Here is a 144,179-nt window from a genome sequence, read left to right as displayed (position 1 = left end):
AATAGCGGCAGGAGCGATCACATGACCACTCTGAGCCGGGGGAGAGGGGCTGACAGCAGGGCAGGTAAGTGCTCACTGTGTCCACTACATCCAATGATTTGTCACACTGTACACTGTAAGGCCAGGGCCACACGGGGACTAATGCGATTCTCGCATGTCACTCGGCTCACGCTGGATGCACAGCAGGAGCCGAGTGTCATGCGAGTGTCCCTGTGAATGAGGTCCGATTATGCCATTGGACCACAGCTGTGGGGGCCGGCGGCACTGAGGAGGGGCGGGCCAGTGCTGCAGAGGGGCGGGCCGGTGCTGCGGATGGGAGGGAGGGATTTATCTCCCTCTCTCCTCCATATCCGGCTACTGCCATTCTCGCCCTGCACTCGCAGACACCGGTGTACTGTGAGTGCAGTGCGATTTTTCTCTTGCCCCATACACTTGAATGAGTGCGAGAGAAACAAGACTCACATTACAATTCCAGCATGCTGCGACTGTTTTCTCGGTCCGATTAGGACTGAGAAAATAATCGCTCATGTGCGCTGACACACAGGCTAATATTAGTCCGAGGGGAATGTGAGGTTTTATCGCACTCCACTCACTCCGATTTTCATGCCGTGTGGCTTAAGGCCGCTTTACACACTGCGATATCGGTACCGATATATCGCTAGCATGGGTACCCGCCCCCATCTGTTGTGCGACATGGGCAAATCGCTGCCCGTGCAGCACAACATCGCCCAGACATGTCACATGGACTTACCTTCCCTGCAACGTCGCTCTGACCGGCGAACCACCTCCTTTCTAAGGGGGTGGTTTGTGTGGCGTCACAGCAACGTCACTGAACCTCCGCCCAATAGAAGCGGAGGGATGGAGATGAGTGGGACGAACATCCCGCCCACCTCCTTCCTTCCTCATAGCGGCCGGGAGGCAGGTAAGGAGAGCTTCCTCGTTCCAGCGGTGTCACACGCAACGATGTGTGCTGCTGCAGTAACGATATTTGAGAATGGACCCCCATGTCATCGATGAGCGATTTTGAACGTTTTTGCGACAATGCAAAATCACTCATAGGTGTCACACGCAACGGCATCGCTAATGCGGCCGGATGTGCGTCACCAATTCCGTGACCCCAACGAGATCGCTGTAGCAATCTCGTAGCGTGTAAAGCCCGCTTTAGGCCTAAAAGTCCCACTTTAAGCCTCTCTTCAGATGGAGACGTGTATCTTCAATTCTCCGAGGTATGGTTTTTCCAGACAATTGGAGGCTTTTTATAGCTGAATGATTTACAGGATGCTGCAGTTGCTGATGTAGATATATTGCGCGGCTTTCTGGGCTGATTGTGTGGTCAGAGCGCACTGCAGTTCTTTGGCTTTGATCTTTCTTAGACTAGTGCCCTCTGGAAATTCCTGTTCAGTGTTGTTGTGAAATGACGCTCTACATTGCACTTTATTCCAATGGATACCGTGGCCTGACATAAGGGTACTTTCACACTTGTGTTAGTCGCAATCCGCTGCTTTGGAAAACAGCACAATCCGTTAACGTCTTGCACTATTCCCCATAGACTTGTATGGACAACGGATTGCGACTAATGTGTCTGCGTTGCATCCGCCGCATGATGGATCAGTCATGGAATGACTGACCGTCGGGCGGCAGGAACACAGCATGTAGCGTTTTTTGAGCGGCGGAATCCCTTTTTTTCACTGCTCATGCTCAGCTCTTATGTTTAATAATTGAAATCAATGTTTCTCTCTCGGCGGCAGAACGATCAGCTGATCGCCGGGTGGCCGGCTTTTGAGAGCGATCAGCTGATCGCCGGGTGGCCGGCTTTTGAGAGCGATCAGCTGATCACCCGGTGGCCGGCTTTTGAGATCGATCAACTGATCGCCGGGTGGCCGGCTTTTGAGAGCGATCAGCTGATCGCCCGGTGGCCGGCTTTTGAGAGCGATCAGCTGATCACCCGGTGGCCGGCTTTTGATATCGATCAACTGATCGGCTGGCTTTTGTGGGCCAGCCGCCGGGTGATCAGCTGATCGTTCACAATAGCCTGCCGCCGGTAAAACAGTAAATAAAAAAAACAACGGATCGTTGTTTTGCAACATCAGTCACATCAGTTGTGCCACTATCTGCAACGCATCCGTTGCATCAGTCACACCACAGATTGATGCAAAACAACACAAGTGTGAAAGTAGCCTAAGGCAGATACACTTGTCCCTAAAAAGAGGAAAAAGTTATTGCTCTTCCCATTCGTCATGGAAACTGTATGAATATGAGCGCTTCTTCTTTTGTGAAGGACTGTCGATGTTTTCGATGGGTTCTGAATCTGCAATGTGTGTGATAAATACTATTAGAATTTGTACGTTTTTGGTTACCCTATAAATGTAGCATACTTTTGGTGTGGCTAAGCTGTGGGAATCATTAATGCTTACTTATCTTGGTAGGGCTGTTCTTTGCACGTTTCGATGCAGGCAGTTTTGCAGGAACTTATATGAAGCTAGCCACTACTTACGGGAAGTATGGACGGAAGAGTAGTCAGGAAAGCCAGGGTCTGGTAATGGGAGGACGTGTATGAGCACAAGGAGTAAACAGGTCAAGTTAATATCCGAGGATCAGAAATTTAAGGGAAAAAACAGACACGTGGTCAGGAAACAGTCTAAGGTCAAAAGGCAGGAGGTCATGAAATAAACAGGGAACAGGCAGCGAGAAGTCAAATAACAGTTCAGGGTCAGAAAGCAAAGATCAGAACATTATCAGAGACACAAGCCAACAGCACAACTGCAGAACCAGAAAATACAACTGGCAATGTCCTGAGCGAGCATGGTCAGTAAGAAGCCTGAACAATTACCAGGAAGATGGGACACCTGAGTAATCAGCACCAACAAGGAATCCAAAGCTGTCAAACAAGCTGCTAGTTTAGTAACACAGCAAGGTGCAGCAGAGCATCTCCAAAGGCAAGATGCTCTGCAGAGAGGAATTGTAACAACTGTGTACTCTACTTTCTTGAGTGCTGTTCAAGGTCTCTTCCCCCAGATGCAGACCATAAAAACTTTTGGATGACCTGTAAAAGAGAGACGAAACAAGAGCAAGCATGGCATAGTGCACGTCCAGTGATGGTGCTCCGTGGTGCTGGATGTTAATCTCCCTAAGGTCAACCATCCTTACCTATATTCTCTTCAGCTGGTGACATGCATTTTCAATTCTCCCAGTTCTGGGGTTTTCAGACAATTTAGTGATCTATTTAGTTAGATCACTAACAAATTTACAGCAGGCACTACTAACTAACAATACCTAGAAATGTGGTTCACTGGCTAATTTGGAGCAGGCAATAATGAGTAGCAATAGGTATTTACATCATTCACTGGTAACCCTATTCTATACTATCGCTCTCCTATCTATCTCAACTACTGATAAGAATTTAATGTATATAGCTAATTCCTAATCATTCAGTATCCCTTTAAATATCCCTTTAAGCATAGCTCTAAAGTAGATAATAAGCAGAATATTCTTCAGTTTGATGTTCCACTGATTAATAAGTAATCACTAGGTAAAGAGACGGCATTTACAGAAGCCGATTCTCATGGTCACTCTGACTTTTGATATGTTTAGCGTTTTGGGCATTGAGTATCCGTCCCATTCTCAGCGGTTTGTTGTTCTGTGTTCTCTCTACTGGGTGTGGAAAGCCGGGACATCCACTAGATTGTTTCCCTTTCCTTATCACGTACAGAGCATTTTGTTCTCCGTCTCTCCTCCAGTGCAGCTGGGCATTAGGTAACGTGATTATACAGTGGAATTCACCCAGGTTTCCAAGGAGTGGGATTGTGGGCAAAGAAAATATGCATAGATCATTTTTATAACTGTTTGTATTGCTTAGAAGGGTAAGATAAGTGTCATGTCCCACGACTTGGGAATGGTTCACTGTTTTGCTTGTGTACCGCCCCGCGCTCAGCTGCAGCCGAGCCGCTCGGATCCGGGCTCGTTGGTGGGTGGCTCAAGTGCCTCCAAACCCGGGGTCATTTCGCTCTGAAAGGGGTGCTGGCGCTTTTGGAGGGGGGTAGGTAGGTGCACGGCCAGAGCCGTGTTTGAGTTTGTGACGCCACCCACGGGTTGTGGTGAAGTTGGACACCACCGGCTGCGATTACTGGGCACCCGCGCGAGATGGTAGTGCAGCAAGATATTAACCCCTCTGTGGGTAGGGATGATAGTCCCGGGACCCGTTGGGGATAGCTGGGCGGTGCGCGGCCGGATGGCACTGTTGTACTCACAGTTATTGACACACACAAGTCTCTGGTAAACCAAGTTGATGGTGGTCGGTACCCGCAGCCGACTGCGTCTGGTCCCCCACCCGGTTCGGTGGTCTTGGCCTTTCTCCTGCACCGTGTTGTGTACTTGGGCTGCCTGCGCTTCAGCGTCAGGAGTCCGCTCCCCAGCTTGGTAGATGTTGGGAGAGCCCTTTTGCCCGCAGACGCTGGCCCATGGGATCTCTCTGCCTGTGCAGTGGCTTTCTATCCCCCTCAGTGGGCTGTTGTCTTCAGTCGGGACTTGGGTGGGAAAGGACCTATAGTCCAGACCGCAATCAGTTAATTAACTCAGTCCAGTGGGTTCTGGACCTCGTTTCAGGGTCTGAGTACCCCCCTTTGTGCTCTGGTTTCCGAGTCGGTTCCCCGGGTCGGTACCGGCGGGCCACTACCCTGTCCCGGTCCACCACGGTTTCACCGAGCCGTCTTCCTAACTCCTGCAGGCTAAGGCCACTGTTTGCCTTCTAGCCGAGGTACCAGGGCTCCAACCCCGGCACCCATCAGACTCTTTCACTCCACTCCTCTCTACTCAACTCTCCAACTACTGACTAACGTTTTCCCGCCTAAGGCTCTCTGAACTCCTTGGTGGGCGTGTCCAACCGCCTGGCTCTGCCCCCTGGTGTGTCCATCCAGCCCTGAGGGAGGTGACTAGGGTGTTATGTGGTTGGCTGGTGTTAACTAGTGAGGGGACTGGTGTTGTGCGGGGCTCTATCTGTGACTACCTGGCTTGTCCAGGGTGTCACACTTGCTGTGTTTTGTCTTTCTAGTTGCTCGGTTGAAGCTTTGACTTTCACTGTATTTTGTCCTTACTTTCTCGCTGTAGCTCCTGTGATGTCAGCATTCCCTGCCCTTCTGCTCCATGTAGTGTTAGTACCAGCCATCTTATGTACATGTTGTATGCTCTCCGGAGAAGAATCACTCTTTTTCCCTACCTCTTTATTGTCGCGGGCGGGGAGGACGCCGTCGCTGCTGCGCTCTCGCTAACGCTCGGGTCCGGCGCTGCTGTGATGGCTGCTCGGTGGCTCGAGCGGTGGGCCGGATCCGGGGACTCGAGCGGCGCTCCTCGCCCGTGAGTGAAAGGGGTGGTTGGTTTGGGAGATTTAGTCCGTGACGCCACCCATGGGTCGTGGTGAAGATGTGCACCACCGCTGCTGGTGACGGGGATCCCGGGAGCGATGGTAGGGAACAGCTGGGATGTTGTTTTCCCCCTCCATGGGTAGGGGTCGGTGGTCCCGGGGCCCGATGAGGTGACGGGGAGGCAAGGTTGGTGAGGTGCAGGGTTGCAGGGACAGCGCGGCGCGGTGCCGGATGGCACGGGTGTACTCACTCAGCAAGAAAGGTACAAAGTCCTCGGTAAACCAAACGGCTAGATGGATGGGTCCCGCAGCCAGCTGCAGTGTCTCTCCCTGGACAGGTGATGGCGGTTGTCTTTCCCTGCACCTTGATGTTCTTCTTCTGCCTACTATGGATTCCCAACGGTAGTCTGCTCCCCGGTGTATGGGTACCGGAGGAGCCTATTTGCCCGCAGGCGCTGGCCCTTAGGTCTCTAGCCTTAGGCGGTAGCTGTTACCCTCACGGTGTGGGCGGTTGCCTTCAATCGGGTCTTTGGCTGCCAGGAAACCCCTGGGGTTCCGGTCGCACTCGGATTTGACTATTGTCAGTGGCTCCAAGCCTGGTCGGGGTCTGATGGCCCTGCCTGTGTGTGCTGGCTTCACTTCGCTTCCCGGTCGGTACCGGCGTGCCGTCGCCCGACCCCAGTCCTACGGTTCCGCGTTGCTCCACCACTCCTGCAGACGGCCACCACCGTCTGCCAACCTTGCTGTCAGTGCCTGGGCCACAAACCCAGACACCCAAGTGCTCACTCCTCTCACTTCAAACTCCAAGACTAAACTGTCACTTTTCCTGCCTCCAGGCCTGTGAACTCCTCGGTGGGTGGAGCCAACCGCTTAGCTCCGCCCCACCTGGTTCCCGCTCGGGCAGCCTGAACCTGGACTGGGGTCAAGGAGTGCTGACCACTTCTTAAGGGCAGCATCAGGGCTAGGTTGCTTGAGTGGGAGAGCGGAAGACATCCGTCCGTCCGTCAGTAAAAATGTTTTTGTTTATATCTGCAACGTTTAAGTGTCCTCACCAAAAATTCTTATATGTTTGAAATGTTACATGTTATTTATATTTTTACAGTTTTGAAAAGAAAAATAAAACCGGTGATGGACGGGCAGCCCGCGGACGGTCTGCATTTCACCAAGGGGGAATGTGGTGCCCTGGCCTAGCCAGGTCGTCACAGATAACACTCAAACACCCCACCCCCATTAGACAGGGACACCAGCCAAACACAAAACCCTTGTTGCCTCCCTCCCACCTCCGGTTTTTGCTATGCGGCACAATCCGGCACTTTGCAGGAAAAACGCAACCGTTTTTTTTTTGCTGCTGGTTGCGTTTTTCCTGCATAGACTTTAATTAGTGCCGCATGGCCTTGCGTTCCGTCTGGTTATTGCCGCATGCGGCAGATTTAGCCGATGCGGTGGCCGGATGGAACGTTGCCTGGCACGTTTTTTTGTGTGGCAAAAAAAAACCGCATCACGCCGCATCCGGCCGATGCGGCACTTTTCCCAATGCATCCCTATGGATGCCGGATGCGGCGCAATGTGGCAAAAACCGCATCCGGCCGCCGCATGCGCTTTTTGCCACTGCGCATGCTCAGTAGCCTGCCGCAAGCGGCAAAAAACGGACGGGTCGCATGTAAAAAACAACATATGCAAAGGATGCGGTGTTTTCACCGCATCCGTTGCATAGGTTTCACAGCCGGATTGAGCCGCACTGCTCAAACCGGATGTGTGAAAGCAGCCTAATCTAGCACTGTTCCTTCTTCTTGGCTTTGTGCCTGGAGTTGCAGCTGCGGATTGATTGTAGCAATTCATCACTCCAGCCAATCTCCATTACGTCCTCCATCCATTTTCTACCTATGACCGATGTCATATATTTGTTTATAAGGATATGTTTGTTATATATATGTGACGCCCCTGGACTATCAGGTCGTCACAGGGTACTGTACAACCTGCCCTTCCGTGCAGTATCCACCTCCCTCTTGGTTCTGGGTCCCTATCTAATAGTGTTGCCTCCAACAGCAAATCAAATCCTAGATACACTCTGCACCACACCCACCAGACACACCAGTGGATGGCTTGAGTGGAATAGAGTCGCCACTCGGGGGGTCAGGGAGGGGAGGTGAGGAGTGTAGTCAGTAGAGAGTGAGTTGAAGGAGAGAGGTTGGGAAGTAACCCTCGAGCTGTGAGGAGCTCAGAGGAGGTCGGGAGCAGTGGCTCCTAGAGAAGCTGTTTAGGTTGCAGACGGTGGTCTGGGCCTAGAGGAGTCAGACCCCCGGTCGCAGGGGATTGTGGCAAGGTGTCTGGATCTGTTGAGGAGGACAGCTGGCAGCCTAGCACTGTCACCGGTCAGGGACCGAAGGCACGACAGGGTACACAGACCCTAGGTCGGGGAGAAGCTTCAGGCAACCCGACAATTCACCTGAGGACAACGGAGCCTTTATGATCCGTTCCCATCCGCTCCAGAATCGGGGCATTAGCACAACGAGGGGGATAGGACTTTCCATCCAAAACAGTCCAGAAAATCCCAAGCGTGAACCCTGAGAGCAAGCTCCCACACTTAGCCACAGTGGGGAGCGGGGCCCGGCTAGTTCCACACTACTGGGCCACCAAGTTAAAGTCAAACTTAGTGCCAGGAGGCAGGTCATGGACCACCAGGCAGCACCAGTGGGGACGGGACCCAGACGAGCTCCCCTCAGCGGCAGCGGTACCCAGAGACTTGGTTTACCCGGTTGTCAGTGTCTGCTTATGAACTGAGTGAGTATGAAAGTGACCTCTGCACCCCACGGCCATACCCCACACCGAGTCCCGGGGCATCCCCCTACCCGAGGAGGGTTACAACACCTTTCTGACCCACTTCATCACCCCGGGTACTCCCAACGGCAGCGGCGGTACTTCCAAATTACCGTACACCACGGGTGGCGTCACGAACTGTACATCAACTCCCCTGTAAATACCCCCCTTCATTTGAGTGGCCGCACGACCCCGGGTCCGGAGACCTTCGAGCCACCGCAAACCCGGGTCCAAGCAGCCCGGCTGCTCCCACGGGGGCGGCATATATATGTTACCGGCAATGTGTAAAAGCAGGCATTCTATAGAATACCTAAGCAATGTATACAATGCCGGAAATGGGTCGTCAAAATATGAAATACATCAGATGATCATACATTTCCTAGTCATTCTATAGAATACCTAAATGACAAACAGGTGGAGTGTAGAATACTACAGGGGTGGTCCATCCAAAAGTAGGGGGACAGAGCAGGCAGCAGCAGATCTATGAAACTGGCTCAGTTGCCCTTAGTATTAGCAACCAATCAGATTCCACCTTTCATTTTCCAAAGAGTCTGTGATGAAAAGTGGAATCTGATTTGGTTGCTAAGGGCTGAAAAGTTGAATGTGATTGGTTGCTAAGGGCAACTGAGCCAGTTTCACACATCTGCTGCCTGTCCACCTACTACATTTGGACGGACCACCCTGTATGCTTTCTGGAATGAAGTGGTGCGCTTGCTGTGCCGTAGCAGCTGACTCCTATTTATGCCATTCTAGCCTCCTGTGCTGCAACAAATAGTCAGGAATGACACTTCTGTTTCTTTGTGTTTTTCCCAGTAAAGATATCCTGTTGTTTATTTAGGATTTCTTCTTTCATTAGTTTTTTTACTGTTTGTTACTAAAGACTTCTCCAGTCTGGGCATTATACCAGACTCTGCCTGAGCAGTTCTTGTCATTCTTTATAATACCTAGACATTTTATGTAATGCCTAGGGAAAGTATAGAACAACGCAGATATTTCATACCTTGCCTGAAAATGACAGGGATTGTATACATTGCCTAGCTAGGTATTCTATAGAATGCCGGGTTTCCATACATTGCCTGTAACATATATATCATATACTATATTATTATACCAATATTATGTTACTTTATATCTTCATGATTTATGCATATATAGTACACATATGTACCGCCCCGCGCTCGGCTGCAGTTGAACCGCTTGGATCCGGGCTCGTTTGGTGGGTGGCTCGAGCGCCTCCGGACACGGGGTTCACATCGCTCTGCAAGGGGGTTGATGGCGATCTCGATGGGGGGGTGGTTAGGTAGGTGTGTACGGCCGGAGCCATATTTGAGTTCGTGACACCACCCACGGGACGTGGTGAAAGTGTAGACACCACCGCTGCAGATACGGGGCACCCAGGGGAGATGGTAGTGCAGCAATATGTTAACCCCTCCGTGGGCAGTGATGGTGGCCCTGGGACCCGTTAGGGGAGTGTAGTGATTGGGCGGTGTAGGGTGGTGCGCGGCCGCATGGCACTGTTGTACTCACGATTACTGACACATTCAAGTCTCTGATGAACAAAGTTGATGGTGGTCGATGCACGCAGCCAGCTGCGTCTTGTCCCCCTGTTAAGGATGGGATACAAGTGATCCCTTTTCGATCTGACCGCTGTTTCTAATCATAATATCGTGTGTGCACGTCGAAAAAGAATAATAATTGAATCAATTATGACTCTTCCTCTCACGACAGAAACTGAGGCAAGACTGAAGTCTTTATTCTTAGACAGCTAGACCACGGAGTAAAAGGGGTGTAAACAAAAGTTTTAGTCCAATCAAGTATCGCAGGGCAGGGCTTCATGACGTAGAGGGATCTGCACATCCTCCTTGGATTGGTCAGTCCAGGCTCCAGGAATTTCTTTGTCCATCGTCCCATGGGCAAACAGGAAGCGGCAGCCATCTTCAAGTTATATATATATACTAGTATATACTGTGTCCAAGGAAAATCACTAAATATGCAATATACCTATATATACACGTGTTAGTAAAAGAGTAAAAAAGAACAAAGACATGCATAGATATATTTGTTATTTTACATCATACTAAACTATATACCTGAGACTAAGAAATGGCTGAATTATGTATTTCTCGATACTCAATTCTCATCCCCAACAGTCCCCCCTAGAGATTTACTTCTGCCATTTCTGATTTCTAAGGGTACTGTGTTCCCTTAGGAAGAGAGGTAGAAAGACCTATCGGAAAACCTGCCTGACTGAACGTTGAGGCATGGGCGGAGAGGGGAAGTGGTTTTTTTCACTGGTTTGAGACCAAGGACCCCTAGGCGAGTCCTCACCCTTTGTAGTTGGACTTTCCCATGTCCCAAGGTTCTCTAAGTCCTCTCTTCTAACAGTTTATTCTAGCAGAATCGTTTTGTAACTGGGGGAGAGGGTCGTGTTGGTCTTTATGGGCATGTCGTCTGTCATATCTAGGTCTTCTGTTTCGAGTAAAGGAAAGGTCCCTCCTAATGTGACTTCAGCTGTTTTGGAAAATATTTTCTTTAAACAAAGAATTACACAAACCAGAATGGCTAGTAATATAACTAATACTATACTTAAGGCGGTCCCTATCTGGATCAACCAGCCTTTAAAAGAACTCGTCCATCCAAAATAGTCTCCCCATGGTTCGGTCACTCCTGAATTTTTCTTTAATTCTTCAGACAGTGTAGTAAGTTTCTTTATAGCTAAGGTGACCTTCCCATCCACTCCAGTGTTATCTGGTATATATGTGCAACAAACATCCCCCACCATTTTACAGACTCCACCTTTCTCTGCGAGGATCATATCTAAGGCCATTCTGTTTTGATAAGCCATGATGGAAGTCGGATCTAGTTGTTCTGCCAGTCCCTGTAAGGTGTCACGTGTATAGTTAACGTAACGTTGCTGATTATAGTAGATATAATTAATCCAGTCTACATTTTTATTTACAGTAATTATGGGGATAATGGATTCGAACCCCGCCCTGACTTGGTCTCTAGCTTTATACTCGTCAGGGACCCCCGTGGGCACTCCGATAGCGTCAATGTAAACATGTGGGTCAAAGGAGCCTTTAGGTGTATTTTTACCGGTACGGTCATCATCTGCACTCCGTCGAGTCCGTAAGTTGACTTTGATGTGCGCTATAAAGTCATTCTTTGACAGTGTGGTCAGCGGGGGCTATGTGTATAGGCATAAGTGCCTTAGCTAAAGGACATTCTCCCGTCCAATTTCCTTCTACTCATGATCGAATTTTCATGTCCCCACAAATCCAAAACACATCTGCCACGGACTGTACCTGGTTAATTAAGTGATCACGGGTGAGATTGCTATAGGATCCACAGAACCCATCTCAAAATCTACCCATATCTCTCCCTTGACCACTCACATTATAACAGGTATAGTTGTCAGGGTATATAGTGATGCTTTTCCCAGGGGAGAAGGCCTTAGCTACTATCGGGCATCTCTTTTTCCATTCTTCACATGCATTTCCCTCAGTCATATTTGTAAACAGACTAACAAGACATAATTCAGCTTCATAATCTAAATTCAATGGGACAGTTCCTAAATGAGGTCTAGCTCCTGCACATACATAACAGTCTGACCTGTTAGCTTGGTGTACTGTATATTTCATCCATTCTAACCACAGGTTAGTGTCTGTATAACCCTGTTCAACTGCATATACATCTTCCATGGTGGGATTAGCTATGGCTACCATACTGTGAAAGGTCTGAATATGTGTAAGCATTCGAAATACTGGTAGAACTTTTGTCATCTGTGATAACCTAAATTTTCCCAACTGCGTACAACCATTGTGTCCACCCTTTATATGTGTACCCAGAAGGTATATACCTTCATCCTGTGGTTGGGGGTGTTCTATGTTGAGAACTAAAGGGTTACACTGGTTATTTGTAGTACATGTTCTAGTGGCTGGTGCACGGGAGAGTGTCATCCTGGTAAGTAAAGATCTGCCCTTCTCATCCCGTTTATTTAAGGCTACACTTGGTTTGTATCCCCAATTCTCACCAGTATTCCACCCAACAGCCTTCCATGAGCTACATGTGTCTCCATATCCTCCTCCTGTAACACATATGTACTGTTGCCCCTGTCTCAAGTGTGCCTGACATCCCATTTGGGGGACCCGTCCTATTTCACATTTCACAATATCACAGTAATCAAATGTAAAAGTGACAACTTGTGTCGAACTATTGTACCAAAACGTAACCACCTCATTTGCTTTAGTAACAGTGGCCTGAGACCACACAGATTTTGTAAAAAGGATAAGTACAAGCAGGACACTCAGTGCAGCTCTGGTGGATCGACCCTTCTGCAATGCGAGGCGTGGATCCATGTTGTCCTGCCTTCGAGTTTCACGGAGGTGGGAGTCACCAGGATTATCTGGAACGGGCCTTTGTATCTGGGCTCCAGACAATTCTTCCTGACGTGTTTCTTAACCACCACCCACTCTCCTGGTTTCAATGTGTGGGTGGCTAGATCTGTGTCAGGATCTGGAAGAGAAGAGAAAACTGCTGCATGTGTTTTAGTTAACTCTCGACTTAGTTCAATAACAAACTGCACAACTGAGTCATGGTGGTCAGACAAATTTTGAGGGAAATAAGACCCTAATCTGGGGACGGAACCGAAGAGTATTTCAAAGGGGGTTAGGCCATGTTTTGCAACAGGGGTGTTTCTGACATGGTACAGGACTATAGGGAGAAGTTCTGTCCAGGGCAGTGCACTGTCTTGTGAGGCCTTGAGCAGTTTGGTTTTCAGAGTTGAGTTCATCCTTTCCACTTTCCCACTGCTCTGTGGATGATACGGAGTATGCAGTCCGAGACTTGCTCTAAGCATATTACACAGTTCTTGGTAAATGTTAGCTGTGAAGGCTGGTCCTTGATCGCTTTCGATGACTTCTGGCATTCCAAACCTGCACACGGTTTCTGTGATGAGTCGTTTAGCTGTGACTCTAGCAGTCATGTTGACTACCGGGCAGGCCTCGGGCCAACTGGAAAAGATGTCGACAACTACCAAAACATACTCGTACTTCCCCACTTTGGGTAGTTGGATGTGGTTCACTTGTATCCTTTGGAATGGATAAAGAGGCTTCGCCAGATGTTTTTGTGGTGTCTTCTCTGTTCGTGCAGGATTACATGTTATGCAAGTCTGGCAGCTTCTAGTGTACGCGGATATTGCTTAGGAAATTCCTGGTGCTTAGTGGAACTTCTGGATGAGTGCCAACATTTGATTCTTGCCTCTGTGTGTACAACCATGTGCCCATGCTACTACTGCAGGGAACATTCTTCTTGGTAGACAGACTCGACCCTCGAGCTTCCAAAGTTTCCAATCCACCTTAGCTCCCATCTTCTTCCATTCTTGTCTTTCATCATATGGAGCATGGATCTGTTCCGATATGAGTTTATCATATAGAGTCCTCCCCACCTTGTTGCCTGAGTCTTCTAGCTGTGTAGTTTTCCTCGTCCTAGTTGTTACCATGAGTAGAATATCCGCCAATTCTTCCGGTTTCTCTCGTGCTGCCGTCTTCGCTAGTTCATCAGCATAATGATTGCCAAGTGCTTCTAGGCTGTCCAGCCGTCCATGCGCTCTGACCTTCATGACAGCTATTTCTCTGGGCAACTGAACTGCCTGCAAAAGTCTCTGGACAAGTACCGCATTCTTCACTGGAGTTCCAGTTGTGTTAATGAATCCTCTGTGCAACCATAGCAGTCCAAAATCGTGTACAACCCCAAAGGCGTACCTGCTGTCAGTATAGATGTTGACTCTTTTTCCTTCTGCCGCTTCACACGCCTTGATGAGAGCTACCAATTCTGCTTCTTGTGCTGACATGTGGGATGGTATGGCTCCCGATGTAATTGGCTGATACAGAGTGGTCACAGAAAATCCCGTGTAGAACTTGCCGCCATCCGCGTACCGAGAACCATCTCTCCACAAAGTAAGGTCTGCATCTGGCAAAGGTGTTTCAGATACTTGACAAAGTGTAGTAGTTTCCTTTTCCATCTCCTTTCAGCAATCATGGCTGCAAACAGGGACGTCAACCATGTCGCAGGAGCTGCAGCGTTCATGGGCTTCATGCTGACATATGGGGTAGTCCCCCCTAGAAAGCGGAAGAAGAGTGGTGGGATTCAAGGTAGTACACCGCTGTAGAGTAACGTTGTCAGGAAGTAGTAGGGAGCACTGAAGACGAAGGTGACGTTGGGCAGACAGGTGTCTTGGTTGAGTCTGGTCAAGAATCGCCTTCAAATCATGGGGTGCTTGAACCACCGTGGTGTGGCCAAGGGTAATGTCGGCCGTTTTGTCAAGAAGAAGATGTGTAGCATGGACCGCACGAAGACAGGTGGGTGAGGCCCTTTCCACAGGGTCTAGTCTGCAAGAGTAGTATCCGACTGGGCGTTTTCTGGAGCCATGGTCTTGTGTTAACACTCCAGAGGCATGGCCATCGATCTCATGAAGAAAAAGAGTGAATGGCAAGGCATAGTTCGGAAGGCCCAATGCTGGGGCTGTTAAGATGGCGTCTTTGAGTTTTTCAAAAGCCCAGTATCGTTTGTCATAATCCTCAGGAGAGTCGTTGTATGTAATATGATTGATCTTGACAGCGTCGCACAACAGTTGCATGATCCTGGAAGCGTCTGGTATCCATTGTCTGCAATAGGTGATGAGGCCTAAGAAGGCTTGTAGTTGTTTGATATTCCTGGGGAAGGATAGAGCATCAATGGCCGCTTTCCTATCCCCCGTGAGGTGTTTGGAGCCTGGTGAAATAGAGTTGTGACGCCCTGGGCCAGCCAGAGGTCACAGGTCACAACACCAGCACACCCTACACCTCAGTTAGGAACACCTAGGCTAACCAAAAATCCTTGTTGCCTTCCTCCAGGGGCTGATGTCCACACCAGGGGGTGGGCCAGGCGGTTGGCTCCGCCCACCGAGGAGTTCACAGCCCTGGAGGCGGGAGAACCAGGCAGATAGAGTTTGGACAGGAAGAAGAACGGAGTCAAGTGAGGGAAGTGAAAGTGAGAGGGAGCAAGATGAGTTTAGGAGGAGGAAGTAGAAGGAGGTGAAGTTGAGCTCAGGCAGAGCTTGAGTGAAGGAGTAAAAGTGACAGTTGTAAAGCCTGAAGCTGGTCCGGGTGTGTGCCCCGGACTGAGAGACAGCAAGGTCAGCAGACGGCGGTGATAGTCCGCAGGGGTGACTGCTTGGAGGTTGCTGGAAGGACCGCGGACGGGTGGTGGCCTGGCGGTTTGGAGCGGTATACGAAGAGCGGTCAGCACCAGGGCAGGGGCCTTTCGGATCCCGGCAAGGCTAGGAGTCGCCATAATTTGCCAAATCCGTCAATGAAGGGGACGACTGTCTCCCAACAACCAAGTCCCGATTGAAGGCAACAGTCCAACCGTAACAGAGAGACACCGCCACCGCCAGGGCACCAGTTTCTCAGGGCCAGCGCCTGCGGGCAAAGTAGGGCTCCTCCGGCCCATATCCAAGCCGGGGAGCGGGTTACCGGTGTGAACCCATCGCAACCATCATCATCTTAGGTGCAGGAAAAAGGGACCGTCACCGTCAACTACTGGGGAAAGCAAGTGCAGCCGTCCGTGGGAACCGTCTTTCCAGCCGTGTGTTTTACCGAGATCTGTGTCATCGTCTCAGGCTGAGTGAGTACCACAGTGCCGCAAGGCACAGAGCTGCCCTCGCGTCCCTGCACCCCACCAAGCCCTGCATCTCCCAACTCATCACTGGGTCCCGGGATCACCAACCCCTACCCACGGAGGGGAGAACTGACAACTTTGCTGCTCCCTGTCACCGCTCCCGGGATCCCCATACAGAGCAGCAGTGGTGTCCACACAATCACCACAACCGTGGGTGGCGTCATGGACAATAAAATATCCCAAATCCCAATCCCCTTTCACTCACGGGCGAGAAGCGCCGCTCGAGTCCCCGGGATCCGGCCCATCGCTCGAGCCACCGAGCAGCGGCAGGCCGCAGCAGCCGCAGCAGCCGGACCCGAGCAGTGGGAGAGCGCGGCGTCTCCTCCTCCGCCCGCGACAACTTGGCGTCACGAACAGGATCTTACCACTCTGCCGTTGGGTAGAGGTGCGCCTTGTGACCGCCGGAGGTATCCGGCTGAAAAATTTCAGAAGTCGCCATCTTTGGCGCGAAGAGTTCCCGCTCGAGCGTCTTCTCGAGTAGCAGAGGCGCGAAGGCCAGGGCCACGCCCCGATAGAGGAGGGGCCGGAAAGAAGCTAAGGGGGACGCAATGGCGGCGAGCTGCATGTGAGCGTGGCTATAGAAGCAGGGACGCCAGGACCCTGCGGCCATTGACTGGTTCCTGGAAGGGGCGCTGCTAAAGATGCTGAGTCCGACCGACAACACCGTGGTCCCCGCGCCTAGCACTGCAGCGTGGGTGGAAGTCCGGACCATCCAGCTAAGCAGCCGTCTGCAGGTCAAGCTGCAGCTCCTCATGGAGGAGTGGGAGGCCAACATGGCGGAATTGGTGGCGGCCATACGGAGACGCGAGGTGGAGGGAGTCTTGGAAGGGAGGGTAAGTGACCCACGCCCCTGTACCCCTAGTGGGTCGGTCATCGCGGCGGAGGGACCCGGTCCATACCCGCTCGCCCTGCTACCTCCCCCGCTACCCGTGTTGGCTGCTGCTGCCCCGCCACTAGGCCCGCTACCACCATCATCGGTAGCGGTACCCTGCCAATCCGCCCAGCGGACCGACCTGCAGCAGAAGCTCGTGACCGCCCTGATCCGCTTCCATGGAAGAAGCCGAAGGCTGAGGCCGTCAGCAAAGATGCACCGGAGGCACGGCGGGGATGCAGCTGCCAGGAGGCAGAGCAGGCCATGTCACAGCGGGGTCCCTCATTACTGAAGGTGCCGGTCGTAGCCGACACGGAGGGACTCTGGCTGGGTCCGTCCCCCACACACGCTGAACCGGAGCAAACAGAAAGTGCTCTCGGCTGGGAGCGGCGACAACAGCAGCTGCGCAGGGAGATCGATGCCCGAGAGGGGTGTAGAGCGGATGTGCATGCCCGCATGTATATGGAAGAAGATCGCCTGCAGCGAGCTACCATTGGGGTCCAGAGCGGTGCACCATGTGAAGGTGGCACTAGAGCCCCACGAGTGAGAATGGACTGTTGAGCCGCAAAAGGCAGCGGAGCACCGTTGCACCGTCCCCGTTGGGACCACCAGTGTGTTTGTTTAAAAGTTGAAAATGATGATAAGCAAAAATGATAACCGAACAGTTACCAGATTGTCTGACCGTGATTGAGAGAACCGGCCGTTGCCGGCACCGTTGTCCCCGTGGGGACCGTTTAAAAAGTTGCATGAGGAACTGCTCATGGACAAGCCCGTGAACTTGCAGGGCAATCACAAACGTTAAGTGGCATGTAAATAAGTTGTTTTACCGTTACCGTTTCCGCATTTACCGCCTCCGGAGAGGCAGGTTGGAGGGAGGGCCCACAGCAGAGCAGGCTGGGGCCCAGCCACCACAGGAACCGGTGGCTACCCTCTGGAGGGGAAGGACAGATCCCGCTCGGGTAACTTGTGCTGGACTGGGGTCAAGGGGTGCTGCCTGGGCTTTAGGGGCAGCATCAGGGCCAGGTTACTTGGGTGGGAGAGAGCGGAGACCGTAACCGTAAACCGTTTGCAACGTTTAAGTACTGAACCTCCCGATGTGGGATGATGTCATAAGTTGTTATGTTTACCGTTTTACCTTTTATATATTTTTTCAGAAAATAAAACCGGTGTTGGACGGGCAGCCCGCGGACGGTCTGCATTTTGCTAAGGGGGAATGTGACGCCCTGGGCCAGCCAGGGGTCACAGGTCACAACACCACCAAACCCTACACCTCAGTTAGGAACACCTAGGCTAACCAAAAATCCTTGTTGCCTTCCTCCAGGGGCTGATGTCCACACCAAATCCCAATCCCCTTTCACTCACGGGAGAGGAGCGCCGCTCGAGTCCCCGGGATCCGGCCCATCGCTCGAGCCACCGAGCAGCGGCAGGCCGCAGCAGCCGCGGCAGCAGGACCCGAGCAGTGGGAGAGCGCAGCGTCCCCTCCTCCGCCCGCGACACAGTTACCAAGGAATACGACTTTGGGTTGGCACCACTGAACCTTTGCTTTAGAAACCTTACAATTTTGGGCTGCAAGGAACTGGAGCAAAGATATGGAGAAGTCGTAGCAGTCTTGTTCACTTCCGGCACAGAGGAGCAGATCGTCCACATACCGTAAAAGAGCCACTTCTGGATGCTCTTGCTGCCATGGCGAGAGAATGATAGACATTGCTTGAGTGAACTGATTAGGGCTGTTTTGTGCTCCTTTTCGCATGACTGTCCAGTTATACTGGCCCCCTTGGAAGGTGAAAGCGAACAGATATTGACAGTCTGGATGTAGAGGTACACTGAAGAAAGCATTGGCGAGATCAATGACGGTGAAAACAGTCGCTGAGGGTGGGATCTGTCCAAGAAGAGTATGTGGATTAGGTACCACTGGGGTCTCCAACAGAGTAGCAGCATTGACGGCCCTCAAGTCTTGCACTAACCGAAACTTAGGAGCTTCTCCTTAGACGTCTTCTTTTTGACAGGAAACAACGGCGTATTGCATGGCGAAACACAGCGAATGAGGGCCCCGTTTTCAAGGAGAGCTGATATTTCCAGTTTGAGTGATTCTTCCTGGATGGATTTCAGAGGATATTGTGGCACTCGAGGTAGCTGGGGCCCAGTTTTAAGACGCACCGTAACGGGAGGTACTTGCAGACGACCAACATCTTCCCGTTGACCATAGAGACTCTGGTATAAGGGCTATAACACTGTCAGGTATTCCATACAAGGGATCGTCTCGATACAAGGGCATTATAGGCAATGCTGAGACAATACACACGTCTTCAATTCCCTCCGGTGTATTGGGATTGTGGAAAGTTACCGTCATGCCATCGGAGTCAAAATTGATGTTGGCTCGGAAACGGTGTAAGAGATCGGGAGGTAAATGGCTGAATTAAGTATTTCTGGGTACTCAATTCTCATCCCCAACACCCCACCCGGGTTGGTGGTCCTGGCCTTTCTCCTGCACCTCTTTATGTTGTGTTGACTGCCTATGCCTCAGCAACGGGAGTCCACTCCCCGACTATATATGTGCTGGAGGAGTACGTTTGCCCACAGGCGCTGGCCCGTGGGATCTCTCTGCCTGTGCGGTGGCTTTCTATCCCCCTCGGTGGGCTGTTGCCTTCTTTCAGGTGTTGGGATGGGAAAGGACCTAAGGTCCATACCTCAATCAGTGAATTCAACGTGGTCCAGTGCCTTCTGGGCCTCGTTCTGGGTCTGAGTACCCCTCCTTGTGCTCCGGTTTCCAGTCGGCTCCCCGGTTTGGTACCGGCGAGCCACTACCCTGTCCCGGTCCCTTACGGTTCCACCAGCCGTCTTCCCGGCTCCTGCAGGTCAGGCTACCGCCTGCCTCCTAGTCTAGGTACCAGGGCTATGACCCCAGTACCTGTCAGTTTCCGCTGCAGACCTGTCACCGCAGACCTGCTGCACTCTACTCCTCTCACTACTCCACTTGAACTTGAACTAACTGACACTGTGCTCACCACGGGGAACTGACCACTGTTTTCCTGCCTCAGGCCCTCTGGACTCCTCGGTGGGCGTGGCCAACTGCCTGGCTCCGCCCCCTGGTGTGACCATCAAGCTCTGAGGGAGGTGACTAGGTTTTGTGTGGTTGGCTGCTGTTACCTTATTAGGGGGACGGGTGTTATGCAAGGGCCTACCTGTGACTACCTGGCTAGTCCAGGGCATCACACATACACATGTGAAAAATATATCTGTATCATCTCGGTTTACATCCCCCTCCCTCCACCTCCTCACTGGTCTCACGCCCTTTTCCCACATCACTTCCTTGGCAAATTATCCCATATACACTGTGTGCAGAATTATTAGGCAGATGAGTATTGTGATCACATGATACTTTTTATACACGTCGTCCTACTCCAAGCTGTATAGGCTGAGAGCCAACTACCAATGAAGTAAATCAGGTGATGTGCCTCTCTGTAATGAGGAGGGGTGCGGTGTAATGACATCAACACCCTATATAAGGTGTGCTTTATTATTAGGGAACTTCCTTTCCTTTGACAAAATGGGTCAGAAGAGAGATTGGACGGGCTCTGAAAAGTCCATATTGTGCGATGTCTTGCAGAGGGATGCAGCAATCTGGAAATTGCCAAACTTTTGAAGCGTGATCATCGAACAACCAAGCGTTTCATGGCAAATAGCCAACAGGGTCGCAAGAAGCGTGTTGGGCAAAAAAGGCGCAAAATAACTGCCCATGAATTGAGGAAAATCAAGCATGAAGCTGCCAAGATGCCATTTGCCTCCAGTTTGTCCATATTTCACAGCTGCAACGTAACTGGAGTATCAAAAAGCACAAGGTGTGCCATACTCAGGGACAGGCCAAGGTAAGGAAGGCTGAAAACCACCACCTCTGACCAAGAAACAGAAGATAAAACCTCAAGACTGGGCCAAGAAATATCTGAAGACTGATTTTTCAGAGGTTTTATGGACTGATGAAATGAGAGTGACTCTTGATGGGCAGATGGATGGGCCAGAGCCTGGATCAGTAAAGGGCAGAGAGCTCCACTCCGACTCAGACGCCAGCAAGGTGGAGGTGGGCACTGGTATGGGCTGGGATCAGCAAAGAGCAACTTGTGGGACCTTTTCAGGTTGAGGATGGAGAGAAGCTCAACTCCCAGACCGACTGCCAGTTTCTGGAAGACAACTTCTTCAAGCAGTGGTACAGGAAGAAGTCGCTATCGTTCAAGAAAAACATGATTTCCATGCAGGACAATGCTCCATCACATGCACCCAACTACTCCACAGCGTGGCCGGCCAGTAAAGGTCTAAAAGATGACAAAATAATGACATGGCCCCCTTGTTCACCTGATCTGAACCCCGTAGAGAACCTGTGGTCCCTCATAAAATGTGAGATCTACAGGGAGGGAAACAGTCCACCTCTGGGAGCAGTATCTGGAGGCTGTGGTGTCTGGAGGCTGTGGTGTCTGGAGGCTGTGGTGTCTGGAGGCTGTGGTGTCTGGATGCTGTGGTGTCTGGAGGCTGTGGTGGCTGGAGGCTATGGTGGCCGCTGCACGCAATGTTGAGTGCAAACAGATCAAGCAATGACAGAATCTAAGGATGGTCGCTGCTGTCATCAGATAGAAAGGGGGTGATATTGGGCACTCATTTTTTTGTGTTTTGTTTTTGCATGTCAGGAATGTTTATTTCTATATTTTGTGCAGTTATGTTGGTTTCCTGGTGACAATAAACAAGTGAGATGGGAATAGATTTGGTTTTTATTAAGTTGCCTAATAATTCTGCACAGTAATAGTCACCTGCACAAACAGATCCTCCTAAGAAGCCAAATCTAAAACCCCTCCAACTGCCAAAATATTAACCCCTCCAACTGACAAAAATATTAAGCTCTGATATTTATCAGTCTTTTGTGGTGATTGAGAACAGAGTTGTTGATCAATATTAAAAAGAAATCCTGTAAAATGCAACTTGCCTAATAATTCTGCACATGGTGTATATATATAATGTTTTTCTTTTTCCTTCACTTTTACATTTACTTTTATATATACCTTATATAGTAAATATCTTCTTATATCTTTTTACACCATCTCAATACACAGTCATATGAATAAGTTTGTGCACCCCTATTAATGTAACCTTTTTTCTTTATAACAATTTGGGTTTTTGCTATTTCAGCTTCATATATCTAATAACTGATGGACTGAGGAATATTTCTGGATTGAAATGAGGTTTATTGTACTAACAGAAAATGTGTAATCCGCATTTAAACAAAATTTGACCGGTGCAAAAGTATGGGCACCTCAACATAAAAGTGACATTAATATTTTGTACAGTCATGGCCAAACGTTTTGAGAATGACACCACAATGCTATTTTCCCATGATCTGTTCCCTCTGGATTTATTTGTGTTTGTCTGATGTTTACATCACATACAGAAATATAATTGCAATCATATTATGAGACCAGAAGCTTCTATTGACATTAGAATGAGTGAATGCAGCAAGTCAATATTTGCATTGTTGCCCCTTCTTCTTCAGGACCTCTGCAATTCTCCCGGGCATGTTGTCAATCATCTTCTGGAGCAAATCCTGACTGATCGCCGTCCATTCTTGCATAAGCAATGCTTGCATTTTGCCAGAATTTGTTGGTTTCTGTCCACCCGTCTCTTGATGATTGCCCACAAGTTCTCAATGGGATTAAGATCTGGGGAGTTTCCAGGCCATGGACCCAAAATCTCTATGTTTTGTTCCATGAGCCATTTAGTGATCACCTTTGCTTTATGGCAAGGTGCTCCATCATGCTGGAAAAGGCATTGTTGGGCGCCTGCTCTTGGACGGTTGGGAGAAGCTGCTCTTGGAGGACATTCTGGTGCCATTCTTTATTCATGGCGGTGTTTTTAGGCCAGACTGTGAGTGGTACGATTCCCTTGGCTGAGAAGCAACCCCACACATGAATGGTTTCCGGATGCTTAACAGTTGGCATGAGACAAGACTGGTGCTAGCGCTCACCTCTTCTCCTAATAAGCTGTTTCCAGATGTCCCAAACAATCGAAAAGGGGATTCATCTGAGAAAATGACTTTCCCCCAGTCCTCAGCAGTCCACTCCCTGTACCTTCTGCAGAATATCAGTCGGTCCCTGATGTTTTTTCTGGAGAGAAGTGGCTTCTTTGCTGCCCTCCTTGAAACCAGGCCTTGCTCCAGCAGTCTCCGCCTCACAGTGCGTGCAGAAGCCTCACACCAGCCGCTGCCATTGCTGCGCTAGCTCGCCACTGCTGCTAGTCCCATCCCGCAGCTGAAACAGTTTTAACATACGGTCCTGGCGTTTGCTGGTCCTTTTTGGGCGCCCTGGAGCCTTTTTGGCAACAATGGAAGCTCTCTCCTTGAAGTTCTTGATGATGCGATAGATTGTTGACTGAGGTGCAATCTTTGTAGCTGCGATACTCTTCCCTGTTAGGCCATTTTTGTGCAGAGCAATGATGGCTGCACGTGTTTCTTTAGAGATAACCATGGTTAACTGAAGAGAAACAATGATACCAAGCACCAGCCTCCTTTTAAAGTGTCCAGTGGTGTCATTCTTACTTAATCATGACTGATCGCCAGCCCTGTCCTCATCAACACCCACACCTGTGTTACTGGAACAATCACTAAAATAATGTTAGCTGCTCCTTTTAAGGCAGGAATGCAATGATGTTGAAATGTGTTTTGGGGGTTGAAGTTCATTTTCTTTGCCAATATTGACTTTGCAAGTAATTGCTGTTAAGCTGATCACTCTTTATGACATTCTGGAGTATATGTAAATTGCCATTAGAAAAACTTAAGCAGTAGACTTTATAAAAACTAATATTTGTAGCATTCTCAAAACTTTTGGCCATGTCTGTAGATCCTCCTTTTGCAGAAATCACAGCCTCTAGTCGCTTCCTGTAGCTTTTAATGAGTTCCTGGATCCTGGATGAAGGTAGATTTGACCATTCCTGGTTACAAAACAATTCCAGTTCAGTTAGGTTTGATGGTCGCCGAGCATGGACAGCCGCTTCACATCATCCCACAGATTTTCAATGATATTCAGGTCTGGGGACTGGGATGGCCATTCCAGAACATTGTAATTGTTCCTCTGCATGAATGCCTGAGGAGATTTGGAGCGGTGTTTTGGATCATTGTCTTGCTGAAATATCCATCCCCTGCGTAACTTCAACTTCGTCACTGATTCTTGCACATTATTGTCAAGAATCTGCTGATAATGAGTTGAATCCATGCGACCCTCAACTTTAACAAGATTCCCGGTGCCGGCATTGGCCACACAGCCCCAAAGCATGATGGAACCTCCACCAAATTTTACTGTGGGTAGCAAGTGCTTTTCTTGGAATGCCGTGTTTTTTTGCCTCCATGCAGAACGCCTTTTTGTATGACCAAACAACTCAATCTTTGTTTCATCAGTCCACAGGACCTTCTTCCAAAATGTAACTGGCTTGTCCAAATGTGCTTTACCTCAGGCGACTCTGTTTGTGGCGTGCTTGCAGAAATGGCTTCTTTCGCATCACTCTCCCATACAGCTTCTCCTTGTGCAACGTGCGCTGTATTGTTGACCGATGCACAGTGACATCATCTGCAGCAAGATGATGCTGCAGGTCTTTGGAGGTGGTCTGTGGATTGTCCTTGACTGTTCTCACCATTCTTCTTCCTGCCTTTCTGATATTTTTCTTGGCCTGCCACTTCTGGGCTTAACAAGAACTGTACCTGTGTTCTTCCATTTCCTTACTATGTTCCTCACAGTGGAAACTGACAGGTTAAATCTCTGAGACAACTTTCTGTACCTTCCCCTGAACAACTATGTTGAATAATCTTTGTTTTCAGATCATTTGAGAGTTGTTTTGAGGAGCCCATGATGCCACTCTTCATAGGAGATTCAAATAGGAGAACAACTTGCAAGTGGCCACCTTAAATACCTTTTCTCATGATTGGATACTCCTGCCTATGAAGTGCAAAGCTCAATGAGGTTACAAAACCAATTTAGTGCTTTAGTAAGTCAGTAAAAAGTAGTTAGGAGGGTTCAAATCGAGAAATTGATAAGGGTGCCCATACTTCTGCACCGGTCAAATTTTGTTTAAATGCGGATTGCACATTTTTTGTTAGTACAATAAACCTCATTTCAATCCAGAAATATTACTGAGTCCATCAGTTATTAGATATATGACACTGAAATAGCAAAAACCCAAATTGTTATAAAGAAAAAAGGTAACATTAATAGGGGTGCACAAACTTTTTCATATGACTGTATAACCTTTATTTCTGCCTATTTGTATATTTATACATATGAATTGTCGCTGATGTAATGGATTTTGGCACACGTCTGCCACCTAGTGGCCTTTTTACATATGGCATCCTCATATTTATTGTATTTTCTGGCCTTGATCATATTGTTCTTTATCCTCCATTCGTTCCTTTATAATAGTGATTATGTGACTTCTATTATAAGAGATATCACAAATTATCATATGACTATACACATTTTCAGTATGGCACGCACATGGTTCATATACCGTGGCTCTATGCTGTGCCTTGCGGACCTCCCTCTTCTGTGGCATGCTGATTGGCTGGGGGTCTCTGCAGATGTGGCCCACCCATGCACTCTGTATAAGATAGTATCGCTATTACAGCCACCAACACTATCATGTTTCAGTGCGCATACGTGAGCCATTCCTCACTGACCCTCCCCCTTCCTGGCCTTGTGGTGCAAGTGTCATCCTCATAACACATTGCACAGGGCAGCTGTGATTAGCCGGGGCCGCCGTGGTTACGGCCCACGCATGCGCACAGGCTATTTGCACATACGGTTCCTGATTGGTTAGCCCTTGTATTTAAGCTTGGCTATTCTATGATGACTCTTTACCTTGATAAAGGACATGTCGAAAAGCGCGTTGGGGTGGGCGGCACATGTGCACTTTAATCACCTCCAGATAATGAACCCTTGTGGTCTTTTCATCTGATTCTTTTAGGACTATCTGTAGCAGTGTGAAATTCGACCGTCTGCCCTCACTTATGGCTCCTGTCTGCACACTCACACTCACCTGTCGCTTTGCACTTAGCACTTTACTTCTGTATATGAGCTGCTGAAATCATTGTCAATGCAAAACCTCTAAATATACACTGCCGCATATTGCAGGATAACGGCAAAGTCCTGGAATATAATTTCATTAATAAGGACTTCCAAAAAAATGAGGACCAAAAATAGATCCAGATGAGAAAGCTGGAGAGCGGTCATGAAGTAGCTGTCTGCCGGCTGCGCCCATCCTCACCACATTTAGCTCTGGCTTACCTGGATACTCCATAGCCAAACGTTTACACCATTGTCTGTCATGGAATAAATAGGACGATGTTATACCCTGGGCCCTGTTCACACCAACATTTTATTAAGGACTGAAGGTGTATATGGAAAAAAATCACTCATTTTTCCTTGAGTCGGATGAGACTCGTCCATTCAAGTCTACGGGTGCAAAAAGGCAAAGAAAACAGTTCTAAAAGGAATAACTGAAGAATAGATGAGGCTGAGCAACAGGACAATGAAGATCCAGTGTCTGGTGTTATTCGGATATAGATATATAGATCACTTTTCAGTGCAATTGATCGTACTCCAGAGGGTATAACAGCCGGAGACTCCGCTTTGTGCCCCTCGTGGGCCGGCACATCAGGCTTTCCTCAGATTTAACACTAGAACTACTGGACTCGTGACACCTATATAGAAATACATAGTGCAAAGTAGTCAAAATGCATACCTCAGTAGTTCTAGTGTTAAAGTAGTGACATCATGTGGCCACTAGATGTCGCTGCTTCTTATTAGGATTCCTGAGATCTCATCAAGTCCACGGGGGTTCAGCTTTTGCAACTAATAGATTTCTCTATTTTTTCAGTCTGGAATCTGTTGGACTCATGTCCTGGAAGATAATCCATAATCTGTATGGACACGGGATCTACCATACTTGGTGGTTTGTGTGTTGTGAACTCGTTTTTGATATTAGACCTGTGCTTGTTTATTATGGGATGGAGGGTTTGTGTCGTTCTGACAATATAGTGTAGACTCCGGGCAGTGAAGAAGGAGAATTCCAGAGTTATACAGTCATTACTATGGGATTCATCAGTAGCAAATGCTGAACCAGTGACATCTAGTGGCCAAACGTTATTACTGCTAAACATGTGAGAGAAGTGATGTCCGGCCCCCGAGGAGCGCGAAACGGAGTCTTCTCAGCTGATCAGTGTGAGCTATTGCAAATCTGCACAAACATCTGCCCAGATACCACGAGAGGCTGAGGCTTATCTGTTCTCTGAGACTTATTTATTGTGTAACAATTTATATCTGCAAATATTTTATTCCTTATAAATGTTCCTATTTCTGGTATTTCTGTGATTCCACATTTATCGGTCTCCGCCTCTTTTCCTCCCTGTTCCTGTTATCACCAGTGTTTAGTGTATATGTTCTGTATACACCAGATGTATCACCCCAAAAATCACCAGATGTATCACCCCAAAAATAACCAGATGTTTCACCCCAAAAATCACCAGATGTATCACCCCAAAAATCACCAGATGTATCACCCCAAAAATAACCAGATGTATCACCCCAAAAATAACCAGATGTTTCACCCCAAAAATCACCAGATGTATCACCCCAAAAATCACCAGATGTATCACCCCAAAAATCACCAGATGTATCACCCCAAAAATCACCAGATGTATCACCCCAAAAATCACCAGATGTATCACCATAAAAATCACCAGATGTATCACCCCAAAAATCACCAGCTGTATCACCCCAAAAATCACCAGATGTATCACCCCAAAAATCACCAGATGTATCACCCCAAAAATCACCAGATGTATCACCCCAAAAATCACCAGATGTATCACCCCAAAAATCACCAGCTGTATCACCCCAAAAATCACCAGCTGTATCACCCCAAAAATCACCAGATGTATTACCCCAAAAATCACCAGATGTATCACCCCAAAAATCACCAGCTGTATCACCCCAAAAATCACCAGATGTATTACCCCAAAAATCACCAGATGTATCACCCCAAAAATCACCAGATGTATCACCCCAAAAATCACCAGATGTATCACCCCAAAAATCACCAGATGTATCACCCCAAAAATAAGCCTTCGCATGATGTACAGGATTTTTGGAGAATGCTCTATATATAAGCCGTATTCCAAAAATAAACCCTAGTTAGTCAGGGCCGGTGTTAGGGGGAGTCAAACGGGGTGTGAATACTTTTTCAAAGCACTGTATACAAAACACTTCCATTACAGCCCAACCCCACAGAAAAACGAGTGCGAGCGCAGCGCCGAAAGATGAAAAAGTTACCGGAAACTCTCAGAATATGATATTTTATTTTTAGGTAGTAGTAAATCATAAAGTATTGATAGATATATATATAAAGTTTGTGATTGGACCGCGCTGTGGTATACACCGATCATGTGAGGGCGTCTTCTCCATTGCACCTAGCAATGAAGTTTCTTGCGATTTTTCCGGACATTATATGGTAAAGTGAACGGCGCCATTAACAGATAACACTCGGGTCTCTAAAGACGAGTCGTCAGACGCCGGAGTCAGCGGAAGAAGGGGAGAAACAAACAAGAAAGGGGGAAGGGGATAAACTCTATGAGAATGAAATGTTTCCAGATGCAGGCGGTGGAATACTCCGGGGCCACGTCCGGGGTCCGGCTTCTGTCCGCAGACCCCTCAGTACAGCCGAGCAATCACCACCCCCAGGATGAGTCCATAGAGGCCGAGCCGAGAGCTGGAGCCACAGTCCAGAAATGTCCCTGCGGAAAAACGGGAGGACGTCAAGAGTCACATCCGTATATTCACATATATAGTATATACAGCGCGGGAGGGGAGAGAGGGGCAACTAACTCTGTGAGGGGCAAAATCCCCCCCACCCCGCTGCCATCTGTCACCTTGGTTAGTGCCACAGGTTCCTATGCAGAGCACAGCAGCCGAGATGAGTGTGTCATAAGCTGCTGCGCTCTGCATAGGCAGTAACTGAGAGTACAAAGCTCTCAGTATCATGAAGGGAGATTTTATATCTCTGTTACTGTCTATGCAGAGCGCAGCAACCGATGACAAACTCCTAGAGATGAGCGAATCTGCTGAGATAACAATTTGGCAAATCGCTTGAACTTGGCCAGAAAATGTTCTGGAGCAGGAGAACCCCATGTCCCGTGTGCCGCAGTATCACATGTCCCATCATGATCTGCGATGTAACGTTTCAGGCTTAGGCGGCACTGGGACATTTTTTTTTAACGCTTTCCTGGTCTTTGTTTGATTGTCTGCAATTTTGCACAAAGCAAATTGCTCTTATGTTTTTGTAAAATTTCAGAATTAAATTCTGCTTGAATATTTACATTCACCTCTACAAAGTCATCTTCTCTGCTATGCTCTGCATAGGCAGTAACTGATAAGGTAAAGGATGCATGTTGTTCCCCCACAGCTCCCCCTCTCACTGGACAGAGGCCACTGACATAATAATAAAGTAAGTTTCTACAAGCTTTTCATACTCTAACTAGAAGGAGGCCTAAGTTCAGATCTGTTGTTAGTGTGGCGCCCCTGACCTGGTCAGGCACCACTGAGTACTGCACCCATGCTGGGGACAGTACAACACAGGTAATCCAGAAGGCTGACCGGGGTGTGGAACACAGGCGCATAGTAATCAGGTCTCACACATGTACCCATGAGAGGACCCCTGGGGATCCCAGGAGGGGGAAAAGCCTTCACCTTCACTGGAATAGTGGAGGGGGCCAAAAGCCTCCATCTCCTCTCAAGGGGTGTGGTAAGAGAATCTGGTTGCTAGGTGGCGTAGGCAAGAACAGGAGAGGAGGAGCAGTGAGCCAGTTCAGAGCAGAGTCCAGGGAGCTCCGGAGAGAGCTGACCCCTTCCCCTGGGCTGCTGTAGTCTGACAGCGTCCGCGCAGTGGCTACCGACGGGGGAGAACGGTCACCTAGGAGTGCTACCCGAAACCCATCTCCAGCTAGAGAGAGAGCACAGAGTGGGAAGTAAGGAGACTGCTAGGGAGAACCAGGCCCAAACGGGCGGCAGATCCCGAAGCGGAGATAGATCCAGCTTTCTTTTGCTAAACCTGCCGGTGTGGGGCTCTCAAAGCCCACGCCACAACACCACAAAAAGCCGCAGCCACGTAGCCACAGTTAGGGCCCATAGCTCACAGGAGGCAAGAAGCTGGAGTGATCTGGCCCAGGCAACAAGCACACGGCAAACGAAGGGGAGTGAGGCTTCAGCAACTTCCCTGGGTGACCCCCATAGGGACTCAAAGTCGGGGTCACCCCAAACCACCAAGGGCTAAGGAAGGCGAGTTAGTAGTCACCCTCACAAGTCAGCCTGAAGGACACCTGGTTCCCGCCTGGTTCATCCCAGCTACGCCCGGGTTACTCACCCTGCCACCTGAAGTGAGTAAAAACCCTGAAAGACATTCTGCCTGTGTGGAGTTATTCTGCGCCTTGTGGTACTACGCACCTACACCGGGCCCTGGGGCTTGCCTCACTCTCAGGAGGCTATTCCAACTAACTGCACTCACCATCAGCCCCAGGCGTCCCTTAACCTGCAGTGGCGGTCCCCACTGACCGCAATACTGAGAGTGGCGTCACGACAAGAAGATCTCCTACCTGTGACAAGATCCAGCCGAGTGGAGTCCCTGAAGGTAATGCACCGACACTACACCTGTGGGGCTTCACATCTGGCGTCACGAACAGGATAAGGACTAGACCTGTCCAGACAGGTGACCATGTGCCTGGGCGGTCCGCTTGAAAAATTGGAAGCGCCGCCATATTGCCACCATGAAAAGCGCGCTGAAAAACAACAGCAGCCCGCGCTGGGAGAAGTTACCGCCCACGAAGAGGTGTGGCTACCCAGAGATCCCCTGCAGAGTTCTGACCTCGCTTGTGAAGAAAGCGGAAGCGTCCAGAGACGGCGGGAAGGAAAGAGAGCCACAAGCCTGCTGCTGCAGAGAGAAGAGATGGAGTCCGGACGTGGATACCCAGAACCAGGCTCTGCTGCCTGGTGGTGCCGGGAGCTTGCTATCTTCTGCGATCAGCTGGAGGCCAGGATTATGCGACAGCTCAGTGAGGGACGCACGGAGCTTCTGGAGATGGCTGCGGCGGTTCGGACCTACGAGGAGGGAGCCGCGCGACGCCTGCCAGATCGAGCGGCGACGACTCAGATCCCGATGGTGCCACCGATGGGTGAGTCCAGAGTTGCCCCGGCCAGCGCAAGCGCTCCGACCCCTGCTGCTACGACCGCGGTCCCAGAAGAGGCGCCCGGCGCGGCGACGCTGAGCCAGGCCGCAGCCATGCCAGGTGCGGCCCGCCAAGCCCAGGCCGCCGCAGCGATGCCCTGCTCGGCCCGCCAAGCCCAGGCCGCCGCAGCGATGCCCTGCTCGGCCCTGCCAAGCCCCGGCCGCCGCAGCGATGCCCTGCTCGGCCCGCCAAGCCCCGGCCGCCGCAGCGATGCCCTGCTCGGCCCACCAAGACCCGGTCCCTGCAGCGACGCCCAGCCCAGCCTGCACAGATCCCATCGCAGCTGCGACGCCGATCCAGGCCGCCGCCATACAGGGCGCGGCCCGCCAAGACCAGGCCGCCGCCATACAGGGCGCGGCCCGCCAAGACCAGGCCGCCGCCATACAGGGCGCGGCCCGCCAAGACCAGGCCGCCGCCATGCCAGGCGCGGCCCGCCAAGAGATTGCATCACCATTTTCCCCGGCCTGCAAGGCCAGAGCAGACACCGCTCCCCAGCCTAAGGAAGTCCCTACTAGGAAATCCCTGATAGGTGAAGACTCTGCATACTGGCAGCTGAAGGCTGACCTGGAGGCCAAGTTCCCACAGGAGATGGTGGACAGATACATGCTCCCTCCGCACACCCCTAAGGCAACCCCTGCAGCAACCACGCTGAAGAGTCCACCGCCTGGGCCAGCTGAGGAACACTCATCCCCGGCGCTGCCACGACCAGAGTGCAGCGAAGAACTAAGGGGGAGAGGAGGGCAAGAAGCTGAGGAGTTGCCCCCGGAGCCAGCAGCAGTGCTAGTCCCAGAGCCGGAGATGCTGCCATATTCCCGTTGGGACGAGGAAGACCTGACACCTCCTGCGGAAGAAGACCTGCCCAACCGCCCCACCTGGGAGCTTGTAAGCTGCACTTCGCAGAATCTAGCCTGCAAGACACAGCGCCGCAGCAGAACCCAGTTTTCCCCTGCACCGCCATCCCCAGAGCAGAGAGAAGTCACGGCCAGAGACCTACAGGAGAAAAGGTTCCTGAGAAGAGCCAAAGCCCAGGCCAGAGGACCCCTTTGCAGAGGAGTAGTGGAGGACTTCAGCCTCAAGTCAGGATATGGGTTCATCGTAGCACCTGGTATAAAAGAAGGTATTTTTGTCAATCGGAGAGACGTCAGAGCTAATCTGCCCAGAGGACATCCTGGAAGGAACCTGCGTACAGGAGACTCCGTACAGTTTACTATGCATCAAGGCGAAAGAGGCTGGTATGCCCTAGATGTAGTGCCATGTCCCAAAGAAGAAAGGAAAGACAGCCATAAAGAAAGAAAAGACAAAGAACCTACTGACGAGACTACCACAGATGAAGAAAAAGACCAAGAAAGCAACAGGTGCCGCAGCCCTACAGGCCCAAGCCCTGGTGAAGAGGAGTCTGCATAAGTTCAAGTAAAGTACAGCAAGTTTTGACCAGTTGGAAAGTTTGTTTTGCAACGTTTTAAAAGTTCAAGTATGTGCCCACATAAACTGATGTGAGAAATGAACCTTAAGGCTATGAACTGGCTATAGCCACAAACTCTCGCAGTGTAAATAGTTACACCAGAGGGCACCACCACCACCAGAGTCAGCCTGTTTAGGGGCTTGGCTCGTCTGCAACCAGGAGGAGCCCGTCCGTATATAGGGCCTTGGCTCACCTGCGACCAGAGAGCATGCCTGTTTATGGGGCCTGGCTCTCCACCACAAAGAGGGTACCTGGTCAGCACCAACTGTGGAGGCCGCCTCTGCATCCTGCCAGAAGAGGCTGAAGGCGCGGATCCACCAGGCCAGGTATACCCTGAAACCACCAGCCCATGTAAGCCGCCTCTACATCCTGCCAGAAGTGGCTGAAGCTGCGGCCAACGTGAGAGGGTTTTGGGTGGGTTAACGGACTTGTGGGTGGAGGGTGGTGATGTATGGTACCTGGTGCTTTTAAAAATGTTTTACATGTTTTAATGTTTTATGCATTTTAAAATGTTGTCTTGCAGCCTGAGGACGTGCTGGTGATAACTAAGGGGGAATGTGGCGCCCCTGACCTGGTCAGGCACCACTGAGTACTGCACCCATGCTGGGGACAGTACAACACAGGTAATCCAGAAGGCTGACCGGGGTGTGGAACACAGGCGCATAGTGATCAGGTCTCACACATGTACCCATGAGAGGACCCCTGGGGATCCCAGGAGGGGGAAAAGCCTTCACCTTCACTGGAATAGTGGAGGGGGCCAAAAGCCTCCATCTCCTCTCAAGGGGTGTGGTAAGAGAATCTGGTTGCTAGGTGGCGTAGGCAAGAACAGGAGAGGAGGAGCAGTGAGCCAGTTCAGAGCAGAGTCCAGGGAGCTCCGGAGAGAGCTGACCCCTTCCCCTGGGCTGCTGGAGTCTGACAGCGTCCGCGCAGTGGCTACCGACGGGGGAGAACGGTCACCTAGGAGGGCTACCCGAAACCCATCTCCAGCTAGAGAGAGAGCACAGAGTGGGAAGTAAGGAGACTGCTGGGGAGTACCAGGCCCAAACGGGCGGCAGATCCCGAAGCGGAGATAGATCCAGCTTTCTTTTGCTAAACCTGCCGGTGTGGGGCTCTCAAAGCCCACGCCACAACACCACAAAAAGCCGCAGCCACGTAGCCACAGTTAGGGCCCATAGCTCACAGGAGGCAAGAAGCTGGAGTGATCTGGCCCAGGCAACAAGCACACGGCAAACGAAGGGGAGTGAGGCTTCAGCAACTTCCCTGGGTGACCCCCATAGGGACTCAAAGTCGGGGTCACCCCAAACCACCAAGGGCTAAGGAAGGCGAGTTAGTAGTCACCCTCACAAGTCAGCCTGAAGGACACCTGGTTCCCGCCTGGTTCATCCCAGCTACGCCCGGGTTACTCACCCTGCCACCTGAAGTGAGTAAAAACCCTGAAAGACATTCTGCCTGTGTGGAGTTATTCTGCGCCTTGTGGTACTACGCACCTACACCGGGCCCTGGGGCTTGCCTCACTCTCAGGAGGCTATTCCAACTAACTGCACTCACCATCAGCCCCAGGCGTCCCTTAACCTGCAGTGGCGGTCCCTACTGGCCGCAATACTGAGAGTGGCGTCACGACAAGAAGAAGATCTCCTACCTGTGACAAGATCCAGCCGAGTGGAGTCCCTGAAGGTAATGCACCGACACTACACCTGTGGGGCTTCACATCAGAACTAGGGTTGGGGACGGTTTTGTGGATAAAGTAACAAAACAGTTGCATGAAAAGCACCAACATTAATTAAAATTAAAAACTGAAGAAAAAAAAAATATATATCTTTGTAAAAATATATAACTTTGTATGAAATGGTATCTGTAACAGTCCACAGATGGGCGCAGGATACTTGTCTTACCCGCAGCACTGACTACCCGCAGCACTGACTACCCGCAGCACTGACTACCCGCAGCACTGACTACCCGCGGTACTGAGCATCAGAGCCTCCATCAGGGTATGACAACCATGACTGGTGTATGGGGCCCGGTGAAAAGGGGAGTCCAAGGTAATTACTTAGCTTTATTAAGGCCTGGCCCCCCTTTTCACAGCTGCAGCAGAGGGGCCCGGCAGTGTCGCTTCGGCCCCTACAGTACATCGCTAAGTTTCAGACGAAGCGCTTCACGGGTATTGCATGCAAATTAGCCATATGCTGAAGGAAAGGTCATTGGAACAGATCAAGGTGTCAGCACATCATCCTGCGGCCCAGCGTGCAGCAGCATGATGAGGTCATCACGCTTCAACATCACACTGCTGCAGACAGAGCCGCGGGGGTGCCAAGAACGCGGCAGTCGGCGGCAACAAGTAAGCGCTCTGTGAACTGAAGACAGGAGCAGGACATTCACCGAGTGTGGTTGAGGTTCCCTTCGACCTCAGTCCCTGCCTTGCTTCAGCTGGATGTGCGTGGGAGGGTCACATCCAGCTGAAATGCATCGCTGCTCAGAGAGGACACTGCAAGACAAGAGAGTGAGTAAAATGTTTTTGTTGTTTTTTGCAGCAGACAAATATGCCAGGAGGAGCCCAGGAAGGAGACATACAGTATAGACCAAAAGTTTGAACACACCTTCTCATTCAAAGAGTTTTCTTTATTTTCATGACTGAAAATTGTAGATTCACATTGAAGGCATCAAAACTATGAATTACCACACGTGGAATGAAATACTTAACAAAAAAATGTGACACAACTGAAAATATGTGTTATATTCTAGGTTCTTCACAGTCGCCATCTTTTGCTTTGATTACTGATTTGCACACTCTTGGCATTCTCTTAATGAGCTTCAAGGGGTAGTCACCGGAAATGGTTTTCACTTCACAGGTGTGCCCTGTCAGGTTTAATAAGTGGGATTTCTTGCCTTATAAATGGGGTTGGGACCATCAGTCGTGTTGTGCAGAAGTCTGGTGGATACAGCTGATAGTCCTACTGAATAGACTGTTAGAATTTGTATTATGGCAAGAAAAAAGCAGCTAAGTAAAGAAAAACGAGTGGCCATCATTACTTTAAGAAATGAAGGTCAGTCAGTCCGAAAAATTGGGAAAACTTTGAAAGTGTCCCCAAGTGCAGTGGCAAAAACCATAAAATGCTACAAATAACCTGGCTCACATGAGGACCGCCCCAGGAAAGGAAGACCAAGAGTCACCTCTGCTACGGAGGATAAGTTTATCCGAGTCACCAGCCTCAGAAATCGCAGGTTAACTGCAGCTCAGATTAGAGACCAGGTCAATGCCACACAGAGTTCTAGCAGCAGACACATCTCTAGAACAACTGTTAAGAGGAGACTTTGTGCAGCAGCCTTCATGGTAAAATAGCTGCTAGGAAACCACTGCTAAGGACAGGCAACAAGCAGAAGAGACTTGTTTGGGCTAAAGAACACAAGGAATGGACATTAGACCAGTGGAAATCTGTGCTTTGGTCTGATGAGTTCAAATTTGAGATCTTTGGATCCAACCACTGTGTCTTTGTGCGACGCAGAAAAGGTGAACGGATGGGCTCTACATGGCTGGTGACACTGTTGGGGATTTATTCAAAATTGAAGGCATACAGAACCAGCATGGCTACCACAGCATCTTGCAGCGGCGTGCTATTCCATCCGGTTTGCGTTTAGTTGGACCATCATTTATTTTTCAACAGGACAATGACCCCAAACACCCCTCCAGGCTGTGTAAGGGCTATGTGACTAAGAAGGAGAGTGATGGGGTGCTATACCAGATGACCTGGCCTCCACAGTCACCAGACCTGAACCCAATCGAGATGGTTTGGGGTGAGCTGAACCGCAGAGTGAAGGCAAAAGGGCCAACAAGTGCTAAGCATCACTGGGAACTCCTTCAAGACTGTTGGAAAACCATTTCCTGTGACTACCTCTTGAAGCTCATCAAGAGAATGCCAAAAGTGTGGAATCAGTAATCAAAGCAAAAGGTGGCTACTGTGAAGAACCTAGAATATAAGACATATTTTCAGTTGTTTCACACTTTTTTGTGAAGTATTTCATTCCACATGTGTTAATTCATAGTTTTGATGTCTTCAATGTCAATCTACAATTTTCAGAGTCATGAAAATAAAGAAAACTCTTTGAATGAGAAGGTGTGTCTAAACTTTTGGTCTGTACTGTATACCAGGAGTGGCCCAGGAAGGGGGCATATATACCATGAGTAGGACATATATGCCAAGAAGGGAACAGAAACCAGAGAATGGGGACATATATACCAGAATGTACCCAGGAGTGGGATATACATACCAAAAGGGCCCTGGGATAGGACATATATACCATGATGGGGACAAATAAATCAGGATGGGGTCATATATACCAGGAGAGGTCAAAGATGGGGACATATATACCAGGAGGATGACGTATATGCTGGGAAGGGAGCAAATAAACCAGGATGGGGACATAAATATCAGGATGGGCCCAGGAGGGGGACATATATACCAGGAGGATATTATACACATGGACGGATGTGTGTGTGGGGGATAGTATACAGAGTGGTAGTGTGTGTGTGGGGCGATATTACGAAGGGCAATGTGTATGACAGTATATATATATAAAGAGGGGCAGATTGTGTGGGGGATAGTATACAGAGGGGTAGTGTGTGTGGAGGTTATACAGGGGAGTAGTGTAGTGTGTGTGTGGGGGGGGTTATTATACAGAGGAGCAGTGTGTGGGGGGAAATTATACAGAGGAGCAGTGTGTGGGGGGATTATTATACAGAGGAGCAGTGTAGAGGGATATCATACAGAGGAGCAATGTGTGTGGGGATATTATACACATGAGCATTGTATGAGGGTATATTATACAGAGGGGCAGTGTGCTGGGGAGATATCATACATGGGGCAGTGTAGAGGGTGTATTATAGAGAGGGGCGGTGTAGAGGGTGTATTATGAGGAGGGGCGGTGTAGGGGGTGTATTATTAATTTTCTAATTAAAATACTTCACTTTCTGGAACAAATTCAAGGGTGCTAACACTTTTGGCCATGACTGTGTGTGTGTGTGTGTGTGTGTATATATATATATATATATATATATATATATATATATATATGTATATATATATATATATACACACATATATATACATACAGTATATATATATATACACAAAATGCTGTTTACTGTACTTCTGTGATAACAGCCAGAGGAGCAGAAGGTTATAACAGCCAGAGGAGCAGAAGGTTATAACAGCCAGAGGAGCAGAAGGTTATATCAGCCAGAGGAGCGGGGGAAGGAGACCTCTGCTTGTCCCCCATCCTCAGGACCCTGTGCTGTGATATGTCCACCCCAGACTCTCTGTACTTCAGCCCACAATAATTGTGAGGCGCTGTGCTGCACCATTGTATGGCGAGGAGGAAACTAAACACTTACCGGAATCACATATCGGCTTATTCATTTTTTCTCCTAAAAAAAATAATATTAAATACAGATCAACTCAGAAATATTCACCTTAACAACAAAAAAGTATACTGTATATTTTTTGTGTTTAACAATAACTTTGCAAACATCCATATTTTGGTCACAACTTTATCATCATTTCTGCTTCACAAAACTTTATAGTTCATAATATATTTTATGCTTGATTTAGAACAATCTGTTGATGGACCTGGGGGGCCGGGGGGGGGGAATTTGTCTTCCATCTGCTGGATACAATTGTTCTTGACCAATGAAATAAGGGATTATGGGCCAGAAATATTTCAGAATGTGCAGATTTGTATTATATATCTTGTATTCATTAACTTTTTCAAACGTTTTCTGTACTGACAAATCTCAGTCTCATTATCACCAAAAGTCCTTCTCACCAGTCCGTTAAACCCAACAGCATTATCCAGGATAGATGCAGAGCGACGTGGTATTTATCTGCACCTACCTTCTATTTTTGGACTCTATTTTTGGATTCTATTTGTTGACTCTTATCTGGAGATTCTATTCACATGAACATTTCCTTTAGCTAATCATGTGGGAAGATCTCTGTACAGACATTCACTCCAGCTAATCGTTTGGGAGGATCTCTGTACAGACATTCCCTCCAGCTAATCATGTGGGAAGATCTCTGTACAGACATTCACTCCAGCTAATCGTTTGGGAGGATCTCTGTACAGACACTCACTCCAGCTAATCGTTTGGGAGGATCTCTGTACAGACATTCACTCCAGCTAATCATGTGGGAAGATCTCTGTACAGACATTCACTCCAGCTAATCATGTGGGAAGATCTCTGTACAGACATTCACTCCAGCTAATCATGTGGGAAGATCTCTGTACAGACATTCCCTCCAGCTAATCGTTTGGGAGGATCTCTGTACAGACATTCCCTCCAGCTAATCGTTTGTGAGGATCTCTGTACAGACATTCCCTCCAGCTAATCGTTTGGGAGTATCTCTGTACAGACATTCCCTCCAGCTAATCATTTGGGATGATCTCTGTACAGACATTCACTCCAGCTAATCATGTGGGAAGATCTCTGTACAGACATTCACTCCAGCTAATCATGTGGGAAGATCTCTGTACAGACATTCACTCCAGCTAATCGTTTGGGAGGATCTCTATACAGACATTCCCTCCAGCTAATCGTTTGGGAGGATCTCTGTACAGACATTCCCTCCAGCTAATCGTTTGGGAGGATCTCTATACAGACATTCACTCCAGCTAATCGTTTGGGAGATCTCTGTACAGACATTCACTCCAGCTAATCGTTTGGGAGGATCTCTGTACAGACATTCCCTCCAGCTAATCGTTTGGGAGGATCTCTGTACAGACATTCATTCCAGCTAATCGTTTGGGAGGATCTCTGTACAGACATTCACTCCAGCTAATCGTTTGGGAGGATCTCTGTACAGACATTCACTCCAGCTAATCGTTTGGGAGGATCTCTATACAGACATTCCCTCCAGCTAATCGTTTGGGAGGATCTCTGTACAGACATTCCTTCCAGCTAATCGTTTGTGAGGATCTCTGTACAGACATTCACTCCAGCTAATCGTTTGGGAGGATCTCTGTACAGACAGTCCTTCTAGCTAATCGTTTGTGAGGATCTCTGTACAGACATTCACTCCAGCTAATCGTTTGTGAGGATCTCTGTACAGACATTCCCTCCAGCTAATCGTTTTAGAGGATCTCTGTACAGACATTCCTTCCAGCTAATCGTTTGTGAGGATCTCTGTACAGACGATTCCCTTCAGCTAATCGTTTGGGATGATCTCTGTACAGACATTCCCTCCAGCTAATCATGTGGGAGGATCTCTGTACAGACATTCACTCCAGTTAATCGTTTGGGAGGATCTCAGTACAGACACTCACTCCAGCTAATCGTTTGGGAGGATCTCTGTACAGACATTCACTCCAGCTAATCATGTGGGAAGATCTCTGTACAGACATTCACTCCAGCTAATCATGTGGGAAGATCTCTGTACAGACATTCACTCCAGCTAATCGTTTGGGAGGATCTCTGTACAGACATTCCCTCCAGCTAATCGTTTGGGAGGATCCCTGTACAGACATTCCCTCCAGCTAATCGTTTGTGAGGATCTCTGTACAGACATTCCCTCCAGCTAATCGTTTGGGAGTATCTCTGTACAGACATTCCCTCCAGCTAATCATTTGGGAGGATCTCTGTACAGACATTCACTCCAGCTAATCATGTGGGAAGATCTCTGTACAGACATTCACTCCAGCTAATCATGTGGGAAGATCTCTGTACAGACATTCACTCCAGCTAATCGTTTGGGAGGATCTCTATACAGACATTCCCTCCAGCTAATCGTTTGGGAGGATCTCTGTACAGACATTCCCTCCAGCTAATCGTTTGGGAGGATCTCTATACAGACATTCACTCCAGCTAATCGTTTGGGAGATCTCTGTACAGACATTCACTCCAGCTAATCGTTTGGGAGGATCTCTGTACAGACATTCCCTCCAGCTAATCGTTTGGGAGGATCTCTGTACAGACATTCATTCCAGCTAATCGTTTGGGAGGATCTCTATACAGACATTCCCTCCAGCTAATCGTTTGGGAGGATCTCTATACAGACATTCACTCCAGCTAATCGTTTGGGAGGATCTCTGTACAGACATTCACTCCAGCTAATCGTTTGGGAGGATCTCTGTACAGACATTCACTCCAGCTAATCGTTTGGGAGGATCTCTATACAGACATTCCCTCCAGCTAATCGTTTGGGAGGATCTCTGTACAGACAATCCTTCCAGCTAATCGTTTGTGAGGATCTCTGTACAGACATTCACTCCAGCTAATCGTTTGGGAGGATCTCTGTACAGACAGTCCTTCCAGCTAATCGTTTGTGAGGATCTCTGTACAGACATTCACTCCAGCTAATCGTTTGTGAGGATCTCTGTACAGACATTCCCTCCAGCTAATCGTTTTAGAGGATCTCTGTACAGACATTCCTTCCAGCTAATCGTTTGTGAGGATCTCTGTACAGACGATTCCCTTCAGCTAATCGTTTAGGATGATCTCTGTACAGACATTCCCTCCAGTTAATCATGTGGGAGGATCTCTGTACAGACATTCACTCCAGCTAATCGTTTGGGAGGATCTCTGTACAGACATTCACTCCAGCTAATCGTTTGGGAGGATCTCTGTACAGACATTCACTCCAGCTAATCGTTTTAGAGGATCTCTGTACAGACATTCGCTCCAGCTAATCGTTTGGGAGGATCTTTGTACAGACATTCACTCCAGCTAATCGTTTGTGAGGATCTCTGTACAGACATTCCCTTCAGCTAATCATTTGGGAGGATCTCTGTGGAGACACTCCCTCCAGCTAATCATGTGGGATGATCTCTGTACAGACATTCCCTTCAGCTAATCATGTGGGAGGATCTCTGTACAGACATTCCCTCCAGCTAATCATGTGGGAGGATCTCTGTACAGACATTCCCTCCAGCTAATCGTTTGGGAGGATCTCTGTAAAGACATTCCCTCCAGCTAATCGTTTGGGAGGATCTCTGTACAGACATTCACTCCAGTTAATCGTTTGGGAGGATCTCTGTACAGACATTCCCTCCAGCTAATCGTTTGGGAGGATCTCTGTACAGACATTCACTCCAGCTAATCGTTTGGGAGGATCTCTGTACAGACACTCACTCCAGCTAATCGTTTGGGAGGATCTCTGTACAGACATTCACTCCAGCTAATCATGTGGGAAGATCTCTGTACAGACATTCACTCCAGCTAATCATGTGGGAAGATCTCTGTACAGACATTCACTCCAGCTAATCATGTGGGAAGATCTCTGTACAGACATTCCCTCCAGCTAATCGTTTGGGAGGATCTCTGTACAGACATTCCCTCCAGCTAATCGTTTGTGAGGATCTCTGTACAGACATTCCCTCCAGCTAATCGTTTGGGAGTATCTCTGTACAGACATTCCCTCCAGCTAATCATTTGGGAGGATCTCTGTACAGACATTCACTCCAGCTAATCATGTGGGAAGATCTCTGTACAGACATTCACTCCAGCTAATCATGTGGGAAGATCTCTGTACAGACATTCACTCCAGCTAATCGTTTGGGAGGATCTCTATACAGACATTCCCTCCAGCTAATCGTTTGGGAGGATCTCTGTACAGACATTCCCTCCAGCTAATCGTTTGGGAGGATCTCTATACAGACATTCACTCCAGCTAATCGTTTGGGAGATCTCTGTACAGACATTCACTCCAGCTAATCGTTTGGGAGGATCTCTGTACAGACATTCCCTCCAGCTAATCGTTTGGGAGGATCTCTGTACAGACATTCATTCCAGCTAATCGTTTGGGAGGATCTCTATACAGACATTCCCTCCAGCTAATCGTTTGGGAGGATCTCTATACAGACATTCACTCCAGCTAATCGTTTGGGAGGATCTCTGTACAGACATTCACTCCAGCTAATCGTTTGGGAGGATCTCTGTACAGACATTCACTCCAGCTAATCGTTTGGGAGGATCTCTATACAGACATTCCCTCCAGCTAATCGTTTGGGAGGATCTCTGTACAGACATTCCTTCCAGCTAATCGTTTGTGAGGATCTCTGTACAGACATTCACTCCAGCTAATCGTTTGGGAGGATCTCTGTACAGACAGTCCTTCCAGCTAATCGTTTGTGAGGATCTCTGTACAGACATTCACTCCAGCTAATCGTTTGTGAGGATCTCTGTACAGACATTCCCTCCAGCTAATCGTTTTAGAGGATCTCTGTACAGACATTCCTTCCAGCTAATCGTTTGTGAGGATCTCTGTACAGACGATTCCCTTCAGCTAATCGTTTGGGATGATCTCTGTACAGACATTCCCTCCAGCTAATCATGTGGGAGGATCTCTGTACAGACATTCACTCCAGCTAATCGTTTGGGAGGATCTCAGTACAGACACTCACTCCAGCTAATCGTTTGGGAGGATCTCTGTACAGACATTCACTCCAGCTAATCATGTGGGAAGATCTCTGTACAGACATTCACTCCAGCTAATCATGTGGGAAGATCTCTGTACAGACATTCACTCCAGCTAATCGTTTGGGAGGATCTCTGTACAGACATTCCCTCCAGCTAATCGTTTGTGAGGATCTCTGTACAGACATTCCCTCCAGCTAATCGTTTGGGAGTATCTCTGTACAGACATTCCCTCCAGCTAATCATTTGGGAGGATCTCTGTACAGACATTCACTCCAGCTAATCATGTGGGAAGATCTCTGTACAGACATTCACTCCAGCTAATCATGTGGGAAGATCTCTGTACAGACATTCACTCCAGCTAATCGTTTGGGAGGATCTCTATACAGACATTCCCTCCAGCTAATCGTTTGGGAGGATCTCTGTACAGACATTCCCTCCAGCTAATCGTTTGGGAGGATCTATATACAGACATTCACTCCAGCTAATCGTTTGGGAGATCTCTGTACAGACATTCACTCCAGCTAATCGTTTGGGAGGATCTCTGTACAGACATTCCCTCCAGCTAATCGTTTGGGAGGATCTCTGTACAGACATTCATTCCAGCTAATCGTTTGGGAGGATCTCTATACAGACATTCCCTCCAGCTAATCGTTTGGGAGGATCTCTATACAGACATTCACTCCAGCTAATCGTTTGGGAGGATCTCTGTACAGACATTCACTCCAGCTAATCGTTTGGGAGGATCTCTGTACAGACATTCACTCCAGCTAATCGTTTGGGAGGATCTCTATACAGACATTCCCTCCAGCTAATCGTTTGGGAGGATCTCTGTACAGACAATCCTTCCAGCTAATCGTTTGTGAGGATCTCTGTACAGACATTCACTCCAGCTAATCGTTTGGGAGGATCTCTGTACAGACAGTCCTTCCAGCTAATCGTTTGTGAGGATCTCTGTACAGACATTCACTCCAGCTAATCGTTTGTGAGGATCTCTGTACAGACATTCCCTCCAGCTAATCGTTTTAGAGGATCTCTGTACAGACATTCCTTCCAGCTAATCGTTTGTGAGGATCTCTGTACAGACGATTCCCTTCAGCTAATCGTTTAGGATGATCTCTGTACAGACATTCCCTCCAGCTAATCATGTGGGAGGATCTCTGTACAGACATTCACTCCAGCTAATCGTTTGGGAGGATCTCTGTACAGACATTCACTCCAGCTAATCGTTTGGGAGGATCTCTGTACAGACATTCACTCCAGCTAATCGTTTTAGAGGATCTCTGTACAGACATTCGCTCCAGCTAATCGTTTGGGAGGATCTTTGTACAGACATTCACTCCAGCTAATCGTTTGTGAGGATCTCTGTACAGACATTCCCTTCAGCTAATCATTTGGGAGGATCTCTGTGGAGACACTCCCTCCAGCTAATCATGTGGGATGATCTCTGTACAGACATTCCCTTCAGCTAATCATGTGGGAGGATCTCTGTACAGACATTCCCTCCAGCTAATCATGTGGGAGGATCTCTGTACAGACATTCCCTCCAGCTAATCGTTTGGGAGGATCTCTGTAAAGACATTCCCTCCAGCTAATCGTTTGGGAGGATCTCTGTACAGACATTCACTCCAGTTAATCGTTTGGGAGGATCTCTGTACAGACATTCCCTCCAGCTAATCGTTTGGGAGGATCTCTGTACAGACATTCACTCCAGCTAATCATTTCAGAGGATCTCTGTACAGACATTCCCTTCAGCTAATCATGTGGGAGGATCTCTGTACAGACATTCACTCCAGCTAATCGTTTGGGAGGATCTCTGTACAGACATTCATTCCAGCTAATCGTTTTAGAGGATCTCTGCACAGACATTCCCTCCAGCTAATCATGTGGGAGGATCTCTGTACAGACATACACTCTAGCTAATCGTTTGTGAGGATCTCTATACAGACATTGACTCCAGCTAATCGTTTGGGAGATCTCTTTACAGACATTCCCTTCAGCTAATCATGTGGGAGGATCTCTGTACAGACATTCACTCCAGTTAATCCTTTGGGAGGATCTCTGTACAGACATCAACTCTAGCTAATCGTTTGGGAGGATCTCTGTACACACATTCCCTCCAGCTACTGATGTGGGAGGATCTCTGTACAGACATTCCCTCCAGCTACTCATGTGAGAGGATCTCTGTACAGACATTCCCTCCAGCTAATCGTTTGGGAGGATCCCTGTACAGACATTTACTCCAGCTAATCATGTGGGAGGATCTCTGTACAATCGCTTGGGAGGGTGAGTGTTATATTTTAATTTTAATGTATACAGCATGGGTTCTTTTTGTAACTTTTTTTTACCTATATGTAACAATTTATGATACTGACACTCTGTGATATTGTGATTTTGGGACCTCTGTTTGCAGACTTCTGTATGGGGCTATTCACATTGGTTATATGTTTGAGGGCTGATTATCACAATTAGTGATCGACCCTCCTGACCTTTTCTTTTCTTTGTGTGAAGCAATAGCAATCTTTATGGTGTCTAGCGCTGGGTGTTATTTTTATATCTTGCATTTCTAAAAAAGCTCTGTGAGAGTTTTTATTTTTAACATTGTTGACATAAATTTCCTTCCAAGCAAGAATAACTTCTCCAAACCTTGTGTAAAATCTTAAGAAGTGTGGTACACGACTAATGGGATGTTGCTTTAAGAAAGTATAAGTGTTACAGCCAGATGGCCCACACTTGGTGGAGGGATTAAACATGGCATTAACAAAAAAAACAGGAACCTGAAAAGTAGGTGCCATGGAATATGATGGCCAAACAGGGGCGGCTGCTGGTTTGGGGTTTGGAGGCAGACCCGAAAAATTATTGTTTTGTTCAGCAATACCCTGCAGAATATGTGACAGAAAACTGGAGCTGTAAAGAACTGTAGAGAGCTGTCGGGAGCTCCGGGAACTGTGTTCGGTAGCTTTAGCTGAGGTGAAGGCCTGCTGTTAGCCAGGACATCGCCCCCACACCCAGAGGGTGAGGAAAGCCTTTTCCCTGTTAAGGACACCAAAGGACCCTCACAAAAGAAGACATCCGAGCACAGGCCTGTAAAAACATTAAAATTAATACATCTAGTTATCAAACATTTTATAGTAGGACATATTATATATATTCACAGTTCTGTTTATGTTGGAGGGCATAGCTTATCGATAAAGTTCTTATAAGGAATAAATATTAAGATATCCATATTGAATATACATAAGTGCTGACATAGTATGGTATATTTATCCATCTGGAAGCTTCTAGAGATTACACCATGTGACATGCATCCAGCAGTAATTTCCCTATATGGTTTGGACAGTTGTCATATAACATGACAAGATGGAGGGGGCTCCTCACTCCTGCACGTCGCCAACTGACCCAGAATCCTTTCAGCCTGCAAGATGAACACATGCTGTCAAGCCTACAGTATATCACCTCTGCCTTACTATTCAGGATCCAAGGAGAGATGGATGAAGATTTTCTATTGATCAGTATGGACTAATTGAACTCTTTTACGTAAGCTAATGCAGTATATTTTTTTCCTTTTCTGTAACTGAACTGCAACTTTATAATTAGCCAACCATTTTTATCAGATATAAAATACATTTATTTTTTTTTTATATATTCTGAAGTCCATTATTCATGTGTCTTATCGCGTATTTGAAGAAAAATATATTTAAGAGTATATTTTTAACATTTAAAATAATGATTGTCCTAGGACAATAGTAAGCGCTTAACCCAGTAATTGCTTATGATTCTGCAGCTGGTTACACAGGCAAAAACACCCCAAAAATTGCCCAGATAAAGTTTATAAGGAATACATTGGATATTTTGCCGTAGTGGAAAAAATCTCTCATGAACCAGCGCTGAATAATAAGGCACTAATAAACAAAAAACTACTTTATTACAGAATATCTAATGCATACTACTGAACAAACATTAACCACAATAAAACCTCAGTATACAATAGGACTACACTGTCGTGAGGCCCCGGCCGGTGGCGGTCACGATATATGGCAGATCAAAAAAATCCTACTGAAGGCTTGATCCAATAAAATGTTCGAGAATAAAAATAACATATATTTTTAAAGGATGATTTGTAAAGGCTGAGAAGCCGGTAGGTAGAAGAACCGGTAGGTGGAAAACAATCCTCCTATTTCAGGATACCTGTATTAAAGACAAGGACAATGTTCTGTGCTTAGTTGGATTCTCACACGCTGCACTCACGATCCCTGATTGGGGTTGGGTAAACCGCGCTCCTAGTATCGGATATAACGGTAAATATGCCAGCGCACTGGGGGCCCGTTACAGATCCCCAGTGTGTATTACCTGACGCTGATACCGATCAGGAGGGTACCATGGTATGTGGTCCTTGCGTGGAACAGAGTTTGCCTCCTAGCTGATGGAAACAGCTGATGCCGGGTCCCGATGCACAGAGGATTGCGTCCAGACACCCGGGTGCCAGATGGAAGTCTGCTGGATTTAAACAGAGGACAATCCAAGACTGCAGACTTAGCTAAAGGCTTGTTTTGGGCGTTAGCCCGCCAAGAAAGTAGATCCCGTAGTGGATCCACTGGGGATCTGTAACGGGCCCCCAGTGCGCTGGCATATTTACCGTTATATCCGATACTAGGAGCGCGGTTTACCCAACCCCAATCAGGGATCGTGAGTGCAGCGTGTGAGAATCCAACTAAGCACAGAACATTGTCCTTGTCTTTGATACAGGTATCCTGAAATAGGAGGATTGTTTTCCACCTACCGGTTCTTCTACCTACCGGCTTCTCAGCCTTTACAAATCATCCTTTATATCGTGACCGCCACCGGCCGGGGCCTCACGACAGTGTAGTCCTATTGTATACTGAGGTTTTATTGTGGTTAATGTTTGTTCAGTAGTATGCATTAGATATTCTGTAATAAAGTAGTTTTTTGTTTATTAGTGCCTTATTATTCAGCGCTGGTTCATGAGAGATTTTTTCCACTACGGCAAAATCTCCAATGTATTCCTTATTTTTAACATTTGGCGAGCTCAGCTATTCGTGTTTTTTTAAATTTTTTGTACTTGTTCCTTTTACTTTACATAACAGGGGACAGAAGTAATAAATATCTCCTGCAAAGTGACAGGGAATTGACAATTTATAAAAATCACGCAGAACCTAGAAAATACGGATAAGTTCAAGTCGCATGAATGTTTTAAATGAACTTTAAAGAGTTACAAAGCCACAGAAGTTAACCTTTGACGTGTCTTTGAGCAAGAAAGAATAAGTCAGTCCATAAGAAGTATTGGACGTGCTGAACAAGGTGAATCAAGTCTCAGAGGATCATCCATCAGATCATCTGATCATTTCAGGTAAGAAAATGGATTTTATCTCTTCTTATGTTAAGCAAAGTAAACTTCAGTTCACATACTCAGATATTTCTAATGTAGAGGAGATTTGGGTATGCCTTTATGGGGAGTGTGAACTTGAGAATTCACGTGTAGAATGTGCAATGTCTTTTAATAGAGAGAAACAGAAAATGAGAAATGTCTGTCATTTAGTCTATGAATTTCACAAGTTAGTGTTAGAAAAAGGTAAAAATGGTGGAAATGGACAACCTGACTTGTCAGGAAAGTCAGTGATAGAGAAATCCAAAGACTGCTTAGAACCTGAAATGTCAGTAAGTGATATTGTGAATTCTGACTGTAATCAAGATGGCCGCAGACATGTGCCGTGTATTCAAGGTAACCTTCGGGACTTTGGAGAAGAAGCAGGAAATGACATAGAGAAGTCAGAAGGGGGAGGAGCCAGAGTAGGAGATGTGCAAAGACTTGTCAGAGAAGGAAATGACAAAGCGGAGCCAGAAGGGGGAGGAGTCAGAGAGCATGGCGGAGATCAGTTTCTAAAATTAGAACAGGCTAAGTTAGAACTTAAACTTAGGAAGAATCTATTGGACTTATGCAAATTAATTCCCGCATACGATCCTAAAATACATGTATGCAGAAATTCAGAAATATTTGAAAGTTGCGTTGAAAAATTAAATTTAACCAATAGTGAGAAGACTCAGATATTTGATATATGGTTACCCCAGCAATTTTTCAGACAGCTAGCATTAAAAAAGTCTTCTGACTTCTGACAATGAGACTTTTGATTGTCCAACTGAGGATGACATCACAAGGCTGAGAAATCTCATTTTTTGTGAACGGAATGAAGCGAGTCCAAATTATGAGATGTTGAAGGAATTACAAATTGAACAGAATGAGAGTACGTTCTCATTTATGTCTGTTTTTGAACGTTTGTATAGGGCGGTCATTCCAAATGTCAGACTGAATGGAATGATACATTTATTCGTCAAGAAATTTAATTTCCTTGATGATACAACCTGTACTGTGGCATTAAAGAAAAAGTCCCTATTCGAATGTACGACATTTATCGATTTTGTTAGAAATCACCAAAGTCAATCAAAACAGAAATTAATTAAATCCAAAAAACCAACACAAAAAAAGGAGAGATTCTGTAAAAAACCAACAGTGTCTCCCAGATCCAAATATTTCTGTGACAAAATGTATAAAATTCGCAGGAAATTGCATGTAAATTACAAATCATACACCCCCCCTCTTTCCTTGTCACCTTCAATGAAAGAGAAAATTGTCACAAAATCTGATACCGACAATCTCAGACAAGCGATTTTTAAAAGCCCTGAAAGACAGAAACAGGTATCTTGTGCAAATTCTCTCCCCTTGTCACTATTGAAAGAAAAAATGTCGTCCAGAGAATTTGACATCCAGCGACAGCTGGATGGGCCGTCGGAGAGAGATATTTTTTTTAATTTAAGGAAAAAAATTGAGTTACAGAGCATTTTCAGAGATTCCTACAGGTTGAAAATGAATATAATAGATCAGATATTGGAAGATAAACTGGGGTTTGGTTTTCAGCTAAATAAAGGGGATTTCTGGATAAATTAATTTTGTTATTTGATATTTATTATTGTTCACATACAGTGTATCCATGTAATACATACCTTCTATAGATTTATGTATATATATACAGTTAGGTCCAGAAATCTTTGGCCAGTGACACAATTTTGGCGAGTTGGGCTCTGCATGCCACCACATTGGATTTGAAATGAAATCTCTACAACAGAATTAAAGTGCAGATTGTAACGTTTAATTTGAAGGTTTGAACAAAAATATCTGATAGAAATTGTAGGAATTGTACACATTTCTTTACAAACACTCCACATTTTAGGAGGTCAAAAGTAATTGGACAAATAAACCAAACCCAAACAAAATATTTTTATTTTCAATATTTTGTTGCAAATCCTTTGGAGGCAATCACTGCCTTAAGTCTGGAACCCATGGACATCACCAAACGCTGGGTTTCCTCCTTCTTAATGCTTTGCCAGGCCTTTACAGCCGCAGCCTTCAGGTCTTGCTTGTTTGTGGGTCTTTCCGTCTTAAGTCTGGATTTGAGCAAGTGAAATGCATGCTCAATTGGGTTAAGATCTGGTGATTGACTTGGCCATTGCAGAATGTTCCACTTTTTTGCACTCATGAACTCCTGGGTAGCTTTGGCTGTATGCTTGGGGTCATTGTCCATCTGTACTATGAAGCGCCGTCCGATCAACTTTGCGGCATTTGGCTGAATCTGGGCTGAAAGTATATCCCGGTACACTTCAGAATTCATCCGGCTACTCTTGTCTGCTGTTATGTCATCAATAAACACAAGTGACCCAGTGCCATTGAAAGCCATGCATGCCCATGCCATCACGTTGCCTCCACCATGTTTTTCAGAGGATGTGGTGTGCCTTGGATCATGTGCCGTTCCCTTTCTTCTCCAAACTTTTTTCTTCCCATTATTCTGGTACAGGTTGATCTTTGTCTCATCTGTCCATAGAATACTTTTCCAGAACTGAGCTGGCTTCATGAGGTGTTTTTCAGCAAATTTAACTCTGGCCTGTCTATTTTTGGAATTGATGAATGGTTTGCATCTAGATGTGAACCCTTTGTATTTACTTTCATGGAGTCTTCTCTTTACTGTTGACTTAGAGACAGATACACCTACTTCACTGAGAGTGTTCTGGACTTCAGTTGATGTTGTGAACGGGTTCTTCTTCACCAAAGAAAGTATGCGGCGATCATCCACCACTGTTGTCATCCGTGGACGCCCAGGCCTTTTTGAGTTCCCAAGCTCACCAGTCAATTCCTTTTTTCTCAGAATGTACCCGACTGTTGATTTTGCTACTCCAAGCATGTCTGCTATCTCTCTGATGGATTTTTTCTTTTTTTTTCAGCCTCAGGATGTTCTGCTTCACCTCAATTGAGAGTTCCTTAGACCGCATGTTGTCTGGTCACAGCAACAACTTCCAAATGCAAAACCACACACCTATAATCAACCCCAGACCTTTTAATTACTTCATTGATTACAGGTTAACGAGGGAGACGCCTTCAGAGTTAATTGCAGCCCTTAGAGTCCCTTGTCCATTTACTTTTGGTACCTTGAAAAAGAGGAGGCTATACATTACAGAGCTCTGATTCCTAAACCCTTTCTCCGATTTGAATGTGAAAACTCTCATATTGCAGCTGGGAGTGTGCACTTTCAGCCCATATTATATATAGAATTGTATTTCTGAACATGTTTTTGTAAACAGCTAAAATAACAAAACTTGTGTCACTGTCCAAATATTTCTGGACCTAACTGTATATATATATATATATATATATATATATATAATATATATATATATATATATATATATATATATATATAATATATATATATATATATATATATAAAAGGGTAGTGATAGTAAGATCAAAGTCATATTTTCATTTAGTTATATGATAGTTAAATTTTATAAATTAATAATTTGATCTCTGTATATGAATAATAATATTTAAAATTTAATAACACGGAAAAGTATAACATTTTAAGTGTTTCATTTTTATCATAAATATGATAACAATTTTATTCTTTTATTTCCCTCAGAATTTATCAGTAAAGCAGATTGATGAAGTATTAACTTTTTATTTATAAATTTGTTCTTATCCTCAATCAGGTAACATATATCTTATTGTGTAAGGCTAATCGCGAAACCATGATTAATAATAATAAGAAGAAGAATAATTATTATTTTCTCAGATACCAATTGCCAGAGGACCATTAATTTTAACATTTCTTTCAGGAATTTGAATATATCTTCCTTAGAGCTATTAGAAGTGTGATCTGAGTTTTGGAGTGGAGTACTTAAACTGCTTGCTGTGTTGGAATGGGATGTTCTTTGTATGTAACCAGAGCATGTGACACTTGAATTACTGAGCTAATAATAAATGTCTGTCTGTTCTATGGTCAAATGTACAGTATGTGACTATTAAAGGTACCTGTTACTCATGAGTATGTAATAAATTGGAATTCGTATTTTTCAAGAAGTACTTCAAATTAGTATCATTTTTTTTTTTTAAATGCGCATAGAAAAATTGGAAAAACAGGGATATGTGTCTGTCAATGTTTTCTATGTGGATGTATATGTTAAAGAACCATGACAGTGTACATAGATGTGTCTATGAATGATTGACTGTCTGAGCAGCTGCCGACGTCAATTACTTGTTTAAGGGGTCTTTGAAGCTTCCAAAAGAAAAAAAAAGAATTTTTTGCTTTAACTTCAAGGAGATATATGTATATATATGTATATTATTTAGGATAAATAAGTTATAGTACATAAGTATTAATAATGAAGGAATTTATACAGAATATATCTTATTCATAGGCATATTTCTTTAGTATAGATGTGTTAGGATCCTTATTGACGGTTTATTCTAGAATTACATTCTAGAATAAGGTTTTTTTAATGTTTTGATTTTTATACAGGTTTGTGTTATTTTCACTGATACACAGATTGGTAATCATTTCCTTTTCAAATATGAAAGAAATATTTATAATATGGTCTTGAAGAGATACAACATAAATTTTAATTTAATTTAATTTTAATTTAAATTTTAATTTAATTAATCTTGACATTAATTTGTATAACATCATATTTCATGATATTAAAAGGAATAGGTTGGGGTTTAATTACATATTTATATTTGATTAATATATGTGTCTACATAATACTTTAATAATTAATATTAATCAAGTACAAAGGGAAAATTAGGAATAAAAAAAAATATATATATATATATATATATATATATATATATATATATATATATATATATATATATATATATATATATATATATATATTTGAAGTATGGTAACCACAATGCATTTATATACTAAGGAAGAGTATTATCAGCAAGATTACATGACTTAATTATTTTTATAGGTTAATGATATGACAGGTATGGAACTCATACAAGATATTGGTAATATTAAGGTTATGTGTTATTAAGGACATAAGTGTCATATACATAGAAGGCCTTATTGTTATTCCAATTTTCATTTTTGTTTTTATTCCAATTTTCCTTTTTCCTTTTATTCTTATTTTATTTTTGATTATTTTTATTTAATATTCAAATTTTTAATCAAAATTTTAAATTCTACAATTTTTATTTTTTCCTTCAAATTTTAAATATCTCAATTGAGAAAACACTTCAATATTTAGTTAGTGTCTAAAATAAGAATATTACTTTATTAAATATGAATCATATTAAAAGGGAAAGTTCCAATTTTTGGAAGAAAAGAACACTTCATTCATCACTGTATTCAATTATTTACTTCCTAGTAATACATTATTCTTTTATTAGTATGTTAACCCAATAAGGATGAAATATTAGTTATAGTTACATAGTTTCTTATATAGTAGGTTATTTATTAAATAATAGACAAATCAAATAAATTAAATTAGAGTAATAAAGATGGAAGATCGAGGTACATCTAGGTTTACCTTCATATATATTATATATATTTTTTAATCAATAATAATCATTTATAATGAGTAATATTGTGTTTTGATGAAATCATCCAGTCTTTTCTAAAAGATTATTTGCTTTGGTTTATAATTTACAAATGATCTAACTAAATAAGCCACATTGTTGCCTTTCATATTTATAATATGGTACATGTTATAGGTACACATTGTATTATTTCATATTTTATATTACATTTTGGCATTATTCAAACCATTGCCACCTATGGGTTTGGAAAGGTAATAACACCGATGACAAAAAAGGTTATTACATGAAATACTATCGTCTATACCATTATGCAATATTATTACATCATTCTAAGTATCAATTATATTAATACTTCTACGATAATAATAATGACATGGTATTATAGTATTAGAGTTATGATACGCTGTGACATTTATTAGTGGTAGTATCATTGCTATATTTGGTATTTAGATTAGGGAATGAAGTCTTCAATCAAGATTAAGATAAAAGACTTTTAGTAATTTTTTTAAAGTCAAGAGGGATTCCACAAAAGTTGCAAAAGCTGATATCCAAAAGTCCAAAAGGTAACGTCTCAAATAAGACTGTGTTATATACAATACACTTACCACTGTGGGACCTCAGAAAGACAGTGATCCTATGGTGCCAGGATGGACAACCCTGACACATGGTCTGTGCAAGGCCCTGTGCGCACTGGAAAATGGAATTTTCTCAAGAAAATTCCGCAGGCACTGAAAGATTACCGCACCCGCAGTAAAAAACCGCGGCAAACCGCACCCGAAAACTGCATGCGGTTTGCCGCAGTTTGCTGCGGTTTTACCGCGGTATTTTTCGCGGTATTGCCGCGGTTTTGCCGCGTGCGGGTTGGTACATGTGCTTATTGCATTCAATGCAATAAAGCACATTGAAAAAAAATAAAAAAAAATAATAATTTCCTTTTTAGATAGTAGATAGATAGATAAAGAGACAGAAGAATAGATAGAGGGATAGATAGATAGAGGGATAGATAGATAGAGGGATAGATAGATAGCTAGACAGATAGATAGATAGATAAATAGATAGAGGGATAGATAGATAGATAGATAGATAGATAGATAGATAGAGGACAGATCGCTGCATTTCCCACGGTCGGCAGTGAGTTCACATTACCGGCTGTGTGAAATGACCGGTAATTACCTCTGCTGTCTGCTGCGAGGCTACATTCATTCAGCGCTGTGTGTCAGTCGCGGCTGGATGTAAGCAGCGCAGGACCTGTGGATTATGCTGGAGCTGTGGATTACGCCGGAGCTTTGTTTCGGGAGGGGTTAATAAAAGGGTGAACGAGGCTTGTTTGTGTTTTATTTAAAATAAAGGATTTTTCTGTGTGTTTTATTCACTTTACTTACGGGTTGATCATGTCAGCTGTCTCATAGACGCTGCCATGATCAAGCCTGGAGTTAATGGTGGTGATCCACCACCATTAACCCCTTGTATTACCCTGACTGCCACTGCTACACGGCGGCAGAAAGAGCCGGGGACACGCCGGTACTGCCGCATAATGCATGCGACAGTGCCGGGGCAGCTGCGGCTGATATTCTCGGCTGCCGGAGGGGGAGTGAGGCGGGGGACATTAACCCTGCCCCTCTCCCTCCCCAGCCTGAGAATACCGGGCCGCCGCTGTGTGCTTACCTCGGCTGGACGGTAAATATACAGCGGAGCCCACGTGTTTTGTTTTCTATATTTCCGTTTGCTTTCTATGTGTGTTCTATATGTCTGTGTCTATGTGTTCTGTGTCTGTGATGTCTGTGTCTGTGATCTGTGTGTTTGTTTACTCTCTGCTTTGCTTCCTCTTCCTGTAATGACATCACTTCCCTGCAAAACCGCAGGCAGCGATGTACATTACCGGAGGTAAACCGCGAAATACCGCAGGGAATAACGCAGGAAAACGCAGTGAACCGCACAGAATTTGCTGCCTGCGTTATTCCCTGCGGGATTTCACGATTACATTGGAGTCAATGGAGTGAAATCCCGCAGCGACGTGCGGAAAAGAATTGACATGCAATTGTTTTTGCTGCGGGAATCCCGCAGCAAAACATGCAGCTGTCAAAATCCGCCTAGTGCGCACAGGATTTTTTTTTCCCATAGGTTTTGCTGGTGATTCACTGCAGAGATGTTATGAACATTTTCTGCAGCGAAACATGCAGCAAAACCGCAAAAAATCCGCGGCAAAATCCGGTAAGTGCGCACAGGGCCTAAGACCTCACTACAGTTACTAAGGAGAGCAATAACGTGTTAAAGTTAACCCCTGTCGTGCTGACCAAGAACGTCTTAACATCTGTTCCAGGATTTGACAACAGGCAGCGCGGAGGATAAAGGTGACTAATGTAAATTACACTGCACAGACATCAAAGACTTATGCTATTCTTCTACACTCATGAACTGTGGTTTATCAACATTGGCTATGGACTTTGCAATAAAGAATAAAGTTTATGGACCTGATCTAACAATAATAAATGCAATACAGGACTGTATTAAATTGGTAACCATTCATCCTTTATCAAAGGATTTTTTTTTAAGAGACTGTGTTTATGCCAGATTACATCGGAGATAAGAAGAAATCAACCCAGAGGACATCATATGGTGACCGGATTTGTTTTGCATCTTTTTAGGTTTAGGAAAGTATAATTATAGATTTTATATGATTATCAGTCACGGCCTACCATAACATGAATCCACATTATTATATTGTTGAACATACAACATGAATAATGCATATTGAGTATTATTCATCATTATTATTGATATTAATCCATTATCACCAAATAAGGGAAAAGATCTGTTATTTTAATGATGTATTAATTAATTTTCGGGGTTTCATTAATAATAATAATAATTTACCCGCCTCAAGGGGGAATTGTAAAAACATTAAAATTAATACATCTAGTTATCAATCATTTTATAGTAGGACATATATATGTTCACAGTTCTGTTTATGTTGGAGCGCATAGCTTATCGATAAAGTTCTTATAAGGAATAAATATTAAGATATCCATATTGAATATACATAAGTGCTGACATAGTATGGTATATTTATCCATCTGGAAGCTTCTAGAGATTACACCATGTGACATGCGTCCTGCTGTAATTTCCCTATATGGTTTGGACAGTTGTCATATAACATGACACGATTTTGGGGTTGCTCCTCACTCCTGCACGTCGCCAACTGACCCAGAATCCTTTCAGCCTGCTAGATGAACACATGCTGTCAAGCCTACAGTATATCACCCCTGCCTTACCATTCAGGATCCAAGGAGAGATGGATGAAGATTTTCTATTGATCAGTATGGACTAATTGAACTCTTTTACGTAAGCTAATGCAGTATATTTTTTTCCTTTTCTGTAACTGAACTGCAACTTTATAATTAGCCAACCATTTTTATCAGATATAAAATACATTTTTTTTTAATATATATATATTCTGAAGTCCATTATTCATGCGTCTTATCGCGTATTTGAAGAAAAATATATTTAAGAGTATATTTTTAACAATGCCCTAGAACACTGAGGAGGTGAGATGACACATCTGCTTTTGGACATTTGGATTGATCCCCTGTTTGGCGCCGAAGACCCCAGAGAGTGACTGAGGACAGGAAGCTTCACAGGCCTGTGACAGACTCTGCCAGGCAGTATGGTACCTTCAGTACAGTTATATCCGGGTATACCCAAATTGCTTATAGTATATGTGTGGCGCCCCTGAGGCTTCAGTCGCCACAGAGGTACTGCATCTCAGCCAGAGGTGTGGTGCCCTTGGTACGAAGGGAGGGAAGAGGTCAGGGCAAGTTGTACCTTTGATGCTCCATTGGAATGCACAGTCAGAGCCAGGCTGGGGGGTGGAGTTTAGTTAGTGAGGGGACACTGTAGGAAGAGAGATAGTTGGAAGGAAGCAGTGGAGGAGTGAAGACCTGTAGTCTGGAGCTGGTGCAGCTCGACCCAGGCACAAGACAAAAGGAGTCCCAGAGACCACGGGAAGTGCGCCCTTCTCCCGTGGTCTCATATCACTTACGACATATTGGAGTGGAGGGACTTTGCCGCTGAACGGGGACCGGTCCCTAAGCTAGAAGAACCAACGTGCTCTAGTAGTAAAACCAAAGGCTGAGGACCATCTAGTACCAAAGCCAAACCCACACACGACTCCGCTGGAAGTTGACCACATAGGGCCATAGGACAAAGCTTCAAGCCACCCAACAGGGTCCGCGGACACCGGCTCAGGGCACTGTGTGCGTAGCTGTGGGACAGGCGGGAGAGAAGTCAGCGCAGGAAGATGACCAGGTAAGGTACATAAAATGGGCTCCAGTCGATCTACGAACTACCCGGGATCGACTGGAGCCCATCACTGTGGAACCCAGCACTCCAAAGGCGGTCACTGACTAGTCGTGTTACCTTGGAACCTGCTACAGTGAGTAAACACCTTGAGACTGCATCCCTGTGTTGCTCTGTTATTTGCTTGCGCCTCCCGCTCTGCAACCCCCGCCATCACCTACTACGAGCCCCCAACTGCCCTGGGGCCCAGCTCTGCCTGTGGAGAGCTATACCGCTACGGCCGGTGGCACCAAAGGACTGGCGGACCCTCTACAGCGCACCCAAACCGCATTGAAGTGGCATGTCAGCAGCAGTTGATAAAGCTGCGCAGGGAACAGGAGCAGCGCCAGGCCAGGTGGGAAGTGATGGAGGCCCACAACATGGCCGCTAAGCAGCAATCCGCAAAGTCCGGCCTTCCGAGCGGGACCGTGGAGATACGGGACTGTGATCCGGTTTGACCTGGAGTGGGGATGGGGCTCTCTAAGCGAACCTGGTACTGCATTTCACCAGTGCTACTGTCACACAACTTCTATAACTCTGCTGCATCTTGCTTTCTGTAAACCCTTGCATTCACATTACTATTAGTAAAGGTTTTATACCTAACACATTACACTTTACACTTAAAGGCATCTGGTCATACTGTACATTACATCCAAAACAATGCTGTACCCCTTTCCGGCCACTAGTTAGAATCGGCACACTAAAGGGGTTGTTACACGCAGCGATATCGCTAGCGATATCGCTGGTGAAAGCACCCGCCCACGTCAATTGTGCGTCACGGGCAAATCGCTGCCCGTGGTGCACAATATCGTTAGGAGCCGTCACACGGACTTACCTGCCTAGCGACGTTGCTGTTGCCGGCGAACCGACGCCTTTCTAAGGGGGCGGTTCGTGCGGCGTCACTAAGCGGCCACCCAATAGAAGCGGAGGGGCAGAGATGAGCGGCTGTAACATCCCGCCCACCTGCTTCCTTTCTCATTGACGGCGGCTGCAGGTAAGCTGTACTTCGTCGCTCCCGAGGTGGCACATGTAGCGATGTGTGCTGCCTCGGGAGTGCTCAACAATTAATGATTTTTTGAAAACGAACGACGTGTCAACGATGGACGATAAGGTGAGTATTTTCCATCATTAAAGCCTGCTTTACATGTTACAATTCTGCATACGATATCGTATGCGATCGTAATCACCCCCATCGTATGTGCGGCATGTTCAATTTTGTTGAATGTGTCGCATAAACGATTAACCCCGTCACACGTACTTACCCGTTCATACGACCTCGATGTGGGCAGAGAAGTCCACTTCCTGGAGTGGTAGGGACGTTTGGCGTCACATCGACGTCACGCGGCAGCCGGCCAATAGAAGTTGAGGGGCGGAGATGAGCGGGACGTAAACATCCCGCCTACCTCCTTCCTTCCGCATTGATGGCCGGGAGCCGCAGGACACAGGTGAGAACTGTTCATCGTTCCCGGGGTGTCACACACTACGATGTGCGCTACCCCAGGTACGATGAACAATCTGACGTTCAATTTATGAGAAATGAACGACGTGCGTGCGATGAACGTTTTACCGTTCAATCGCAATCGCACGTAGCTGTTACACACTACAATGTACCTTGCGATGCCGGATGTGCGTCACTTACGACGTGACCCCGCCGACACATCGTAAGATATATTGTAGTGTGTAAAGCGGGCTTAACAGTCGTTCCTTGCTGTCACACGCAACGACGTCGCTAACGATGCTGGATGTGCGTCACGGAATCCGTGACCCCGGCGATATATCGTTAAATACGTCACTGCGTGTGATGGGGCCTTTACTGCATAACCATATCATAAAGTCTTCTAAAAATATCAATCACAAAATAATAATAATAATAACATTAGGAACATTGTGTGGTCGGTGTCTTCAAGGGGAGAAATTCTTCACATTCTCGGTCCTTTGACCACTTCCTTACACGTGTTTCCAGCAAGGCAGATCCTTTTTTTTTTTTTTTTTTTAACAAGGTCCCCTCACTGTCAGCTCTAACACTGGAGTCACTCATATCGGGGACTGCTCTTACATGCTGGACCGACTTACTTCCGTGATCAATTTCTGTCTCCGCTAAGGTTTTGTTCGGTTCATGCTCCCTTGTACTCTCCAACAACTCACTACCCTTGTGTGTTGCTATCAGTTCTTCCCACTCCAGACCGCACTCCACACTGAGCTCCAAAAGGAAGTACAGTTAGGTCCAGAAATATTTGGACAGTGACACAATTTTCGCGAGTTGGGCTCTGCATGCCACCACATTGGATTTGAAATGAAATCTCTACAACAGAATTCAAGTGCAGATTGTAACGTTTAATTTGAAGGTTTGAACAAAAATATCTGATAGAAATTGTAGGAATTGTCACATTTCTTTACAAACACTCCACATTTTAGGAGGTCAAAAGTAATTGGACAAATAAACCAAACCCAAACAAAATATTTTTATTTTCAATATTTTGTTGCGAATCCTTTGGAGGCAATCACTGCCTTAAGTCTGGAACCCATGGACATCACCAAACGCTGGGTTTCCTCCTTCTTAATGCTTTGCCAGGCCTTTACAGCCGCAGCCTTCAGGTCTTGCTTGTTTGTGGGTCTTTCCGTCTTAAGTCTGGATTTGAGCAAGTGAAATGCATGCTCAATTGGGTTAAGATCTGGTGATTGACTTGGCCATTGCAGAATGTTCCACTTTTTTGCACTCATGAACTCCTGGGTAGCTTTGGCTGTATGCTTGGGGTCATTGTCCATCTGTACTATGAAGCGCCGTCCGATCAACTTTGCGGCATTTGGCTGAATCTGGGCTGAAAGTATATCCCGGTACACTTCAGAATTCATCCGGCTACTCTTGTCTGCTGTTATGTCATCAATAAACACAAGTGACCCAGTGCCATTGAAAGCCATGCATGCCCATGCCATCACGTTGCCTCCACCATGTTTTTCAGAGGATGTGGTGTGCCTTGGATCATGTGCCGTTCCCTTTCTTCTCCAAATTTTTTTCTTCCCATCATTCTGGTACAGGTTGATCTTTGTCTCATCTGTCCATAGAATACTTTTCCAGAACTGAGCTGGCTTCATGAGGTGTTTTTCAGCAAATTTAACTCTGGCCTGTCTATTTTTGGAATTGATGAATGGTTTGCATCTAGATGTGAACCCTTTGTATTTACTTTCATGGAGTCTTCTCTTTACTGTTGACTTAGAGACAGATACACCTACTTCACTGAGAGTGTTCTGGACTTCAGTTGATGTTGTGAACGGGCTCTTCTTCACCAAAGAAAGTATGCGGCGATCATCCACCACTGTTGTCATCCGTGGACGCCCAGGCCTTTTTGTGTTCCCAAGCTCACCAGTCAATTCCTTTTTTCTCAGAATGTACCCGACTGTTGATTTTGCTACTCCAAGCATGTCTGCTATCTCTCTGATGGATTTTTTCTTTTTTTTCAGCCTCAGGATGTTCTGCTTCACCTCAATTGAGAGTTCCTTAGACCGCATGTTGTCTGGTCACAGCAACAGCTTCCAAATGCAAAACCACACACCTGTAATCAACCCCAGACCTTTTAACTACTTCATTGATTACAGGTTAACGAGGGAGACGCCTTCAGAGTTAATTGCAGCCCTTAGAGTCCCTTGTCCAATTACTTTTGGTACCTTGAAAAAGAGGAGGCTATGCATTACAGAGCTATGATTCCTAAACCCTTTCTCCGATTTGGATGTGAAAACTCTCATATTGCAGCTGGGAGTGTGCACTTTCAGCCCATATTATATATAGAATTGTATTTCTGAACATGTTTTTGTAAACAGCTAAAATAACAAAACTTGTGTCACTGTCCAAATATTTCTGGCCCTGACTGTACATCTTCCCCTATATCATATATCCCCTACGCCACCCCCTGTGGGCCGGCTCTGTAGTTGACCCTGCCAACACCATCCCTGTTACTTCTGTTAGAGAAACTCAATCCCTCACTCTGGGCAGGAAACAGTGACATCTGATGGAGACTGAGTCTGTGGAAGCCCTGGAGGATCAGGTAAAGGGAGTCCTGACCCTGGATCCCCTGCCTCAGATGTAGACCTTTAGTAATAGTAATGTGAGATGCAAGGGTTTACAGAAAGCAAGACGTAGCAGAGTTAGAGAAGTTGTTAGACAGTAGTGCTGGTGAAATGCAGTATGGCCTGGTTACTCGGCTGCATTGTCACAGCAAGTGCACCATGGGTTAAGTATAGGTTTTACAACTGGGAGGAGCTTTGGAAACTAGATCCTGGGGAGGGAATAATGTTCAGGGAGTAAGAAGATGGCTGCCCAAGGGGCAGAGTGTGTGGTGGCATCGGTGGACCGGTCCCCCTACGAGCAGGTCTGTTTTTGGCGGCCTGCTGGGTGACGTAGGGGGATTAGTAGGACCCATCGGGCATCAGAGTGTGGCTAGGACCCGGGTGTTAGACAGGGTCGGACGGCTGGTCACAGAGCGCAGCCAGGAGAATTGAGACAGCCAGGAGGAGTACTGCGAAGTGCTAGAGTGCACAGGAATAATGAACGGAGAAGAAGAGACTGTATTAAGTGACTTCTTGTTGTATCTTGCTGCAAAAACTACAGTAAAAAGTTACATTTGAGAAAAGAAAAAACATCCATGTCATCTACTTGTTTTTCCCTTCATCAGAAGGAAGAAAAAACGAAGTCACCCTGAGCGGAAAGTAAGTGGACGAAGCCCAAACGTTCACGAGCCCGATTATCTGCCTGTAACAGGGCGAGGGGGTCGCACAACACCTCAACCACGACTCCAGCGCCTGCCTGTGCCACGCGAAGAAGGCATCAGCTCAAACAACGGCCTTCATAAGGAATCACTATATGTGGTAGTGGGCAGGGAACACGGGGAAACACATTGACCCATGGGATCCGGTGCCATAGGAAGTAATGGAAGTAATTTAACTTGCCTGGGTGTGGGAGCCATAACGTAACACAATGATTCGTGTGAAGAAGAAGAAGGAGGCCCTCATTTCTTCCATCCATTTACTGTACACAAGTAGAATGCTATTACCAGAAACTGCTGAGAGTGTTCCTCTGCGTTATACAGAAGATGAAGTGACGCGTGCTGCCTGCTGTCCTATGTACCAAAGATGTCTGCCAAGATTGTGTGCTAACCACTGAGCCACCGTGTGCTAACCTCTGAGCCATTGTGTGCTAACCACTGAGACACTATGTGCTAACCTCTAAGCCATTGTGTGCTAACTACTGAGCCACTGTGTGCTAACCACTGAGCCACCATGCTGCCCATATTCCACTTATGGAATTACTGAGTAAATACAGACTGTAATACGTCTCTCACCTGTTTCCTTCAACACTTCATTGCCGTATCCATATCCAGGATTGCACTCGGGGTCTTTCCTCTTCTCTCCTGTATATAGACAGATCATTGCATTACACATTTACATAATAAGGAACGATAAGTATAGAGATATATATCCCCGGAGAGGACAGAAAACAGCTAAATCTTAATAAAAGTGAACATGAACTAAATGACGCCGCAGATTGGATGTGGTATAAAATAGACTATTTAAAGATGGTGGCAATAGGTTTATTTTGTACATGTTCTGCATCTTCTGACCGAAACGTGTCATCTTGAACATACTTATATTTGGAAGAAAATGGAATAAATTGGAGAAAAGAAGCTTTATTCGTGAGTGCCGATCTTTTTCTTCATATATACCCAGACTGTGAGATGGCGTAGAAGATGTCGCATGGACACACATTGAGCCCCGTGGCTCTCATACTGGTAAAGATGGAAGTCTTCAGTGCAGCCTGTTGTCCAACTGTGACATTCTCCACAAAAATTGTGCCATCGCTCGTAGCCACCAAGATTGTGTCTCTGATATGTTACAGATGAGGCAAATAAGTGACCTATGGTGCCTCGTTTTTAGGATGAAGCTCCATACAAATCGATGGGCTTCATGGGACATTACTCCATTGGATTATGTTGGAATGTCCAGAAATTTTTTAAAATTAATAAAGTGGTGAACAAGGGTGTGTGGGGGAGGCTCTATTCAAATAAACTATTTTTTCCTGTGTGTACGCTTTTTAATTTTATACTTGCAGGGTTAGTAATGGGGGTTTCTGATAGACGCATCTCCATTACTATCCCGCAGGCTTCATGCCAGCTATCAATTCACAGCTGACCCTTTTATATTACCTTGATTGCCACTGCACCATGCCAATCAGGAAGAGCCGGGCAAAGCACCAAAATTGGAGCATCTAATGTATGTGTGCCGCCCCCACGTCAGCAGCCGGGCTGCTCGGATCTGGATACGCAGTGGCTCAAGGGGTCTCCGGACCCGGGGGTCGTGCGGACACTCAAAAAAAAAAAAGGGGGGGATGTAATATGTACAGGGGATTGTTGTAGATAGTTCGTGACGCCACCCACGGTGTGTGGTGAGATGTAACACCACTGCCGCTGTTGGGGAGCACCCGGGGGAGATGGAGTGGCAGCTGTATGTTAATCCCTCCGTGGGTTGGGGTGGATGCCCTAGGGCTCAGTGTCCGGAACACGGGAGGTGATGGCAGCCGGTGGTGGTGCACAGGGCCGGACCGAAGGGTGTTGGTGTACTCACGATTAAATGATTGCACATAAGTCAGCTGGTAAACCAAGGTGTCAGTGGCCGGCTGCCGCTTCAAGGTTTATAAGGTCCCCACACCTGGCTGGTGTACCGATGTCCCTTCCTCCAGCACTTTGTACTTTTCTTCGATTTTGGACAACCTCGTGTGGAACGGGGAAGTACCCTCCCAGTTTGGTTTTGGTTGGGAGATGTGCCCGCGAAAACTGACCCTTGGGATCTCAGTGGGTTGTTGCGGATACCCTATCCCCCACGTTGGGCTGCCGTTTCGCTCTATCTGGGCTAACACACTGGAACAACGTCTGGAACCTTGTCCCCAGCCTGGTTAATTAGAGAAGGGGCTTGCAACCATCTTCTAACTAGGGTCCAGGTACCCCGCCTGTGCACGGTTTCCGGACCGGATCTCCGCTATAGGTACCGGTGGGCTCCAACCCTGCCCCGGTCCACTTTGGATTTCCCGCAGCCGGACTCCCATCGCCTTTGGACACGGTCCACTGCTTGCCACCTAGCCAGTAGACCAGGGCCACTACCCTGGCTACCCTTCACTAGGCGCAGACTTCACTTCCACTTGCATTTGCACATCACTGCATTCTGTCACGGACAATTAGACACCTCAACTTGAACTCCAACTTCAGCTGAACTGGCTCCCTCACCCGGATCCTCAAGACCCCTAGGTGGGCGCTCCCAATCCGCCTGGTCCCGCCCACTGGTGTGTCCTTCCGACCCTGAAGGGGGTGGCTAGGGTTTTGTGGCAGATGGTACCTGATGTGGGATGGTGATGTGTGGGGTGTAGTGTTTCTCTGTGACCACCTGGCGGTGCCAGGGTGTCACAGATGCGCCAAATCTGGGGCAGCTGTCGGCTAATATTTTTAGGCTGGGAAGGGCCCATTAACCATGGACCTTCCCAGTCTGATAATACCGACCGCCAGCTGTCTACTTTATCTTTGCTGGTTATCAAAAAAAGGGCAGAGTGCATAACTTTTTTTTAATTATTTATTTAAATTATTTTAAAAAAATGGCATGGGATCTCCTCTATTTTTGATAACCAGCCAAGGTAAAGCAAACAGCTGATGTTTGCATCCCGCAGCTGCCTGCTTTACCTGTGTTGGTTAGCAAACATACATGGGCACTCATGACATTTTTTTTTATTCATTCCCTATAAACATTTGATTGCAGGGCAATTGCCACCATTTTGCTTAATTTTGAAAGTCCCTTTGCCCTTACTACGACAATTTTACAGACATTTTACAGCACAGATGTTAGGGTCTCTATTGACTTCTATGTGGTTTGGGGTCTGGGGTCAAGTTCTAAATATATGACTAAATATGAAAATTGCATGTGAGTGGAGCGGCCATGTGATGACTGCTGAAACTAGCGAGCAGAGCTGAATCCTGATAGGGAGTATATTACACGCTGTTATGATTGGGCTTCAGGGTTTAATTTTATAATTAAAGGGGTTGTCCAGGTTTATGATGAAAGTCTGCACTCACTCTATTTGTCACTCTAGGTGACTGCAAACTTCTGAATTCTCACAACGCAGGGATTCTCCTATGCAAGTGACAAGAGTGGACGGTCATGTGAGCACAAGTATGCCGGGTACTGCACATCCACCTTATTGATTTTAATAGGAGCAGACCCGCAGTCCCCAGCTGCGGCCACTATCAGAATCTGGAGCAGATCCGGAATTGGGCACGCCGGTACCTAGAATAGCCGATTGGCGGGGGGGCTGGACCCCGTCTAATCAGACATTGATAACCTATCCTAAAGGCCGCTTTACAAGCAACAACATCGCTAACGAGATGTTGTTGGGGTCACGGAATTCGTGACGCACATCCGGCCTCATTAGCGACGTTGTTGCGTGTGACATGCATGAACGACCGTTAACAATCGAAATTACTTACCTTATCGTTGATTGTTGACGCATCGTTCCATTCCTAAATATCGTTGCTTTTGCAGGACGCAGGTTGTTCGTCGTTCCTGAGGCAGCACACATCGCTATGTGTGACACCCCGGGAACGACGATCATCTCCTTACCTGCATCCACCGGCAATGAGGAAGGAAGGAGGTGAGCGGGATGTTCGTCATGCTCATCTCTGACCCTCAGCTTCTATTGGACGGCTGCCATGTGATGTCGCTGTGACGCTGCATGAACAGCCCACTTAGAAAGGAGGGGGTTTGCCGGCAACAATGACGTCACAGGGAAGGTAAGTCCGTGTGACTGGTGTAAGCGATGTTGTGCGCCACGGGCAGCGATTTGCCCATGACGCACAACCGACGGGGGCGGGTACACTCGCTAGCAAAATCGCAGTGTGTAAAGTGCCCTTTAGGATATGTTATCACTGTTAAATTAGTGGACAACCTCTTTAATATAGGCATGTATAACATAATCTTACCAGTTGTTTCTTGTGTACAGGATCAATACTAATAACCGCACAAGTATCCAATCATTAGATTCATCAGAGGTGCAGAAATACATAATTAGAACCTCCATCAAAACAGAAACATAGCATCACAACCACCAGCAGTACAGAAATACCTCACCAGAACCACCAGCAGTACAGAAATACATCCATATAACCCGATCAGTATATAAACACAGCATTCAACCCTTATCAGTACAGAAATACATTACCGACACCACCATCATTATATGGTACATGAATTGTAATGGCAGGTCAGACCCATATACATTTGTATTGCATGAACCTACAAATTTCAGTACATCCTTAACAATGGTAAGGAGATACTGGGAGTTGCTACCAGTCATCATTTGACTGCGAATCCTACAGGTACCACAGTACTGATGAGAATTAGCCATTATCACAAATAAACATTTACATTCAGGTACCTTATAGATAAACTTGTCTCTGATCTGAGTCATCTCTTTACTTCATCTTGTACAGACACCATGATGACTTTTTACATCCACAACTTGTCTCTGTAGGCTTGAGATGACTGGCTGAGTAGAGGAGTTGGGAGGATCAGCTGACCAGAGGAGTCGGGAGTTTTGGATGCGCAGGGGAGTTTAGAGATTTGGATGTGCAGAGGAGTCGGGAGGATCGGTTGTGCAGAGAAGTTGAGAGGATTGGCTGACTAGAGGAGTCGGGAAGATTGATTGTGCAGAGGAGTAGAGAGGATTGGTTACAAAAAGGAGTCGAGAAGATTGGCTGATCAGAAGAGTCGAGAGGATCAGCTGACCAGAGGAGTTCAGAGGATCGGCTGACTAGCGGAATCGAGAAAATTAGCTGTGCAGAGAAGTCAAGAGGATTGGCTGACCAGAGGACTTGAAAGGAATGGTTTAAGAAAGGAGTTGCTAAAATTGGCTCAACAGAAGAGTCAAGAAGATCTGCTGACCAGAGGAGTTGAGAGGATTGGCTGAGCTGAGAAGTCGAGAGGATCGGCTGAGCAGAGGAGTCGAGAGGATCGGCTAAGCAGAGGAATTGAAAGGATTGACTGAGCAGAGGAGTCGAGAGGATCCACTCAGCAATGGAGTCGAGATGATTGGCTGAGCAGAGGAGTAGAGATCGGCTGTGCAGAGGAGTTGAGAGGATTGGCTGACCAGAAGAGTGGAAAGCATTGGCTTAAGAGAGGAGTTGAGAAAATTGGCTTAACAGAACAGTCAAGAAGATTGGCTAATCAGATAAGTCAAGAGGATCTGCTGACCATAGGAGTTAAGATGATTGGCTGAGCAGAAGAGTTCAGAAGATCGTCTGGCCAGAGGATTTGAGATGATTGGCTGAGTAGAGGAGTCAGGAGGATCAGCTTAATGGAGGAGTCTGGAGTTTTAGATGTGCAGAGGAGTTTGGAGATTTGGATGTGCAGAGGAGTCGGGAGGATCGATTGTGCAGAGAAGTTGAGAGGATGGACTGACTAGAGGAGTTGGGAAGATTGATTGTGCAGAGTAGTAGAGAGGATTGGTTACAAAAAGGAGTTGGGAGGATCGTCTGACCAGAGGAGTTCAGAGGATCATCTGACCAGAGGAGTCAAGAGGATCGGCTGACTAGAGGAATCGAGAAAATTGGCTGTGCAGAGAAGTCAAGAGGATTGGCTGACCAGAGGACTCAAAAGGAATGGCTTAAGAAAGGAGTTGCTAAAATTGGCTCAACAGAAGAGTCAAGAAGATCTGCTGACCAGAGGAGTTGAGAGGATCAGCTGAGCAGAGGAGTTGAGAGGATCGACTGAGCAGAAAAGTCGAGAGGATCCGCTCAGCAAAGGAGTCGAGATCATTGGCTGACCAGAGGAGTAGAGGAGATCGGCTGTGCAGAGGAGTTGAGAGGATTGGCTGACCAGAAGAGTGGAAAGGATTGGCTTAAGAGAGAAGTTGAGAAATTTGGCTTAACAGAACAGTCAAGAAGATCAACTGAGCAGAGGAGTCGAGATCGGCTAAGCAGAGGAGTCATGAGGATCAGCTGAGCAGAGGAGTTGAGAGGATCGGCTGAGCAGAAGAGTCAAGAGGATTGGCTGAACAGAGGAGTCGAGAGGGTCTGCTGACCAGAGGAGTTGAGAGGATTGGCTGTGCAGAAAAGTTGAGAGGATCGGCTGACCAGAGGAGTTGAGAGGATTGACTTCGCAGAGTAGTCAACAGGATTGGCTGACCAGAAGAGTGGGAAGGATTGGCTTAAGAGAGGAGTTGAGAAAATTGGCTGGGTAGAGGAGTCGGGAGGATCAGCTGACCAGAGGAGTCGGGAGTTTTGTATGTGCAGAGGAGTTTGGAGATTTGAATGTGCAGAGGAGTCGGGAGGATTGATTGTGCAGAGGAGTAGAGAGGGTTGGTTGCAAAAAGGAGGGAGTCGAGAGGATCGGCTAACCAGAGGAGTCGGGAGGATCGGCTAACCAGAGGAGTCGGGAGGATCGGCTAGCCAGAGGAGTCAAGAGGATTGGCTGATTAGAAAAGTCAAAAGGATCTGCTGACTAGATGAGTTGACATGATTGGCTGAGCAGAGGAGTCGAGAGGATTGACTGGCCAGAGGATTTGAGATGATTGGCTGGGTACAGGAGTCGGGAGGATCAGCTGACCAGAGGAGTCGGGAGTTTTGTATGTGCAGAGGAGTTTGGAGATTTGAATGTGCAGAGGAGTCGGGAGGATTGATTGTGCAGAGGAGTAGAGAGGATTGGTTGCAAAAAGGAGGGAGTCGAGAGGATCGGCTAACCAGAGGAGTCGGGAGGATCGGCTAACCAGAGGAGTCAAGAGGATTGGCTAACCAGAGGAGTCGAGAGGATCGGCTGACTAGAGAAATCGAGAAAATTGGCTGTGCAGAGAAGTCTAGAGGATTGGCTGACCAGAGGACTCGAAAGGAATGGCTTAAGAAAGGAGTTGCTTAAGTTGGATCAACAGAAGAGTCAAGAAGATGAGGAGTTGAGCACATATGTCGAGAGGATTGGCTTTGAAGAGTAGTCTAGAGGATCAGTTGACCAGAAGAGTGGAAAGGATTGGCTTTAGAGAGGAGTTGAGAAAATAAGCTTAACAGAAGAGTCGAGAAGATTGGCTGACCAGAGGAGTCAAGAGGATCGGCTGACCAGAGGAGTCGAGAGGATCGGCTGAGCAGAGGAGTCGAGAGGATCGGCTGAGCAGAGGAGTCGAGAGGATCGGCTGAGCAGAGGAGTCGAGAGGATCGGCTGAGCAGAGGAGTCGAGAGGATCGGCTGAGCAGAGGAGTCGAGAGGATCGGCTGAGCAGAGGAGTCGAGAGGATCGGCTAAGCAGAGGAGTCGAGAGGATCGGCTGAGCAGAGGAGTCGAGAGGATCGGCTGAGCAGAGGAGTCGAGAGGATCGGCTGAGCAGAGGAGTCGAGAGGATCGGCTAAGCAGAGGAGTCGAGAGGATCGGCTGAGCAGAGGAGTCGAGAGGATCGGCTGAGCAGAGGAGTCGAGAGGATCGGCTGAGCAGAGGAGTCGAGAGGATTGGCTGAGCAGTGGAGTCGAGAGGATCGGCTGAGCAGAGGAGTCGAGAGGATCGGCTGAGCAGAGGAGTCAAGAGGATTGGCTGAGCAGTGGAGTCGAGAGGATCGGCTTAGCAAGGTGCAGATTAATGGAAACCAGATGACTGCATGACCAGGTAGGAGAGAACAGACAATTGCATGAGTTGTGACCTGAGGCGTACATTACGGTACAGAGCGGATCGGGCCGTGCAACACGGGAAAGAGGCAGCAGATTAATGGTTAACTGAAGAGTCATCAGTAAGAGAAGCGGCCTAGCTCTTCTTAGAGCCTAGACCAAGATCACCATAGTAGACTTATTGACCAGGGTGCTGCGATCACGCCCCCCCCCACGATGGACTGACATTCTCCAGACTAAGGTATCAGTCTCCATCGTACGCGGTAGCTGTTTATTTATTTGCATAATAGAAAATGTATTGTTAGAATTGTCATAATCCCCTTCATACCCAGAACCGCTATGTGCATCGTGTATATACTGCACCACATTCCTATACTCTGTTACCTTCCCTAGATACCTAAATTGTTGGTGTTTAAAGCGTAAAAGTCATTTTAATTTTTAATTTCATAAATCAACAGCGCACATGAAAATAAGTAACTGTGTAATAATCTTATCAGACAAATCTGCTTCTTTCTCTTTCTGAATTCTGGGGTAAAATCTGTATTCAGTGAAGACTATCCCATCACTGAAATAGAAGATGGCAGCTGGTGCTGGGGAGATTCCATGTAGACAAAAGAGGGAGGAGGGGCGGAGTTCAGCCTCTATCTCCTCCTTTTGCATCTAGCTCCTCCCTCTGCCTATAGCTCCTCCCATCACCAAAGAATTTCATCAGCACAAAATGCTATCTAATGTCTCAGTAATGGCAAAGTCTTCACTGAATACAGATTTTACCTCAATCAATTCCGGCAGAGAAAGAAGCAGATTTGCTTGATGAGATATATTACGGAGTTACTTATTTTCATATGTAAAACTGATTTATAACATAACAATTAAACTAACAGTTACGTTTTTAGAAAATAATCTTTGCTTCAACTTTCCACTGTGCCGTCATCTTCTGAGCCGCTGCATCCTCGCACCGTTTACACTCGTATCTCAAGGGCGCTGATCGCACATGGAGTGGAGCTATAGAAGCCACTGTCAAAGACTGGCACCGTTACATACTTCAGAGCTTCGCTCCTTCAGCAGCTGCTAGAGAAGATGACAGATGTTGACTGAATAAAGGCCATTATCTGCTGGGAAGAAAATGGCCTCAGCTCCTGAGCCTGCAACAAAGACCGAAACCCGACACTGGACGTAAATGTATATCGGAAAGGGGTTTTTACAGCAGCAATCAGAGTCACTGCTGTTAGAGGGGGATGTCGGCTACGTAACTGATCCTGAGCTGGCTTCATACACCTGAGACTTCACCATAGTGGACTACTACCTGGGAGGGTTTCCTAGGACTGTCCCCTTTGTAGACTATCAGTATTAGATCGATGGTTATCAGCAGTTGTGTCTTCTATCACAGTTCATTAGTGGACAGAACCATTCAAGGCCAAGCTGCAATATCAGACTGGATATTGATGGCCACTGCTAAGGAAAGACCCATATACACCATCTAATAATCTAATAATGATGACATCACACTCACCTCCTAGATACGCACAGTTGAAGTAGCTGCACAGTTCACCCGAACTCTCCAGAGTATAGGAGTATCCATTATGTTTTATGTTTCTAAATTTTTCTGCAATCGGAATTAAGATTTCTTGTTGCTCAAAAACTGAGAGATCGGCAATGTCTGCACCAAAGCAGGTGGAGATGGTGAAGAAAGACTCTTTCCCAAATCTTTCTGCAATACTTTTATTTAGAGATGAGGATGCGAACTGCCCAAATCGGAGCGCTGAAGACACATTGTAGATCTGTCTACTGCCTCGATAGGTCACAAATTTCTTGGCACAACCTCTGGTCAGCACCTGTAACGCTCGGGTCAGGTAGAAGTGAAGAGCTTTGAAGTGGAAATGTTGCATATAATAATCCCGGGACCTTCCAGCGATGGAGATGTTATTATTCTTAAAGGAGCTCGGGAGATTCCGTTTGTCTCTGTTCCATATTTCAGTCGCATTCTTCCACATTTCATCAAACTGTTTGTATTTTCTTTCTTCTTCCAGAATTTTTGGCATTTCCTTCTCCATTTTGTCTTCACAACAGAGATATTGATCATCAAACGCATCGGGCATCATGTTCAGCTCCAGGGGCTGGAAGAGAAAGTGCGGATATAACAGCTAATGGCAGAATTACATTGTAAGCTTACACTACAGTATTAATATGCCTGCTGGGGGATTGTGCAAAGTGCCACACAAATGAACTGATGGAGACACCCACACGTGGGCGGGCGATGGAGCCCCAGTCTCGCACTCCTGTGGGTACGGCGATTGGATGGCTTATTTTATGTCATTTTATTCCAGAATTATGTCTCAATTTTGTCTACATTAAACTATGTAATCAATTGAGGTCCCCCCGGTAGTCCTCTGATGTCACAGTGGTGGCTCCGAGTGGTGAGCGACAAGCTTTTGTGATGTGGGTTAAAAATAATATTAGAAAGGAGAAGAGAAAAATAAAATAAATAAAATTTTTGATACCAGTTGAGATGTTCGGCTGTGGTATGGTCGGGTGACACGACCACGGGGTCAGGGGGTTACTTGTCACCGGAACACATGCTTCTCCTGGGACGCCGCGGTGGCCTTGCCCTGCTCCATGACCCTGGGTGTCAATAAAAGGCTGGAGATGGGGACAATGGGGGTATTTGTTCATGACGCCACCTATGGTGCACGGCCAATATTAGCTGCCGCTGCGGGACTTCTCTGCTGGGGCGGATGACAACGCAGCTCAAATGGTTCAGCTCTCCAAGAACCTTGATAGGCCAGACCGAGGTCCCGACTCCTGGCTCTTTCTGCTGCTGTGCCCTGGGCACTTGGGTGGGCTAGGAGACGTGCAATCCCCTCGCCCAGTGGATTCTGGTGATGAAACGTGAAGTATTCACCACCTTAGGGCTCCGCACCCTGACTGCGCTGGTCCCGAGGGAGCAATCAAGCTCTCCCCTCAGCGGCCCTGTAACTCCTCTGTCTCTCTATGTTCCTGTCTGTGAATCTTCTCCTCTTTCCCTGAGGGTGCTCTGAAGCACTCCCCTCAGCGCCCGTCATGAGGGAACTCTCAAGCACTCCCCTCACTGACCACGTTTCTCCTGTCCCAGACTGTTCTGAGGTGAATGTCTGTGTGTCGCCTTACCTCCCCAGTGCTGCCCCATCTCCCAGGTCGTTATCCTAGCAACCGGAAAGTCCCAGTGGGAAAGCACCTAAACTGTGTGTGTTGTGTGAATGTGATAAACACCAGTGAATAGCCTCTTCCTTACCTGGGATGAGCACTGCACCTTATGTGAAGCCTCAGGGGCACCACACAGGCACTGCTGGAGGTCCCCAGAAGTTAGGTGATGATGCACAGTGCCTGAGGGTTGTCCTCTCGCCCCCACACCTAGGGCTGGTTCCTGGGGATGGTGAGGTAGGGACGGCGCAGCAGAGAATAATCAGCCACAGACAGGACAGGAGCTGTTACCTGTTACTGACGCTCTGCAGAACAGTCCGGAACATTCCTTACAGCCTTTACAATGATGGCGGTCTGACCTGCCCCATCGAGAGTTTGGCTCCTCTGTTGTGTGGTGGTCGTGTCCTCCTGCCACTACTTCCCTACCTGGAGAAGGAGTCTTGGATCCTGAGATTTTCAAGACAAGAAAACTCTGGATCTTTAATCCCTTCCAGCGAGTGGCGACTTGAATAGTGAGGGAAAACGCACTGTTTCTTCTAGACGTTTCCAGACTCAATTGTGACGTCCTGGGAAAACCAGGTAGTCACAGTTAGGCCCCTGCATAACACCTTCCCTCACTAGGCAACACACAGCCAACCAAAAACCCTAGTCACCCCCCCTTAGGGAAAGATAGACACACCAGTGGGTGTGACCAGGCGGTTGGAACACGCCCACCCAGGGGTTTAGACAGCCCAGGGCGGCAAAACAAACAGAGAGTGTTTGAAGTTCAAGTTGAGAGGAGGTGGGCTGGAGCTAGGTATAGCTCCAGCAAAGGAGTTCAAGTTGAACGGTACCAGGGTAGGAGCCCTGGTGCCTCTGGCTAGGTGGCAGACGGTGGTCTCCGTCAGCAGGAGACGGGAAGACGGCTCGGTGGAACTGAGGTGGACCGGGACAGGGTTGTAGCCCGCCGGTACCGACACAGGGAACCGACCCGGAAACCGTAGCACAAAAGGGGGGTACTCGGACCCTGAAGCCAGAAACCGGAACCAAGCGGACTGGTTAATTAACCGATTGAGGCCAGGACACCTGCCCACGGAGGGGTTAACAACTTGCTGCACAACATCTCCCCCGGGTGCCCCATAACTGCAGCGGTGGTGTACCAGCTCACCACGCACCATGGGTGGTGTCATGAACTTACTACAGCCTAGCTCGTACATCTACGTCCCCCCCATTTATTCGGCATGTTCGCGAGACCCCCTGTTCTAGAGACCCTTGAGCCACCACCCTTGAAGGCCCGGACCCGAGCAGCGCCGGCTGCTGGCACGGGGGCGGCACACAATCACATCACTGAGCTCCTGGGAAATTCACTGCTCCTTATAAAAAGGCTAATAGCAGTCTCTCAGTTTGCCACTGACCTTGAAATTCGGGGTGGCCTAGGGACTGATACCTGCCAATGTGTAGCTGCCCCTCCAGAGGTTTCAACAGTTACATCAGGATAGGACGTCTCCATGTTACTGCCTCACTTCACCTCACACTGACCTCAACTCTCACTGTCTGAATTTACCTCAGAACTAGGCTCCTCTCCTTTCTTCTTCTAGGGCTGGAACACAAACCTTGTAATCAGCTCAGTAAGGGAGTGTGGGCAAATATGTGTATATGGTGAATGGCCCCAGTAAGGGAGTGTGGGCAAATGTGTGTATGTGGTGAACAGCCCCAGAAAGGGAGTGTGGGCAAATGTGTGTATGTGGTGACCGGCCCCAGTAAGGGAGTGTGGGCAAATGTGTGTATGTGGTGACCGGCCCCAGAAAGGGAGTGTGGGCAAATGTGTGTATGTGGTGAATGGCCCCAGTAAGGGAGTGTGGGCAAATGTGTGTATGTGGTGACCGGCCCCAGTAAGGGAGTGTGGGCAAATGTGTGTATGTGGTGACCGGCCCCAGAAAGGGAGTGTGGGCAAATGTGTGTATGTGGTGACCGGCCCCAGTAAGGGAGTGTGGGCAAATGTGTGTATGTGGTGACCGGCCCCAGAAAGGGAGTGTGGGCAAATGTGTGTATGTGGTGAATGGCCCCAGTAAGGGAGTGTGGAGAAATGTGTGTATGTGGTGACCGGCCCCAGTAAGGGAGTGTGGAGAAATGTGTGTATGTGGTGACCGGCCCCAGAAAGGGAGTGTGGGCAAATGTGTGTATGTGGTGACCGGCCCCAGAAAGGGAGTGTGGGCAAATGTGTGTATGTGGTGAATGGCCCCAGTAAGGGAGTGTGGGCAAATGTGTGTATGTGGTGAATAGCCCCAGAAAGGGAGTGTGGGCAAATGTGTGTATGTGGTGACCGGCCCCAGAAAGGGAGTGTGGGCAAATGTGTGTATGTGGTGAATGGCCCCAGTAAGGGAGTGTGGGAAAATGTGTGTATGTGGTGACCGGCCCCAGTAAGGGAGTGTGGGCAATGTGTGTATGTGGTGACCGGCCCCAGTAAGGGAGTGTGGGCAAATGTGTGTATGTGGTGAACAGCTCCAGTAAGGGAGTGGGAGCAAATTTGTGTTTGTAGTGAACAGCAGGGGGAAGTGGCACATTGTGGTGATTATCTGTGTGATGCAAGCGGGGGCAGTATGGATGTTATCACTCCTCTGGAGATGAATCTGGACATCAGAGCTGAATATTATGACGCTATATCCTGTAACCACACATAGGACATATCTGACTCCTCTGCATATCTCCAAACTAATCTCCCAATATACTCCAACATGAAATCTCTGGTTTTCCCAAGATCTCCTTCTCTCCTCCACACTTATCTGTTCCTCATCAAAGACTTTTCCCGAGTATCCCATCTACTCATCGAATTCTGTGCCTCATTACATCAGATTATCTGCTACACTCGCAAGCTTCAAATGGAACTTGAAAACCCATTTGTTCAAAAATGCCTACAGTCTCAAATTACCCCACCACCTCACCACCACTGAAGCTGCTGCCTCACCACCACCAGAGCTGGCACCTTCCCACCACCGGAGCTGCTGGTTCACCACCATGAAAGCTGTCACCTCACCACCACCGGACCTGCTACCTACCCACTGCTGGATCTGCCGCCTCCCCACCACCAGAGCTGCTGCCTCACCACCACCAGAGCTGGCACCTTCCCACCACCGGAGCTGCTGGTTCACCACCATGAAAGCTGTCACCTCACCACCACCGGAGCTGCTACCTACCCACTGCTGGATCTGCCGCCTCTCCACCACCAGAGCTGCTGCCTCACCACCACCAGAGCTGCTGCCTCACCACCACCGGAGCTGCTGTCTCACTACACCATCTACAGTCTCTTTCCCATTATCCTATAGAATGTCCCATTATCCTATAGAATGTAAGCCCTATAAATGGAGCTCTATAAATAAATAAATAAACAATAATAATAATTTAGGGAGCACTTTTGTTTCCAAGATGCTTTCCAGGAAAGTTGACAATTTTTGGTTTAATGGAACCCCTGGTTCAAAGGTTACGACCAAGACTTCAAGAAAATATGGATTGATACTGAAGGGGGCTGAAAAGAGAGAGTCTGGGCAGTGCAACAAACAACAACTGAATGTTAGGTGTAAACAGGTTGAGGAGCTGGATGTGGCCCCTGTGAACAGGGATCTGACATAAAAGGGTATGTGCCTGTTCAGATTTAGAAGCGCTGAACTATGGGCCCTAGGAGAATATTCCGATCCCCCTCTACGTTGAGTAAGTGCTCATTCTCCATTTCCTTACTGGAATATTATCCATAATATCTATAAAGGTATTTCTCAATCTTCACATAAGGAATAAGCCCAGGTGGGGAATATTGGCTCCAATGTCACCTCCACATTAAATTATCAGCTGGAGGTTTGGGACCCATTTCTGCATCAGAGCAGAATTTGTGTGGGTCACCTTAACCTGGTTTTTATTTGGATCAAAGACTAGATCTTGCAGGAGAACTCAGTTATTTATGTCCACCGGATCGTTACCTGTGTAAAGTGGAAGAGTTGGAGAATGCACAAGAGCACTGCAAGTTCTCTGATCATCTTCACCTGTGAAGAGAATTAACAAAGTCATGAAGTCCTGCGTCATCTTATGTTATCCTAAAAACTTTACTCTTCATTCAGTCAATGTGCATTGATTTCTGGTTAACACACCGATCTCACATCCAGCCTATATTACTGGGAGAGACACACAGAGCTCACATCCAGCCTATATTACTGGAAGAGACACACAGACCTCACATCCAGCCTATATTACTGGGAGAGACACACAGACCTCACATCCAGCCTATATTACTGGGAGAGACACAGAGCTCACATCCAGCCTATATTACTGGGAGAGACACACAGACCTCACATCCAGCCTATATTACTGGGAGAGACACAGACCTCACATCCAGCCTTTATTACTGGAAGAGACACACAGACCTTACATCCAGCCTATATTACTGGGAGACACACAGACCTCACATCCAGCCTATATTACTGGAAGAGACACACAGAGCTCACATCCAGCCTATATTACTGGGAGAGACACACAGAGCTCACATCCAGCCTATATTACTGGAGAGACACACAGAGCTCACATCCAGCCTATATTACTGGGAGAGACACACAGACCTCACATCCAGCCTATATTACTGGGAGAGACACACAGAGCTCACATCCAGCCTATATTACTGGGAGAGACACACAGAGCTCACATCCAGCCTATATTACTGGAAGAGACACACAGACCTCACATCCAGCCTATATTACTGGGAGAGACACACAGACCTCACATCCAGCCTATATTACTGGGAGAGACACAGAGCTCACATCCAGCCTATATTACTGGGAGAGACACACAGACCTCACATCCAGCCTATATTACTGGGAGAGACACAGACCTCACATCCAGCCTTTATTACTGGAAGAGACACACAGACCTTACATCCAGCCTATATTACTGGGAGACACACAGACCTCACATCCAGCCTATATTACTGGAAGAGACACACAGAGCTCACATCCAGCCTATATTACTGGGAGAGACACACAGAGCTCACATCCAGCCTATATTACTGGAGAGACACACAGAGCTCACATCCAGCCTATATTACTGGGAGAGACACACAGACCTCACATCCAGCCTATATTACTGGGAGAGACACACAGACCTCACATCCAGCCTATATTACTGGGAGACACACAGACCTCACATCCAGCCTATATTACTGGGAGAGAAACACAGACCTTACATCCAGCCTATATTACTGGGAGAGACACACAGACCTCACATCCAGCCTATAATACTGGGAGAGACACACAGACCTTACATCCAGCCTATATTACTGAGAGAGACACACAGACCTCACATCCAGCCTATATTACTGGGAGACACACAGATCTCACATCCAGCCTATATTACTGGGAGACACAGCTCACATCCAGCCTATATTACTGGGAGAGACACACATAGCTCACATCCAGCGTATATTACTGGGAGAGACACACAAAGCTCACATCCAGCCTGTATTACTGGGAGAGACACACAGAGTTCACATCCAGCCTATATTACTGGGAAAGACACACAGACCTCACATCCAGCCTATATTACTGGAGACACACAGACCTCACATCCAGCCTATATTACTGGGAGACACACACAGAGCTCACATCCAGCCTATATTACTGGGAGAGATACACAGACCTCACATCCAGCCTATATTACTGGGAGAGACACACAGACCTCACATCCAGCCTATATTACTGGAGACACACAGACCTCACAGACAGGCCTATATTACTGGTAGAGACACTCAGAGCTCACATCCAGCCTATATTACTGGGAGAGACACACAGAGCTCACATCCAGCCTATATTACTGGGAGAGACACACAGACCTCACATCCAGCCTATATTACTGGGAGAGACACACAGAGCTCACATCCAGCCTATATTACTGGGAGACACACAGACCTCACATCCAGCCTATATTACTGGGAGAGACACACAGAGCTCACATCCAGCCTATATTACTGGGAGAGACACACAGACCTCACATCCAGCCTATATTACTGGGAGAGACACATAGACCTCATATTCAGCCTACATTAAAGGGAGGGACACATAGAAATCACATCTAGTCTATATTACTGGGAGAGAAACACAGAGCTCACATCTAGCCTGTATTACTGGGAGAGACACACAGAGCTCACATCCAGCCTATATTACTGGTAGAGACACAAAGAGCTCACATCCAGCCTATATTACTGGGAGAGACACAAAGAGCTCACATCCAGCCTATATTACTGGGAGAGACACACAGAGCTCACATCCAGCCTATATTACTGGGAGAGACACACAGAGCTCACATCCAGCCTATATTACTGGGAGACACACAGACCTCACATCCAGCCTATATTACTGGGAGAGACACACAGAGCTCACATCCAGCCTATATTACTGGGAGAGACACACAGACCTCACATCCAGCCTATATTACTGGGAGAGACACATAGACCTCATATTCAGCCTACATTAAAGGGAGGGACACATAGAAATCACATCTAGTCTATAATACTGGGAGAGACACACAGAGCTCACATCCAGCCTATATTACTGGGAGAGACACACAGACCTCACATCCAGCCTATATTACTGGGAGAGACACACAGACCTCACATCCAGCCTATATTACTGGAGACACACAGACCTCACAGACAGGCCTGTATTACTGGTAAAGACACACAGACCTCACATCCAGCCTATATTACTGGAAGAGACACACAGACCTCACATCCACCCTATATTACTGGGAGAGACACACAGAGCTCACATCCACCCTATATTACTGGGAGAGACACACAGAGCTCACATCCAGCCTATATTACTGGAAGAGACACACAGACCTCACATCCAGCCTTTATTACTGGAAGAGACACACAGACCTCACATCCTGCCTTTATTACTGGAAGAGACACACAGACCTCACATCCACCCTATATTACTGGGAGAGACACACAGACCTCACACATCCACCCTATATTACTGGGAGAGACACACAGAGCTCACATCCAGCCTATATTACTGGAAGAGACACACAGACCTCACATCCAGCCTATATTACTGGAAGAGACACACAGACCTCACATCCAGCCTATATTACTGGAGAGACACACAGAGCTCACATCCAGCCTATATTACTGGAAGAGACACACAGACCTCACATCCACCCTATATTACTGGGAGAGACACACAGAGCTCACATCCAGCCTATATTACTGGAAGAGACACACAGACCTCACATCCAGCCTATATTACTGGAAGAGACACACGGACCTCACATCCAGCCTATATTACTGGAGAGACACACAGAGCTCACATCCAGCCTATATTACTGGAAGAGACACACAGACCTCAGATCCAGCCTATATTACTGGGAGAGACACACAGACCTCACATCCAGCCTATATTACTGGGAGAGACACACATACCTTACATCCAGCCTATATTACTGGGAGACACACAGACCTCACATCCAGCCTATATTACTGGGAGAGAAACACAGACCTTACATCCAGCCTATATTACTGGGAGAGACACACAGACCTCACATCCAGCCTATAATACTGGGAGAGACACACAGACCTTACATCCAGCCTATATTACTGAGAGAGACACACAGACCTCACATCCAGCCTATATTACTGGGAGACACACAGATCTCACATCCAGCCTATATTACTGGGAGACACAGCTCACATCCAGCCTATATTACTGGGAGAGACACACAGAGCTCACATCCAGCGTATATTACTGGGAGAGACACACAAAGCTCACATCCAGCCTGTATTACTGGGAGAGACACAGAGAGTTCACATCCCGCCCATATTACTGGGAAAGACACACAGACCTCACATCCAGCCTATATTACTGGGAGAGACACACAGACCTCACATCCAGCCTATATTACTGGAGACACACAGACCTCACATCTAGCCTATATTACTGGGAGAGATACACAGACCTCACATCCAGCCTATATTACTGGGAGAGACACACAGACCTCACATCCAGCCTATATTACTGGAGACACACAGACCTCACAGACAGGCCTATATTACTGGTAGAGACACTCAGAGCTCACATCCAGCCTATATTACTGGGAGAGACACACAGAGCTCACATCCAGCCTATATTACTGGGAGACACACAGACCTCACATCCAGCCTATATTACTGGGAGAGACACACAGAGCTCACATCCAGCCTATATTACTGGGAGAGACACACAGACCTCACATCCAGCCTATATTACTGGGAGAGACACACAGACCTCACATCCAGCCTATATTACTGGGAGACACACAGACCTCACATCCAGCCTATATTACTGGGAGAGACACACAGAGCTCACATCCAGCCTATATTACTGGGAGAGACACACAGACCTCACATCCAGCCTATATTACTGGGAGAGACACATAGACCTCATATTCAGCCTACATTAAAGGGAGGGACACATAGAAATCACATCTAGTCTATATTACTGGGAGAGACACACAGAGCTCACATCTAGCCTGTATTACTGGGAGAGACACACAGAGCTCACATCCAGCCTATATTACTGGTAGAGACACAAAGAGCTCACATCCAGCCTATATTACTGGGAGAGACACACAGAGCTCACATCCAGCCTATATTACTGGGAGAGACACACAGAGCTCACATCCAGCCTATATTACTGGGAGACACACAGACCTCACATCCAGCCTATATTACTGGGAGAGACACACAGAGCTCACATCCAGCCTATATTACTGGGAGAGACACACAGACCTCACATCCAGCCTATATTACTGGAGACACACAGACCTCACATCTAGCCTATATTACTGGGAGAGATACACAGACCTCACATCCAGCCTATATTACTGGGAGAGACACACAGACCTCACATCCAGCCTATATTACTGGAGACACACAGACCTCACAGACAGGCCTATATTACTGGTAGAGACACTCAGAGCTCACATCCAGCCTATATTACTGGGAGAGACACACAGAGCTCACATCCAGCCTATATTACTGGGAGAGACACACATACCTCACATCCAGCCTATATTACTGGGAGAGACACACAGACCTCACATCCAGCCTATATTACTGGGAGACACACAGACCTCACATCCAGCCTATATTACTGGGAGAGACACACAGAGCTCACATCCAGCCTATATTACTGGGAGAGACACACAGACCTCACATCCAGCCTATATTACTGGGAGAGACACATAGACCTCATATTCAGCCTACATTAAAGGGAGGGACACATAGAAATCACATCTAGTCTATATTACTGGGAGAGACACACAGAGCTCACATCTAGCCTGTATTACTGGGAGAGACACACAGAGCTCACATCCAGCCTATATTACTGGTAGAGACACAAAGAGCTCACATCCAGCCTATATTACTGGGAGAGACACACAGAGCTCACATCCAGCCTATATTACTGGGAGAGACACACAGAGCTCACATCCAGCCTATATTACTGGGAGACACACAGACCTCACATCCAGCCTATATTACTGGGAGAGACACACAGAGCTCACATCCAGCCTATATTACTGGGAGAGACACACAGACCTCACATCCAGCCTATATTACTGGGAGAGACACATAGACCTCATATTCAGCCTACATTAAAGGGAGGGACACATAGAAATCACATCTAGTCTATAATACTGGGAGAGACACACAGAGCTCACATCCAGCCTATATTACTGGGAGAGACACACAGACCTCACATCCAGCCTATATTACTGGGAGAGACACACAGACCTCACTTACAGCCTATATTACTGGAGACACACAGACCTCACAGACAGGCCTGTATTACTGGTAGAGACACACAGACCTCACATCCACCCTATATTACTGGGAGAGACACACAGACCTCACATCCACCCTATATTACTGGGAGAGACACACAGAGCTCACATCCAGCCTATATTACTGGAAGAGACACACAGACCTCACATCCAGCCTATATTACTGGAAGAGACACACAGACCTCACATCCAGCCTATATTACTGGAGAGACACACAGACCTCACATCCAGCTTATATTACTGGGAGACACACAGACCTCACATCCAGCCTATATTACTGGGAGAGAAACACAGACCTTACATCCAGCCTATATTACTGGGAGAGACACACAGACCTCACATCCACCCTATATTACTGGAAGAGACACACAGACCTCACATCCAGCCTATATTACTGGAGAGACACACAGAGCTCACATCCAGCCTATATTACTGGAAGAGACACACAGACCTCACATCCAGCCTATATTACTGGAGAGACACACAGAGCTCACATCCAGCCTATATTACTGGAAGAGACACACAGACCTCACATCCACCCTATATTACTGGGAGAGACACACAGAGCTCACATCCAGCCTATATTACTGGAAGAGACACACAGACCTCACATCCAGCCTATATTACTGGAAGAGACACACAGACCTCACATCCAGCCTATATTACTGGAGAGACACACAGAGCTCACATCCAGCCTATATTACTGAAAGAGACACACAGACCTCAGATCCAGCCTATATTACTGGGAGAGACACACTGACCTCACATCCAGCCTATATTACTGGGAGAGACACACAGACCTCACATCCAGCCTATATTACTGGGAGACACACAGACCTTACATCCAGCCTATATTACTGGGAGAGAAACACAGACTTTACATCCAGCCTATATTACTGGGAGAGACACACAGACCTCACATCCAGCCTATAATACTGGGAGAGACACACAGACCTTACATCCAGCCTATATTACTGAGAGAGACACACAGACCTCACATCCAGCCTATATTACTGGGAGACACACAGATCTCACATCCAGCCTATATTACTGGGAGACACAGCTCACATCCAGCCTATATTACTGGGAGAGACACACAGAGCTCACATCCAGCGTATATTACTGGGAGAGACACACAAAGCTCACATCCAGCCTGTATTACTGGGAGAGACACACAGAGTTCACATCCAGCCTATATTACTGGGAAAGACACACAGACCTCACATCCAGCCTTTATTACTGGGAGAAACACACAGATCTCACATCCAGCCTATATTACTGGAGACACACAGACTTCACATCCAGCCTATATTACTGGGAGAGATACACAGACCTCACATCCAGCCTATATTACTGGGAGAGACACACAGACCTCACATCCAGCCTATATTACTGGGAGAGACCCACAGACCTCACAGACAGGCCTATATTACTGGGAGAGACACACAGAGCTCACATCCAGCCTATATTACTGGGAGAGACACAGATCTCACATCCAGCCTATATTACTGGGAGACACACAGACCTCACATCCAGCCTATATTACTGGGAGAGACACACAGAGCTCACATCCAGCCTATATTACTGGGAGAGACACACAGAGCTCACATCCAGCCTATATTACTAGGAGAGACACACAGACCTCACATCCAGCCTATATTACTGGGAGAGACACATAGACCTCACATTCAGCCTACATTACAGGGAGGGACACATAGAAATCACATCTAGTCTATATTACTGGGAGAGACACACAGAGCTCACATCTAGTCTGTATTACTGGGAGAGACACACAGAGCTCACATCCAGCCTATATTACTGGTAGAGACACAAAGAGCTCACATCCAGCCTATATTACTGGGAGAGACACACAGAGCTCACATCCAGCCTATATTACTGGGAGAGACACACAGAGCTCACATCCAGCCTATATTACTGGGAGAGACACACAGAGCTCACATCCAGCCTATATTACTGGGAGAGACACAGATTTCACATCCAGCCTATATTACTGGGAGACACACAGACCTCACATCCAGCCTATATTACTGGGAGAGACACACAGACCTCACATCCAGCCTATATTACTGGGAGAGACACACAGACCTCACATCCAGCCTATATTACTGCAGACACACAGACTTCACAGACAGGCCTATATTACTGGTAGAGACACTCAGAGCTCACATCCAGCCTATATTACTGGGAGAGACACACAGAGCTCACATCCAGCCTATATTACTGGGAGAGACACACAGACCTCACATCCAGCCTTTATTACTGGGAGAGACACACAGAGCTCACATCCAGCCTTTATTACTGGAGAGACACACAGACCTTATATTCAGCCTATATTACTGGGAGAGACAAACAGAGCTCACATCCAGCCTATATTACTGGGAGAGACACACACAGACCTCACATCCAGACTATATTACTTGCAGAGACGCACAGAGCTCACATCCAGCCTATATTACTGGGAGGGACACACAGACCTCACATCCAGCCTACATTACTGGGAGAGACACACAGACCTCACATCCAGCCTATATTACTGGGAGAGACACACAGACCTCACATCCAGCCTATATTACTGGGAGAGACACACAAAGCTCACATCCAGCCTATATTACTGGAAGAGACACACAGAGCTCACATCCAGCCTATATTACTGGGAGAGACACACAGACCTCAGATCCAGCCTATATTACTGGGAGAGACACACAGACCTCACATCCAGCCTATATTACTGGGAGAGACACACAGACCTCACATCCAGCCTATATTACTGGGAGACACACAGACCTCACATCCAGCCTATATTACTGGGAGAGAAACACAGACTTTACATCCAGCCTATATTACTGGGAGAGACACACAGACCTCACATCCAGCCTATAATACTGGGAGAGACACACAGACCTTACATCCAGCCTATATTACTGAGAGAGACACACAGACCTCACATCCAGCCTATATTACTGGGAGACACACATATCTCACATCCAGCCTATATTACTGGGAGACACAGCTCACATCCAGCCTATATTACTGGGAGAGACACACAGACCTCACATCCAGCGTATATTACTGGGAGAGACACACAAAGCTCACATCCAGCCTGTATTACTGGGAGAGACACACAGAGTTCACATCCAGCCTATATTACTGGGAAAGACACACAGACCTCACATCCAGCCTATATTACTGGTAGAGACACACAGATCTCACATCCAGCCTATATTACTGGAGACACACAGACTTCACATCCAGCCTATATTACTGGGAGAGATACACAGACCTCACATCCAGCCTATATTACTGGGAGAGACACACAGACCTCACATCCAGCCTATATTACTGGGAGAGACACACAGACCTCACAGACAGGCCTATATTACTGGGAGAGACACACAAAGCTCACATCCAGCCTATATTACTGGGAGATATATCTAGGTTAGAACCTGGCTCAACCAATCTAATAACAGGTGCTCTGGAGAAACAGCAGACTATGTAGAAAATATACTCCGGCACACTATAGAAAAAAGTAAGGAGAAGTCCAATATGATGCTCAATAGTGTCTTTATTTTAAATTTGAATATTGTCCGACGTTTCAACCCGTCAAGGGTTTTCTTCGGGGACTAATATATAATAACAAAAGAGAAAGAAAATACATTGTCACAATAATACATCATTGTTACAAAACAACACATATCACACACAGGTGAAAATCACGTTCACATTGTTACAAAATTTGCAAACGCTGAGCTTTTCATAAAGAATGTACATGAAAAATACCCGTGAATTAAATATGGTGAATACAAGGGGATATTTACTTCTCTGTGGAAATCAATATATGATGTGGTTATAGAACCAAGGAGACCAGAAATCAGGACATACCTATGATAGATAAGATTACATTTCCTTAAACGAGCACCGAAAATTGCGTAGGGTAATTTGACACAATGGTGTCCACGGACGGTACTAGAGGGTGAGACATGAATATGTTAATACCGTAAATAAATATGAGACAAGCATAAGAGAAAAAGAGCTGTGTTTTTAGGGGTTCAGGTGAGTATACCTCAATGGATCAAGGACATCCAATCAAGTGAGTATGGAGAAACGTAAACGACCTCCACTGTTATATAGAAAGGGTTCAATATGTGAATTCCTAGAGGGTCATGTGCCTCATGTTTCTAAATGAAAAAGATCATTTATTTAAAAGAAATGCACTCATATGGAATCCAAAAAATAATTGGTCTATCTGGAAAAGAGTACCTCATGGGAGGGGCCGAGTGCGAGCCGGGATACCCCAGTCACGTTTTGGTCTAATTGACCAGTACGAATGAGAAAGTGGTGCTATGATATACAAAAGGATAAAATCCAAATTAAGACCAAAGACACATAAGGGAATAAAACCACTAAGGGTAAGGCAAAATTATGCTACCTATGAGTGTAGGAATAAGTCCTAATGGGTACTCCAGCCGTTTCAAGAATCCAAACGCGCCTATGGTTATTAACAACAACAGGTGGACCACATGAAAGTAAGGTTGTATCAGCCCCTGGATCTAAAGAGGTGAATCTCTATCCTGTTCTGAGAAAACGTATATGAATATATGACACAATGGTATAAACTGCAATGATGTCATTTTGTAATATGCGTTAGACCAATCATAAAGGCTATGTCGTACCTTCTGAGAATGATGTTGCAACAAATATGAATAAGGCTGCCTCTGTGTGGTCGCAGAACGGCAATACAGATATATGTATACCATGAATGTGAAGGTGACTACAGTAGGGCAAAAAACAGAGACAGATATATGAGGTCAATAATCACCAACCAACAGGAGATATACGTAGCAGTAAAACAACGTACCTGACCTAATGGTGACTGGACATAGGGTCCAATTATGAGCAGGCCAAAGGCTCTATTAGGAGTAGGAGAGATGATAAATGTGGAACAAATGTCAAGGAAAGAAGGTAAAGTCACGAAAAAGAGGGCAGATATCAGCAAAAAAAATGTAAAGGATATGCATCATACCTGTGTAACACACCACCACGTGCAAGGTGCCGGACGCCATGTATGGGCAGTATGGGCTTTTTATATTGTACCCGGAAGTCATAACTTCCGTTGCATGTGGTATCGTGTACGTCACACGTCACGTGTGCGCACGTCGACGTGATGGCGTCGCGTGACGAGCATGCGCGGTAAGGCCGATCGCCGCCTCGGCAGCGTCGGCGCCGCGCATGCGCTGCAGACGAAGCCCACACGCCGGCGAGTGAGGTAGAGGGAGCCAGTGTATATACACGGCGACGTGATGACATCGCGCGCCGCGCATGCGCGGTATAGCCGATCGCCGCCTTGGCAGCGTCAGCACCGCGCATGCGTGGCAGACAAGGCCCACACGCCGGCGAGTAAGGTGGGGGGGGTTAGTGTGTGTAATGGCCCGCGCAAGCGCGGAGGGACATTCCTCCCTGTCACACCCGCGGATGCGCGGAAGCCAAGCACATAATCACGAATGGTGTTTTACGCGCGTGCGCGTAGGGACACATGGCCAGGGCGCGCGCCTCGGGACAGGGCGCCACTAGGACGCCGTGCGCCGAGGGCGCGCGGAGGGCAGGTGACCCCGCGCACGCGCCTGTGTGATCTATACAAACAGTAGTACAAGTGCTGATGATAATACACGGGTGGCGCATGTGGTAATCAGGTGTTGTGGGTGACCTATGAAAAAAGAGGAAAATGTTAGAGATGCAATATGTTAGCAAATGCTACACTCCTGTGGGAAGAAATGAGATACGACTGTACAAAGCTATTCATCAATACAACCGGTTGCACTAACACAACGGGACCATCTAAATGATCACATCAAATTCGCGGTTTAACCCATGTGGTTCCAAGGTTCTGAGAGTATGGATCCAGTAGGCCTCGCGCTGTTTCAACATCCTGATTCTATTGCCGCCCCTTCTGATGGGGGGTACGTGTTCCAAGATTTGGAACTTCAGTTGTGCTACCGTATGTTTAAAAGTGATGAAATGGTGTGGGATGGGTAATAATGTTTGTTGGCAACGGATAGTAGATTTGTGCTTATTGATGCGGTCCCGGACATGCTGGGTGGTTTCCCCAACATATCCGAGACCGCACGGACATTTAATGAGATATATCACAAATGAGGAGTCACAAGTTAGGTAATCCCGTATATGAAATACCCTACCAGTATGTGGATGGGTGAATGTGTCTCCCCGGGTTAAATTATTGCACTGTAAGCAATGTAGACAAGGAAAGTTGCCTACTTTAGGAGTCCCTAAGAGGAAAGGCGTACACACCCCATCGTGTTCAGACTCGTTCTCAGGTATGAGGAATCTAGTGTTCAATATTTCTGCATATAACCTCTCTGTATCTGAAACGCGGGTATTGCAAAAAGGCCTTACATTTTGTCCAACACCACCATTTGATTCATTTTTACTAGATCAGGAACTCAGACGGTTTTATAGAACTTTACGTCTTAAAGCCCATTTCTCTAACTCTGACACTTCATTATCTACACCCTGTCCGGACAACACCCCTGGGACCTTTACATTACGTGGCCTTGATCTGAAACATCCCAGTAAATTTAGTCCCCCCAGAAATTATCACCCTGTAGAGACTTACATCTCACTAGTCTCCAAGGACATTGAGATGACACTGAAATCCATTGAGAGGGGCGAGTACAGGGTTAAGAGCAATGTCACACCAGAAGAACACAGGGCCATTCGAACACTTAGGGACAACACCCAGATTGTCATTAAGCCAGCGGACAAGGGTGGGGCGATAGTAGTTTTGGATAAATCGTATTACGTTTCGGAAATACATAAACAGCTACAGGATAGGCACACATACTGTCCTATCCCTAGGGACCCAACAAGGGACATTCAGATTAAGATTAAAGACTTGGTTAATTACCATCTATCACAGGGAAGCATTGACAACAAACTGGCTGAGTTCCTGATCAAATCTGATCCTGTCACACCAGTCTTTTACACTTTGCCTAAGATTCATAAAAACCTCCGGGCACCACCCGGCCGTCCGATTGTAGCATCCACGGATTCAGTGTTGTCCCCTCTAGCCATTACTGTGGATAGGATTTTGACACCTATGATTCCCACCATAGCGTCTTACCTTAGAGACACTTCTGATTTTTTGAGTCATCTACGCTCACTTGAAACCATTCCCTCTAATTCTCTATTGGTTACACTTGATGTGAATAGCTTATACACAAGCATAGCGCATGCGGATGGAATACAGGCGGTGGATTGGTTCCTTGAATCACAAGGCACCTTTACCACGGCACAGCAATCCTTATGTATGGACCTCATACATACAATTTTGGGAAATAACTTCTTCATTTTTGAAGATTCTTTTTTTCTACAATGCAAGGGCACAGCGATGGGGTCAAATATGGCACCACCTTATGCGAACATTTATATGGCACATTTTGAGGCCCTTTATGTGTATCAGAACCCTTTGTGGAAGAAGCATTCAGTGGTATGGAAGAGATTCATTGATGATATTTTCATGATTTGGCATGGTGACTCTTCCTCCCTGGAGCTTTTCTTCCAACAAATCAACACCTGCAGACCAGGTCTCAGTTTCACTATACACCATGATGTTCACTCCATAAGCTTCCTGGACACTATGGTGTGTCTTTCCTCAGAGGGCCATATTGAAACGGACCTCTTTGTGAAAACCACTGATCGGAACAGCCTTCTCCATTACACAAGCTGTCACCCAGCTCACACCAAAAGAGCCCTTCCTATATCACAATATAAACGGTTGGAGAGGATTGTTTCTGATCCTTTGACACGTGAACTTAGAATGAAAGAGATGGGTTCGAAGTTCGCAGCCAGAGGCTATCCTGCCCATATAGCTGACAATTGCACATTACAAACTGATATCACTCGGTCCAATGAGCCCCGTGTAGCATGTGTCAACACATATCATCCGTTCTCACCACTCATCAAAGGTATCGTTGCGCAACATTGGCCGTTACTCCACACTGCTTATCCTACCGTTCCTGAATTTTCCCAACCCCCATTGTTTTGCTATAAACGATCAAAAAATCTTAAAGATAGGTTAGTACGGGCCGACATAGGGTCTACCACTAGCACACCACGACAGACCTTCTTAGGGACTCCTAAAGTAGGCAACTTTCCTTGTCTACATTGCTTACAGTGCAATAATTTAACCCGGGGAGACACATTCACCCATCCACATACTGGTAGGGTATTTCATATACGGGATTACCTAACTTGTGACTCCTCATTTGTGATATATCTCATTAAATGTCCGTGCGGTCTCGGATATGTTGGGGAAACCACCCAGCATGTCCGGGACCGCATCAATAAGCACAAATCTACTATCCGTTGCCAACAAACATTATTACCCATCCCACACCATTTCATCACTTTTAAACATACGGTAGCACAACTGAAGTTCCAAATCTTGGAACACGTACCCCCCATCAGAAGGGGCGGCAATAGAATCAGGATGTTGAAACAGCGCGAGGCCTACTGGATCCATACTCTCAGAACCTTGGAACCACATGGGTTAAACCGCGAATTTGATGTGATCATTTAGATGGTCCCGTTGTGTTAGTGCAACCGGTTGTATTGATGAATAGCTTTGTACAGTCGTATCTCATTTCTTCCCACAGGAGTGTAGCATTTGCTAACATATTGCATCTCTAACATTTTCCTCTTTTTTCATAGGTCACCCACAACACCTGATTACCACATGCGCCACCCGTGTATTATCATCAGCACTTGTACTACGGTTTGTATAGATCACACAGGCGCGTGCGCGGGGTCACCTGCCCTCCGCGCGCCCTCGGCGCACGGCGTCCTAGTGGCGCCCTGTCCCGAGGCGCGCGCCCTGGCCATGTGTCCCTACGCGCACGCGCGTAAAACACCATTCGTGATTATGTGCTTGGCTTCCGCGCATCCGCGGGTGTGACAGGGAGGAATGTCCCTCCGCGCTTGCGCGGGCCATTACACACACTAACCCCCCCCACCTTACTCGCCGGCGTGTGGGCCTTGTCTGCCACGCATGCGCGGTGCTGACGCTGCCAAGGCGGCGATCGGCTATACCGCGCATGCGCGGCGCGCGATGTCATCACGTCGCCGTGTATATACACTGGCTCCCTCTACCTCACTCGCCGGCGTGTGGGCTTCGTCTGCCGCGCATGCGCGGCGCCGACGCTGCCGAGGCGGCGATCGGCCTTACCGCGCATGCTCGTCACGCGACGCCATCACGTCGACGTGCGCACACGTGACGTGTGACGTACACGATACCACATGCAACGGAAGTTATGACTTCCGGGTACAATATAAAAAGCCCATACTGCCCATACATGGCGTCCGGCACCTTGCACGTGGTGGTGTGTTACACAGGTATGATGCATATCCTTTACATTTTTTTTGCTGATATCTGCCCTCTTTTTCGTGACTTTACCTTCTTTCCTTGACATTTGTTCCACATTTATCATCTCTCCTACTCCTAATAGAGCCTTTGGCCTGCTCATAATTGGACCCTATGTCCAGTCACCATTAGGTCAGGTACGTTGTTTTACTGCTACGTATATCTCCTGTTGGTTGGTGATTATTGACCTCATATATCTGTCTCTGTTTTTTGCCCTACTGTAGTCACCTTCACATTCATGGTATACATATATCTGTATTGCCGTTCTGCGACCACACAGAGGCAGCCTTATTCATATTTGTTGCAACATCATTCTCAGAAGGTACGACATAGCCTTTATGATTGGTCTAACGCATATTACAAAATGACATCATTGCAGTTTATACCATTGTGTCATATATTCATATACGTTTTCTCAGAACAGGATAGAGATTCACCTCTTTAGATCCAGGGGCTGATACAACCTTACTTTCATGTGGTCCACCTGTTGTTGTTAATAACCATAGGCGCGTTTGGATTCTTGAAACGGCTGGAGTACCCATTAGGACTTATTCCTACACTCATAGGTAGCATAATTTTGCCTTACCCTTAGTGGTTTTATTCCCTTATGTGTCTTTGGTCTTAATTTGGATTTTATCCTTTTGTATATCATAGCACCACTTTCTCATTCGTACTGGTCAATTTGACCAAAACGTGACTGGGGTATCCCGGCTCGCACTCGGCCCCTCCCATGAGGTACTCTTTTCCAGATAGACCAATTATTTTTTGGATTCCATATGAGTGCATTTCTTTTAAATAAATGATCTTTTTCATTTAGAAACATGAGGCACATGACCCTCTAGGAATTCACATATTGAACCGTTTCTATATAACAGTGGAGGTCGTTTACGTTTCTCCATACTCACTTGATTGGATGTCCTTGATCCATTGAGGTATACTCACCTGAACCCCTAAAAACACAGCTCTTTTTCTCTTATGCTTGTCTCATATTTATTTACGGTATTAACATATTCATGTCTCACCCTCTAGTACCGTCCGTGGACACCATTGTGTCAAATTACCCTACGCAATTTTCGGTGCTCGTTTAAGGAAATGTAATCTTATCTATCATAGGTATGTCCTGATTTCTGGTCTCCTTGGTTCTATAACCACATCATATATTGATTTCCACAGAGAAGTAAATATCCCCTTGTATTCACCATATTTAATTCACGGGTATTTTTCATGTACATTCTTTATGAAAAGCTCAGCGTTTGCAAATTTTGTAACAATGTGAACGTGATTTTCACCTGTGTGTGATATGTGTTGTTTTGTAACAATGATGTATTATTGTGACAATGTATTTTCTTTCTCTTTTGTTATTATATATTAGTCCCCGAAGAAAACCCTTGACGGGTTGAAACGTCGGACAATATTCAAATTTAAAATAAAGACACTATTGAGCATCATATTGGACTTCTCCTTACTTTTTTCTATAGTGTGCCGGAGTATATTTTCTACATATATTACTGGGAGAGACACAGATCTCACATCCAGCCTATATTACTGGGAGACACACAGACCTCACATCCAGCCTCTATTACTGGGAGAGACACACAGACTTCACATCCAGCCTATATTACTGGGAGAGACACACAGACCTCACATCCAGCCTATATTACTGGGAGAGACACACAGAGCTCACATCCAGCCTATATTACTGGGAGAGACACACAGAGCTCACATCCAGCCTATATTACTGGGAGAGACACACAGACTCCACATCCAGCCTATATTACTGGGAGAGACACATAGACCTCACATTCAGCCTACATTACAGGGAGGGACACATAGAAATCACATCTAGTCTATATTACTGGGAGAGACACACAGAGCTCACATCTAGCCTGTATTACTGGGAGAGACACACAGAGCTCACATCCAGCCTATATTACTGGTAGAGACACAAAGAGCTCACATCCAGCCTATATTACTGGGAGAGACACACAGAGCTCACATCCAGCCTATATTACTGGGAGAGACACACAGAGCTCACATCCAGCCTATATTACTGGGAGAGACACACAGAGCTCACATCCATCCTATATTACTGGGAGAGACACAGATTTCACATCCAGCCTATATTACTGGGAGACACACAGACCTCACATCCAGCGTATATTACTGGGAGAGACACACAAAGCTCACATCCAGCCTATATTACTGGGAGAGACACACAGAGCTCACATTCAGCCTATATTACTGGGAGAGACACACAGACCTCACATCCAGCCTATATTACTGGGAGAGACACACAGACCTCACATCCAGCCTATATTACTGGGAGAGACACACAGACCTCACATCCAGCCTATATTACTGCAGACACACAGACTTCACAGACAGGCCTATATTACTGGTAGAGACACTCAGAGCTCACATCCAGCCTATATTACTGGGAGAGACACACAGAGCTCACATCCAGCCTATATTACTGGGAGAGACACACAGACCTCACATCCAGCCTTTATTACTGGGAGAGACACACAGAGCTCACATCCAGCCTTTATTACTGGAGAGACACACAGACCTTATATTCAGCCTATATTACTGGGAGAGACAAACAGAGCTCACATCCAGCCTATATTACTGGGAGAGACACACACAGACCTCACATCCAGACTATATTACTTGCAGAGACACACAGAGCTCACATCCAGCCTATATTACTAGGAGACACACTGAGCTCACATCCAGCCTATATTACTGGGAGGGACACACAGACCTCACATCCAGCCTATATTACTGGGAGAGACACACAGACCTCACATCCAGCCTATATTACTGGGAGAGACACACAGACCTCACATCCAGCCTATATTACTGGGAGAGACAAACAGAGCTCACATCCAGCCTATATTACTGGGAGAGACACACACAGACCTCACATCCAGACTATATTACTTGCAGAGACACACAGAGCTCACATCCAGCCTATATTACTAGGAGACACACTGAGCTCACATCCAGCCTATATTACTGGGAGGGACACACAGACGTCACATCCAGCCTATATTACTGGGAGAGACACACAGACCTCACATCCAGCCTATATTACTGGGAGGGACACACAGACCTCACATCCAGCCTATATTACTGGGAGAGACACACAGACCTCACATCCAGCCTATATTACTGGGAGACACACAGAGCTCACATCCAGCCTATATTACTGGAGAGACACACAGACCTCACATCCAGCCTATATTACTGGGAGAGACACACAGACCTCACATCCAGCCTTTATTACTGGGAGAGACACACAGACCTTATATTCAGCCTATATTACTGGGAGAGACACACAGAGCTCACATCCAGCCTATATTACTGGGAGAGACACACAGACCTCACAACCCAGCCTATATTACTGCAAAGTTCATTCTCACAAGACAAACATCTGAAATTTGGTTGAGAGTTCTTGGTATATTTTTTTTCTGTAAAAAAAATATACCCTCTGGTAATAAAATGTCCAGGAATACAAATAAACCACTACGTATAAATAAGACAATAGAAAGTATAATTAAACAAAAACAAAGGACACTCAAAATCTTGAAGGCTTAGAATACAGAAATAGCTTTTCAGGAGTATCAGGATCTCAATGAGAAATGTAAAAATGAAATCAAGCTCCAAAATTAGCTCCTGAAACCAAAATCACCAAAGACATTAAAATAAATCCCCAAATCCTTTACAAATACATCAATGGCAAAATGAGAACGTTGTGTAACATCAGGAGAGACGAAAAGGAACGAAGTCACACAAAGAAACTGCACAATTTTTATTTAATAAAGCGAACTAATAACATAAAAAATAAGTCCAAGAAGAAACGTGTTCCAGCTCCCCGCTCTGTAAGTGTGAGGAGTAGACCAGCTGATCCTGCACGGAAATCCAGGGAATAATAGCAGATACAAAGTAACGAAATCCAGCGGATCACAGGCAGAGGAATTAAAAACTTTCCTTTATTTTCATCGCTTTAAAAATGGATAGACCGCATCCGCAAGGCACAGCTCATCCAGTTTCCACATAACGCAGTGCCGTAAGTGCTTATTCATGGATATTATTGCGGATGCGGTCTATCCATTTTTAAAGCGATGAAAATAAAGGAAAGTTTTTAATTCCTCTGCCTGTGATCCGCTGGATTTTCATTACTTTGTATAAAAAATAAGTCATTTCAAAGTCAAAACTGTCCATAGCCTTTAAGTCTCAGAATATTGTTCTCCTGCCATCCTGTGATATAACCTTTAATACGCTAAGAACAATCATAATCGCCTTAGATTACATTATCTCGTTCTGTTTCACTTACAGGTTGAGCCTATTACACCCTATGGGAGTGTCACAAACCAGCAGCAATCTCACTGAAAGGGCATAGATATTTCATTTTCACTATCTATGAGCTCCAACCTCTCCTGCCCCCCCCCCTTTATAAGCCTATTCCCTGCCTGTTCCTGTCTCTCCTTCTCCTGCTCCCCCCCTTTATAAGCCTATTCCCTGCCTGTTCCTGTCTCTCCTTCTCCTGCCCCCCCCTTTATAAGCCTATTCCCCGCCTGTTCCTGTCTCTTCTCCTCCTGCTTCCCCCCCTTTATAAGCCTATTCCCTGCCTGTTCCTGTCTCTCCTTCTCCTGCCCCCCCCTTTATAAGCCTATTCCCTGCCTGTTCCTGTCTCTCCTCCTCCTGCCCCCCCCTTTATAAGCCTATTCCCTGCCTGTTCCTGTCTCTCCTTCTCCTGCCCCCCCCTTTATAAGCCTATTCCCCGCCTGTTCCTGTCTCTCCTCCTCCTGCCCCCCCCTTTATAAGCCTATTCCCTGCCTGTTCCTGTCTCTCCTCCTCCTGCCCCCCCCTTTATAAGCCTATTCCCTGCCTGTTCCTGTCTCTCCTTCTCCTGCCCCCCCCTTTATAAGCCTATTCCCCGCCTGTTCCTGTCTCTCCTCCTCCTGCCCCCCCCTTTATAAGCCTATTCCCTGCCTGTTCCTGTCTCTCCTTCTCCTGCCCCCCCCTTTATAAGCCTATTCCCTGCCTGTTCCTGTCTCTTCTCCTCCTGCTTCCCCCCCTTTATAAGCCTATTCCCTGCCTGTTCCTGTCTGTCCTTCTCCTGCCCCCCCCCCTTTATAAGCCTATTCCCTGCCTGTTCCTGTCTCTCCTTCTCCTGCCCCCCCCCCTTTATAAGCCTATTCCCTGCCTGTTCCTGTCTCTTCTCCTCCTGCTCCCCCCCTTTATAAGCCTATTCCCTGCCTCTTCCTGTCTCTCCTTCTCCTGCCCCCCCCTTTATAAGCCTATTCCCTGCCTGTTCCTGTCTCTTCTCCTCCTGCTCCCCCCCTTTATAAGCCTATTCCCCGCCTGTTCCTGTCTCTCCTCCTCCTGCCCCCCCCTTTATAAGCCTATTCCCTGCCTGTTCCTGTCTCTCCTTCTCCTGCCCCCCCTTTATAAGCCTATTCCCTGCCTGTTCCTGTCTCTCCTTCTCCTGCCCCCCCCCTTTATAAGCCTATTCCCTGCCTGTTCCTGTCTCTCCTCCTGCTTCCCCCCCTTTATAAGCCTATTCCCTGCCTGTTCCTGTCTCTCCTTCTCCTGCCCCCCCCTTTATAAGCCTATTCCCTGCCTGTTCCTGTCTCTTCTCCTCCTGCTCCCCCCCTTTATAAGCCTATTCCCCGCCTGTTCCTGTCTCTCCTCCTCCTGCCCCCCCCCTTGCAGACGTTGAGTCGCTATATACATCCATATCTCATGATGATGGGGTTGAGGCGGTTGAGTTTTTCTTAAGAACTACGGCTCTGGATGTCCAACTGATTGATCTCCTCCTGCTTTTATTGAGATTTATTCTTTCTCATAATTTCTTTTTATTTAAGGACCGCTTCTATCTCCAAGAGAGAGGAGTTGCGATGGGGGCGTCTTGTGCGCCCTCATACGCAAACCTCTTTCTTGGACATTGGGAGCGGTCCATTTTATATCCAGATTCGGAGATGGGCGCAGTCCATATGTGGCTGCGCTACATCGACGATATTTTTTTGATTTGGCAGGGGGAGATCAAACACTTGGACATCTTTATGCAACGACTCAACGGTAATACTAATAACATCAATCTTACTTATATCTGCAGTAATGATGAAATTGATTTCCTGGATGTGCGAGTTTTTAAAGGGAACGATGGACTTTTGTGCACAGATATTTTTCGCAAGAAAACAGCGGTGAACTCTCTTTTGAGTGCGAAATCTTCACACCCAAGTCAGGTGATTAATTCCATACCTGTTGGTCAATTTTTACGTGTGAAACGTGTCTGCTCCAGTGATGCATTGTTTGAACGACAGTCGGATGATTTGAAAAAACGGTTTGGTGCTCGTCATTATCACCACAAAGCCATACAGGATGGCTATACCAGGGCGAGGGATACCCCACGTAGTGAGTTGCTTAAAACTCACACCAAGAAGGATGATGGTGATGTGGTTCGCTTCATTACCCCTTATCATGCGCAGTGGAGGGAAATGTCAGATATTATTAAAAAACATTGGTCAATCCTTCATACTGACAATGATCTATCTCAAATTTTGACTCCATCACCTGCGATTACATCTAAAAAGTCAAAAACCCTTAAAGATCAAATTGTGAGGAGTCATTATATTCCCGCTGTTGCAAAACCATTTGGGGCTAGTAAGGGCATAAGATGGGGTTCTCGACCATGTGGAGACTGTGGCGCCTGCCCGCAGATGGACCGCGCTCTGGAATTTTGGGACTCATCACAAAAAAACACATATAAAATCACTGACTTTATCAACTGCCGGACATCAGGGATTATCTATTGGGCAATATGCCCATGTGGTCTTGTGTATGTGGGGCTCACATCCCGTGAGTTCAGGGTGCGCATTCTTGAGCACCTTCGTGACATCCGGAATGCGGCCAAACTGCACAGACCAGAAGACATTTGCATCTTAAAGAATATCCCCAAGCATTTTAAAGAATGTCATAATTCCAATTGGCGACTGTTGAAGTTTAGGGGTATTGAGCAGGTCCATCTTGGGGCTAGGGGTGGTGACCTATAAAATGCACTATTAAAAAGAGAAGCTCGTTGGATAACATTACTTGATACCACCAAACCTAAGGGTCTTAACGATTTGGTTAGTTACAGACCCTTTTTGACCTTATTTGACCTGTTGCTTTGCGGTGCTGCGCCATATAGGGTTGTAATTGCTGCTGGTTGTTCTGCCATCTGTTTTATATTTTTGTTTTTAATTATTTTTTTCATTATTTCTTTACTATATGATCCTTTAGATGTGGTGGGCTGTGTAGGCCGGACACTCAGGATAGTTGAGATGGAAAAGAAGGAATGGAAAGAAGGCGGAATTGTTGCTTACACCTATGGACTTACAGCCATGCATATGAACAGTACCCCAAAATAAGAAATATTTCATACCTTGAACTTATTATAATGTTGATGTGATGTTTATATATCTTTGTATGGATTTGGCTGTTTAGCTTTATTGTGCTGCCCTCTTTCTTTCCCCTTTCCAATATGGTGCCAATAGCCTCCGTCCTCTGTGCGCATGATTCCCTGATTCTCCCTCCTCCTCTCTGCCCAGCGCCACAATTGAGGTCTGACTTGAGCGCATGCGCGGTCTGGCCTCGGTGACGCTGGCCGGCATGGATGACGGACATCGGGTGTCACCACTCTGAGATGGTGTTGATAGCCTCCGTCCTGCGCGCGCACGGCCCCCTGATCCTCCCTCCTCCCCTCTGCCCGGCGTCCTATCGGGAGTCCGGCTTGCGCGCATGCGCGGTCTGACTTCCGGGACGCCGGGCAGCGTGGGTGATGGACATCGGGCGTCCGCGGCGCGCCACTATAGGACGGTAGGACACACTGGCCTCTATATAATCAGCCACCCACATCACCCCTGCACCTCCCGATGAAGCGGCAGCGAAACGCGTCGAGGTGCAGGGAGGTGTGCATGTTGAGGGTCTTCCCAGTCCTTTGGTAAGACACTAGATCCAGCAACGCAGTCTGTGATCCCATTCTGGATCCCGGCTTGGCAGGTTTAAATTTTTATGCATATATCTAATCATGTAAATTCCCCTTGCCACATATGGCACCATCATTAAGCAATTCTAATTGTATAAAGAGGGTTGTTTTTCATACACGTCAGGCCAAGGGCTACGTTATGTTGTCAACTGCTTCTGTGGACACATGATCAAGATCTGATTGTCTTTATGTTATCTGTGGATTGTTGCCCATATATGGTCAATCTTGCCATAATACAAACTGCTAGGCAATCCATTTAAATAACTGACACTTTATGTCCCTTGAACATCTATAGCATGCTGTGAGATCTTTGTATAACCAAGTGATTTGATTTACTGTTCGTCTGATCACTGTACCATGTTAATAATTTCTATATGATCATGTTTTCTGGGCTGGACCCTCCGGGCGCACCTTCCTGTTTTTAATATGTTTTCTACAAACACTACTGTGCACTTTGTGCTGTTCTGATTGTTATCCTTTTATCAATTTTGTACATTCATGAATAAATTTGCACCTCATTATAAAATGAAACATGGTTTTGAGTATTTAATAGATAGAGGTGCAATGATTATTTAATATGAAGGTCTTTTTGCTGTTTTTGTCCCCCCCTTTATAAGCCTATTCCCTGCCTGTTCCTGTCTCTTCTCCTCCTGCTCCCCCCCTTTATAAGCCTATTCCCCGCCTGTTCCTGTCTCTCCTCCTCCTGCCCCCCCCTTTATAAGCCTATTCCCTGCCTGTTCCTGTCTCTCCTTCTCCTGCCCCCCCTTTATAAGCCTATTCCCTGCCTGTTCCTGTCTCTCCTTCTCCTGCCCCCCCTTTATAAGCCTATTCCCTGCCTGTTCCTGTCTCTCCTCCTCCTGCCCCCCCTTTATAAGCCTATTCCCCGCCTGTTCCTGTCTCTCCTCCTCCTGCCCCCCCTTTATAAGCCTATTCCCTGCCTGTTCCTGTCTCTCCTTCTCCTGCCCCCCCCTTTATAAGCCTATTCCCTGCCTGTTCCTGTCTCTCCTTCTCCTGCTCCCCCCTTTATAAGCCTATTCCCTGCCTGTTCCTGTCTCTCCTTCTCCTGCCCCCCCCCCTTTATAAGCCTATTCCCTGCTGCCTGTTCCTGTCTCTCCTTCTCCTGCCCCCCCTTTATAAGCCTATTCCCTGCCTGTTTCTGTCTCTCCTTCTCCTGCTCCCCCCCTTTATAAGTCTATTCCCTGCCTGTTCCTGTCTCTCCTTCTCCTGCCCCCCCCCCTTTATAAGCCTATTCCCTGCCTGTTCCTGTCTCTCCTTCTCCTGCCCCCCCCCCCTTTATAAGCCTATTCCCTGCCTGTTCCTGTCTCTCCTCCTGCTTCCCCCCTTTATAAGCCTATTCCCTGCCTGTTCCTGTCTCTCCTCCTGCTCCCCCCCTTTATAAGCCTATTCCCTGCCTCTTCCTGTCTCTCCTCCTGCTCCCCCCCTTTATAAGCCTATTCCCTGCCTGTTCCTGTCTCTCCTCCTGCTCCCCCCCCTTTATAAGCCTATTCCCTGCCTGTTCCTGTCTCTCCTCCTGCTCCCCCCCTTTATAAGCCTATTCCCTGCCTGTTCCTGTCTCTCCTCCTGCTCCCCCCCTTTATAAGCCTATTCCCTGCCTGTTCCTGTCTCTCCTTCTCCTGCCCCCCTCTTTATAAGCCTATTCCCTGCCTGTTCCTGTCTCTCCTTCTCCTGCCCCCCCCTTTATAAGCCTATTCCCTGCCTGTTCCTGTCCCTCCTTCTCCTGCTCCCCCCCTTTATAAGCCTATTCCCTGCCTGTTCCTGTCTCTTCTCCTCCTGCTTCCTCCCTTTATAAGCCTATTCCCTGCCTGTTCCTGTCTCTCCTTCTCCTGCCCCCCCCCCTTTATAAGCCTATTCCCTGCCTGTTCCTGTTCCTCCTTCTCCTGCTCCCCCCCTTTATAAGTCTATTCCCTGCCTGTTCCTGTCTCTCCTTCTCCTGCCCCCCCCTTTATAAGCCTATTCCCTGCCTGTTCCTGTTCCTCCTTCTCCTGCTCCCCCCCTTTATAAGTCTATTCCCTGCCTGTTCCTGTCTCTCCTTCTCCTGCCCCCCCCCCTTTATAAGCCTATTCCCTGCCTGTTCCTGTCTCTTCTCCTCCTGCTTCCCCCCTTTATAAGCCTATTCCCTGCCTGTTCCTGTCTCTTCTCCTCCTTCTCCCCCCCTTTATAAGCCTATTCCCTGCCTGTTCCTGTCTCTTCTCCTCCTGCTCCCCCCCTTTATAAGCCTATTCCCTGCCTCTTCCTGTCTCTCCTCCTCCTGCCCCCCCCTTTATAAGCCTATTCCCTGAGTCTTCCTGTCTCTCCTCCTCCTGCTCCCCCCCTTTATAAGCCTATTCCCTGCCTGTTCCTGTCTCTCCTTCTCCTGCTTCCCCCCCCCTTTATAAGCCTATTCCCTGCCTTTTCCTGTCTCTCCTTCTCCTGCTTCCCCCCCCTTTATAAGCCTATTCCCTGCCTCTTCCTGTCTCTCCTCCTCCTGCTCCCCCCCTTTATAAGCCTATTCCCTGAGTCTTCCTGTCTCTTCTTCTCCTCCTGCTTCCCCCCCCTTTATAAGCCTATTCCCTGAGTCTTCCTGTCTCTTCTTCTCCTCCTGCTTCCCCCCCCCTTTATAAGCCTATTCCCTGAGTCTTCCTGTATCTCCTCCTCCTCCTGCTTCCGCTTTATAAGCCTATTCCCTGCCTCTTCCTGTCTCTCCTCCTGCTCCCCCCCTTTATAAGCCTATTCCCTGCCTCTTCCTGTCTCTCCTCCTCCTGCCCCCCCTTTATAAGTCTATTCATTGCCTCTTCCTGTATCTCCTCCTCCTCCTGCTCCTCCCCTTTATAGGCCTATTCCCTGCCTGTTCCTGTCTCTCCTTCTCCTGCCCCCCCTTTATAAGCCTATTCCCTGCCTGTTCCTGTCTCTCCTCCTCCTGCTCCCCCCCTTTATAAGTCTATTCATTGCCTCTTCCTGTATCTCCTCCTCCTCCTGCTCCCCCCCTTTATAGGCCTATTCCCTGCCTGTTCATGTCTCTCCTTTTCCTGCCCCCCCTTTATAAGCCTATTCCCTGCCTGTTCCTGTCTCTCCTCCTCCTGCCCCCCCCTTTATAAGCCTATTCCCTGCCTCTTCCTGTCTCTCCTCCTCCTGCCCCCCCTTTATAAGTCTATTCATTGCCTCTTCCTGTATCTCCTCCTCCTCCTGCTCCCCCCCTTTATAGGCCTATTCCCTGCCTGTTCCTGTCTCTCCTTCTCCTGCCCCCCCTTTATAAGCCTATTCCCTGCTTGTTCCTGTCTCTCCTTCTCCTGCCCCCCCCTTTATAAGCCTATTCCCTGCCTCTTCCTCTCTCTCCTCCTCCTGCCCCCCCTTTATTTATAAGTCTATTCATTGCCTCTTCCTGTATCTCCTCCTCCTCCTGCTCCCCCCCCCTTTATAAGCCTATTCCCTACCTCTTCCTGTCTCTGCTTGTCCTCCTGCTTCCCCATTATAAGTCTATTCCCTGAGTCTTCCTGTCTCTCCTCCCCCTGCTTTCCCCCACCCCTTTATAAGCCTTTTTGTGTCACCTCGAGGGTCCAGTCACCACAGAGGTACTGCACCTCAGCCAGAGATATCCCATTCCCGGGTAAGGAGGAGGTCACAACTCAGTGCATGCACACACAAACACACACTTTTAATTTAGGGACACTCCATTAGGCCGTGGTTAGGGCAAGTTGCACCTTAGGGAAAGCACAGTACCAAAGCTTGTCTGGAGGTGGGGATTAGTTAGAGGGAGCAGACTGTAGAACACTAGTCAGTCAGGAACTGGACGCAGAGGAGAGAGGTCCTGGGATCTGGAGCTGGAGCAGCTCGTCCCAGGATCAGGAAAGAAGGATTCTGTTAGGGCCAGGTGGACGGGCAGACCCAGGAGGTGGATCCACTGGGCCAAACACCTCACTGAAGGCAAGGGGTCTGGTAGCCGGAGCACTACAGGTAGCAGGACGGTCCGTTCGAAGGAGTGGAGTGTAGAAGTCCCTGGGACCACGGAGTCACTGAAGGTAGTCCGGGTGACGGAGCTCAGGTTCGGAGGCCGAGATGTTGTCAGGCAGAGTCCGGAACCAACGGAGCGAGAAGACGGGTCACCACAGGGATCAGAGATGGTATGGACTGACGGTATGGCAGACAGTCACCGTTCGGGGTTCGGGAATCGTCAGGACCGGATGGCGAGGCAGGAGCGGCTCTAGGAGAGAGATAGGTAAGTATACCGCAAGACACAAGGAGACCTGACTCCTAGCTTAGCAAAACATGAAGAACAGGCCCTGCCCACTTGGAAAGGATCCCCCTATATACCCAGTACCTGATCCTTCAATATCCTGTTGGAGGACACTGGCCCTTTAAGAGAGGGTCAATGACCGCGCGCGCGCCCTAATGCGCATGCGCGAGGCCCGGGTGCTAGAAGCCAGAGGAGGGAGTGGTGAGCAGGAAGCAGGAGAGCCGGGCTGGGGCCGAGTTGCCGATGGGCGCCGGGAGCGGGGACCGGGCTGCCTGGGGACCACAAGCGATGGGGCAGGAAGGCTGTGGAGCGGGGGACCGGGAAGCCTGGCACGGGAGCGGTGGAGCGCGACCTGAGAGCGGGGAAGCGTGGCAGGGGAGCCGGTAAGCAAGGCAGGGGAGCCGGGCAGCATGGCAGGGGGGCCGGGGAGCCTAGCAGGGGAGCCGGGGAGCGTGACAGTACCCCCTCCCCCACGCCCCCCTCCCCGCAACCGGGACAGGAAGGCACGTATCAGAGGAGTACCCACATTCTCCCGAGGTTCCCAGGACCTATCCTCAGGACCATACCCTGCCCAGTCCACCAGGAAGAACTGTTAGCCCCGTACGGTTTTCATGGCCACGATATCCCTTACCGCATAGACGTCATCATCAGCAATAGGAGGAGGAGCAGAACTGGCCGCAGCGGAGAAGGGACCAAGGACAACCGGCTTGAGCAGGGAGACGTGGAAGGAGTTGGGTATTCTCATCGTGGCTGGGAGCTGCAGCTTGTAGGAGACCTCATTTATTTTGCTGAGGACTTTAAACGGCCCGATGTAGCGAGGACCCAGCTTATATGATGGAAGCTTCAATCGGACGTACTTGGAAGCAAGCCAGACCAGATCTCCTGGAGAGAAACACGGAGGATCCAGACGCCTCTTGTCTGCGTGTCTCTTCATCCGCAGGGAAGCACGTCCAAGGGACGCCTTGACAGAGTCCCAAATTGTTGCAAAGTCACGGACTACAGCATCAGCAGCAGGGACATCCGAGGAAGAGGATACAGGTAATGGGACGGAAGGCTGAAGTCCGTAAACGACATGGAAGGGAGAGCTGGAGGAGGACTCACTGACGTGGTGGTTATGGGAGAATTCAGCCCAAGGAAGAAGCGTGGACCAGTCGTCGTGATGGGCGTTGACGTAGTGCCGTAAGAAGGAGGTCAAGATCTGATTGACTCGTTCCACTTGGCCATTCGACTGAGGATGGTAGGCTGAAGAAAAGTCCAGAGTCACTCCCAGATGTTTGCAGAGAGCCCTCCAGAAGCGGGAGGTAAACTGAGTTCCTCTGTCGGACACAATGTGTGAGGGAAAGCCATGCAACCAGAAGATGTGCTGTATGTAGGCGTCAGCGAGTTCCTGGGCAGAGGGCAATCCAGCCATAGGGACGAAATGAGCCATTTTGGAGAACCGATCCACCACGACCCATATGACTGTGTGTCTGGAGGACAGGGGCAAGTCCGTAATAAAGTCCATTGCAATGTGTTGCCACGGAACGGAGGGTATAGGCAGAGGCAGAAGACGGCCATATGGCAGGTGTTTGGGCGTCTTGTTCCTGGCACAAGAGGAGCAGGCTGAGACAAAAGAAGCGACGTCCGTGCGAAGGGATGGCCACCAGTAGTGACGTACAATTGTACTCCATGTTTTCTTCTGACCAGCATGGCCGGCTATTTTCGAGGCATGGCCCCAGTGCAACACTTTTTGCCTGTCAGTCTCAGAGACATAGGTCTTCCCGGGCGGTATCTGGGCCAGGGTGACAGGGGCCACCGGAATGATTTTACTAGGGCAGATGATGGGCTGGGATGTCTCCTCCTCCTGCTCCATGGGCATGAATGACCTGGACAAGGCATCTGCTCGTACATTCTTGTCCGCGGGTCGAAAATGGAGCTGAAAATTGAACCTGGGAAAGAACAAGGACCACCTGGCTTGCCGTGGGTTCAGTCCCTGAGCGGACTGCAGGTATTCCAGGTTCTTGTGGTCCGTGTAAATGATCACGGGGTACACTGCTCCCTCCAGAAGGTAGCACCATTCCTCCAGAGCCAGTTTGACTGCTAATAGCTCTCGGTCACCGATGGTGTAGTTGCGTTCAGGCGCTGAGAAGCTCTTGGAGTAGAAACCGCAAGTAACCATCTTCCCGGAGGAGGACTTCTGCATGAGCACTGCTCCGGCTCCCGAGGAGGAGGCATCCACTTCCAAGGTGAACTGTCGGTTTAACTCAGGACGGTGGAGCACAGGGGAAGAAGCAAATGCCTGTCTCAGGGAACCAAACGCGGCGTCGGCCGCAGGTGACCAGTCCTTTGGATTAGCCCCCTTCTTGGTCAAGGCAGAGAGAGGTGCAGTCAGAGCAGAAAAGTGAGGGATGAACTGACGGTAATAGTTTGCGAATCCCAGAAAGCATTGGATTGCCTTCAGTCCGGAAGGAGGGGGCCAGTTGAGAATGGAAGAGACCTTCTCCGGGTCCATCTGCAGACCGGTATCGGAGATTACGTAACCCAGGAAGGGAAGAGAAGACTGCTCGAAGACACACTTCTCGTACTTGGCGTACAGACGATTCTCCCTCAGTCTTTGTAGTACCAGCTGCACGTTCTCTCTGTGGGTCTGGAGGTCCGGAGAAAAGACCAGGATATTATCAAGATACACCACCACACAGACGTAGAGAAGGTCCCGGAACACGTCGTTCACCAATTCTTGAAAGACTGCTGGTGCGTTACACAGGCCGAAGGGCATCACACAGTATTCATAATGCCCATCGCGAGTATTGAATGCGGTCTTCCATTCGTCCCCAGAGCGGATGCGGACCAGGTTGTAGGCACCCCGAAGATCCAACTTGGTAAACACACGAGCTCCTCTAAGCCGATCAAACAATTCGGGGATGAGCGGCAGGGGGTATATATTTTTCACGGTGATCTGGTTCAATCCCCGGTAGTCAATGCATGGGCGTAGGTCGCCCTCTTTCCTCTTAACGAAGAAAGGAGAGGAGGATCTCCGAATGAATCCCCTTGCCAGGTTCTCTGTGATGTAGGTAGACATGGCCCTTGCTTCAGCAGGAGACAGCGGATATATCCGTCCTCGAGGTGGTGTAGTTCCCGGGAGTAGGTCGATGGCACAGTCGTAAGGACGATGTGGCGGCAGTACCTCTGACTCCTTTTTATCAAAGACGTCCGCGAAGGACCAATAGGCCGAGGGCAGTCCCGGTAGGGACTCCGGAACCGGAGGTCGTCGGATGGGCTGTATAGTCTTCAGACAGTTCTCGTGGCAAGAGGAGCCCCATCGGGTGATTTCACCAGTACCCCAGCTGACTGACGGTTCGTGTGTCCGTAACCAGGGGAGTCCCAGCAGGATTTGATGAGACATGTGTGGGAGGACGTAGAGAGTGATGTTCTCGGTGTGCAGAGCACCGATACGTAGTTCCACCGGCTTGGTGATCCACGAGATGGTGTCAGAGAGGGGTCTCCCATCTACAGAGGCAATCACGAGGGGTTTGTCGAGTGGAGTAACAGGCACCTGGTACTTGTCCACCGTGGCCTGCTGGATGAAATTGCCTGCTGCCCCGGAATCGAGGTACGCCTCGGCCGTGAACCGCGTCTCTCCCGTTGTCACTTGAACAGTCCACGTAACCGGGTCTGAGAGAGTCCCAGCACCTAGGGTGGCCTCTCCTACCAACCCTAGGCTTTGGCGTTTCCCGGCCTCTCTGGACAGGAGTGTAGAAGGTGTGTGCCCTCTCCGCAGTAGAAGCAGAGGCCCTTGGCGAGCCGTTCTGCTCGGCGTTGTTCGGACTGCCGCAAAAGGTCAATCTGCATGGGCTCGTGGACAGAGACACCAGACGACGTTGACTGAAGTACGGCGGGCTTCTGCGGAGGAGAGGAATGCCGTATCGGACGTCTCTCACGGGACACCTCTTTGGATCGTTCCTGGAATCTGAGGTCCACGTGGGTGGCTAGTGCGATCAGGGCATCCAGAGTAGAAGGAACATCGCGGCCTGCCAGCTCGTCCTTAATACGAGTGGAGAGTCCTTCCCAGAAGGCGGAGGTGAGGGCTTCATTGTTCCAGCCCAATTCTGAGGCCAAAGTGCGGAAGCGGATGGCATACTGCCCCACCGTCATGGTCCCCTGACGTAGCCTGAGGAGTGATGAGGCGGATGCGGCGGCACGGCCGGGTTCGTCGAAGGTGGTTCTAAACGCCTGCAGGAAATCCTGGATGTTAGTGGTTACAGGGTCCTCCTTTTCCCACAAGGGGTTCATCCAGGCCAGAGCCGGGGAGCCTAGCAGGGGAGCCGGGGAGCGTGACAGAGTCTTAGTGCTACGGGAAGGGTGCTAACCCCCTGTGGGCTCATATCCACAGCCGGCATACCGCAGTGGAGGGACTTGGCCTCATCGGGGAGCCAGTCCCTAGACTAGTGGAGAACAACCAGACTCAGCTAGTAAACCGTGGGCTGAGGTTACTTGAAGTACTGAAGCCACCACCGCACATAACCCGCTGAAAATATGACCACATAAGACTAATGGATAAGGCAGGATAGCAACCCATCAAAAGGATCTGCGGACACCGGCTCACGGCACTGTGTGTGAGGCGTAGGGTAGGCGAGAGAGGCCAGCGCAGGAACACAGAAGGGTGTACCGGGTTGTGCCTCTGAACTATCCGGGAATCGGCTGGGGCCCATCACAGCAGGACTCAGCACTCCGAGGGCAGCATCTGACTAGTTGTGGTAACCTGGCACTATCAACAGTGAGTAAAGACCTTGTGACTGCATTCCAGAAAGCCATGGAACCCATAGGGTGGAGGGGCGACATGACTAGAGGGAAGGGAAGGAGTGATGGGGTTAATAGGAACAGGAATGGTCGTATATAGGGCAGAGAAAGGGATTGGTGGGTAGGAGGAGTTTCTCTGGAGGAAGAGGTGGGACAGATGAGGGGTGTAAGTATAAGAAATCTGGCTTACCCCCTCTCTTGATTTCCGGACATGGGGCGATCCGGACGTCCGACGGGATGGCTGCGATGCAGGACCAGCGGCGAATATCACATGGCAGTGCACGGGCCCCTGGCAGCGCGGTCCCACGTCAGGGCTGCCGGGGGTTAACCCGTCGGCACTTTCCCCTCGCTCCCCGGTCTGCAGTGGGCGGCGGTATCCCCCCTCCCCTCTCCTTCAGGTACTTGCAGTGTGCGGGGGGAGCGAGGAGGAGATGTGAGAGCCCCTTCGGGGACCTCCACGGCAGCGACGTGGGCAGTGGCGGTACCCAGCAGCTGCTCCGGCCGTGGGAGGAATCTCCGTCCGGGCCGCGGCAGCCGGGAGGGGGGCGTGGCTAGTCTGCGGCCTACTTCCGGTTTCGAGCCGCGGCCTGGATTGCTGGATGCGGCGGCTCCTGGACAGGAGAGCGCTCGGCGGTGGACGGAGGCCAGCGCTACCCCCCCCGGACGGTGGGGGGGGCTGCTGCCAGCGGGGTATCCGGCATCAGGGCAGGCGAGCCTGGTGCGACGGGTGCCCAGGTGGGGGTGACGGCAGGGGCCCTGCGGTTTCTGCCCGGTCACCCAGATCAGGCGTGCAGCTCCCGGCAGCGGCGGTCTCCCCAGGAGGGGGAGGGCCCAGCGGAAAGAGGCTTGCGTGGCCCCAGGAGGGCTGGATGCGGCGGCTCCTGACTGGGAGAGCGCCCGGCGGAGGACGGAGGCCAGCAGTACCCCCCGCGTGCGGCGGGGGGGGCCGAGGGGCTGCAGCCATCAGGGGGTCCGGCGCCAGGGCAGGCGAGCCTGGTGCGACGGGTGCCTGGGAGGCGATAGTAAGTGGGGGGTGACGGCGAGGGCCCTGCGGTTCCTGCCCGGTCACCCCGATCTGGCGTGCAGCTCCCGGCAGCGGCGGTCTCCCCCAGGAGGGGGAGGGCCCGGCAGTCGGATGCTTTCTGGGCCCAGGAGGGCAGGATGTGACGGCGGCTCTAGATGGGGGTCGGGCCGCAGGTACCCCCCTTCCCTTGCAGGCGGCGGGGGGGGTCGGGCCAGAAGATGATGAGGCCCGCGGTGGCAGCCCATGGGACGGTGTGGTGTCCAGGGTTGTTGCCGCAGGGCAGAAGACGGAGCCTGGAGGACAGTGCCCACGCGGCGTACCAGGAGGACGGCCGTGGTGGTGGCGGCGCTTCGGCATCGCCTGCATTACCTGAGCCAGAGGCAGTCGGCTCCAGCGAGGAGGATTGAGCAGCGTTGTTGGAAGATTCAGATGTCCAGATGGCTTGACTTCTACTCCAGTATCCGCCGGGTCGCGGTCGGGTGAGGCAGCCGTGAATTCGGCGGGATTTTGGGGAGCACCTGGGGGTGCAAAAAAGGGTAGTGTGGGGGGGGCGGCTGCGGATACCCCAAGGGGGTCTGTGGGGGTCTTCCTGCAAGGGTTTGTTGTATGACACGGTTGCCGGGAGTGCGCGTGTGCCGCCAGCGGCATGGATGGGAGCGGCGGTGGTAGGCGCAGGTACGGCAGGCAGAGTGAGGGCGCATGAGGCGGCGGGGGAGATTGTTCTGGCAGAGTCGACGGGGGGCTGTGACAGAGGAAGAGATGTGGAAAGAAGAGGGGGATGAGTTGGTGCGTCTGGATGGCAGAGGCAATTGTGAGAGGTATATATGTGCGTTGAAAGCCCGCTGGGGGCTTACCTATTGGCGGATGTGAGGGGTAAGATTTGCAAGGGGTGATGGTTGAAATATTCTCCCTGCTGCCCCTGGAACAGTTTCACTTGGATGAGGCAAGCTAGGTGACTCCAGGAAGGAGGGAGAGGGGATGCGCCGTTATAGGTCATCTCTCGTATATTTGCAACTTGGCGGCAGGCATTTTGCGTTCTTTTGGTGAGTGTATTGGGGAGCAGGAATTGGGAAATTGTTTGGCGTTGTTTGGTTATATGGTTGCATTTGGGGGTGCTTGTAGGTCAGTTGGCGGTGTAGCATGGCTTCTGTACGCCAAGCGATTTTGGCAGGGGACGGTGTTGTGTAAAAGTATGCGGTAAGATCATAAGGGCATATCATTCTGGATGCGGTGATGGCGGCTCCTGGTCAACCCACCCCCCCCCCCCTTTCCCAGGGTGCAGCCAGGTGCTTGAGACTTGGAACCCCGGCGAACCGGATGACGAGGGGGGGGTTTGTGGGCAGTATAGTGATGGGCAGTGCAAATTTGGCACCGCCTGTCGTCTTATGCACAAGTGTTCGGACTGTGGAAGGGGACATAGCACTTCCTGCATTTTTGCATTCTGTCGGTGTTGGGGATCTTTGCTCCTTATTGGAATTGGCGCTTTGCTAAGGGAGGCCCGGATGTGGTCAGTGGGCAGTTGGGTAAGGAAGTGGCTTTGGGCAGGTTGGGGGGGCTATTCGAGGCCCTCCTTGTCATGATTGGGTTTCTCCGTTGGGGGTGGTGCAAAAAGGTGCCAAACTTATTTCGGCTTATTCAATTTTATCTTATACGGAGGAGTCATCTGTGTGTGCCTGCATTGCTCCAGATTTGTCGACGGTTTATTATTGTGTCGTGGGACGGAGTGTGGGATTTGGCAAAGGCGGTGAGCCGTGGAGCATTGATGGCAAAGGCGGCTGTGGAGGCGGCATTTAGGTTGTCATTGGTCCATTCCTGCTAGCCAACATTTCTGGTGTTGCTGTGGGGATGGGGAATTATTACGTTGTTCGCTGTTGGGTGGTTCCATTTCGTGTTGCTATTTGAGGCGGTTATTTATTTGTTGAGTGGGTTGTGCATGGTGTGTCCAGGATTACATCGCTCATTCATTATTGGATGATTTGCTTTTGCGTCGGGTCGACGGGCCCAATGTTTCGTGTGGGGTTTGTTGTCTCATTGCCGAAGGTGGCGGTTACTCTTTTGGCGTCCCGTGGGCGCAGGAGAAGACTGAAGGTCCAGCGTCAGTGATGCGGTTTATGGGGGATAAAGATTGATGTTCTGGCTATGGAGCGTAGGCTCCGTGGGTAATAGTGTGGTCCTACGGGCTGCGCTAGAGGCAGTAGATCAGCTAAGGCAGTGCGGTTTAAGGTGGTGCGGTCTTCGCTGGGGCAGTGGAACTGCGGGTGCAGAGATACGGCATTGTGGAGTGCGTTTGCTAGACGGCTGTCGTCGGCTACGCCAAGGGTGCAGCCATCGGCTCATTTTGTGGGGGGTCACGAGGGAAATCATGGACAATCTAATGGTAGGATGTTTTCTTGCGGCGATTTCAATAGCTGCGCGTGGTGGCTGGGTAAGGTGGTACCTGATGGAATGTTGCAGCGGTCCTCGGATGCGGCAGGACCGGCTGTTTTGGTTTAGCATGGTGGGGTATTGCTTCCAATTTTTGCTGGTGGTCGAATCGTGGGGGGTTAGCAGTTTTTTGCGTGAGGAAGGTGTGCTGTCAGGGTGTTTATTAGTCGCTGGAGGATTTGATTATTGGTTTGTTGGCTAATTCTGTGCCAAGGGTGGTGTACTTGCAGCATTTCGTTCCCAAATGTATGTAGTATAATCATAAAAAAAAAAAAAAAAAAAAAATTTAGGTGTGGCACAACCCGTGCCGAGGGTCAACAAAGGGGTAGCTGCTGCTTTGTTTCGTTTCAGTTCCGCAGGTTTCGGGAGTTGAAGCCGGGGGCGGAAGAGGTTGGAACGGTGTTTCCGGGGGGCTTGTGGAGTCAGGAGAGACTGTGTTTGGGAGCTGGTCAGGAACGCGGTGACTGTGGTTACTTGGTGCTGATATATAGAACTGTGGGCGGCATGGATAACGTTGTTTGGGGCCAGGTTTAGGGGGGGCCCGGTGGTGTATTTGGTGGTCTTGTTGACAGTGGTGAGTAACAGATTTTTCGGGTTGGTAGGTCGGCATCGGCAGTGGTCCATGGGATGGCGGCTGTGGTTTTGAGTTGAAGTTTAGGGGTGAGAGGGATGTTTTCGGAGGATTTTCGGGTGCGGTAAGGCCTTGAAGGGTTTTTCGCAAGGGTGTGAAGGAGCCGGACGCAAGGGTCCGATCTCCTTTGTGGTGTTAAAGCGTTTTGGGAGTGATTTGTGGTTGATATGTTCATCTGATTGTGAGCGGGTCTGTGTTTCCTTTGGCCCAAAACAGTTGGTGTTAGCCTTGTATGGGGCGCTGCAAATCAGGGGTTGGCCGGCCCATCTACGGTTAGGGGCGGTGGTTTGATGTTGGCAGTTGGGCCTGCGGTGGGGCAGGGGGTTGAGCGCTGACTTCGTCGCGCACAAACAACGGATCAGGCAGGTTGTGAAGGTTGGGGGTGCTATACGCGGTCCTGGGTGTGGAATCATGTCGGGAGGACACCCAGGACTGTTGTTGTGTCATGTGGATGGTTCCCCCCCCCCTCGTTTTGTTAAGGTACCAGTTTTGGCAGTGCTGGAGACTTGCTTGCAAGGGGCGGGGGTGGGCGCCCGGAGTATTACGGGTCGCATTCCTTCTGGATTGGGGCTGCCACGGAGGCCCCTTGGTGTGGTCTCGGGAAATTGTTTGTGAGCTGTATTGGGAGGGAGGACCCCTCTTGTTTTCGTCATTACGTTCGGCGTCCGTTGTTATCATGTTAAGGCCAACGGGGGGGTTTTTTGAGTCTTTTTGGAAGTGGAACATGTTTGGTTAGCATAACCGGTTGGTGTTTTATCTGTGGAGTTTATAACCTGTGGGTTTGTGGTGCGTGTGTGCCTCATTTGGTTATTCGGGCACTAGTTTGTAGGGGGGTTCGGCGGGCTGAGGCTCGCCCAAATTTTCACCAGCTGGGTCTGGACGGGCCTAATGGTGCTGGTTCTATATGTGGGAGGCAGCATTTGGTGGCCCGGGCATCTCGGGAGTTAATTATAAAAAAAAAAAAAAAAAGTAATTATACTTATATTGGTTTGTTGCATCTGTGGAAGATATACACCGAGGGTGGTTGATAGTGTGGCCAGGTGGAGTGGAGAGGGCTCGTTCGGTAGCTAGTATCACTTGAGCCTATTGGGTTGCGGCACTGAGAGTTGGTGTCGCTGATCTGGTAGTTTCGGAGATGCAATGGGGGTGCATTTTAATGATATTGGTGCTGTTTGTGGCACTGGGATTGCGTGGAGGTGTGGCACAAGCTTTTGGTGTGTGGCGGGTCCAGGCCACGTAAGGAGTCACGTGCCCTGTCCTGTGGCGGGGGGTAGGTCTGGTCCAGAGGCGGTTGAAGGCAATGGTAACTGGACTGAAGGACACCATCTTGGTATGGTGGCTCCGGGTTCCGGGATGTTGCAGACACGGGGTTCTGCAAAGTTGGGAGTATTAATCCGTTGGTGATTAATACCTCATCTCTGGGTCGGTGTGTTGCGGCCAGGGATATTGGTGTGAGAAGTTGTTCCTGGACTGGGCCTACTCAGGGTTATATATTTAATGTATTGATTACTGTGTTACCTATTATTTGTTGGGGTCGCCCGTTGGACGGCGCCCCCTTGTGTTTAGAATGTAAATAATAGGTAATAAAGGCTGCTGTGGCCAATTTGAACCAAGTCACATGCAGTCCGTGTATTATTTACAGATGGTATTGGTGGGTAACACACACACAGCACGACTGGAGAATCCTTCCTCAATGGTCATGTGTTGCCCAGTTATTGTCTGCGCCTCCGGCCCTGCACCCCGCCATTACATCTCGACTCCATCGACAGCCCTGGGGCCTAGCTCTACCTATGGAGAGCTATACCAACTCAGCTGCGTCACCATCGACCGCAAGGGAACTTAACAGCAGAGGCAGCACCATATGTTGCCATATACCACAGGTGGCGTCTGTTAAAAATATACTCTTAAATATATTTTTCTTCAAATACGTAAAAGCGCATGAAAGAAAGGACTTCAAAAATGTAAAAAATAAATGTATTTTATCTATTTAAAAATGATTGCCAGGGTTCAGTTACAGAAAGGAAAAATAATATACTTCATTAGCTAATTCATAGCTTAATATAATTCATTAGCTTACGGAAAAGAGTTCATTTAGTCCATACTGATCAATGGGAAATCTTCATCCATCTCTCCTTGAATTCTGAACGGCAAGGCAGGGGTGATATACCCTAGGCTGGACAGCATGTGTTCATTTTGCAGCCTGTAATCATTCTGGCCGTAGGCAACGTGCAGCAGCAGCAAGTAGCCCCCTCCATCGTGTGTTATATGACAACTGTCCAGTCCATATAGGGTGTTTCAGTTGAACACAGTTCCATATGACCTAATCACTAGAAGCTTCCAGAAGAATATATATATCCTTCCATGTCAGCACTTATGTATATTCAATATGGATATTTTAATATATATTCCTTATAAGAACTTTATTAATAAACTATGCCCTCCAACATAAACAGAACTGTGAACATATATGTCCTACTATAAAATGTTTGATAACTAGATGTATTAATTTTAATGTTTTTACAGCGTCACAACTTATCATCCCGCATGACAATTGCCCGGCAAATAAATGTGGATAGGGAACTGACTTAAAATAATATACATTAAAAAACAATAAAAAATAATAATTTTGACCCAGGAGGAAGAGGTCCAAGTGTTGGAGAAGGTTAAGGAGTAGGTGGAGCTGATGGTGTAGGTGGAAGATGCGGAGCAGGAGGAGGAGGAAGTAGCCAACACTGTGGCCCTAAAACATTGGGGATATCAAATGGAATGAAAAAACAGCGGTGGAGTATAACAGTGGCTGTGTGCAGCTGGTATGCCTCTCTAATCAGCCAAAGGTACAGACAAGTCCTCTGCGATACACGCCTGGTTCATTTACTGAATATGAGCTTGCCTACATAAGGTGAGGACAGGCGGATGCTACTGTCTATGATCACACTACCTGCCATGATAAACACACATTCCAACAATACATTTGCCAAAGGGCAGGCCAGCACCTCCAAGGCGTAAAGGACAAGCTCAGGCCATATGTACAATCTGGAGAATCAGAAGTTAAATGGGGCAGACCCATCACTCAATACGTGGAGATGTGTGGACACATACTCTTCCACTGTAGCGCCCCTGAGACTGGTCGCTACAGGGTATATCACTATATCCTTCCCGAGCAGGAAGAGGTTAACCCAGTAAGTTCCACACACACATTACACCACCATACAGCAGGGAGAAGCAGTCACTAGGAAAGGGTTAACAATGTTTCTACACACACAGTTCCTGGCAGACTCAGACACTGGTCACCATGACAGCAGGCTGGGACAATCCTCAGGTGGGGCATGAGCAGTTAGGAGTAGAAAGCAAACAGTTTCACTTTACCTCAGAACAGCGTGGACACTAGACAGAGCAGACGCACAGTGTGTAGCTCCCTGAGGGATGCTACCAGGCTCCTCAGGGAGGCAGAACAGAGCTGTCTGGATGTAACACCGTACAGACAGCACAGCCAAGTCGGGGCCAGTAACACCTAGAGACGGGACCCGGCACCTGTAATTGTGGACTAAAGAAGATCAGTCACCGGACAGAGAGAAAGAGTACAGTGTGAGTACTCACGGGACTGAGCACAAGAGAGGTACAAGCCCTAGTTCGGGTGGCCGGGGCACGGTAGCAGAGAGGGAGCCTGGGAGATGGGACAGAGGTCCGACCCACGAGAGGCCCAGGCTGACTGCCATACGGGCCAGGACTGGGGGAAAAGGGGGAGAGTACAGAGTTGTGCATGGAGGAGAAAGGCCCCAGATTACCAAACCAGATCCAGCCTTTGACCTACCCAGGATTGACCGGAGTCTCTGTCGGCGAGGACCAACACCCCGGGTGTGATACCACCATAGCAAGTAAATAAAGTAACTGGAACCCGCACCCGGTGACTCTGTGAGTAAATGCCGCCGCCCTGCGCTCCGGCGCTCCTGTGGACTGCCGCCCCTGTTCTCACCAACCTCCCGGGGTTCCCCTGCTCCACCTGTGGGGAGCAACACTATCCCGGCTGCACCTAACACCTGCCCCATAGAGAGACTGTGCAGCGGCGGCTAATTCCTGGCCGCATACCACTGGTGGCACTGCGAAGCATCCCCATTCCCCATCCAGTACTGCCCCTGAGAGAGCACTAGTCGCAGGAAGGGTCGGCGGTGGAGGAGGCCGAGACCCCAGTCACCGCTGCAACCGATGACACACTTCCCAGGGGCCCGTCACCCTCCTTCCATCCCCATCTGTACTGGACACTTGTTTGTCTGTTTTTTTTCTTGTAGCCGACGGGGTCACGGAACCGGGTCAGACCAGTGACAGCTACCCCAAGGAACCACTGGCCCGGTGATAAGTACCCCAAGACCCCGTGGGATGCTACACTACTATGTTCTTTAAATTCTGCCTCCTGCTAATGCAGAGCATATTAGATTGTGATGCTGGATGATGTGGCATGCTGAGGAAATTTTTTCACATTTCGGCCGTGACAACCCTCCTTTCAGAGGTGGTGCCAGTGCACCAGCTGTGTTGGCCATTTCTTTACCCTCCTTTGCCCTGTTCTTCCACTGAGTCCCCGCTGTCAAGTGTGAATGCCGTCAGTAGTGCCTCTACTAGTATGTGCCTGTAATCCCATATTCCATTCACACTCCTGTAATGGAATTCATGATGGCACGTTGCCCTTGCAGCACGGATCCAGCAGACTGGCCGCCCAGTAATTAAGATTGGTAACAATTTGGGCAACTTGGCGGTTGTTGTGTCAATATAGATAGTGTATGTAAACCTCTGGTTTCAACTGTATGTGGGGGCTTCTCATTCATGGAAGTGGTCACTCAAAATGTTTGGGGGCTTCTCATCCATGGAGGGGATCACTCACAATATGTGGGGGCTTCTCATCCATGGAGGGGGTCACTAAAAATGTGTGGGGACTTCTCATCCTTGGAGGGGGTCACTCACAATGTGCATGTGCTTCTCATCCATGGAGGGGGTCACTCACAATGTGTGGGGGCTTCTCATCCATGGAGGGGGTCACTCACAATGTGTGGCGGCTTCTCATCCATGGAGGGGGTCACTCACAATATGTGGGGGTATCTCATCCATGGAGGGGGGAACCCAAAATATGTGGGGGCTTCTCATCCATGGAGGGGGTCACTCACAATGTGTGGGGGCTTCTCATCCATGGAGGGGGTCATTCACAATATGAGGGGGCTTCTTATCCATGGAGGGGCTCACTCACAATATGTGGGGGCTTCTCATCCATGGAGGGGGTCACTCACAATATGTGGGGGTATCTCATCCATGGAGGGGGGAACCCAAAATATGTGGGGGCTTCTCATTCATGGATGGGGTCACGCACAATGTGTGAGGGCTTCTCACCCATGGAGGGGGTCACTCACAATGTGTGGGGGCTTCTCATCCATAGAGGTGGTCACTCACAATGTGTGGAGGCTTCTCATTCATGGAAGTGGTCACTCACAATGTGCAAGTGCTTCTCATCCATGGAGGGATCTCACTCACAATATGTGGGACCTTCTCATCCATGGAGGGGTCACTCACAATATGTGGGGTTCTCTCATCCATGGAGGGGGAACCCAAAATATGTAGGGGCTTCTCATTCATGGATGGGGTCACTCACAATGTGTGAGGGCTTCTCACCCACGGAGGGGGTCACTCGCAATGTGTGGGGGCTTCTCATACATGGAGGGCGTCACTCACAATGTGTGGGGGCTTCTCATCCATGGAGAGGGTCACTCACAATGTGTGGGGGCTTCTCATCCATGGAGAGGGTCACTCACAATGTGTGGAGGCTTCTCATCCATGGAAGTGGCACTCACAATGTGCAAGTGCTTCTCATCCATGGAGGGATCTCACTCACAATGTGTGGTGTCTTCTCATCCATGGAGGGGGTCACTCACATTGTGTGGGGGCTTCTCATCCATGGAGGGGGTCACTCACATTGTGTGGGGGCTTCTCATCCATGGAGGGGGTCACTCACATTGTGTGGGGGCTTCTCATCCATGGAGGGGGTCACTCACATTGTGTGGGGGCTTCTCATCCATGGAGGGGGTCACTCACATTGTGTGGGGGCTTCTCATTCATGGAGGGGGTCACTCACAATGTGTGGAGGCTTCTCATCTATGGAGGGATCTCACTCACAATGTGTGGGGTCTTCTCATCCATGGAGGGGTCACTCACATTGTGTGGGGGCTTCTCATCCATGGAGGGGGTCACTCACATTGTGTGGGGGCTTCTCATCCTTGGAGATAGATTGCTCATAATTTTGCCTAAAAACATCTGCAGCAGCAAGCACAGTAATGGTGATAGCTTGGTGGCACTGTTCAGGGGGTGACATAATTGGACGTTTATGTCAGTGAAAAGTGATGAAGACTGGGGAGGAAACTCTCAGTGTATATAAAGCACTCACTCCAGTGACCAAGAAATGAAGACTGGAGAAGTTGTATTGGGCACAGACTTTACAAGCATAAAATACCACACAAAATCATAACAACTACGTCACACCAGCTCTAATGAATCCAGAGTACTAAGTAAGTCAAATAATATGCCGCATTAGATCAACAGAACAGTATATATATATACAGTATATATCTCCACATGTGCACAAAGCTGGGAAGCCATACATAGCCTATTTTGCCCTTGATGAAGCTATAGCGACACGTTGGGTCAGGTCACTGCTGCACTATACCACCAGCAATTATTACACAGTCTATTATATTACCGCTGTGCCGCTATATAGATGTTCCATGTCATTATATTGAATTGATTATTTCTTTATCTACAGCTGGAACCCTTAGTTTCCATCCGCTCACTATACATATTATTGTCAGGCTCTGCATCTCCCCTTTTAGTGTTTAGTGAAAAGTGATGAAACAAAAAACTAAAAAAAAACAAATACCAACATTTGAAATTTTTAACCCCTAAAAGTAGCATAAAGCTTTGGATAAATCCTGCTGAAGGTGCGGACGTCTCTTACCTCTCCTGCAGCCGCTCCTCACAGCTCCTTATTGTCTCCTTATTTCACTTTCTTTGCGGTGTAACTGACTTCACAATCTAGTCTTTTATTGCTCATTTGTCATTTTATTATACACTTTCTCACTGTATAGCTGGTATCAGCAAAGATAACATTATCTGCAAAAGTCATTAACACGCCTGTGTTTTAGAAAAAAATTAACACTAAGGTACAGGTATGACTTTAAAGAAGACAATTAAGTAATTTTTTTATAAAGGTTAATATGAATTACAAAATTTAAAGAAAAATATGATATTGTGTACACTTTTGTATATTCAACATACAAAGGTTAAGTACTTACGTCACCGAGAAGCTTTTGAACATCATCTGTGTCTGGAACTGCAGTCGGAGAAGCGCGACAACGATAGACAACTCCTAGAAATCCCAACACTAACCGGGCGTCCCACGGATACAGGTACACAACGAGCTTCCACCTTGCCATATTTCTCTGCTCTGCTCAAATATTACACAAGCCTTAAAGTTAATGTGTTCTACGTCTTATTGACCATTGTCCTCCAGTGGTTGGCCTATAGGTTTAGATAAATCAGAGACACAACTCAAACCTCAGACAATGGGGCAATAAACCCACACAATTCAAATCTCCCAAGAATAAACATCAGATATTTCACCTAAATAAATCACAAGGTTTGTGATACAATGAACATATTGTCTGTATATTTAAAGCAAATGCACAAAAACTCTCAACTGCAGATAATTGGGTCACACAATGAACACTTTGTCTGTCTGAAGCAACAATATATTATAGTTTAACCTAATGGATGAACTCAAAATAGCCATTTTTATATTTGCAATACATTCCACCCTTGGCTATTTAGAGCCATACATTAGTTATACAGAGTACCATACTCTATGAACTATTGTCTGTCTGTATATATATAAAGCAAACACACAAAAACCCTCAAGAATGAATCAACAGCAGATAATTGGGTCACACAATAAACACTTCATCTGTCTCAATCAACAATATGTTAAAGTTTACCATAATGTATGAACTCAAAATAGCCATTTTATATTTGCAATACATTCCACCCTTTGCTTTTTAAAGCCATACTTTAGTTACACAGAGTATCATGCTCTAAGGTCATGGTTTTAGTGAATGGTTGACATATGGAAAGTGTACACTGTATACAGCAACACAAAGCAAAAATATTGCTAATATATAACGCATGTATCCAAAATCAGGTAACCAAGAAAATAGCCAGTCCCACCATCTACCACCATCTTGTGTAATGTGATTTATCTACCATATCTATCTGTATTTGTGGTATTTATAACTGTAGCCACCAGACAAGACAATCGGCCTTCTGCTTTAGCTGCATATGCTGCTACAGTGGGTGTTCCTTCAATTATTAGAGATAATCCTAGTGTCTATTATTCCATTAACAATCATACAATACAGATTGCAGGTGAAGTTTTAGGTCACATGTAGTGATGAGCGAGTGTAATCGTTACTATTCGCTACTCGTACGGTTTTTGTGTATTGGCCTCGCTATATTCAGATGACCCGCCCAGATGTTTTGGCGCCTGATTTGCAGCCAATAAAGATGCTGGGCTTCTTAACCAATCATAGTAATGCTGCAGCCATCTTGGTTGTGGCATTACTGTGATTGGCTGGCGTCATAGGATCTATAAAAGCCCTTCCACCGATATTTTGCACACCTTGCACCCGGAGCCAGCGTTATCTCAGCGTAGGGATAGAACGGGAAGCTGCTAGAGAGAATGTAGGCCTCCTAATAACACAAAAAGCCCTTTTCTGGGCTGCCTGCAGTGTATAGGTCAGTGTAATATACAAACAGGAGGAAAAAGCGTTTATATGTGTTTAAACATTTCTATATTCTTAATGAAAGGAGGTGATACACACATTAAACAGAGAATATAAAACATACGAGGGACACTGATATCTGGAAAAGTGAATGGTACATAATAGCACAAAGACAGGTGTTCAATGGTGGTAAATAGTCACCGCATGTATCTCCAGCTGTACACATGGTATGTATAGTAGACACAGATTTAAGGGGTAAATGTCACCATGTAAGGGGGTGACAGGAGCCAAACACCCAACGCCTGGCCTGTGGTTATGATGGAAAGGTGGGTTGGGGTGGAGTTACTCAGCTCACCACAAGAGGGCACATGGTTTGATCCAGGAGGGGGAAGGGACAGTGGTAGAGAGATGGGGAAGGGCACAAATGAGAGGGAGAAGGAAGGAGACGAGGGTTAGAGAAGGAGTTAAGGGAGAAAGGGGCTGCAGAGTAACACGGAGTGGAGGCTAGTCGGATCCTGAAGCAGATGGTCGCCCTGTTGTTTGAGGACTGGCAAGAAGGAAGGTTGCTGAGGTTCCCCGGGAAGAGGGCAGTCAGCATGGCCAGAGCACACGTACCCGCAGGGAAAGGGACCGGTAATCCAGGAGGCCAATGGAATACTTTGACAGCCGGGGTGATGAAAGCAGTGAGGGAGTGGTTGTGTCCGGTGAAGAAAGCGTGTCCTGTGCTGGAAAATGGAGGAGTTTGAAAAAACAAATAAAGTGGAGGCATTGAACAAGAAACCTGAGTCTGTCTTTCTTTTACTGGGGCTGAAGCTGAACCTAGAGGTAAACCCTGCAGCACCCCTGGGAGCCGGCACCCTCCTACCATCCCTACAGACATTTCCCCTTTTTCATGGAGTGAGTCGGTTGGGGGTACCACGACTACAACCCCCAGCCTCGGCAGGGCCTCCGCCGGCTCCTTCAAGCATATATTTAGGGAATAGATTGTACAAAAAAATAGTATCTCAGAATAATTACTCCGTATAGACCCTTTTATAAAGTGCCTGGTGCAAAGAAGCAGCTAGTCAGTGGCAGGGAATATGTCTTCCCATAATTTCACATAGATACCGATTGAAAAGTGCCTAGTGCATATAGAAAGTATCCTGCATCGGTGCCTCAGAGCAGGCGAATTCCCCAAGGACCCGCCAACACGTGTTTCGCCAGGGAAATGGTAAATCCCACATACGGCTTCTTCAGGGAGGGGACATAGTAACTTCTCTCTCCGGACGCCGTTTTTTTAAATTCTTGCTAATGCTTGCTTCTGCATACGTCATCGCCCGAACTGTGTCTGCAGACGGCAATGGTATATAATGGCAAAAAGAAAGGCGTTCAATTGTCAGTGGTGGTAAAAAGTCACCGCATGTATCTCAAGCTGAAAACATGGTCATTGTTTGTACAATCTATTCCCTAATATTCCCTAATTATATGCTCACGTTACCCCTTAAATATGTGTCTATTATATATACCATATTAAGGTGTATGGGTTATAGGAGGAGGCATAAATAGGGCATTTATAGGAACAACCTTCGCAGAGCCGGGGCGCCCATTCAGCTGATGGTGTCCTCCGTCGGCCAGGCAGGAAGAGAGCCATAGAGAATATTGTAGGGAGATATATTCTTGGCGGCTTTACCCGTTCCCTCAGTCTAAATCTTATCTTGTATTGTTGTGTGTCATTATCTATGGGTGATTTTTAATATTACTAATAAAGTGTATCTCTTTATACTAATTGTTTTTTATAATTGAAGTAGAGAGGACGCCATTGACTATATTGAATTTGTTTTGCTTGGTTCAAACTTCTTTTCAGGCCCAGTGCAAAGTTCAGAAGGGGAGAAGCACCTGTCATGACCATGCTCTGTGGGCGTGCCATCCGGCAGAGTCGGTTTCTTGTCTTTGCTCCGTGGGCCTGTAACATGGCGTAGGGCAGGGTGGTAGTCGTGGGCGAGGAAATCGTCTGTCGCACCCCAGCATGCTACATGATAATGGAAGTCCTGGCTGGGTGTGTGGTGTTTCACTCCACAGGCTATATGCAATGGCAGGCCGCATGTTGCCGGTGGTTTTGGCTGGCCAGGACCAGATGGTACAGTTCATTGAGGGAGACCACAAGCTCATAAAAAACATCGTTTTACTGAACGTTAACTTGATAACAACAACGTACATAAGATGGCGGACACAAATCTTCTTGCACATTTCAATATCACAGAGGATCATTAGGCACACATTCACTTTAGTCGTTCCCACCTCCATAAGTCCTTTTCTTGCCTTCACTACCCAGCCTAGTACCACATCACAGTCCTTGGAAGTCATTCTCCTCCTCAAGCAGTGCCACATCTTTTCCCTCCTAGAGGGGTGTTACACCTCGTGGCTCTCCTGTTGCAAGGAATGAGGTGGTCCCCCATTCCTTGTCTGCCGCGAGCCCTCCTGCTCAGCAGCACCAAAGGTCTGGGAGACTGCGCAGTCTGCAGGAGTTGCAGCAGAAGGGTGACACCTGGTGGTTCTACCCTTGCAAGGAATGGAGTGGTCTCCCATCCCTTGTCTGCCACGAGCCCTCCTGCTCAGCATCACAGAGGGTCTGAGAGGTTGCGCAGTGTGCAAGGGATGGATGATCAGGGAAGCAGCAAGACTTCCCTTATCTCTGCACATTGTGAAACCAAGGATCCCGCCTTTATGACCCAGAGGCAGGAGGATGAGTATGTGCCTCATGTGACGTCTTCTGATTCGCTCACTGATAGCACACGGTCCGATAACGAGGCTGGTGGTGTGCTGAATCCTGACTGGCCGGGCCAAGACGTCACGAATCCTGATTGGGTCACGTCCATCTCGCGCCCGCCCTTGGGTGGAGCTACACCTCCTTAAAAGCTCCCCCTGCCATCATGGCGGCGCGCGACCGTCCTATGTTTGGATGTCTGGCAGTGTGCTGCCACGCCACTGCTCAGGCATTATTGTCTTTTGTGGGCTTTGCCCTTGCTGCTCAGGCAGCACCTGGTTTGCAGGCCGTGTTCCTGCCTTGCTGCTCCGGCAGTATCTCCTTCAACAGGCCGTGTTCCTGTCTTACTGCTCCGGCAGTATCTCCTTCAACAGGCCATGTTCCTGTCCCAGGTGAGCTCCTCGAGTCTCCACCGGACTCACCTGGCTATTGAAAGCACACGTGCGTGGGCACCTCTGTGCTACCCTCGTGCCATATCCTGTGACTCCCGCTGGCACACGTGCGTAGGCACCTCTGTGCGTCCCCGTGCAACAGGTACACCGATCGAGAAGCCCCGAGCCATACAACCCTCACGGGTTTGGTCGGACCGGTGTACATAGATCGTCTGTGACATTCCAGACGATCACTAGTAGCAACCCGCTCACTCTTTCCTGACCATAGCAGCGGTCCCTTACACCGCACAGTGGACCTTGACCGGCGGAAGCTGTCCATTTCCCATCTTGGCACGCTTCCCCGGGTCCCCCTCGTAACAGAGGGGCATCGCCAATATGGCTGGACCGAGCTATAAGCGACTGAAGACGTCTCAGGGACACTCGCTGAAGACACTCGCTTTGTTCCTTGTCCTGCTCTGTCTGCACCAGGACCCGTCTCTCTGTCACTTGTTCCTTCAGTCAGTGCGCTGACCCGGCTCCACTAGATCACTCTGTGTCACAGTAATCTTCTCTTTCCCAGTTGTTCCCCCTTTTCCTTTGTCACACTATTCAATGTAATGGTCTCCCTCTCTTCATGACACCCACATCATGCGGCTCTGCTACTCCCTCTCTTCATGACACCCACATCATGCGGCTCTGCTACTCCCTCTCTTCATGACAACCACATCATGCGGCTCTGCTACTCCCTCTCTTCAGGACACCACGTCATGCGGCTCTGCTACTCCCTCTCTTCAGGACACCACGTCATGCGGCTCTGCTACTCCCTCTCTTCAGGACACCCACATCATGCGGCTCTGCTACTCCCTCTCTTCATGACACCCACGTCATGCGGCTCTGCTACTCCCTCTCTTCATGACACCCACGTCATGCGGCTCTGCTACTCCCTCTCTTCATGACACCCACGTCATGCGGCTCTGCTACTCCCTCTCTTCATGACACCCACGTCATGCGGCTCTGCTACTCCCTCTCTTCAGGACACCACGTCATGCGGCTCTGCTACTCCCTCTCTTCAGGACACCCATATCATGCGGCTCTGCTACTCCCTCTCTTCAGGACACCCATATCATGCGGCTCTGCTACTCCCTCTCTTCAGGACACCCATATCATGCGGCTCTGCTACTCCCTCTCTTCAGGACACCCATATCATGCGGCTCTGCTACTCCCTCTCTTCAGGACACCCATATCATGCGGCTCTGCTACTCCCTCTCTTCAGGACACCCATATCATGCGGCTCTGCTGCTCCTCACACTGAGGCTCTGCTCCTGTCACAGGCTGGGCCCTAACTGACGTTTCCACAGCAACCGATCCTCTCCCTCAGCAGTAGCTCTTTCCCTATTGGATAATCCTAGAATCCCAGCTGTTACCGGGCAGATTTCACTTTTCAGCTGCACCCATAACACTAATAACACCTTATTAAGCATTATACATTATATACTACATAACATTACACCTTATACCTATACACATACTGTACATTCCATCATCAGCACTGCTACACCTCTACATAGCAACATTCTCTACTCTGCTACATCTTATACATTACAATATCTTACACTACACTTTATATCTTATCACATGTATATATTTAAGCAGGGGCGTAACTAGGGGGGGCTGGGGGGGCACGTGCCCCGGGCGCAGTGTCAGGGGGGGCGCTGTCGGGACCCACGTGCACCTTTCAGCAAGGACGGTGATGTATGCTGCAGCCGAGTTCTGGGGCCGCAGGCAGCGCTCATGCCGACAGCTGCAGACTCTTAGATCCACACCTGAAGGCAGCATTCACCGCTGTGTAGGGGTTAAGTTTGTCTGTGGGCGGAGCTAGCACGCACCGTGCCGTCCCACAGATGAAGGTAGATGATAGAATGTATGGGCTCCATCCAGGTATGACTTAATTTGTCATGAAGCTGGTCACTCCCATTACCTGGAAAGAGCCCATACATTCTAGGCTCAACGCACAGAGGAAGAAATGTATGTCCACCGAGCTGTATGTCCTGTCACCCACAGTGTTGTATACCCTGGAGAACTACCTATAATATCCCCCCACCGCAGTGCTATATACCCCCAGAACTGTCTATAACCCCCCCAGTGATGTATACCCCACAGAACTGCCTATAATACCCCCCCACCGCAGTGCTATATACCCCCAGAACTGTCTATAACCCCCCAGTGCTGTATACCCTGCAGAACTGCCTATAATATCCCCCACCTAAGTGCTATATACCCCCAGAACTGTTTATAACCCCCCAATGCTGTATACCCCGCAGAACTGTCTATCCCCCTCACCACAGTCCTGTATACCCCCAGAACTGTCTATAGCCCCCCCAGTGCTATATATCCTGCAGAACTGTCTATTCCCCCACCTCAATGCTATATACCCCCAGAATTGTCTATCCCCCAACCCCAGTGCTGTATACCCACATAACTGTCTGTCCCCTGACCCTAGTGTTGTATACCCAAGAACTGTCTGTCCCCTGACCCCAATGCTGTATATCACTCCACAACTGTCTGTCCCCTGTCCCCAGTGCTGAATAGCACCCCAGAACTGTCTATCCCCCCAACGCCAGTGCTGTATACCCCTAGAACTGTCTGTCTCCTGACCCCAGTGCTGTATACCCCCCAGAACTGTCTGTCCCATGACCCCAGTGCTGAATAGCACCCCAGAATTGTCTGTTCCCCCCCCCATCCCAGTGCTGTATACCCCAGAGCTGTTTTTCCCCCACTACAGTGCTGTATACCCTCAGAGCTGTTTGTCCATCACGCCAGTGCTGTATACCTCCCAGAGCTCTTTGTCTCCCACTCCAGTGCAGTATGTCGCCCACTCCAGTGCAGTATACCAACCAAGAGCTGTATACCCCCAGAGCTGTATACCCCCAGAGCTGTATCTCTCTCCAACCCAGTGCTGTATACCCCCAGAGTTGTTTGTCCCCCCACTCCAGTGCTGTATACCCCCCCAGAGCTATATACCTTCTCAGATCTGAATGCTCCCCTCTAGAACTGTATGTCCCCTCTCGAGCGGTATGTCCCCCCCCCATTGCTGTATGTCCCCAGCCTCCCCTGTGATGTGTATACAGCAGTGTCAGTGTGCTCTGTGTGTGTGGCTATGTCTTTTAGTCATGGCCACCAATCAGCGCGGCACAGCAACATGCCAGGTGGAGCTGGATGGAGACAAGCGGGGGAGGTGAGTGAGGCTGCTGCCGGCTTCCCCATATTAATATCTGCAATGTGTATGTGTATGTCAGTGTATATGACTGTGTATAGATTTATCTCTGTTTATATGTATTTTTGTGAATTTGTCTTTAAATATGTATATGTATGTATGCTTGTATGTGTACATATTTGTGTATGTGCGTGTCTGTGTGAGGATGGGGCCCATTGAGACTCACCCAGGGCCCACAAAAACCTGGAGCTAGCCCTGCCTGCAGCTGCATTTTGCCGCCCCCGTAGTGGGAGCCGGTTATTCTGCGTCCGACTGTCAAGGAAAGGGGAAAGCATGAGAGGATAGTGTGAAGCCATAGCAAGAAGGGGGAGTGTGATGAGGGGCACAGTATAAGGCTAGCGCCACACATCCGTGCTGCCGGCACGTGTTTGTCATTTTTTACACGTACCGGCGGCACGGAGACACGTTAACCAATGCTACCCTATTGTAGCAGGCACACACACGTAAAACCACACAGAACGTGTGTCCGTGTGCGTTTGTACGTGTGTGCGTTTTTCAAAGCGCTGACATGTCAGTGTTTTCTCCGGCAGCACGGGTGTCACACGGCCCGCACCCGTACCAAACGGGTGTAGTGTGGATGCGGTCCCATGTGACACGCGCCGAAGAAAACACACATGTCAGTGAAAAAAACAAAAAACATTAACTCACCTTCTCCAGCCCTCCTGCCTCTGCCGCTGCTGCCTCTTGCCGACCGCCGCTCATTATTCTCATTGAATATTCACTTCACTGCCTGGCAGCAGCAGCAGCGGGGAGACGGGAGGGCTGGAGACCGAGGATCAGCACCACGGACAGCAGCACGGACATCAGGAAGGACCAGGTGAGTATGATAATTACCGGTTCTACGTGTGCTATCGCGGATAGCACACGTAGAACACACGTGTCACGCACGTACCAGAGACACGTACTTACCTGCACGCAACACGCAGGGAAAATACGTGTCTCTCGGCACGTGCGTGATTTTCACGTGAGTGTGGCAGAAGCCTAAGACTGGGCAGTATAAGGGGCCATAGTGTAGAGGACAGTGTGACTAATTCTCATCATTAGGCCTCAGTCCCACTTGCTGATTGCTTCCCATGCAAGATCATCAGATGCGATATGCTAATGACTCCCGACTCAGGCGCTGCTGTGAGCGTGAGCCGAGTGTCATGCGACTGTGATCCGATCTTGCGATCAGATCACAGCTGCGGACAAGACGAAGGGAGGGAGTAATTTCCCCCCTCTCCACAGCCTCTCTGCGTACATTGTACTGCACTCTGATTACATCAAAGTGCAGTGCGATATTCACACGCTCCCATAGACTTGTATGGGTGTGTGAGCTAATAATAATAAATAATAATAATAATCTTTATTTCTATAGCGCCAACATATTCCGCAGCGCTTTACAATTCAGGAGGAACATATACATATCATATACATAAACATATACAAACAAGTAACAATTATAGAGGATACAATAATTAAAAGGAAAAATGGCAACCCTGCTCGTGAGAGCTTACAATCTACAATGAGATGGGGGGGAGGGGCAAGGTACAAGTGTTTATTTAAAATGACAATCCAGCCAGCTCAGGGGGATAGATGATGGCTTCCTGGACCAGTTGGCCAGAGCCTTGAGATGCATTTGGGTGCCATGGAGTTTGACGTGGGGTTATGTTCTGAGAAGTTGTAGAGGGATTAGGTGAAATTAGTTTGGCTAGGGAGTGTGATAGGCCGCCCTAAAAAGATGCGTTTTTAGGGAGCGTCTGAAGCTGAGTAAGTTGTGATTTGTCCTAACTTCTAGGGGTAGAGCGTTCCAGAGGGTTGGTGCAGCTCGGAAGAAGTCTTGGATTCGGGAGTGGGAGGTTCGAATTAGTGTGGATGTTAGTCGAAAGTCATTTGCAGAGCGTAGAGAACGGGTGGGATGATAGACAGAGAGGAGGGTGGAGATGTAGGGGGGTGCTGCACTGTGGAGAGCTTTGTGGGTGAGAACAAGCAGTTTGAATTGGATCCTGTGATATATGGGCAGCCAGTGCAATGACTGGCACAGAGCAGAGGCATCCGAGTAGCGGTTAGCCAGATAGGTGACCCTGGCTGCTGCATTAAGGATGGACTGTAGAGGGGAGAGTCTAGTTAGGGGGAGACCGATTAATAGAGAGTTACAGTAGTCAAGGCGAGAGTGGATCAGGGCCACGGTGAGGGTTTTTGTCGTTTCCATTGTGAGAAAGGGGCGGATTCTAGCGATGTTCTTGAGGTGCAAGCGGCAGGTGCGGGCAAGAGATTGTATGTGGGAGGTGAAGGAGAGATCAGTGTCAAGTATAACCCCCAGGCAGCGGGCTTGCGGCCTAGGACTTATCGTTGTGCCACACACAGAGAGGGAGATGTCAGGTTTAGGAAGGTTGGGAGACGGAGGGAAAAGAAGAAGTTCAGTTTTGGAAAGGTTAAGTTTCAGATAGAGAGCAGACATGACATTGCAAACTGCAGTCAGGCAGTCACTTGTGTTCTGTAGTACAGCTGTGTGTCATCAGCATAAAGATGGTACTGAAAGCCAAATCTGCTGATGGTCTGTCCAATTGGGGCAGTGTAGAGGGAGAACAGAAGAGGGCCAAGGACTGAACCTTGAGGGACCCCAACAGTGAGAGGGAGAGGAGAAGATGTGGAGCCAGCAAATGATACGCTGAATGAGCGGCCAGAAAGATAGGAAGAGAACCAGGAAAGAACAGTGTCCTTTAGGCCGATAGAATGGAGCATAGAGAGGAGATGGTGGTCAACAGTGTCGAAGGCAGCAGAGAGGTCAAGAAGAATAAGCAGAGAGTGGTCACCGTTACGTTTTGCTGTCAATAGGTCATTGGTCACTTTGACAAGGGCAGTTTCTGTTGAGTGTAAAGGGCGGAAGCCAGACTGTAAAGGATCTAGAAGAGAGTGAGTGGACAGGTAGCGGGTGAGACGAGAGTAGACCAGGCGCTCCAAGAGTTTAGAGATGAAGGAGAGATTGGAGACTGGTCTGTAGTTGCTTGTGCAGGACGGATCAAGGGAAGGTTTTTTTAATAATGGAGTAATAATAGAGTGTTTAAGGGAGGAAGGGAAGATACCAGAAGAGAGAGAGAGATTGAAGATTTTAGTTAGGTGAGTGGTGACAACCGGAGAGAGTGTCTGGAGTAGAGGTGAGGGGAAGGGGTCAGTAGGGCAAGTGGTAGGACGAGAAGAAGAGAGGAGCCTGGAGACTTCCTCCTCTGTGACTGGGTCAAATGTGGAAAGTGAGCTGGATGAGATGTGGCGAGGGATGGGATTCACAAAGCTTGGTGACTGGGAGCTGATCTCTTGGCGGATGCTTTCTATTTTCTCTGTGAAGTACGAGGCCAGGTCATCAGCATGAAGGTCTGTGATAGGGGTCTGTGCTTTGGGACTGAGGAGGGAGTGAAAGGTGTTAAAGAGCTTTTTTGGATTGTTGGCTAGTGAGGAGATAAGGGTGGTGAAGTAGGTCTGTTTGGCGAGGTGAAGGGAAGAGTTGTAGGTCCTTAACATGAACTTGTAGTGGATGAAGTTTTCTGGTGTGCGGGATTTCCTCCATAGGCGCTCGGCACTCCTAGAGCATCGCTGGAGAAATCGAGTTTGGGATGTGAGCCAAGGTTGTTTTACTCGGTGTTTGGAGGTTCTGAGGGTGAGGGGTGCTACTTGGTCCAGGGTGCTTCTGAGTGTGTCATTGTAGTGCTTTACAGCCAGATTAGGACAGGAAAGTGAGGAGATAGGGGATAGTGATAAGTGTAGAGAGTCTGTAAGTGTCTGAGAATCGATGGCCTGTAGGTTTCTGAATGTGTGATAGGTGGGAGTGTGCTGGGGCGGACGAGGGTTTGTGAGCTTGAAGGAGAGGATGTTGTGGTCAGAGAGGGGAAGAGGTGAGTTGTCAAAGTGAGAGATTGAGCAGAGGCGGAAAAAGACGAGGTCAAGGGTGTTACCATCTTCATATGTCTCAGAGGATGAGAGCTGTGAGAGGCCAAGGGAGGTGGTGAGAGATAGAAGCTGGGATGCAGATGGGGAGGAGGGGCTGTTTATGGGGATGTTGAAGTCTCCTAGGATGAGGGTTGGCAATTCAGAGGGCATGAAGTGTGGCAGCCAGGCTGAAAAGTGGTCAAGGAACTGGGTGGTAGAGCCTGGGGGACGGTATAGGACAGCTACTCTGAGGGGAAGGGATGGAAGAGCCTGATGGTGTGAACCTCAAAGGATGGGAATGAGAGTGATGGAGCTGGGGGGATGACCTGGAAAGTGCACTGTGGAGACAGGAGTAAGCAGACTCCACCACCATGTCTGTTTCCAGGTCTTGGTGAATGGGTAAAGTGTAAACCACCGTGAGAAATGGCAGCAGGGGAAGCAGTGTCAGAATCCTGAATCCAGGTTTCAGTTAGGCCTAGTAAGTTCAGAGAGTTATTGAGAAAGAGGTTGTGGATGTAAGGAAGCTTGTTACATACAGACCGTGGATTCCAGAGAGCACAAATAAGAGGGAAGTGAGGGTGTACAAGGAATGTTAATAAAATTATCAGGGTTTCTATGGGAGGTGGGGGAGGGGGTAAAGTTAGCATGGGGTGGACCGGGATTAGGAGAGATATCACCTGATAGAAGTAGGAGTAGAAGGAGAAGGGTCAGATGGTTTTTGGACGTGTGACATGTCTTTTTGTGTGATACCCTGGAGCATGAAGGATTGAGGTTAATCAGGTGGGTGAAAAGGGCCTGGGAACTGTACATAGGAGAGGAGAGGAGAGAGGGACTAATGTGGATGAGTGGTGATGGAGGGGGGACAGGGCGGTGAAAGTGGACAGTAAAGGCACATAGGATGATAGAGAGAGAAATAATAGTCATGGTGGAAACAGAGTGTCAAGGATTAGTTTACCTGCCTCCTGCCCTGACTAACTGCCATTACACTTCAGCAAGCAGAGATATATACCAGGAGAGTGAATTCAGCAGTAGAGGGGAGCAGACATTACACTTCAGCAAGCAGAGATATATACCAGGAGAGTGAATTCAGCAGTAGAGGGGAGCAGACATTACACTTCAGCAAGCAGAGATATATACCAGGAGAGTGAATTCAGCAGTAGAGGGGAGCAGACATTACACTTCAGCAAGCAGAGATATATACCAGGAGAGTGAATTCAGCAGTAGAGGGGAGCAGACATTACACTTCAGCAAGCAGAGATATATACCTGTGTGAAGAGAGAGAGAAGATGCATGTTAGTCCAATGCCATTGAAGTAACTGCCCAGCACTTGGCAACGTTGGCACTTAGCAAAAGATGGCACGCATGCAGGCACCCCGCATGAGCTAAGAATCTCTGATACTTGCAGCATGCTGCAATTCTTTTCTCATGCCAATATATCATGAAAAATCAATTGCAGATGGACACTCGATATTTTATCAGATTGCACTCGTCCGTGCAAAACACAAGTGGAACTGCGACCTTACTGTAGTTCCTGTATAGTCCGCAGTCTGATGATGACTGTTAACTCCCAAGAATCTACTTACCATTGTTAAAAGGAATCTGTCACCAGGTTTTTGTGCCCCCATCTGAGAGCAGCATAATGTAAAGACAGAGACCCTGATTCCAGCGATGTGTCACTTACTAGGTTGTTTGCTGTCATTTTGATAAAATCCATGTTTTCTCTGCTGCAGATCTAGCAGTTATACAGGGCTGATGAATATGCTGGTCTACCTGGCAGCATGCCAATTAGTCCTGTAGTGATAATCTACTGCTGATTAAACAGTGATTTTTATCAAAACTACACTAAGCAGCCCAGTAAAGCTCGCTTTACACACTACAATATATCTTACGATGTGTCGGCGGGGTCACGTCGTAAGTGACGCACATCCGGCATCGTTAGTGTTGGTGTAGCATGTGACAGGTACGTGTGATTGCGATTGAATGTTAAAACGTTCATCGCATGCACGTCTTTCAATTCCTAAATATTGCACGTCGGGTTGTTCAGTGTTCCCGAGGCAGCGCACATCGCAGTGTGTGACACCCCGGGAACATTGAACGACAGCTTACCTGCGTCCCTCGGCTCCCGCCGGCAATGCGGAAGGAAAGATGTGAGCGGGATGTTTACCTCCCGCTCATCTCCGCCCCTCCGCTTCTATTGGCCGGCTGCCGCGTGACGTCGCTGTGACGCCGAACGTCGCTGACACTCCAGGAAGTGGATGTTCGCCGCCCACATGAAGGTCGTATGGAAGGTAAGTACGTGTGACGGCTTTTAATCGATTGTGCGACACGGTCAACAAATTGAACATGCCGCACATACGATGGGGGCGGTTACGATCGCATACGATATCGTATGTGTAATCGTAAGGTGTAAAGCAGGCTTAAGTGACACACTGCTAGAATCAGGATCTCTACCCCTACATTGTGCTGCTCTCAGATAAGATGTTAATATCCTAGTGACAGATTGCCTTTAAGGATGTATTGGAAGTTGTAGATTTTTGCAATAGAAATGTCTATGTGTCTGACCTGACATTACAATTGATGTACCATGCTTGTGGTTCTGATGATGTATTTCTCTACTGAAGAAGGTTTTGATGCTGTTTCTGAACTGGTGGGGTTATATTGATGTATTTCTGTACTGCTGGTGGTTGTGATGAATTTCTGTACTGCTGGTGGTTGTGATGCTGTGTTTCTGTATTGATGGGGGTTCTAATTATGTATTTCTGTACCTCTGGTGGTTCTGGTGCTGTTACTAGTTCTGATCCTGTACACAAGTAGCAATACATAAATTGTGAGATTGGACCACCCCTTTACTTAGAATTCGGCTACACTGCCTAATTTTATAAGTAGTGTCTTGTCCAGGTTTGAGATGAACGTTTCTAATCTCTCTAGGTGACTGCAGGCTTCTGAATTCTCACAGCGCTTGCACATTTTTAGTATTCTCCGGTGCCAGTGGCGGGAGTGGATGGTTATGTGAGCACAAGTATGAGATTCTTATATTTCTGGCCACATTATGATTTCACGTGTCCGGCCTTACTCAATTCATTTTTATTGGCACGTGACCATATGTATGTAAATCGCATACTTGCAGTTTCGTGACCTCTCACCGCCGGCACCAGAGAATCCTGACAGTGTGCAGTGTGAGAATTCAGCAGTCTGCAGTCACAGAGTGACACAGAGTGACTGCAGATTTTTATATCAAACCCGGAGAAGCCCTTTACTTAAAAAAAATTAAATAATTTAACCCAATCCTAGCAGCATGTAATATACTCCCTGTCAGGATTCAGCTCTGCTTCTAGTAGTCATCATATGGCCCCTCCACTCATATGTTAATTTCATACCTACATGTGACAATTAGCTTTTCTTCCTACGTTTCTCTTTGAACATCGAGTGACTTATTAAGAGCAGCTCGTCATCACGTGACTGTAAGTGTGCAAATCACATATGAATAATTGGTCACATGGGGGGGCGCCAAACTGAATTCTTGCCCCGGGTGCTGGAAAGCCTAGATCCACCTCTGATTTAAGAACACATTTGGTGTCTTCAGGGGTAGGAACTCGTCCACCAGCTTACAGGCCCGCCATCCTGCAGAGCCGGTTTCTTGTCTTTACTCTGCGGGCCCGCCATCCTGCAGAGCCGGTTTCTTGTCTTTGCTCTGCGGGCCCGCCATCCTGCAGAGCCGGTTTCTTGTCTTTGCTCTGCGGGCCGGATTCCTGCAGAGCCGGTTTCTTGTCTTTGCTCTGCGGGCCGGATTCCTGCAGAGCTGGCTTACCCTTTTTTCGCCCCCGGGTTTTCGGCCTTTACTTGGACTCTGGTGGGGGGGTCTTCCGGACCTCCATTTGGACTCCCCACCGCTTTATTATGGAGCCAATCTTGCTGCAGTGCCGTCATTGATATTTCCGGTTTTGGCAAGTACTTGGCTCTGGTCTGCTCGTGTCTTCCCTGATCCTGTCTCCATCTCTCCTGACTTCCTCCCTCTGCCCGTGTCTGCATTCCTTGACCTCTCCATGACCCCCTCCGTCTCATCCCCTGATTTCGTCTAGCTCGCCCCGGTTTTCTGTCCTCCTCCCTCTGTGTACCTTCCTCACCTTCTCCACTCCTTCCCATTCCTGTGGACTAATCTCATCCCTACTTACTGACTGACTCCCTCTGTGTACCAACTTCAGCTTGAGCTCTGACTGTCTCGGTTTTCCCTATTGTCCTGATGTTAGCTCTCTGTGCATCGACCTTGGCCTGTTTGTCTCCTCTCCCCGAGGTTCTGCGCCACCTAGTGTTTCTTCAAACAGTTCCTGTCTGTTTGTGCTTTGGCGACACCTGGTGGTTTAGCCTCTAACTGCGCTGAAATGCAGATTTTTCTGGAATGGTCGTCATATTGGCAGAGCCCCTGATTTTAGAAGCTGCACCCCTCAGTGAATTCATCTACTGATGCAGTGTGGATATTGGCTCCAAACGTGTGTCCATTAATTTTATACCATTCTGTTGTGAAGAGCTAATAATTAAAGTTTTATCACTGAAATACTGTTATAGCCCCAAATTTTTTCTTTTCACAAGGGGAAGTGGCTAAAAAAGCCCCCATAATGTGTTACACAATTTCTCCTGGATGTAGCAATACCCCACATGGGACTGTACAGGACTGTTTGACCGCACCGCAGGGCTCGGGAGGGAAGGAGCGCTATTTGACTTTTGTGGCTCAGATTTTTCTTAAATAGTTTGCGGCCTCCATTTTCAGAGCCTCTCATGTGCCTAAACAATAGAAACTTCCCTCACGTGACCCCATTTTAGAATTTACACCCCTCTGGGAATTCATCTATGGGTGTAGTCACAATTTTTACACTATGGGCATTTTCCAGATACAAACACTCAGTGGATGTTGCAGAGTGAAAATGTCAAATCTGCCATTGTAGTGCCCAGTACATTATAGTGCCCATATATTGTAGTGCCCATACATTGTGCCCAGCTTGTGCTGCTGGAGCCACACACCCATAAATTAAGTGGGCTCTTCTCTCTACAACAATGCCAAACATGTGGATGCTAATTGCACTTCAGGCAAAATGTGGGGCTCAGACGTCAGAGTGGGATTTGCATTTGGGAGCGCAGATTTTGCTGGATTTATTTTGGTGGGAGCCATAGCACTTTTCCACAGCCTTTGTGCTAGCGGCACCTATATTTCTCTTAACAGATGACAAACCTAAGTGGGGAATTGTTTTTAGGGGGTTGAGTTGCAGCTTTTATTGGTGGTATTTTGGGTACAGAACATTTTGGACCGGTTCACATGTATCCAGTGTTCTACATTGAGCCCTTACATCAGGGCTTTCATCTGAGTATCTTATGATGCACAATACAAAATTATATTGTGTTACTGGGTTAGCCAGAAAACCGATGTAAATAGTTTTATGAGCAAAAGAGACATTTATGCCCAAAAATGTTTTTTGTTTGTGAATCAATACCTAAGGTGTGTGTGTGGGGGGGGGGAGGGGGGACATAAATTCATTGAACAACTCAGGTAGCTAACAACTTTTATCTTGCATTTCTCTGCAGGACGTTTTGCTGATCTAACAATGGCCTCTACATCTCGCAGAAGACAGTGCTCAAATGATCCAAATATTTTTTGTTACATCTGTGGAAACTTTACTGTGAAGACTCAGAGGCGCAACATTACTGACTTTGTTAAGAGGGTGTATTTTGCGTACTTCAAAGTAAAACTTGGAGACCAAGACAAGCACTAGGCTCCTCACAAAGTGTGCAGAACCTGTACTGAGAGCTTGAGATCATGGTCTCAAGGAAAGAATGCTAAACTTGAGTTTGGAGTTCCTATGGTTTGGTGAGAACCAAGCAATCATTTTGAAGACTGCTATTTCTGCCTTGTCGATGTAAAAGGTTTCAGAAAAACATATATTGCAATATTTGCAATACCAGAGTATCCCTTCAGCTATTTGACCAGTTGCTCATAGTGAAGACATACCTGTTCCAAAATATGCTGCGCTTCCAGAAAAGATTGACACCGATCTTTCCTCACATTGTTATACTAATGAAGAAGACATTTCAAAGAAAGGAGAACACGAGCAAATATGCTGAAAAAAGTTCATAGATTTTATTAAATAGAATTTTAAAGTGCAAGTGCAAAAATTCACAATGATGATACAAAGATTAAAAGGAGGAGGGGATAGGAACAGATGGTAAAGGGCAGAACAATGGCCTGGTATGGACAGCAGGAAGATAATATTCACAAGCAGTAAAGCCAGAATCACTGGCACGTAAGCATCAGGATGAATGAATACAATATTCAGAAAACGAAATGGCCCAAAACTCACTGGTAGTTGATAATCACAATGTAAAGATAATAGTATAAATGGTAGTATATATAGGCAAATTTGCCCAAATCACTGGTAAAGCACCATAACATTGGAAAAAGAGTATTTTGTCTCTGATGGGAATATGTATCTCTAAAATACCGGCATGTAAGCAGGGAGGAGAATTTAAATAGACCAAATAGGTGTAAATGTGATACCCGTGAGAGGGAAAAAGACTTAACCCCAAATCCGCATTGGCCAGGTGCAGATAATGAGGAAAAGAAGATTTCACCTGAAACACGGTACCAGTCATAGGTCTATATGGTTTATAATATAATGTAGCCAAAATCACTGGCAAATAAGCATCAGGGGTATACCCTTATTGTAGATTGAGTGAATCCCCAGCAGAGACAAAGAACTCAAGTCACTGGCCAGTAAGCAAGGGGGTAGGTATAAAAAGCAGCACAGAAACAAAACCTGTATAATAAACAATGTCTGCAATAGTATGATATTAGACAATTTATGGAAGTATAAGTACATGCAACCCCATCAAAAACGGGGGATTGTATCATAATATATTAATATCTATCAGAAATACTATGGCAGAGAGGCAAAGTATTTAACCAAAAACAGGTATAATCAGGAAAACTTAAGCCCAAATCAGTTTATCCCATGGAGAATGTAGGGGAGGCTAAAGAATCCATACAGGCATTTTCTGGAGAGTGAATCAAAAAAGCATTCAAACAATCCTCAATGAGGTGGTGACTATGGAGAACATTATACCTGGGTCCTGAGTCCGGTGGTGCAAAGAGGCCCGACGTACGTTTCGCGGCTTTAAGAAACAGTCGCTTGCCGCTTCATCATGGGGGAGAGTGAAGGAGAGTGCACATGTCCGGTCTGTGCGGCTCCTAAATACCACCGCGGAAATTGAACCGCGAATCAAAGTTCCGGAGTCAGGGAGGCGCATGCGCGGGACGGCCAGGAAAACGCCCCCCGTCTCGCACACCCGGCAGTCAAGGAGTCAGGCGCATGCGCGGGAGCCCGAGCAAAATTTGCCCAGACCCCCGCGCACGCGCGGACTCCGTCAAGACACCGGGGCACGGCCGGGAGGCGCAGGGCCGTCACGCGCATGCACACAAGACTCCGAAGACAGTGATTGGACAAGAAGAGGCCGTGGAAACACAGGGGGAGACGGCAAAGTATACAAGTATACAGAAAAAGGCAAGATAATCATATAAGATAACATTAAGCCTAAAAAAGGACATATACCGCTACAATTTGTTATAAGCTTAGGCTCAAAAATGAAAAGAACATTCCTCAGACAAAAGCACAAAACATGATATCGCCATAATAATAAATAGTAATAGTCTTTGCCAGAAAAATCCAAAGATGACGAATTGATGTGATGACGTCCATATTTGTTAGTAGATTTCAAAATATATCAGGTCCAGATCACTTCAGTAGGAGTCATGAGAGGACATGTGACAAAAATAAAGTGAAAAACTAAAAACAAGAAGAATAGAAAAATAATTAAAAACAGAAGATTAAAAACCACAAACACCAGGCACTGATGAACTGGAAAAACAGAGACATTATTATAAAAATGAAGCAAAACTCAAGGTTTCATTCAGACCCTTTGGAGCAACCGAGTCCAAAGCCACAATCCATTTTGTTTCCCTTTGGGAAAGCATCTTTTTAATATTGCCACCCCTTATGCCACAATGAACTACGTCAATCCCCCGAATTTTCAGGGATCTCGGGTCACAATCATGAAATTTTTTAAAATGGCGGGGTAGGGTTTTAAGCAAAGAAAAATCGTTCACTGTCCTGGCCGCGCCAATGTCCCGCACATGCTCTCTCACACGTACCCGTAACTCCCTAGATGTAAGACCAATATAAATAAGAGGACAACTGCAGGTGGCATAATAGATAACATTAGTTGTACTACAAGAAATCCGGTGTCTAATCGAATAAGACCGTTGGGAGTCGGAACTGGTGAAAGAGCATGAGCGGACGACATTGGCGCAGGCAAGACAGTGCCCGCAGGGTATGCATCCCAAAGTGGGACCCCTAGAACCAAAAGGGTTAGGGCTTTTTGCAATGTAGTGGCTATGGACCAAACAGTCACTCAGGTTGCGGGCCCTACGGGCCGTGACCAGAGGAGCAGGAGAGAGAGACCGAGAGAGGATTGGGTCCGTTTGGAGAACGGACCAATGTTGTGCTAGGATATCCCGCATCCTTTGCCATTCTGAATTGTAAGTTGAGATAAAACGAGGATTTGGATCAACAGAAGGACGTTTAGATGGCTGACTGATCAGTGAAATCCTGGGAGTATGTTTCGCCCTAAGGTAACCCTTTTTGATGCACCGACGACTATATCCCCTCTCCTCAAAACGTGTTTTAAGATCATTAGCCTGTGTTTCGAATTTGGCGTCCGATGAGCAGATACGCTTCATCCGGAGGAATTGCCCGGTCGGGATAGCTCTAATCGTAGATCCCGTATGTCCCGAGGAGGCGTGAAGGAGTGCATTAACTGATGTAGATTTCCGAAAAACATCAGTTTGAACACGTTGGTTGCCATCAACTTCCAGAACAATATCCAGAAAATCTATACGACTAGAGCTATATTTATAGGTAAGTCTGATGTTATATATGTTAGAGTTTAAACACTGAATGAACGAGTCGAGCTGCTCCACCGTACCCTGCCAAAACATCAGAATGTCATCAATATATCTAATCCAGCACTGCGCCTGGGCAGCGGCCCGCACGCCATCGTCGCCAAAGACCTGCCTCTCCCAGAACCCCAGGAACAGGTTGGCATACGAAGGCGCACAGGCCGCGCCCATCGCAGTGCCGCGCTTCTGAAGATAGAAGGAGTTCTTAAAAGTAAAATAGTTATGTGACAGGGCAAAGTTCAGCAGCTCGACTACAAGTTCATTCAGGTCAGGATCCCGACCGGACATCCCCAGAAAAAAGCGAGCCGCCCGGACGCCATCTTCGTGTCGTATACAGGTATATAAAGATTCCACGTCCATGGTAACAAAAAGTAAATCAGACTCCATTGAAATGCCGTCAACCCTCATGAGCACGTCCGTCGTGTCTTTTACATAAGACGGCAGTGATTCCACCGATGGTCTCAAGTAAAAGTCAATGAACCTGCACACTGGTTCACAAAAGCCGTCAATGCCAGACACGATCGGGCGGCCAGGAGGGTTAACGGCATCCTTGTGGATCTTAGGGAGGAGATATAGCGTCGGCGACCTAGGGAACCTGACCATCAGACCATCAAACATTTTCTTTGATATAATCCCCAAATCATGGGCTTTAGAGAGGATTTGTTGAAGTTTGAGGGAGAAGGAAGTGGTGGGGTCAAAGTCCAATTTTTGGTATGTCTCCTTATCTCTAAGTTGTTCAAAAACTTCTCTCTCATATTGTACCGTGGGCCAGATCACAATGTTGCCCCCCTTGTCAGCTGCTTTAAAGACGACATCATCAAGTGACTGGAGTTCAGCAAGAGCATCTCTCTGTTTCTTTGTGAGATTATCATAATATCGCCGAGTTTTTACATTGTGATTATCAACTGCCAGTGAGTTTTGGGCCATTTCGTTTTCTGAATATTGTATTCATTCATCCTGATGCTTACGTGCCAGTGATTCTGGCTTTACTGCTTGTGAATATTATCTTCCTGCTGTCCATACCAGGCCATTGTTCTGCCCTTTACCATCTGTTCCTATCCCCTCCTCCTTTTAATCTTTGTATCATCATTGTGAATTTTTGCACTTGCACTTTAAAATTCTATTTAATAAAATCTATGAACTTTTTTCAGCATATTTGCTCGTGTTCTCCTTTCTTTGAAATGCTCTTTGAGCTGCTGTGAACCTGGGGTGGCTCCTCCACCTGGTTCATATTTGTTTCTATGCCTTCTGTGGAATGTTTGATTGTTCTAATGAAGAAGACAGTCCGGATATTTTTCAGCCATGTGATGAAGATTGTGACAAACCAATTGTGTTTCCTCAGTCTGCTTTGAATGATCTGGTTAGAGATCATTATCTAGCAAAAGAGTCTGCTGAACTATTGGCTTCAAGACAAGAGAATCGAATCTTGAAACCCGGAACAGGTGTCTCATTTTATGGTAACAGGGAAGCAGAACTGCGTAAGTACTTCCATACAGATGACCAGCTTGTCTATTGTACTGATGTTGAAGGGCTACTTCTCTTTATGGGACTTCCAGCATATGATTCAAGAGATTGGAGGCTTTTTATTGATAGTTCCAAAGAAGTTTAAAATGTGTTCTGTTACACAATGGAAGTAAGTATGGCTCTGTACCAATAGGTCATTCTGTAAA

General features: G+C 47.7%; 1 protein-coding gene across 1 annotated transcript; it reads right to left on the bottom strand.

Moving 5' to 3' along the window:
* Positions 1-28,130: 28,130 nt before the first annotated feature.
* LOC142290093 (uncharacterized) lies at positions 28,131-143,436 on the bottom strand. Its single transcript, XM_075334028.1, has 7 exons — positions 142,765-143,436; positions 139,507-139,569; positions 77,946-78,008; positions 72,332-72,935; positions 63,489-63,557; positions 37,911-37,943; positions 28,131-28,578 (listed from the first exon to the last, which is right to left on the bottom strand). Exons 1-7 carry the CDS (start codon positions 143,434-143,436, stop codon positions 28,496-28,498), a joined length of 1,587 nt encoding a protein of 528 aa, XP_075190143.1. The 3' UTR covers positions 28,131-28,495.
* Between the last annotated feature and the right edge of the window lie 743 nt (positions 143,437-144,179).

The sequence above is a fragment of the Anomaloglossus baeobatrachus genome, chromosome 2, assembly GCF_048569485.1.
Source record: "Anomaloglossus baeobatrachus isolate aAnoBae1 chromosome 2, aAnoBae1.hap1, whole genome shotgun sequence".
NCBI lineage: Eukaryota > Metazoa > Chordata > Amphibia > Anura > Aromobatidae > Anomaloglossus > Anomaloglossus baeobatrachus.
The sequence above is the reverse complement of the archived record's forward strand: the minus strand, read 5'-3'. Positions and strand labels throughout refer to the sequence as shown.

Coding starts and splice junctions, on each gene's coding strand:
- LOC142290093 (XM_075334028.1), bottom strand. CDS start 143,436: ATGGCCCAAAACTCACTGGCAGTTGATAATCACAATGTAAAAACTCGG. Junction 139,570..142,764: donor ATCCTGACCTGAATGAACTT/GTAGTCGAGCTG, acceptor CTTCTTCATTAG/TATAACAATGTGAGGAAAGA. Junction 72,936..77,945: donor AACTCTTCCACTTTACACAG/GTAACGATCCGG, acceptor TTTCTCTTCCAG/CCCCTGGAGCTGAACATGAT.